The sequence below is a fragment of the Durotheca rogersii genome (assembly GCF_024521655.1).
Source record: "Durotheca rogersii strain YMJ 92031201 chromosome Unknown GGS23scaffold_5, whole genome shotgun sequence".
NCBI classification, from domain to species: Eukaryota; Fungi; Ascomycota; class Sordariomycetes; order Xylariales; family Xylariaceae; genus Durotheca; species Durotheca rogersii.
Genome location: NW_026251236.1, coordinates 633709 through 762140, shown reverse-complemented (window position 1 = coordinate 762140; position 128432 = coordinate 633709). Strand labels below are relative to the sequence as shown.

Below are 128432 nucleotides of genomic sequence, written 5' to 3'. Positions count from 1 at the left end.
TCTACCTTTGAGTCTCGTAGCGCGTTTGGCTGCTTTCTCTCTCTATAACATGCGATGGCTCTACCACGCCTATCTCAATACTCACACAACCCCCCTCTCTTCTCTCCTCCCTTCCGCCCCCCCCAAGATAGGAAGCTTGGTAGAATCTCCCTATAGGTAGGCATTTTATTATTAGCACGGGCTTGTCCGAACAACGGCCGGAATGGCGCTCTGGATTGACTCGTTGACTCGGCCTCCTCCGGCTTCAGCAACGCCGCTTACGTAACTCTACTCTATCCCCGTCGTCGATGATCTGCTACGTAGTGTTCCATATTCCGTCCGTCGAATGGGGTAAATATGGAGAGGCCGCGTCAAGGGACAACTATATCGCACTGTCATACGTTGGGTGCTCTTTCTGCATGTACACGGTGTCAAGGGTGTGCGAGGGTGCCTCTGTCTACACGTATGTAAGGACAGCTGTTGTAGGGGTTACAGCATGCGAGAAGGGCCGGGGTATTCGTTCTCGTCGGTATGACAATGCTTACAACATAAATAGTAACAGCTGCCGTGTATTCTTAAGCCGCTGTTGAGCCTCGCTCAAAAAGAGAAAATAGCAAAAAAAAATTTCTCTCATCACCGGCGAGGCAAGCGAGTTATGGTCAGTCCAGAGCTGCCGTGAGGCGCGAAGCCCGATCGTCGATGTCTCGAGCCTACCAGGGTGCTGTTGACCAGCGGGCTTTGGGAAATTGATCGTGTGCTACCAGAGTTGGATAGGACAGGGCCGCTGTCAGCCAAGAAGATTCGGTGGGTGTGCTATCGTGTTGCCAGCAGTGCAGGGCGGCCATGCCAATAGAGTGTTGGGGAGATATTAATGTTTTGGCGCGGGCATCAACAACAATTCCAATCAGGGCGCCTGGGCTGGAGACCCTCACGATACGATGGGGCGACCAAGGGCGTCCCAATATTGGACATGGGTTATTGGGCGTACCCCAAGGCCAGCTCAGCTCACCTACATCTCCTGTCCACTTTTCGTATCGCCATCATCGTCTTCGCGTCTGTTTCCATTCGCCACGAGTGCAAGCAACCCGGCGGGAGCCCAGCGGGAACCCAGCGGGAGGAAGAGATGCATTATTACCTGCGCTTGGACTCCGGCCTTGTCGGTGCCCGAATCGAGGGGCTGGAGCCATGTACAACCTGCTGCTCACTCGGCCGTTCCCTCGACACCTCCCAGTCCCCTCGCCTTCGCCGCACTATGTAGAGACAGTTCAAAAAGGCTTCCGGTGTCTTTCTGGTTAGGGCACGGGTAAGCTCTCCGCAAGCGTCTGCGGATGTGTGGTTCGTAATTCCCCGGCCTCAACCAGCCCGTATACCACTTGCTTGGTCCTGGGTCGAGTGTCGATATTATATACCTGCACACAGAAACCTCCAAGCTCCTGACCAGCCCAGAATCCCTACATAGCACAATTGACACACGCTATCTCGATCCCAGGCATCCCACAATGGCCAACGCCGAGTCGCCGTTGGCGAAGCCCTTTCGTAGAATATTCAAAAGGCTGCAGTCGAAGCCGAAGCCGCCAACACCCTCCCCTCCTCCACAAGAGACTGGCGATGAAGCGCGTAGGGCTGGAGACGAGGGCGCCCAGTCTACGCTCCAGCTAGCGACAGACTCGACGCCCGCCGAGCACGCGTCCGCACCCCAACAGGAACCCATCTTGGCCGTCTCTCAGCCTGAACCATCACCGCCTGTAATTTCGGAACTCCCGGAGACAACCCCAGCACCAACACCCGCGCCGGCACCAGTGACAGAATCGGCACCGGCACCGACGCCAGCGGCGGAACCAGAACTAGCACCGGCACCCGTATCAGAACCAGCACCAGTACCGATCCCGGTAGCAGAGCCAGAGCCAGAATCAACACTAGAACCAGCACCAGAGCCTCTGTCAGAGCCAGCACCGGCACCAGCACCAGTAGTAGAACCAGCACCGTCACCAGCAGCAGAGCCAGAGCCAGAATCAGCACTAGAACCAGCACCGGCACCCATGTTAGAACCAACACCGATACCAGTAACAGGACCAGAGTCAGAACGAGTGCCGGAACCAGTGCCAGCACCAGCAACAGAAGCAGCACCGGGACCAGCGCCTGAACTGGTGCCGGCGCCGGTAACGAAAGCAGCACCGGAACCAGCGCCTGAACCAGTGCCAGAACAGTCACCGGTACAATCGCCAGAACCGTCGCTAGAGCCGTCGCCGGCTCCAGCCACCGTTGACCCTGTTCCGGATGATAATCTATCTGTGGCGTCTACACCTTCGCAGCCGCCCGTCGAGACGGACCCGGAATCCACTGTCCACAGCGATGCTACCTCCGACTCTGTGCAGGCAGACGAAGCGACGCAGGTCGTTGAGGTCCAGCCTGCCGCAGTTCCCGTCCCATCCCAGATAGAGAGCCACATTCCGCGAGAGAGCGCGCTTGAGACGCCTCAAAGAGCTGAAGAGGCGCCCGTGAGCATCGAAGATGTGAACCAACTTGCAGATGGTATGTTGATAGATGCAGCTATAACAGGTCTGGGAGAAGTGGAAATGCACTAACGATTCTGGCCGGAAAAGAGAGGGAGGAACAGAACGTGCTAAACCTGCTCTCTTCCGTGAACATCGACTCCAAGCATTTGCGGCTGCGAAAACGCATCAACGACAACGTGAAAACGTCCGGCCAGTGGCTACTAGACGAAGCTGTGTATAAGCGGTGGAGAAGCACGCCTGAGAAGTATTTGTGGCTTCAAGGCCGGGGTAAGTTAGCCCGAATTCACGCTTCACACATATTTGCTTATGCTAACGCTCGGAAAGCGGGATGTGGAAAGTCTTATATCTGGTATGGCTCTAGGATAGCTTTGCGGCTGCTGAGTTTTGTTAACACCTGCTAGCTCGACCGTCATCGAATCTCTGAAAGAGGACCTTGTCAAGGATCACTCGAGAGCTCTGGCGTACTGGTATATCCAGTACGATCAAGCGGACACCCAGAACGCCGACAATCTAGTCTCCTCGCTCATACGCCAGCTGGCCGCCGCGATGTGGTTGTTCCCGGAGAAGATTCGAAGCCTCGTGCACGACCACGTCGACCAGAATTCCCGCCCCAGCAGCGAGGAGCTCGTTCAAGTCCTGGATTCCATCATATCCACCATCGACAAGGAGGTATACATCGTTATCGACGGGCTTAACGAATGCCCGTTGGGCGAGGGTGGAAAAGACAGGAAGGATCTGCTGGCCGTCATTGGAACTCTGGTGCAGAGAGACTACGACAATATCCACCTCCTTATCGTGGGGAGAGAGGAGCCTGACATCAAGGACTACCTGAGCCAGCTGGGGAGCGATGGCAAGGATCCCTTCGACGTGTTCAACGTCGAGGAGGGCGTTGCCAGCGATATCAAGGCGTTCGTTTCGAACAGGGTAGCGAGCGACAAGCACCTGACCGGCTTAACGAAGAGGGTGAAGAAATCGATCTCCAACAGGCTTACTAAAAACGAAGACGACAAAGGGAGCAAATCGCCGTAAGTTGAATGACTTTTCCTTCATGAGCCCTATCCATATTCATAGTATATATACATATACTTAACGGCTTGCAGATCGTTCCTCTGGGTAGCGTCCATCCTCCAGGATATGGTGGACTGCCACGGCGACGAGAAGGCGGTGAAGTTGAAGATGAGGAACATCGCGCCCACGATGGAGAAGAGATACGAAGAGACGCTGCACAAAGTAAACTGGGAAGACTCCGAGAAGCTGAAGACCGTCCTGCATCTGCTGTCGGAGTCGATGAGGCCGCTGACGAAGGGCGAGATCGCACTGCTATCGGGTGTTCCGAACGCGAAGGAACTCGACCGCATCTGCCCCGCCACCCTCGCCAGGAGCCGTCGAGATTACCTGCCGGTCAGCGGCGAGACGCATGCGCAGTCTCGCGAGGTCTTCGCCTTCGTCCACTTCTCCGTCAAGGAATATCTTGAGTCGCCGAGGCTGAAGCAGTCGAAGAACACGAAGCTCGCCCGCTTCTCCACGGAAGAGAGAGAGAGGCACGCGTACATAGCGAAGAAGTGCCTCGACTGCCTTCTGACCGAGGTGGAGGACCCGTTCACGAGCTACTACATGGCGGAATCGACGCGCGAATACGCGGCGCGGAACTGGTTCCGACACGTCGGGATCGCGACGGAAGAGGAGTTCCTGAGCCAGTTCCAGGAGTCCCCGATCCGCCGGCTGCTACAGTCAACCTCTCCGATCTTCCACTCGTGGCTCCAGGTCTTCAACCCGGACAGCGACTCGGTCCTCGGGACCAAGGATGCGGGGAGGTGGAATCCTCGGGACCCCAGCAACTTCGGCCCGCCGCTCTACTACGCCATTCATCTCGGGCTGCTCGTCACGGCGGAGCAGATCATCAAGGAAGACTACATAGACATCAACCTCCCGGGCGGCCTGGGAGGCACCCCTCTGCAGCTGGCGGCGTTCCGGGGGTACAAGAAGACTGTGCAGCAGCTGCTGGACCGCGGCGCCGACGTGAACGTGCCGGGCAAGCAGCACGGTTCCGCGCTCTACGCCGCCGCCAGTCAGGGCAACGTCGAGCTCGTCCAGAAATTCCTCGGCCTGAGAGCCGACACGAACATGAGGGAAGACGCGGCGTTCGGAAACGCGCTCCAGGTCGCCGCCTATAACGGCTTCGACGACATAGTCCGCCTGATCATCGCGCACGGAGCCGACGTCAACGCCGCCGGGGGGGTCATGTCCAATGCTCTCCACGCCGCCGCCGTCTCCGGACACCTGCAGACGGTCTCTATCCTCCTCGAATGCGGCGCCCAGGTCAACAAGATCGGCGGCCCCCTGGGCACGGCCCTGCAGGCGGCGCTGACCGGCGGCTTCGACGAGGTCGTGGCCAAGCTCGAGGCCGAGGGCGCCGAGCGCGACCGCCACGGCCTGGCCTGCTGGATCAACGTCTACGAGTCCTTCGGTGCCGATTCTTACACCCTCGCCGAGAATAACCTGGTCCACGGCGAGTTCCCGGAGATCATACTGCACGGGCAGCAGATCCCCAGGGAGCTCGTGCTCGGGGGCCAGAGGCTGGTCGCCGCCGCCCTCGTCCGGTCCCAGCTCCCGCACCTCGATATGCTCCAGGTGTCGATGGACAGGCTCCAGCGGTACTTCCTCCTCAAGACGCCCTTCTACTACCAGCTGCGGGCCATCCAGAGAGTCATCCCGCATTTCGTCGCCGACCTGGCGGACCTGAGCAAGGACGGGTTCAAGTACCGGGCGCTGTTCTGGGCCGGCATCGACGCCGTGCTCGAGGTAAGCCAGTTTTCCTTTTTTTTGCCGAAAATGCACTGCATGTTCTAACCGCTCTCTCTAGGCGCTGCCGTACCTTGTCGGAGACTTCATCGACGAGATCAAGCACAACCCCCCCAACAACTACGACAGCAACAACGACGACCCCGACGCCCCGCAAGCCGACGCCGCCGACTTCCTGAGCTACGCGGACAACCTGGACGCGCGCTCCGAGACCGCGTGGCCGCACGCGCACAAGCCCGAGTACCCGCTGCTCAACCGGGAGCACCACTACTCGTTCACGACGGGGTACGAGCTGAGCGACCTGTCGGTGGTGCAGTTCGCGCAGGAGCGGGCGAAGGCAGAGGCCGCGCCGGAGTCCTCCTCCGCCGCCGCCGCCGCGGAGCTCGTGCCCGGCGGCGTGGCCCTGGGCGGGGTGCTGGAGCTGGTGGCGGAGATCGTGCAGGTGGGCGCGGCGGTGGACTACTACGAGCGGGCGGTGGCGGCGCTCGCGGACAAGGGCCCGGCGGCGCAGCTGGCCGAGGGCATCGGCGAGCTGTGCTACGAGCTGTTCCTGACGCTGGCGCGGCTGGTGCGCCTCGTCGACGTGCGCGACCCCAAGGCGATCCGGCTGGCCGCCATCCGGCCCAAGGTGCGGCTGCTGCGCGCGGTGCGGCTGGCGCGCATCCGCGAGCTCGACGGCTTCTGCCGCCAGCAGCTGGCGCTGCAGGCGCCGCCGCCGCCGCCCGCGAACCTCGCCGACGACGTCTCCGCCGGCGTCGCCGGCCAGCTCCAGGCCCTCGTCGCCCAGCAGGCCGCCGAGATCCGCGACGACGCCGCCCGCCAGCTCCAGGGCCTCCAGGCCGGCCTCCTCGCCGACGTCCAGGCCCGCATCGCCGCCCACATCGAGGCCGAGCTGACCAAGTTCTCCGAGCGCATCATCGCCGAGGTCGCCGACAAGATGCGCCTCGAGCTGTCGAAGCGGTTCCCTGCCGCTGACCCCGCCGCCTGAGACCGTCAAGCTACGACAACTACTACGGCTACTGAGGCTCCAGAAGAATGATAACGGTGGAGTCGCGGAGACTTTGAGCAGGAGAAGAGGAGGCCCCTACTCGGACCACTTTTTCTTCATTCTTTCACGTACATGACCATATTCCTTTCTTTTCTTTATCCCACCTAGTCATTCTCCTCTTGGACGATGGAATTACGGAGGACAAGTAATGGTTACATGCATTCAGAAGGTTCAACCCCGCGGGATGTATTCACTTATATTCGTCACCAGGTAAAAGAAGGGAAGCTCTTTTGGGTCGGGCTGGATCTGCGGCGGGTGTGGATTCTTTTTTTCTTCTTTTTTTTATTATCCAAAAGGGGGTTGGTCGGGGCAGGGGGGTATTGCATCGGGTGTGAGACTTCCAACCAAACAAGTACTTGAGATTTCTCTCATATTTCTCTAAATTATCGACTCCGAGACGAGATAGCCGAGCCCGGGGGAGACTGTAATCTCAACATATCACTAGGTAACGGTTGCGAGATTGTCGCTTCTTACACGATTTGTATGGTAAGGGGGGGGCATGTAATAGGTGGAGGTATCGTCGGGAAGGGGGGCTATGTTAGGGTATGGGGTTGGTTTCTTTGTATGTTTATACAGACTTTTTTCTCGTAACTCGTTGTATACCAGGCCAACAGGGGGGGGGGTAGTAATGGCAGAGAAAGGGGAGCAGGTATGAGTCAGGGGATACCCAAAGAATAGGGGGGGCAGTATTGGGCAGTATTGGGCCAGGCAGATTGCATTGGTCTCTTCGTCAAAGGCTGGACTCGGTTTAGAACAATAAGATTAGTTCGAACGAAAGAAGGACAATGCATTCTCTTTGATCATATTGGGTAGAGCATACAGGTAATATAATATAACAGTAAGTGTTGATACCCGATTTGCAGATTAAGAGCTCACCACTTCGGCCCGACTTCCCACCTATTCCTGGATCTAGAGAGCTGCAGGTTGTCTAGGTTGCGTTCTCGCATCGATCTCGATTCTCTAGCGAAGAGATATCTCGGGAATCGTGCAGTAGACTGCCACCTACTCCGGGATACTTGGCCAGTCCAAGCCCGAGTGCAGATAGCGGAGGAGATATTGCCTCAAGTAGGACCGCGTATCGCGGGTGGTATCGGTATATGGAAGAGCCGGTGGGAAAACCGTTCGTAGCTTCTCCTACGGCGTACCAGGCGTGGGAGGAGAGAAAGCTGGCATTTCCGCGCGAGATCTTATCGATGATACTATCCAGGGCGATGGATTCGCAGCCTAGGTGCGCTCTGAGCATTCTCGCACCCGAGTGGGATATGTGCAATCAGGAAACCCCTGCCGCAACGGAGGGCATGAGGATTCTGACTTACACTCGGGGTGCTGAAGGCGAAGTCGGCACCTTCTCGGCGACGACAGGACACGGGGACGCCGACCATATCTTTGTGCCCATGCGTCATCTCGATAGTAGCATCATGGGCATCGACCAGTTTTCGCGGGACGAATGTACGAGGTTATTCTTTCTAGAGAGCACACAGGTGTTCCAATTCACCGCAGGGGGCCTCCCCGCGGATATCAAGGACCAATCTTTCCTCGAGCGCTGGAGAGACGTCTTTCCGCTCCGTGGGAAGCGCATGCGGGACATCCTGCCGTTCGACGACGAGCCCACGGATGCCCCCAAACTGAAGGTTCCAGGCGGTACGTCCCCCCGGTTTAAGCTGCTACGGCACCTCGTGGTCAACTCACCACTGTCTCTGCTCAAGGTCAACTCGCACACCATGGCCGAGCACGAGACAGGAATCAGCGACGAGACTCTCACAGCGCTCGACATGGCGATCGACCTGGATCGTGCGTCGCATCTGTGGCTGTCGTGGTCTCAGATGCCGATGCTCGAGAGCGTCCTGCTAGACCTGCGCATCTACGGCCAACACCTGAACACGACGCACGGGTGCCTCAGCAGGGACAGCGTCAAGAAGCAGGCGGTCGAGATGGGCAGGTGGCTGCGATTGAAGCTGCTCGTCATCGCCGGCTTACAGAGCTACATCCTCGAGACAGACCTGGCGCCTTGCACGGCGGCGCAGGTGGAAGAAGAGGACGAGTTTCACGGAGATCCCAACTGGGTCAAAATCTTCATGCCTGCGTTGCGGCCAGGAGGTAAGTTAGTTCTCGCGGATCGTTTGGATGACGAGGCGACCCCGATGGGTGACCTAGTCTGCGAGGTAAGTGAGTACTAGGCAGCGGCAGGACACGACGATGCCGCAGGATGTCGCAGAGAGAGACGAATGCCTTGTTCTACCTAGGTAGGTGGGTAATTTTTTCAACGTGCCTATGATGATATCGTTATACGGACTGACCCGCCGCCAAGGTATGTAAACATAGGTGAATTAGGTGTTGAAAAAAAAGTATAAGTTTTAAGATTAAGTTAAGTTAAGTTATATTTTTTTTAAAAATTATTTAAGTTAAGTTAAGGTTTTATTTATTTAAATTAAGTCAATTTTAAGTTAAGTTTCCTTGAAGCTTAACTTGAAAAATTTTTTATAACTCTGCTTATAAGTATAGAGATTAGAGGTACCATATAGGGAGGGGGGGGTCTATGGACAGTATGTTAGCCATAGAGTCGGGGTACCGATACGGTAACAAAATCTAGTAAGGGTTACCTTAGCTAGTTATTCTTTCAGAGGGGCTAAAAGAATTACAGCAAGGGTCGCGGTACCGACGTTATTACCTTCCCTTCTTATAATTTCAGGATGGTTTTTATGACTACGTAGGAACTAATATCCAGACGGATATGATAATATCCAGACGGATATAATGTCTATATATTCCATAGGTACCTACCTACCTACCTACCTACCTACCTACCTACCTACCTACCTACCTACCTACCTACCTAGACCTACCTACCTAGACCTGTTGTCTTCATTTTTTTTTTACAAACACCATGATCTACTACCCATCTTCAAACCTATCTTCGAACCTATCTACGAACCTATCTTCAAACCTATCTGCGAACCTATCTACGAACCTATCTGCGAACCTATCTTTGAACCTATCTACGAACCTATCTACGAACCTATCTGCGAACCTATGGGAGCTAGTTCGGGCGCGTGGAATCTATCTATCTATCTACGAACCTGTGGGAGCTAGTTCAGGCGTATGGAATCTATCTATCTTCAAACCTATGGGAGCTAGTTAGCGCGCGTGGAATCTATAGGAGCTAGTTCGCGTGTATGAAATCTATCTATCTATCTTCGAACCTATCTTTGAACCTATCTTCAAACCTATGGGAGCTAGTTCGCGCACGTAGAATCTATCTATCTGCTACCTATCTTCGAACCTATGGAAGCTAGTTTGCGCGTGGAATCTATTTATCTTCGAACCTATAGGAGCCAGTTGGCGCGCGTGAAATCTATGGGAGCTAGTTCGCGTGTATGGAATCTATCTATCTATCTTCGAACCTATCTTCGAACCTATCTTCGAACCTGTGGGAGCTAGTTCGCGCGTGGAATCTATCTATCTATCTTCAAACCTATCTTGAACCTGTGAGAGCTAGTTCGCGTGTAGAATCTATTTATCTTCGAACCTATCTGCGAACCTATAGGAGCCAGTTCGCGTACGTGGAATCTATCTATCTATCTTCGAACCTATCTTCGAACCTATGGAAGAGGTAGGTAGGTAGGTAGATAGGTAGGAGGTTAGGAGATAGGTAACAGACGTAAAAGATACAAAGGTACAAAGGTACGTACTTAGTAACCTAGACGTAACCGGGTAATCCTATAGAATATACCTTTTTTTAAAATAAAGACATTATGTCTAGATAGTAACTATGTCGGGAAATGGTAATAATATTAGCCTAGAGTTTAACTTACTCTTATTACGAGGCAGACACTATGTCCAGTCATAGAAAGGGTTGCTAACATAGTGTCAATAGACCCCCCCCTCCCTATATGGTAGGTAGGTATATTAGATACCTCAACGTATGTGTGTATGTGTGTGCTCTTCTATGAACAATCTCTGCAACTGAAACTGAACCGTCGCCCTTCTAACGCGCAACTCTGAAACATGTCGTTGCAAGAACACCATCATTCGAAATCATCACATCGCCGTCCAGATATGCGTGAGCACCACAAGGCCCATCGCGAGGAGGAGAGGAAGGTCGAGCTCATCGATCTTGACGAGCACCAGTCGCGCCGACGCAGAGTCAAGCTCAGCGTGACCAAGACATCGCGGCTCGGCGATGTAGCAGCGTCTCTGAAGAAAAAGTTCCCGAGCGGAGAGCAGCAGATCTCGGATGGAGCCGAGATCAAAATTTGCCACGGTGGCGCCTATCTGGATGGACACGACATCCCTGAGGGGGCCTCGCTTCTGCACTACCGAGTACTACCACCAGGTGATGACGGCAGCCTGCGGGCAGTTTGCGGTGCCACCATCAGGCTCCGCAAGACGCAGCTGGAGACGATTTCGCGCGAGGCCAGGGCGGGGAAGACGGTGGGTAGCATACGTAGTACCGTCGCAGCCCTGCTGCAGGCCTCGAGCGCAAAGGACAAGCAGCCCGCGCCCGACGCAAACCAGATTGTCGTCCAGGCGGCTGGCGGCCTGGCACCCAAGTTGCTCTACGGGAGCAATTGGGAGGCGCGCACAGTGCAGACGTCGCTCTGCCGTTACCTGAAGCTCGACGTGCAGCCCAAGTACCTCGTCCTGCGCGGATTTAACGAGACATATCTCTGGCACAGCCCGCAGCTCGACTGGCACGGCCACGTTGACCTCCACGCGCTCAGGACCTGGCTGAGGCGAGAGGTGCTGGCCCTGGCCCGTTCCTCGAGGCCGCACCGGCACAGCGTCGACAGCCACGATATCAGATTGATCTTCCGCGGCAGGGTGGTCAATATGTTCTCCCGCATCCGCCCGGGCCACACCGTCGAGTTTGAGATCCCCCGCGCCGCCGAAGCGCTATTCCTCCGCGCCGAGGCGCCGCTCGTCCCCCTCACGGAGACGTGCAGCGTGTGCGGCGACGGGAAGCGGGTCTCCGAGATGCCAAACCGCCGCCGCATCACCGCGGCCTGCGCCCACGACGCGACCATGTGCAAGGACTGCGTCAGCCAGTGGATCGGGTCAAGCATGGACACCCAGAGCTGGGATCAGCTGAAGTGTCCCGAGTGCCCGCAGCTCCTCCAGTTCGAGAACGTGCGCGCGCTCGCCGCTCAGCCAGTGTTCGAGAGGTACGACGTCCTAGCCGTGAAGGCGGTCCTGGCGAGAACCCCAGACTTTATGTGGTGCCCCCGGGGGGATTGCCGGTCCGGCCAGATCTACCCGAATGGATGCTCGCAGGCGAAATGCTCCGGCTGCGGGCACCTGAACTGCGTCCGGCACCACGTCCCCTGGCACGAGGGCGAGACGTGCGAGGAGTACGACCGCCGCGTCGAGGTGCACAAGAAGAACAACGAGGCCTCGGAGAAGCACGTCAAGGAGATGTCGAAGCCCTGCCCGGGATGTAGCAGGAACGTCCACAAGTACACCGGATGCGACCATATAACTTGTGAGCTGCCGCTATATATTACCCTTCCCCCCCTTCCCCCCCCAGCCACGTTAACAAGAACCCTGAAAGGTGTCTGCCGCCAGGAATGGTGCTGGCTATGCTTCGGGGTGTACCACCAAGCCGTGCGCGGGGTGTGCGACCACAAGCCAGGATGCCAATACGCGGAAAACCGGCCGATCAATGGAGGCCACCACGAGGGCCCCCTGATCTTCACAACCCGGCCGGTGATGGGCTTCCAGCTAGAAAACCGGCCGATCAATGGAGGCCACCCACAGCCAACCGCCCCTCCCGCTGCTCCACAGGTAGTAAGGGGGGGAGGGAGAGCGGGCCAAGTTGGGAATCCCCCGGCTCCGGCTGCGCCTCCTCCTCCAGAGGTGCGACCTGCGCCCGCGGCGCCGCGTCACGAGGGCCCCCTGATCTTCACAACCCGGCCGGTGATGGGCTTCCAGCTAGAAAACCGGCCGATCAATGGAGGCCACCTACAGCCAACCGCCCCTCCCGCTGCTCCACAGGTAGTAAGGGAGGGAGGGAGAGCGGGCCAAGTTGGGAATCCCCCGGCTCCGGCTGCGCCTCCTCCTCCAGAGGTGCGACCTGCGCCCGCGGCGCCAGCGAACGAGAACGTAGCCGAGCGCCTCGAGAGGCACCGGGCGGCGCGGAACCACGGCAACCACGTAACGTCGGCGCCGCGTCACGGGGGCCCCCTGATCTTCACAACCCGGCCGGTGATGGGCTTCCAGCTAGAAAACCGGCCGATCAATGGAGGCCACCACGAGGGCCCCCTGATCTTCACAACCCGGCCGGTGATGGGCTTCCAGCTAGAAAACCGGCCGATCAATGGAGGCCACCACGAGGGCCCCCTGATCTTCACAACCCGGCCGGTGATGGGCTTCCAGCTAGAAAACTCCAGCTAGAAAACCTGGTGCATCGCGTGCGGTCCGCCAGGAGAAGGAGGGGGCCGATTGGGTTATGGGCAGGATAAAGAGGGGGCCGATTGGGTTATGGGCAGGATAAAGAGGGGGATTTAGGCTGGTAGGCGTTTTTTTAAAATAGGTAGACTATGTAGGGTAGGGTGGTAGTAATAACGATGGTGCCAGTCTTCATGTCAGTCTTCATGCCTGCGTCCCGAGACGCGGCGCGAGACTGCGGCCAGCCGTGCACGGCATCCCGCCCTAGCGCGTGCGGACCTACCAACACGGACAGCCAGAGAGAGAGAGAGAGGGAGAGCTTGCTGGCTGGCCGGGTTCCTCGACAGCACCCGCGGCTCCGGGCGCGAATTCGCGCGTCTGCTGTGTCGGGGACGCCTCGGCAGAACGGAGCCGCACGCGCGATGGGCTGCTGCCAGCTGCTCCGGCTACCTACAGCGTATGGGTGGTGAAGGGATCGAGGGATCCACGAATGGGCGTGGATGAAGGTGGGTGGTGGATGCGCGCCGGGGGTTGTTTTTGAGAACCTTTGTAGGTAGGTAATGTGTACGCAGGTTCTGCGTAAGGTGGGTGTGTGGATATACGCATAGGTACCTATATGTTTACGTGTATGGGCGCCTATGTATCTACATAACATCATATATACCTATATATACGAGTCATACCTATAATCTCAACCCACTCGCGCTCCCGTTAGTAACAAACAACCTACCAACTACCAACCAACCCGGCATGGGGGAGGGAAGGGCTCCAGTCCAATCCAGGTATATGCCCATATCGTTTTCCGCCTTTCACCGACGGCCTGCGTCCGATGTCGTTGCCGAACGGGGCGAAGAGCCTTATCGATTATTTATAGGTATGCGCCCTAGATAGGTGCTTATCGGTGTCGGTAGGTACGGGTAAATGGTGACATCCTGTCTCACTGTTGCGAGCTTGTTCGGAGTTTTTATTTACCTATACCTACCTACCTACCTACACCGACTACCTCCCTCCGTGCAAGAAACACCAGGTAACATCTACTTCTCGCTCTCTCTAGCCGGAACGAGAAAACGAACCAAGTAGCAGGTGGTAGTAGGTAGGGCCGGGTCTCGATTTTTTAAAGAAGTCCGCCCCTCTCCCACCTCCCTCCTCTTCACCTGCTCTATCCGCACCGAATAATACCTACCTTCTAATTAATCTTCTTTTTTATTCTCTAATCGGATTCTTCTTCTTCTTCTTCTTCTCTCGAGGCTAGCTAGCTGCCAGCTAGCTCGCTCGCCGCCATGGACGAGACGCAACCGCTGCTGCCGGATCCCGACCTGGCGTGCGACGAGGCGCAGGACGAGGCGGCCGGCAAGGACTTCGTCGACTTCGACCCCGCGGGCGACGCCGAGAACCCCATGGACTGGCCCGAGGCCTACAAGTGGGGCATCGTCGGCCTGCTCGCCCTCATGGCCTTTACCGTGTACGTCCCGCCCCGCGTTGCCAGTCCCCCCCCGGCCGTTCCGGAGGAGGACGGGCTCGGACTCCGTCGCTAACGCGCGCGCCCCGCTGCTCCAGCACCTTCACCTGCATCTCGGTCGTCCCCGTGGCGACGCGGATCGTGGACGACCTCGACGGCGGCCACGCGAGCCGGTCGGCCAGCGTCCTGCTGGTCACCATCTGGGAGCTGGGCGAGGCGGCCGGGCCGCTGCTGATCGCGCCGCTGTCCGAGATGTTCGGCCGGTACCCGGTGATGAACGCGGCGAACCTGCTCTTCATCGCGGCGGTGGTGCTCGCGGCGCTGTCTCGCAGCGCCGCCGCCTTCATCGGCGCCCGCGCCCTGACCGGGCTCGCCGTCGCGTCCAACGTCCTCAACCCGGCCATCGTCGGCGACATGTTCCCGTCCGAGCAGCGCGGCACCGCCATGAGCTGGATCCAGCTCGCGCCGCTCATCGGCGGCGCCGTCGGCCCCGCCATCAGCGGCGCCATCGCCGAGACCCTCGGCTGGCGCAACGTCCTCTGGATGAGCGCCACCCTCGCCATCACCTGCGAGGCCGTCTTCCTCACCTGCTTCCGCGAGACGTACAAGGTCGCCATCCTCCGCCGGCGCGCGGCCCGGCTCCGCCGCGAGACCGGCGACCCCGCGCTGCGCACCGTGTTCGACGTCGAAGGCGTCTCGCGGTCCCAGAAGCTGTGGGAGGCCATCACGCGCCCCTTCTCCGTGCTCGCAGGGTCGGGCGTCCTCCAGTCGCTCTCCGTCTTCGGCGCCGTCTCGTTCGCCTACTTCTACATCATGGCCACGACGCTACCCGACATCCTCGAGACGCTCTACGGCCTGTCGGCGGCGGCAGCGGGGTCGGCGCTCATCAGCTTCAGTGGGTTACTACTTTCTCAACCCCCCTACCTATGGAACGCAGAGGGGGAAATTATGCTAACCTTCTCTTCTCTTTCTCTCCCTGTCTCCTAGGCATCGGCTCCTTGGTCAGTGTCGCCATCTGTAACCGCGCTCTCGACGGGATCTACGTGAGAATGCGCGACGCCAATAAAGGGGTCGGCCAGCCGGAGTACCGGCTGCCTCTGCTGGTGTTCGGGGGGTTTGCGCTCCCTCTCGTCGCGTCGCTGTACGGGTGGACGGCGCGAGCGCACCTGCCCGTGCCGCTGCTCATCTTCACGGTGGGCGTGATGGGGGCGACGATGCTGCTCTCGTTTCTCCCGCTGACGGCGTACGTGGTGGACGCGTTCGGGCTGTACGCGGCGTCGGCCATGACGGTGGTGATCGTCACGCGGTGCCTGGCGGGCACGTTTATCCCGCTCGCGTCCGAGCGGCTCGTCGACAGGTTCGGGTACGGCGTAGGGCTGAGCCTTATCGGCTGCTTCAGCCTCTTGTTCGCGCCCATCCCGGCGCTGGTCCTGCGGTACGGCCCGAAGTGGCGCCAGAGATCCCGGTATACGAGGGAGGCAGAGGCTTCCTAGGCGACCCTAGCAGTCTACCCAAGAAGAAGGAAGAGGAGAAGGAGGGAAAATGGGAAAAGGCAAAAAAGAGTACAGAGAAAAGAAGGGGGAAGGGGGAGGAAAAGAAAGGAAGGGCAGCAGTTTTGCACTTTCTTATTAGTATATAAAGCATTACTGTACATAAATATATAGGTAGGCATGTTGTGAGGGCACTCAATGCCTTTATTCAACATAGAAGGTATAATAGAGGTAATGGTACTTGACATAGGCACCTCCCATCTTGTGATATATGTGCATAGAGAAGTACCTAACCTAACTGAAACAAGGCCTCATGCCTCCTCTCCTGTATTGGTGAAGTAGAGGGCGCTTACGGTATATGCATCCGTACGCATTTGTGCATAAGCACATGCAAGCATACAGCAGGTTGTGCCCTTTCTATCACCCTTAACAATTAGTTGCGAGTAGGGAAGTTTGCAGCGAGCTGGAGGGGTCGAGTAGCAACAAGCTGTGTTGTGTGTTATACGCAGATATATTTTATCATATCGGTAGGTAGGTATTGTATCTATGTGTGAGAGACGTGGAGTGAAGAGAGAGAGGGGAAGAGATGCAGGGGAGTGGGAGTATACGTGTCTACGTATGAGGGAGGATAAAGGCGGGACACACAGTGAGTTACCTACTTGTTACCGAGGTAAGTAAGCTGTGACCCAGGTACGTTACCTACCCTCCTCTTCCCGTTGCAACCAAAAGAGGCACCTCACATGAGCCACAGAACCAGTCCTCAACCGCCCTTCTCTGCTTCGCACAGCATCCAGGAAGCAAGGCTGTCCCCCCTCTCCTTCAAACCCCGTTCGCTTCTTCCTCCTCTTCCTCATTTCCTTCCCCTTCCCCTTCTTATTCTCCTCTCCCTTCTTATTTTTTCGTTTGTTCTCTTCCCCTAAGGCAGGTGTATTTGCGCCCTTCTCCTCCGTTGGCTAGGTAGTCACCTACCGGATTGCCTCTCGCCCCTGGCCTGGCCTGGGCCTCTCGCCATCATCGTGCCTTGCAAACACACAAACACCGACCGCTTACCACTTACTTATAAGCCCGGCAACGCTCTCTTTTGTAAACCCATCCAGCGACGCTCTTACCTACCTAGCTCCTATTCCCCCTCCAGAGCACACAGCCTTGTGGCAAAGCACTCGCTGTCTGTCCATCTACCTAAGCGCGCGATCTTTCCCACCATCACCGCCACCACCAACCAACCAACCAACCGCCATGGGAGGCAACGCCTTCGCCAGAGGCGCCAACCCGCTGCACACGCCGCGCATGCCGCCGGCCGTGTACGAGCACGTCCTGCGCGCCTGCCACGCCGCGCTGCGCAAGCTCTTCGACGTCGTCGGGACGCCGGTCCCGGGGCCCGGCAAGGAGGACCACGGGGACATCGACATCTTCGTGGCGGGCGCGAAGCCGGGCACCTCCGCACCCGCCTCCGTCCGCGCCTCCGCCCCGGCGGCTGCGGCGCCGGACGCCTCCCTCGAAGTAGCCGCGCGACGCCTCGGCGCCGTGCGCACCTTCAAGCAGCAGCCGGGGCTGCTCATCTGCGCGGTGCCGTGGCCGGACGACGTGCGCTCCGGCGGCGCCGCGGAGGGCGCTCGCTCGGAACCCAGCGACGCGGGGGCGGCAGCGGCGGCAGCGGCGGCTCCTCGGTTCGTCCAGGTGGACCTGCACCAGTGCGGCTCGGCGGAGGAGGCGCAGCGGATGCTGTTCCGGCAGGCGCACGGGGACCTGTGGAACATCCTGGGCAGCGTGGTCCGGCCGGTGGGGCTGACCATCGGCCAGGACGGGCTGTCGGTGCGGATCCCCGAGATCGAGCCGCGCGGCAAGCGGCGCGCGCGCGTGCTGCTGACCGACGCGCCCGCCGACATCCTCGCCTTCCTCGGCCTCGACCCCGCCGCCGCCCCCTGGGACGCCCCGTTCGCCTCCGTCGACGCCCTCTTCGCCTACGCCGCCACCTGCCGCTTCTTCTGGGTCTGGCCCGCCCCGGACGCCACCGCCGCCGACCCCCCGGACAAGGAGGACGACGACGACGGCGCCGCCGAGCCCGATCCCGATCCCGCTGCCGCTGCCGCCGACGCCAAGCTCACGAGCAGCGAGCGCCGCCGCGTGCACAACCGCCCCATCTTCCGCCGCTGGTACGAGGACTTCATCCCGGCGTGCCGGGCCGCGGGCCGGTTCACCACGCCGCGGGCGGGGGACCGCGCGTCGGTCTGCGCCGAGGCGCTGGCGCGCTTCCCGGCGGCGCGGGCGCCGTACGAGGCGCGGCTGCTGGAGTGGCGGCGCGAGGAGCAGCGCCTCTCGCTCGCGCGCGACGTGATCAAGTCGGCGATCCCCGCCGCTGCCGACGACGCCGACGCCGATGCCCCCAAGCTCGCGGACCCGATGTGGCGCCGCCGTACCGCCGCCGCCCTGCGCAAGATCGTCGTGCTCGACGACTACGCGCTCGGCGTGCGCCCCGCCGAGACGCTGCGCCGCCCCGCCGACGGCCTGTACGACGAGGACGCCGTCCGCCGCTTCGTCCGGGACAACTGGCGCCGCGTCGGCGCCGCCGCGTGCCGGGCCGATCGCGAGCGCTTCGAGCAGAAGAAGAAGGAAAAGGAAAAGGAAAGAGGAGAGTAAGGATACGACGCACACGGCCCCTCCCGGCGGGCAAGATGCTTCTTGTACTGGGGTAGACGGAGAAGAAGTGTCAGGGAACTGATAAGGGTCCAGGGAGGGCGGTTCCTCCTCTTGATCCCTCCACCCCCCCCCCTCCCCCCCAAGAAATATTTTCGTTAACGTCAGGAGTAGTAGGCTTAGCTCACGGTTCAAGCGGGGTTTGTTGGATGGGGGTTGGCATTATTGATACCCACGATATTCTCTATGCGGTTTCTAGCGGGACAACCCACGCAGGATTGGTAGATAGATAATAATTACGGTAAACACCTAAAGTTCGCGCTGCCTCTCCTCGCAGCCCGGCCGCCCACGCAGGCAGAATATCCCCAGTGAACGCCTGTACGCGTACCGGAACAATCTGTGCCGATACCTTCAGTCTGACGACCACACGGAGGCCACCCGCCACCCCTGATACCCGTAACCGCAACCCCGATGCATACCAAATCTTTGATCACTGGAGATAAGACGCGGCTGGCATTTCTCCTCACAGCTTAAAGTCGGCGTTCGTCTTCTCCCACCCGAGCGGCGTCGGCTCCCGCGCAGCCACGCGCTCCGCCAGCTGCGTCTTGAGGTTCTTGTGGCGGTCGGTGCAGAGCTCGTACGTGGTCGCCAGGTTGAACAGCGTCGTGTGCGACAGCTGGCCCGCGTCGACCAAACTCTCTAGGCACTCCCTCGCCTAGTGACGATTCCGGTTTCATCGTTAGTTCTTCTCCTTTCTCTTATCCCGCCTCCCCGACGTAAGACTACCAAGTGGATGTGTCGCCAGTGAACAGAATGAAAATAACAATAAGCGGCGCTTACCTGACCCATGTTGCCCGTGTAGAGCAGGCAGACAGCCGTATTCACACCGACCATCTCGTCGTGCACGCCGTCCTTCTCCATCGCGTCCTTCAACGCTCTCCACTTGTCCAGCGCGGTGCCGTACTCGCCATCCGCCATGTCTGCTAGCGCGTCGACGATACTCTCGCTCGTTTCTCCTCCTTTCCCCTCCGCCACCGCCTGCCTCGCGGCCTCGACGTCGCCGAGATGCAGCCACAGCAGGGCGCGGCTCATCGCTAGCCTCGCGTCGCTGCCTTCCCCACCGCCGTTGCCCCCTAAGGTAGCGAGATGCTCCACCGCCCCGGCCAGGTCGTCCATCTCGATCAGCGCGCCGGCAACCCGGACACCCAGGTCGGCGAGCCTCCACCTCCAGAGGGCAGCCGTGGCGTGGCGATCCTTCTCCTTACTAGCGGCGGCGCGTGCGATGTGCGCGCGAGCGTCTCGCGCGAGGTCGTAGTAGCTCATGACGGCGCGGCGCGGGTCGCCGAAGCCGATGGCCTGGAGGCGCACGCCGAGGATGCGCAGCTCCCAGGGAACGAGGTGGGCGCCGGTCAAGGGGTCGAGGTAGAAGGCGGAGTTGAGGTCCTCGAGAGCCTTAGACTCGTGGGCAGCGAGAGGCGCGGCGTCGATGAGGCACAGGCAAGCAAGACGCACATACAGCAGCTCGAGTACGGTGGCGTGATCGGTCGGGTCGGCCGTGGGGCTCGTCAAGGCCTGAGCAGCAGCAATGGCGGCCGCCCGGAAGTGGCCGCCGCGCAAGAGCTCGGGAATGGGGGTGTCGGGCGTGGGCTGTGCTAGCCCCGGGAGGCCGCTGCGGAAGGGGGCCGGCACCGTCAGCGGCGACAGCTGGTGGAAGATCTCGGGCCGCATCAGGAACGAGAAGTCTCTAGACGTGAGGGGGGCGCCGCGGGTGGACAGGGCTGGAGACCTCGGCGCGGGGGCGGGCGAGGACAGCCGGCCGAGAGGCGTGCTCGCCCGCGAGCTCGGCTGGGGATGGATGGCGCCGAAGCGGGCCGCCTGCGAAGGGGTAGGCGAGGGTACAGGAGTTCTGCGATGCGCCATGGTGAGCGAGTAGGCCGACGAATAGTTAGGTATATACGCGCTAGCACGTCGGCGTGCCCGATTTAGGCACGCCGAGAGAGAGGAGGGGACAGAGTGGGGGAAGAGGTGGTGACAGGTACAAGTGACAGACATGTATGGGCAAGGTGAAGCTTAGCTTACTCGTCGGCGTCGAGCGGACCCTTGGTGGACGACCTAGGCCTCGAAGCTACAGCTCGCAACCGTAATATGTCAGCGAGCGACATCTTCTCATTTTCGTGTCCTCTTCGCCCTCTTCTTCCTCGTTCGGTCTAGGTATTCCCGCTTTGACAGCCAAGCGAGGACGACGTCGTAGGCGAGAGAGAGGGGGGGGACAGGATGGCTGAAGACAGGCAGGGGAAATGGTGGAGGAGAGAAGGACAGCAGCAACCGAGCAAATACCACCCATACGCCAAACGAGGGAAGGGAAGTCGCCATCACTCGCTCTCTATCGCCCCCTATCGCCCCTTCCGCTTCCATCCCGTCCCGCGATTCGGGGGTTGCAACTGCAGGCCGCGGTGCATTCCGATCGGGGAGGTGCATCTCGATGGTGTAGATACCTTGGGTATGTACCTACCCCAGGCAACCTGACCCTGGCAGATAGATGCCCGCCCAACATCGAGAGAAAAAAAAAAGAACAGGAAATCAAATTACCTAAATCCCGAAAAAAAAAAGAAGATACCTAGTAGGTAATAAAAAAGGGCAAGGAAATCACTCACTCCTCACCCCCGACCCCGTCCTCCCGTGTCCTTTCGATACGCTCCTCTGCACCGACTGGTCCATGGCTGATGGTGTAGGGACTATGCCGTCTCGACGAGATCAGGTCTACGTCAGGATAGGTAGCTGCGATGGAACCATGTGCAATTTGCTGGGCCGGGTAAATGTCGGCAGTTGGTGCGCAGTTGAGGTGAGGTACCTACCTACCTACCTACCTGTTTACTGCATACTATTCCTCCTAACCCATTGTGTGCTATGCACATAACAGGAACTCAGCTGCTCTAGGAAGTCTTACCAGCCAAGCAGTGGGCGAGAAAGGGGATAAGGTAGGTGGTAAGTGGATGAAGGAGTTAGTGAGATCACCATGGACGATTAAAATCGGTCATTAAAGGATTAGGCCACACCTTACACAGGAATACAGCGAATATACCTAACATGTATACTACCTACCTAGGTACCTAGGCTGAAGAGGTGCCTTAGGTAGTTACCAGTAGGTGTCTTGCTCCTAAGTATAGGTAGACACTCAAGGCACCACCTAATTGCGAGCCACAGTAGAAACCCCTAGAGATTACACACATGTTTGTCGTGGCAGACGAGCCAAGATTCGCCTACCAAGATTCGCATATCGGCGGTGGTCTAGGACATTGCTAGAATTATCCGATTCACTACTCGCCTTCTCTTGGACATTCTCCTCCTCGATGGCGGTGGTATTCTGCTTTGGGGGGCAGCCTTCTGCCCTTTGGCTGCAGCCCCTCTCTTAGCAGCACCCCCCTCATGAATAATACGATCCGACATAATACCTTGCCAAACATATCTGGCATACGCTTCGGCGCTGAGCTGCTCGTAGAGGAAGTCGAGTCGGTAGGTGGCCGGAGGCACGTAGATCGGTCCTCCAAAGCACCGACAGTGCTTGCGTACGTCCGTCGGCCGTCCCAGGCAGGCGTTCGAGACCTTGTCTAGGCAAGCCTTTACTATCTCGACATGCTCCGGAGGCAGTATGGGACGCAACGGCTCCAACTCGCTCTCCGGGTTATAGTCGTAGGCGAATTCTTGGTCGGGCCCATTCCACTGCGTTTCGGAATCGTCGAACCAGGCTCTCCCGAATTGATGGAACCTCTCAGACAAGTACTCGGCAGCCCCCTTGTTCTTACTTTGGCAGCCTTCATTCTTCTCTTGGTGCTCACCCCGGGCCAGCTCCTGGCGCGCGCGACTCTCGTGCTCCACGACCTCACGGTCAGCCAGTTCTCTGAACAACCTTACCAGCCCAATCTTTAAATCCATCTTGTCGAATTTGTGGATGGTTTCCCGGGAGATTCGCTCCAAAAAGGCACTTGCAACTGCGAGGTTGGTCTCTACATCCATCTTGATCTGGCTGAGGAGCCTGTCAATCTCTTTGAGTAGGGGGGCCGTGTTGAAGGGCGGGTTAGGACGGTTTATCCCTACAGATGGTAGCATGAGTTTTCGTACGTATTGCTATCTGGGGGGATAATACAGCTTTGCTGGCTTACATCTGCGTTGGCACTTGCGGGAGTGACGCCGATTAATCTCGTACTTCTTCTTGGCCCTCTGCGGACTGCTAGCGTGATTATTCTGTGGGTTGCCGGGTTTGTGCTTCTCTCGGATTTCTCGCTGAGTCTCCTCTAGGTGCGCGGGCTCGTTCTTCTCTTCGGATTCTGGTCCAGTCTTCTCTGGGTTGTCGGGTTTGCGCTTCCCCCGGGTTTCTGGCTGGGTCTCCTCTGGGGTTACGGGCTCATTCTTCTCTTTGGATCTTGGTCCAGCCTTCTCTGGGTTGCTTGGTTCGTTCTTCTCTGGGCCTCTTGGCCGAATCTCCTCCGGTTTGGCGAGGCCGTTTTCCTCCGGGCTGCTCGGCCCGCCCTTCTCCGATTCGCTCGGCTTGACTGCCTCCTCCTTTCCGTTGCCCGGGCCGTTCTTCTTGCCTTTGCGTTTCCGGCCCTTGCTCTTCTTCTTTGCGTTGGATGGCCCAGCCATCCTGGGATCTACGGCGAGCACGCGGACCTAGACCTGTAGTTGGACCGGGAAGAGCCAGCTGGGGACGGACCCGAGGGTGTGTGTCGACTCTGGGGAAGTCCAAAGTAGGGGGTAGGGGATAGCGGGCTAGGAGCTCCGAGTTGCCGATGGACGGAACAGCTTATCGCAATACTACCGGCTTGTGGAGAATCGATATCCCTCGTAGACGACACGGCTCGGACAGCAGCAACTGTCTACCCGCCGTCAACCCACAGGTGCGGTTGCTACGGGAGGATGGCGGCAGCAGTTTGCGAGATGCGTGAAGAGGCCAGTCGGCTGCGGGTAGATGATGGTAGGCGGGCAATCGAGGACAGACCTGTAAACCGGGGGACCTGGGGAGGGAAGAAAGCAGAGGTATTGAAGGGGTTGCCAGGTTACCAGCTCGACGTAGGCATTAAATAGCGAGAGGCAGGTACGTACAGACAGCAGACCGCGTCCTCCTGGCAGTCACCACTTTGCTTACCTGCATTACCTACGTCGCTGCCGCCCGCAAACAGGGCCAACCCTCCTCTCCTTGTACCTGGACTCGGTGTATTCGGTGGACAGCCGGCTGCAGCCAGCACGTTGCTAGATTCCCAGGTAGCTGTACAAGGCCCCCCAGTGCTGCCGACCTCATTTGGCATCCACTGATCAATCAAGAGGAAGCTGCTCTCAGTCCTCGAGCTATCAACCCTCCTGCCCTCCTCAACACGGTGGTCTTTTTTCTGGCCGGCGAGCGCCGTGCCGGCTTAAGTGCAAACTCCATACCTATCTAACAATCATGAAAAGTGCATGCTCCTGATTCTGAGCTGCGTCGATTAGGTCAGGTACCCAAACAATCTCTCCATATCCCACAATGACGTAGGTATCTGCATTTGTCTTGTTACCATTGACCCCTTTGAATGCGCACCCTTACGTCTTCGCTTTCACTCTATTGCCCGGTTCTCGCCATAGTTACGTCTTTACTACCTGAGTATCTCCTCCTGTGCGAAGATAGAGGGGAGTTGATACATAGTGACACAGTAACACCTCAGGCACCTACCTATACCACCCCTATCGTACCTACCTCTATACTGGCGCCTTATCCAACGTAGGTACCTTAGGAGGTGGTCTACCTGGAAACCATCAATACGCATACACACAACGCTGCCTCTCCCGCTCTATTCATAGCCGAATCCTCTCCTCATCTAGACAAGACACTGAGAAATTCTCGTCCCTTGGATACCTATCCAGCCGTTCCCCCATCCTGAAGATTGGTAACTGCGAGAAGCGGAGGCTCGTACCGACGTGGGCGAAGTGACAAGCATTCCCCGCAATTTCATGTTCTCAGTCTGGGAATGATCTATGTACCTAAGTACTTACCCGCATACGGATGTGCCTGCATTACCTAGGTACATCATCATATCGTCTATGCATTCTGTTATCGGTGCCTTGCATTTAGCCTACACGTGAACCTCCCGACGAGGCAGCGTTTCAGGGCCGTTCCATCCCCGGACAGGCCCATAAAGTACATATATGTACATCTCGGGATTTATCAATGTAACTGTATGCACATACTGTATGGTAGGTACCTATACGCGCGATGGATCCTGGGGGTACCCCCACGGAAGCCGAGCCCAGTTTTTTTTTTCTCACCCTCTTTCGCATATCGAGAGCAAGAATCCATTCAAACCCGACCCCTCCTCCGCCGAGCAACACCCGCTAACCAGCGCGAACCTCGATGGCGACAGCCGCACACAACTCGTACTAGCTACGGAAGCTCTAGACCGAGACCGCGAAGCTCTCTACCCTCCCGCGCCCACCGCGACGATTGCTACTTGCCAAGGCCGCCGCGGCAGCGAAATCGAGCCACGGCACACCCGTAGCACAGCTCAGCCTCCCCCATCCCCGGCCGCCGGGGAGCATGCCGACCGGCTCGCTGTAGCTGCTCCTTCTGCCCGCCCCATCACGTACCCGACCGCATCCCCTCGTTCCCCGGCGCCGGCCACCCGCGCGTAGCAGCAGCCCAGCATGTTCGCCGTGCGGGCGGTGCGCAGCCTCGCCGCGCGGCTCGCGCCTCGGGCGCTGCACCCGTCGCCCCGGGGTCCCCTAGCCGCTCAGGCCCCCCCGCGTCTCCCGCTGCCATCCCGGCCGCTGCACACCGCGGCGCCGCGTCTCGCGCGGGCCGGCGGCGGCGGCGGCGGCGGCTCCTCGAAGCGGCGGAAGCGCAAGAAGGGCGAGGGCCCGGACCCGCGGATCGTGAACCTGAAGTCGTCGATGCCGCGGGCGGTGCCGGCGCCGCTGCGGTTCGCGCGCAACCGCGCGCTGCGCCACTGGACCATCCACCGCGCCTGGCAGCTGTTCCAGCGCAACGAGCGCGTGCGCCAGGAGTACGAGCTGCAGCGGTGCGTATCTTTCTTTCTTTCTTGCTGTTCTCCTTTCCCCCCTTCTCTCCCCCGCCTCCCCTTTTCTCCATACCGCGCTGGCGCGCGCTAACGCGCGCGCGGGGGACACAGTCTGCACCAGTCGATGCGCCGGGCGTGCGAGGAGCTGCGGACGACGAGCGGGCCCGGGACCCGCAACGAGGGCCACCTGTTCCAGCTGGCCATGGACAAGGCTGGCGTGTACAGCCTCTCCAGCGTGCCGATCGAGTACGCGCGGCCCCAGACCGAGACCCCCGCCCGCCAGCCGTGGAACCACGAGTGGAAGCGGTAGGCCGGAGGAGAGGAGAGGAAAAGGAGTAGGAAGAGCGCCGAAAGTCTCTGCCCGCCAGGCGAGGGTGTATATAGTATAGGACCGCCTCCCCGCGCCGACGCCGCGAGGGCCCGAAGGGGTTGGCGCCGGGGTCGGACGTGTATTACTATCGCTACTATTATTGCTACGGCCTGAGCGGGTTCCGCATGAATACTACGCGTTTCGTCTCGCGCGCCCTCGGCGTCTACTGTGTTTTATATGTAGCTGTGGCGCCTCGCGGCGTCGGGAAAGGGAGGGTCGGGTGTGCTTGGGTTGCTGGGATATCCCGATCTGCACATGGCGAGGAGGTAGGTAGTAAGTAGCTAGGCAAGCGTAGTAAGCCGATGCTTCAAATTCACCCAAAGAACATGTGCACACATCCATATACGTAGGTTCTCCTCGCATAGGGGCTTGTAGACCGCGCTTGGGCCTAGACCCAGGTCGGAGATGGTCAAACCAGGGGAGGTGGAGAGGATGGTGAAGATCAGGAGTAGGACAGAAGCCGGAGACCTGAGGAAGTGGGGGCGAGGATCGCCGTATAGACAGACCAGGATCGCGGACAACGAAACGCGTCCGACTGTTTGCTGTTTGACGCTTCGGGGCGGGCCATAAAATAAACAGCAGGGCTTCTCTCTTGGGTCTCTCTCCGTCTGTATACGGCGGAATAGGCGAATTAATGGAACGAACCAAACGATGGGTCTGTCTATATATATAACATATGTCAATCAGTAAACTAGTTACGGCAATTTGTCTTGGGCCTGCCTGCTTCGAGCGTTAACCTCCCACATTTCTCTGGGCAACTCATTACCATCCCCCCTGCCCCCCCCCCCCCCCACTCCTGACGGAGGAAAATGGCAAGAAATGAAAAACAAGATCATAGGGCGGTTGACTTGCTGGTGAGGTTATAGATGAAGGAAGGGTCGAAGGGGGGGATGGCTGTCTCGCTCGCGCTAACATAGTAGATTTCGTTCGTTCCGTCTTGCTTCGCTCAGTCTTGTTCCCAACTCGACTCGATCGCACTGAATACAGGGGGGACGATGGATGGACAGGTGGTTAAGTTATTATATAGATGTACAAATAAATGAATAGACGGGCGGATAGGCGTAGCCTCGTTTTCTTCGGGGATTGATCCGGTAGGCAAGCTAGATTGGCGGTTGAGCGAGAGTTGACATGTCAGTCGTCGAGCAGCAAAGTTAGGTCTCGATAACCCCGTGCCCAGTGAGTGAGTGGGCGGATGACGTGTACGCAAGTTGGTGGTAGATGAAAAGGATGGCGATTGCCGGCCGTGGTACGCTGAAATAGTCGGAAAGACAAAGCTGGCCCGTGCTGGCACGATGTCGCCGTCTCGATGGTATTGGTTTTCCCACCCCTAGGTTGTCCCCCTCCCTATTGCTTCTTTCTCGAACGAACGCTGGCCGGTCCAGCGCCCTCCTTTTCCTGTGCTTCTTCCACGACTTCTTCCTCCACTCCGTTTTGGGTCCGGTTCTCAATCTCGTCTCGTCGTCTGCACCCTCATCCCCGTCCTTCATCTCCGTTCACGGGCCATTCTCACCCTCGACAGACGAGGAAACGAAGAAAAGAACACCGGTAGAATCCGGTCAATCCGCTAGAACTCCCCTATGCATACACGTCCGTTTTATTGTTCGTTCCCCGAGGAGGTCGTCTCGCTCCAATTTTTTCGTTTATCGATGTCCGCTCTCTCCGCTTGCTCGTGCGTCCGATCGTCAGCCTGCTCGTCCACTGCTCTTCGTCACTCCGGCCTTGCTTCGGCGGACGACTCGCGCCTGCCATTCATAATATCACACAGCAGCCGCCGCCCTCCCCCTTTTCGAAGGTGAGCAGGGCCGCGCGGGTGGCGGCCTCGAACACGTCGTCAACGCCCTCGCCGCTGAGACTCGAGCATTCGAGGTATTTGCGTGCTCCGACCTCCTGGGCGGCGGCTTCGCCCTGCCGTTCCGTCACGAATTTGAGGCTCTTCTTGCGCATCTCCTCAATCGCTACGGGGTCATCTCGAAGATCCTTCTTCAATCCCACTAGGATGATCGGGACGCCTGGGCATCGCTCCGTCGCTTCTTCTACCCACTGTGCACCCAGCTCACGGTCAGTTCCGGAACTTATCTCTCGATAAAAGTAGGGGGGGCGGTGGGGGTGACAGCCGACCTTGTGCTTTACATTGTCAAGAGAATCGGGCGATTCGATGGAAAACCCTATCAAAAGAACATGCGCTTTTGAGTATGCCAACGGCCGCAGCCGCTCGTAGTCCTCCTGTCCCGCCGTATCCCATAGCGCCAATTGTACCGACTTGCCGTCTACTCTGCAGTCTGTCACATAGTTCTCGAATACGGTGGGGATCTAGAGGGTGGCATCGGCGGTTGCATTGTTAGTTCGGCACGAAGGATTCGCTCGGCGAGCGAAAGGGGGGAAGATGGTGACCGGGTTAGCTTACGTAGTGCTATAAACAACCAGGTTAGTATGCGCGTACGGCGGGTGTAACATGAAACCAGAGAGAGGAAGGGGGGGGAGAGAAAAGGCAGACGTACGGTTGGGAAGTATCCTAGGGTGAAGACGCTCAGTAAAGAGGTCTTTCCACAAGCTCCATCGCCAATGATGACTAGTTTCCTGCCAGGGGAGATTAGCAACGTGCGTGCGGCGATGTGGATGCGAGACGGTGGCGGGCAGGCGACACGGAGGTGGACGGGTTGTGGAGGACAGTGGTGGTAACTGGCGAGATGCGAGGGTGTATGGCGAAAGCGGCGAGATCTCGGGCAGACGAAGAATGGTGGTTGTGGTTGCGAGATGGTGCCGTCGCGGCTGCGGGAGGCGTGAGGCAGAAGTAGTAGGGCTGATAATAGCGATCACGGTCACGAGCTCACCAAAAAGGGGGTGGGCAGGATGACGTCGCGGTGGAGGGCGAGAGAGGGTGTGGGTGGCGATGGTTCGAGACACAGCCGAGGGAGGGATCGACGGTTGAATTGGACGTACCTCCTAATAACATTCTGCGGATTCGAGCTCGCCATTGCTCGGGAGGAAAAGGTGCGAATCCCCAAAAATAAGGTTGTGTCGTCTTCTTGTCGCCGCCTCGTCCTGCTGCTTCTGGAGGGAAATTAGAGTCTTAGGCTGAGCTGCGCGCGCGTCGACCAGGGAATGCTGCGGACTATCTAGAGGTCGATGATGGGTTCCCCCCCTTTTTTCTTCTTTTTCTTCTTTTTCTTTAATTCGACAGCCGGCTCGAGGAGGAGAGGGGGGGATGAGGATCAGCTCGCGGAAGTGGGTTTTCTGGGGGCGGGTGCGCAATCGTCGATGCGGTAGGCCGAAGCAGGTTCGGTGATCGAAAAAAAAAACGTGGATGCGAGGGTGGGGGGAGAGAGATAGAGAGAGAGGGAGGGAGAAGTCGAGGTAGGAGTAGGATAGAGAAGAGGGAGCAGAAGGTGAAGGTAAAGAAGGAGGAGGAGGAGGAGGAGATAAAAGATAGGGATGGTGAGAAGCTACGGGAGACAGAGAGAGGGAGAAAGCCTGGAAATGGGATCGGACTCGGCGCGTCGGGCCAGCACCAAGCCCAGCACCGAGCTACGCCGTCTTCGAGATTTCCCTGTCGACTTGTCCCGCGGCGGTCCTGTTGACTCGTCTCTGCTCCGCCCTCTGGGTCTCCTATATTCTGTTTTATTTTATCTTCAACTTTTTATTTTATTCGGACGGTTTCCCTCCTTTTTGGGTTGTCGCCGCTGATCCGGTCCGATGGGAATGGGATGGGATGAAGGAGGATGGGGTATGTGTAAGGAAAGCACGGTAAGCCAGCAAGGCGAGGTGTTGTAAGTTGCAAGGGCAAGTCGAAAGCAAGTAATTGTAGCAACGGTAGAGCTAGAAAAAAATTGTCGAATACGAGCGGCCAGCGCAAAGAAGAGAGAGAGCCTACCCAGCCGGGTTTCGCGGTAGAATTTAAGGCCTCCGTTAGAAAGGATTCCCTCAGTTTTAGTCCGTGACTCCGTGTTGACACGACCCCTGCAAACTGGCGAGTCCAGCTTCACCAGCGCGGCCATGCGATTGGCCCGGTTGGGTCCAGAGCAGGCCAGAAGAAGTGTCTGGCTCTGGCTCTGGTTGCCCCCCCTAGAGACGATAGAGAGCTGTGACAAGCAATGAGCTCCTTATTTTCATCAGCTGCCGGCGCTGTCAGAGAGACCCGACCTACGCCGGCGCACAGGGAGGGTGGGTTGCTTTCGCTCATCGCTTGTTGCGTGCCAACTGTGGAAAACGGACTCGAGTTGCCTCTGTTTCGCTATCCTGCCTTCACCACATAGGTACATATGTACCTACCGGGCACCCGGGTGGTAGGTGAGTTAGGTTAGGTACCTAATCTCCTAACACACTTTACCTGCCTCAGGTACCTTAGGCACCTTGGGTACCTCTGGTTATAGTTATACCATATACCTTAGGTACACCTATTACGTTAGGTACCTGCCTATCTACCTTAGATACATACCTACCTCATACATACACACATATGCACACAGAACTCCGAATCGTGTCCGCAGGGCCCCTCTATCTGACAAACCAAGAAGAGGGAAAAAGGCACAGGCAAAAAAACTGACAGACCACGACGACAAAAGCAACTAAAATAAAACACCTGCGATGTGAGGACGCAGAGACAGGCCGCAGCCGTGGCCCCAGCCTCAGTTAGTAGATAGGTAGGTCCGCAGGTAGAATCCATCCCTCCCCATAAGCTGCCTGCTACGTTGCAGGTGCCAACTTCATTACGCTAGAGGCGGGCGGGAAGGCTGTGCCCATGGGGTCGGGTTTGCGATTCACGACGGCGCTCGCTCTGGGGATCGCCGACAACCCCTCCGCCCACTCCATTGGTCCAACCGGGGCTTACGATGGGCTGATGATCCAGGTAGGCAATATGTATCGTCTCTGAGAGAGCGAAGCGCGTCCCTAGGTCAGCCGGCAGACGAGTGAGTTGGCGGTCGGATGGCAGGTCGTAGGTGGCTTATATATGTGTGTGTGTGCATGGTCGGTTGGTCTGCGGTGGGAATACATGCTGCTGCTGGCATGCTGCTGGCGCGACCGGTGCAAGACTGGATGTCGTTATGAGGCCAACCAGGTTGAACCATACTGCTTACCCGTCGACGATGAATGTGGACCCCGGCGATAGGTGGTTGAGCCAGGTGATGTCGGAATTTGCCCGCTCCTAAGGGTAGCGGGTTTCCTCGCCCACGTCCTGTCTTAGTGGCTGTCGGATAGCCTATTCGGCCATCTGACGATGCCGTCGAAGAGCTTTCTCCCGAGAAGCCAGGCCACCCATAGCTCGCCAGCGGGTAAGAGCTGACCGCTCTCCCCTCCTGGCCTCCTGGGGCCTTGACACGCTTGGCAAATTAAGATCGCCCAGCAGCGGGTAGGGCTAAGGACGAAAGTTGGCTGGTGCGTGTCTCTGGTTATAAACTGGCTCTAGGCTCCGATGGCAACCGCGGGAGCGAGCAAGCAGCATGGTTCGCGACGGCGTCATACCGCACTACTATTACCTGTTATACAAACTGCCTACCTTTAGTATGGCGGATACGTGGATGCCTGCCATGTATACGTGCATACCTACCTACTTGAGGAGTGAATCGTGGAGAGATACCCAACAGCGGATTCGAAAGTCCCCAACATGATTTGGCCCGGACCGGCCGACGGCACCAGCACTTCTCGATGTCGCAGTTCCAACCAGCGAGATCTGATATGTATCTCCTATTGCGGTACAGGGATCGAGATGCAGCGCCGCCCCCTCGGAGTTGCCCGTGTCGGCGTTGGCTTTCCGGGCGAGGATTACCTACCTAAGGTAGGTGTGTATCGAACGGAGGTGATGTACACCTACCTCACCATCACATCCCTAGGTAAAGCAGGTAGAGGCTGGTATGTTACATATCCGCGTATCCTCGTCGTGGAACTCCATCCTGATGAAATGAATGGCTTCCCTAGGTAGTTAAGCGGATAGGACGTTCCATGTCGCGATCCACTGCCAGACCCAGGAGGAAGAAACCAGACAGGTCTTGCGTGGAGAAATGATGAAACCATTCCCTGTGTCCTGAGGCGCTAGGATGCGACGGCTTCTGCCCTTCGCAGGCTGCTGCTTTCGTCGACAGGCGTGACGACGAACTAACTGGACATACCTACCTACGACCGGGGATGTCAGGAGAAGCAACCTCGCCACATAGCAGCCGCGCAGCCACAGCATCCACGCCCTAGATAGGCATCTCTCTCCTTGTCACTGCAGACGTCTATACATTAGGCAGAGTTGACGCCCGTAGCAAGGCGGCCCGGTCCAGGGGGTGGCATCGCCGAGAAACGCATAGGTACATACAGAGGGTGGGTTTTCGAGGATCTAATCTAATCGATGGTGGGCAAGGAGGGATCGATCGGCTTGAAACGGGCATCATCACGAATATCACGTACATCACGTACGCACCAAGCCCCCTTTCTTCTATGGAAACTGGGCTTGGGAGCTGGCGAGACAACCAAGCCTACGAGATGGCGCGCTTGCTTGTGTATGGGTTTACGGATGTGGTTTTGGGTGTTGCCAGCTGTATTGTGTTGTAAGAGAATCTCGAATGCCAGAACCAAGCGAGTGAGTGAGTGGAATGGGGGTTATATACAATGTGATTTATGAGCAGTACGAGGGCCACAGGTAATATTATACTTGGGTATCTGCCTAGGTACTTGACCTCCATGGTCCTTTTACTCAGTACCTACCTCCTAACCTATGGTCGTCGCGTTAGGCACATAGCTGCATGGATGGCTACTAGCTGCGGCACCTGTAGAGAGGCTGTAGCGCCCACAGCCTACCTGTACGTGTAGTTTGGAATGTATGTGAAGGATGGAATAGGGTGGAGAGGTGCATGTATGGAACTTGAGGTGCTAGGAATGTCGGCTGGTTGGTTTGGGCCATCAAGGTTGCAATCATTATCTACCCCAGGAGGATGCGCCGTACGAACCTGTTCAGCTCCTCCAACCAGATGTTGGTTTGATTGTTACACGCTGCCCAGATATTATATGCTTACAATATTATATGCTTACAATATATTCACCCGTATTCCATAGTAGGTATTAATGTTACGTACCTGGCACTGAGATACCTACCCAGGTATCTGTCTATTGTTGCTCATGAACAGAGAGATGAGCAGTCTAAATAGGTAGTGCTCCATTGAGGCATATTCACACAGGTACTGCATTTCTCAATCCCTACATGCCTCATCGGGGCGTTGATATCTACTCATAACTAACTTCCTTAGGTCGGTAAGTAGTTGTTGATAATCGGTAGACAGATACACAGCCAGTCATGTGACGCTTGCTTTCCTTTCCAGCTCAGAGTTTTTTACTTGCTGTCCGACCGGCAAAACTGGGGCTGATAAAAGGTGAGGCGGCTGTTGCTGCTGTCTGGGCGAGGTCTGACATAATGGGGCCAGGTTACCCTAGGATTCGAGGTACTTTAGTATTTAATATTGCACCTGTAGGTACCTATGAGTAAGGTACCTTCCTCCCTTAGGTACCTACCTACGTACCTGAGGTTAGTTACCCCCGGCTGTTATATTAGGCAGGTAGAGGTGGGTAAGTCCGTACCTCCCATGGAGGTAGATTAGGTACCTAAGGTAGAGATATAAACTCCCATACCAGCTCAGGTACCTGCGGGCGGTTCCTACTTCCCGCCTGTTGTAGCTGAGATGGCCAGCAGGTAGGTACGTCCCCCCCCGGTACTTGAGCAAGAGCACCTGCCGCCGAAATACCTAGCGCCAAGGTAGCCGCGACCCGGGCCCAAGGAGGTACCTGTCCGCAGGTACCCTTCGACATTTGCACCTGCTATCCCTCTTGGAAAAGCCACTCTCAAGCCTCCGGGGGCACCAACACCAAAAACACCTCTACCATAAACACATACCATTATCCTACAGCCAATATCCTCCCGCCCCCCACCCACAAACGAAATCCCTCCACGGCGCCGAGAGCCACCATACTCCGACTGCTTCTCCCGCCCTGCGCCCCAGCATTGCTACGAGAGTGACCGTAGACGAGAATCCGCTGGCCAACGAAACGGCGTCTCCCTCGGGTCCAGATTGCCGCCAGCAGCCCACGTCGAAGAGGGGCCCCACGACGCCTCTCCCTCCCGCCCGCCAAACGGAAACCCGCCTGCCTCACCATTCCGTAATCGCGCTGGGAAAACAAGCCGTGCTTATCGTAGAGCTTACCCCCGGAGAGACGGTGACGTCGAATACGTAGCCGCCTGGGACCTGTGGTCGCTCGCAGCCGCACCTCGCACATGACTCCATTCGCTGTCGCGTCATAGCCTCCCCGCAACAATGCCCGCCAGCAACAGACATCAACAGCCCGCCACTCCGGGACCTGCCCTCCCCGTCCCGAAGGCCACGGCAAAGTACACGAACAAGGATGGGACCAAGTATATATCCGTCCCTAAATCATCCACGTCGACGCCGCCGGCCCAGCCGTCGCCGACTACCACCTCGTCCTCGAGGGGCGGTGCCCCGATGAACCCCCCGGCCGCTGCCAACGGACCCCCGGCGCAACCGGTGAATCGCAAGAAGCAGAAGCGTCGGGCAAAAGCTGCCGCGAAGGCCGCCGCCGAACAGGCCGAGGCCGCCGCCAACGGACTCCCCAGTCCAGCCTCCACCAGCAGCACACCCTTGCCAGCGTCGTCAGAGTCCCCGCCCAAGGACGTGCACCACTCCCGACATAGCATCCCGAGCGAGAGCCACCACGCCTCCCACGACCACGCCCACAATGGCGAAGACTGGGGCGAGGAGACGGAGAGCGACGACGGGCACGCGAACGGATCTGCGCCGAAGTCGAAAAAGCCCAAGAAGAAGAAGAAGCGAGGCGCGGTCGAGGAGCCCGCAGACGCCATCTCATCGGGAATTTCCAAGGAGAAGATATGGAATACGTCCCCCCCGGATGAGCGAGAGCGCATCAAGCAGTTCTGGCTAGGTCTGGGCGAGGACGAGCGAAAATCCCTGGTTAAGGTGGAGAAGGACGCCGTTCTGAAGAAGATGAAGGAACAGCAGAAGCACACCTGCAGTTGCTCCGTGTGCGGACGCAAGCGGACGGCCATCGAGGAGGAGCTGGAAGGCCTGTACGACGCCTACTACCAGGAGCTGGAGTCCTTCGCGAATCAGCCCCACGGCCACCCGAACGCGCCCCCCATGTTCGCTCCGAAGCGGTTCGGCGCCCTGACCGGCCTACACCCTCCCGGAGCTCTGCCGTCTCGATACTCGAATCACCACCCTTCACACGGCCGCATAGTGGAACACGTGGATAATGACGAAGACGAAGAGGAGGACTATAGCGACGTGGACAATCTGGACGAAGACGAGGACGAGGACGAGCCGGAGGAAATCCCTCGCGACTCATACCCCAACGACTTCTTCAACTTCGGTCAGAGTCTCACCGTAAAGGGTACGTTGCAGTTTGCGGACCCGAACCCCATCCGTGTCCAATGTGTTTGAATAACATGTCTTAGGCGGCATTCTTACTGTGGCAGACGACCTCTTAAAGAACGACGGCAAGAAATTCATCGAGATGATGGAGCAGCTAGCCGAACGACGGATGGCACGCGAAGAGGACGCGAAGGATCATTACGCGGGAGGATACGGCCACGGCATGAACGGCGCCCCTATGTCGAACTCTCACAACCACCCACCTGTCGAGGACGACGAGCTCGAGGAGGAGGAGGAAGACGAGGACGACTACGATAGCCAGGACGAAGACTATGACGAGGAAGAGGTACTCAGCCGATTCTCCGTGTCGGTGGGCCCCTTGCTGACTGAAAATTTGCCTAGGACACGATGACGGAGGAGCAGCGGATGGAAGAGGGCCGCAGGATGTTCCAAATATTCGCCGCGCGCATGTTTGAGCAAAGAGTACTGACCGCGTATCGAGAGAAGGTCGCTAGGGAACGGCAAGAGAAACTTCTAGAAGAGCTCGAGCAGGAAGAGACGCAAGAATCGCAGCGCAAGGCCAAGAAGGCCAAGGAGGCCCAAAAACGAAAGGACAAAGCCGCCCAGAAGAAGCAGGCCCAACTCGAGGAGAAGGCGAAGCGCGACGCTGCCAAGGCGGCGGAAGAGGCGGCCCGCCTAGCGGAGGAGGCGAGAAGGCAAGAAGAAGCCAGGCTCAAGGCCGAGGAAAAGCGCAAGAAGAGGGATGCGCAGAAAAAAGCAGAGGAAGAAGAGCGCCAAAGAAAAGAGCAGGAACGGCAACGGCGTGCGCTCGAGCAGAAGGAGAAGCAAGCGGAGCAGGAACGGAAAGCTCGAGAAGTGAGGGAACGCGAGAAGAAGCAGAAAGAGGAGCAGCGGCGCAAAGAGCAAGAGGCTCGCGAGCTCAAGGAGCGCGAGACTCGGGAGAGGAGAGAGAAGCACGAGAAGGACAAGAGAGACAAGGAGCTGAGAGCCGCTCAGGCCAAGGCCGAACGTGACGCCAAGGAGAAGTCGAAACAGGAAGAAAAGGCGGCGGCGAAAGTCGCGCCACCAGCCGCTCCGATCCCGACGCAGCCAGCGAAGAAGCAACACCCCGTCTCGATACCTGTACTCCCTCACCAGCCGCCGACGAGCCATCCGTCACCCCAGATCGCCGTTGCGACCCCTGCCCTCCCCAAGGCCCCCACGCCTATAAAACCTCGGTCCGTCTCTCAGGAGGTAGCAAAGTCGGCTTCCCAAGCCTCTCACACCGCTTCCGGCCCAAGTCAAGATGCCTCGCCGCCCGCCTTCACCCCGCAGCATACAAGCCCCGGACCCATCGGCCCGCCGAGGAAGATGTCGTCTGCCGGCCCGTCGAGCTTGACTCCGTTAATGCATCCGGTATCGCCCCTACACCCGGCCATCAAGGGCCCTCCCGGGTCGCAGCCGGGACTGCCCAATATGGGGGCCTCCCCTGGGGGTATGCAGTTTTCTCCCGGAATGGCGCCTCCGGTGGGGCCAGGTTTCGGTCGAATGCACGATGCCATGTTCCAACCCATCCATATGAGTTTCCGTCCCATAGGCATGCCGTTACCTCCGCCGGGCCTGAATCCCATGGGCGGCAACCGGCCCTTTCCCATACCGCACGCGCCACCCGGATTCCACCAGTCAGGAGACCAACCCGTACCCGGCATCCATCACCAAGGCTTCTCCCCCGACAGTGCGCCAGGACGGCCATCGTCACACTCACGTCAAGCTTCCGCGTCGTTCGACGCGAATACCCTAGACATGAAAGGGCTCAACAGCACGTCTCAGCCGATCAGCAGGCCGACACCCATAGGCAGGCCTGCCAGCGTCGTCCACGGACAGAGGGGTCCCGATCCAGCGGCGGATATCGACGACGTGAGTAATCATCTCGGTAGTAGCGCGCTACTGGACGATTCAGACGAGCCCTTTGGGAACGTCGGGTCTCCCCGGAGAGGCACTGCCGCTCCGGGCACGCGGCCGTCATTCCCAGGCGCACCGTTCATGGACCCGGTCTTCGGCTCGCCCCTGGCCGCCCCATGGGGCGCTCCTAATGTCTTCCCTCCTCCACCCGGCTTCGGTAACGCGCCGTGGCCCCCGAACCCTACCTTTGGTGGCCCTCCTGCCGCGATGCGGGTCTCCCAACCCAGGCCGGTCGCCGTCCGTCAGATGCTCGTCCGGGCCTGCAAGGACTTGGAAAGCCGGGGCGCAAATTTCAACGGATATATAGATCTACCCGCGATCAAGGGCCACGTAGATGCTATGAACCCCCCTGCGGCGGAGCCGGTTAGCGAGAAGGAATTGCTAGACATGTGCGAAACCGAGGGCAACGGCCAGAACGGCGGGGGAAGCTTCGAGGTCCGACGTGACGAACACGGGACACTCTTTATCCGGTTCGAGGCAGGCAGAGGACTGGCTCCGGCCGCATTTCCGCGAAGCGTGGGAGCCCCCGGCGAAATCGGCAGTCCGGTCGTAGGAGCCGGCTCGCCTAATAATTACGGCACCGCATCCTAGGCGGATCAGGATCTCGCCGCTCCAGCCGACGGTGCCGCCGTTCCTGCGGGCGAAGTCATGGGCGCCAATCGTGCAGTGCGCGCGAAGTGGGCGAGCACGAAGGGGTTCCTCCAATATCTCTCGGATCTGGCAGACCGCGGAGTAGAGAAGAAGAAGAAGGGGGAGGATCGTAGAGATTCTCTCTCTTTTTTTACTGAGCCAGAAGTCTGGCTTGCCAACAACATGTTAATGTACCATGCGCGCCGTGCTGGGTGAGCATGCACGGTCAAACCATCCCCTTGTAACCAGTAGGGAGCAATATCAGCTCTTGGGCAGTTGAAATACGGAGTATTACCTCTATATGCAAATTTTTTTTTTTCAATCGCGTGAGAGCAGGCGAAGAAGAAGAAGAAGAAGAAGAAGGAATGGCAACAACGTAGGGACAAGATGCGTCGTCCTCTCTCTCTCTCTCTCTCTCTCTCTCCTATCCCTAACGGTGTCCGCCTGGACCCGGGCCGTAGTAGTAAGCGAGGCCGCCGTTCTTGCCAGTAAGCCATCACTATCGTGAGCGGGAGAGCTTCCGTCCCCGCGACGTGTCCTACCGCAAAGCGCAATACATATGTATCAACGGAGTGCGGATTCGCGCCAAGCGAACTGAAGCCGCAACACTGGACCGACGGACCACGGCGAGCGAGACCGGGTCTGGGCTAACAGCGACTCGGGCGGGCGTCCCCGTGCGCAGTAACACCCCAAGCGCCACCCTCCTCGCCCTCCCTTCCCTCGTCACCTCCTCCCCGCAGCAAAGCCCAGCCCAGCCCAGCCCAGCCCCCTCTGCTGCCTCGGAATAACACGCGGCGCAGAGGGCGTCTTCATTACATGCACACGGACGTCTGATTAGCGAATAACGAATAGCGAACACTTGCAATGCGCGGCCGGAGCGAGCACACCCGCGGCGCACTTGGCAAACACGAAGCCCCGATGCGACTATACGCCGGGGATGGGCACGCGGCGGATCAGCGCCCTGGCTCCCTGAGTCTCGCCTTTGCGCGTGTTCAGACTGCCTCTTCTTGGCTTCCGTCTTGTTGGAAATTCTTTTGTTTTTGGTTTCCCTCCCTGGTTCCTATCAACATCTATTTCCCTTCCCGCAGTCCCCATTACCCCGCCCACTTTCCTGCCCCATCCTGATCCGTTTCGTGGTCTCGTAATCGACGTCGTCGGCCTTGTCCCGCCTCGTCTCCGCAGCCCGCAGTCCCGCAGCGTCGCGGGATTCTTGCCTCCTTCAATGCCTCCTTCCCCCCCCCTCTCCTTCTTTGGTCACTCTCTTGGCGAGTACGTACCGGCGAGGGCGAGGTCTCGTCGCGGGCACTTAGTATCTCGGGCCGTCGGAGAAGGGGTTTTGGCCGGCCGCGCCGGGGCCGGGGCTCGGGAGGCGCGGGGGGTGCTGGGAGACGGACGGGCCGCGGGCCGGGGCGGGGGCGGGCTCGTCGATGGCGGGGGGTATGGCGCTGGCGGCGGTGGCGTCGGCGGCGCTGGCCTTGGCGATGGCGGCGGCCTCCTTGCGGGCGCGGAGCTTGCGCTCGGCGACCTTGTCGCGGCAGCAGAGGAAGACGAGCGTGCCGAGGGTGCCGGCGAAGCAGACGGACAGGAAGACGGTGATGACGACGCCGCTGGTGTCGAGCGCGTCGCGCCGCACCATGCACGTGTCGATGCCGAACCGGTCCTTCATGCAGATGTTCTCCGCCGCACACACCTGCGTCGGCAGCTCCGTCGGGAAGCACGGCAGCGTCTGGCCCGACTCGGACCCCGTGGACTGCACCGGGCACACCGTCGTCGCCACCCGCGACTCCGTGCTGCACTGGATCGACGGCGTGAAGTCCGAGTCGCCCGCCCGGAGCACGAGCGACGCCGGGCCGCTGAGGAATTCTACCGCCGCGATCGGGGCTGGGGTCGGGACTGCGAGCAGGCGGCGGACGCGCGTTAGTGGGGTTACGTCGTAGGGTACTCATCGTCTCCCCCTTCCTTTCCTATATCCCGAATCGCTTATCGGAGAGGCAGACCGTAAAAACCTGGGGGGGGGGGGGGGTGGTGAGAGGGGAGGGGGGGGAAGGTTGAGGTAATTCTCACCTGGTGTCGCCTCGGGGACGCGCCGCCGCAGCTCTGCGGGGGATCTGGCCGCGCCGCAGCCGCGGACGACGAAGTCAGCTTCCAGGAAGGCTTCAGCGGCGGAACACCCGGCGTGGCGGAAGCAGCGCTCGAGGCCGGCGGCGGCGATGCCCGGCTGCGCGTGGCGGAAGCAGTACTCGAGGGAGCCCTTGTGGCCGCAGGCGGCGGCGGCGGCGAGCTCGACGGCTGCAGCCTGGACACAGGCAGACCGGTCCCTTGCTGCGGCCGCAGGAGACGTCGGAGACGCGCCGAGAGAGCCGGGTAGCAGGAGTAGGAAGGGTAGAATGGCCACGGGGGCGCTGGATCTCGACGGCACACGCATTTTTTGTGTGTGTGGGGGAAGGTTATCTAGGGTCTCGGGAGCAGGACACAAACCCTGATGAGGCAGGCAGGTTGGCTTATCGCGCAGAGCGCCCGGGTGACGGTTCGGGAGGGAAGAACACGTTCCCCAGTTGGACTGGCAACGGTGGCGGGGAGGCGGATATATCGCACGTAGTGTCGGGCCTGGCTCGAAACAGCGAGGGATATCTTCGCGAGGCGTGAGGAAGGAAACCTGGTGGGACCGGTACGGCTTTTAATGGCGACCACGAAAATAACAATACCTGAACGCCCAATCCGCACTGCCTGTCTGTCTGTCGGTGTCTAGCTCGGCTTCCTTCCTACTGGACTCCTGCTCGTTGGACTGTACGTATGCCTACTCCATACGACAAAGGCACACAGGTAAGATGCGTAGTGACTTCGCCCGCTTAGCAGCCCAATCAAAGTCCGGCGCCTAAGACACACGATGGCACCTGAGACCCGGGACGGGAGAGGGGATGGAGGAAGAGTGAGAGCAGACAGTGAGGGTGGGGGGGGTGGGGAGTTAGGCGAGAGCTGGAGAGAGGAGAAGAGAGAGAGAGAGAGGGAGAAGAGAGGTTAGGTCCCTCGCGAAGCTTATGGGCTGAATATGTAGGAAAACGCATCCTCCAGAGGGCTATCCCGATGCAGCTAGGCTAGTTGGACAAACCCCCCCCGTCACGATGCTATTGCGGGCAGCCTTTTCGACAGGCCCCACGGCCGGGGCAGATGTTGGGGGGGGACGGACTCTGGACCTAGCCCTAGTGTCCCTATCTCTCTCTTCCTTATCCTTCAGCCCCTGGAATTAACCGGGCACATTCAGATGTGATATGTGTACGCAGGGCGCACAGCTCACTAACTAATCATCTAAGGAGAAAGGGAGGAAAGGAGATTAAAATAAAATAAGGGGTTTGTAGAGAATATGAGATAGCGAAGCTGCGGGCTTATTTTTGGTGCTGACGGACGTGTCGAGGCGCGAATCACACGCCAGACCGGGACCCCTACTCGGAAGCTGGACATCCCATAAGATACATACGTTACAGGCTTGAGGGGGGTAGCCAACGAGCAGCATGGGAATCTCTCGGCAACTCCCAAGCCACGTTTAGGAGCTGGACAATCTGCTCAGCATCGCCGCCACTGGGCGAAGCGGTCCCGGTTCGAGCTCGGAGTCAGGTTAGAGGGCCAGACTGCAGAGCTGCCTACATACAGGTAGGCAGATACCAAGTAGCATAATGCGTATATACCCAGGTATAGTTATACATGTGTTTTCGTCCTTGGGGAGATGGCTCGAGGGTTAACTCCGGGTCTGGAGCTGGCTGTCGGTCCCGCCTGTCCGCCCTGTGTTGATATCCATTTTTCTCTTCTTTCTTTCTGTAGGTGGCATGTAGGTATGTATGTGCAGGCAGACATACCTACTCTACACCTACAGAACACAGCCGACGCCGACGGGGGTGGTGCCATTGCCAGCCACCACTCACTTGTTGCTGCATAGAGGCGTAGTCGACGAACTGATCCCCCTGCGTGTCCGCGATTTGGAAACGTATCCGTCCATGTACATACCTACATACTTATAGGCGGGTTATGTATGAATACGCCTACATACGACGTAGTAGTAGTACGCCCTGCTCAGGACCCGCCCAGGATCTCGTCGTGGGCGGCGTTGACATGGGTGGTGGATCAGACGTTGAAGAGTTGTTATTTCCGCCAACCATGTAGGTAGGTATGCGTGCAGATCTCCTGCGTGCTTATATAGGGGTGATGGAGCTACCTACTCATACATCCACTCGATGGACGCCGGAGAGGGAAGATAAGGCCAAAGGAGTCGTCGCGACAATAGCAGATGAAGAATAGAAAATATTAGAAGAGAGGAAAGAGGATGGCAAAGCGAACCCGACGGCTCGCTCGGCTGTTACCCAGGCAGACGGGGAGGAACCCGAGAGAATACTACGTATATATAGGTACCTACCTACCTGTCTAGGTGGCTGTTCGCCCCTGTCACACTGCCTTATATTAGGCACCTGTAGGTACCTACATGCGTACAGTGCATCAGCCGGGAAACATCCGTCCCGTAAACGAACTCGCCAATAGGGAGGCCTAAAGTATATCACCTGGGTACCTGAGTACCTACCAGGTATGGGATGGGGGCGGTGGAAAATATATACATATAGGGGTACCTACCTACCTCCTCCAAGGTACTGCGTGATAGGTGGTAGGTAGGTATCTATGTACTTATAGATAAGGGCTTGGCCTATTATTATATGCCCAGCAAGTAGGGCTGGACTCGCCTTAGGTACGCCTCCCGAGAGAAGAGGAGGTACCCACCCAGACCGCAACCTCCGCCTTTTACGGCTTGGTACCAGGAATTGCGCTGCGAAAGTACTGCAAATCACATCTCAGGTACCTCACCTTAGCTACACCTACCAGGTAAGTGGCAGCATGATTAACGCCTTAGATACGGCAATGTATGGGGCTGGTTAGGAGGCACCCTAAGCTTAGAAAATATGCATCATCTAGTATGCATTTTCAGCGTATTAATGGATGGGTTTGCGGCTCGCTTAAGAGGTATCTAGGTACTTAAGCGGTACTCTAGGTACCTAGGTAGGACGTATAGTAGGCAGGTACCTCAGGTGGGGTGTGGCACGGATGGTACGTCATCATCTCTTAAGTCAAGATGCTTTCGACCGCCAGCCTACATTCCGTACTCTCTACTCCCCTACGTACTCTCTCTTAAGAGAAGCTCTGCCGACTGCATACAACCAATTCACGAATCCTCCCTCCCCTCCATCCCCTCTAAGCTTCCCTTAAGCACCCCAATCCATTCCATCCCTTTAACCACTTATACCTGTCCCGAGACACCCCCGGCTCCAACCGCGCGAGGACGTCGCAGCCGACGACGACAAGCTTATCTGTGCTCTCGCCTATCAACATCGCCAGCATCATATCCACCATGCCTCTCGTCGTCCCGGGAATCACCCAGAGCGCCTCGGACCCGACCACCGAGTGGGCCACCAAGCTGGTGGGCAAGACGGTGTCGGAAGATGGCCACAGCGAGACGGTACGTGTCGTCCTGCCACCCTACCACCCTTTCTCTCCGCTGGCCTGTCTACGCCAGAACGCTTGCGCTGGCTAACCGGGACCGCGCGCGCAGAACTTCTGCAAGAAGGACTTGCCCCAGAAGTGCCGTGTCATTAAGCCGGGCATGATGGTGACGAAGGATTTCGTCGAGGACCGTCTGAACGTCCACGTCAAGGCCGACGGCACCGTCAGTCACGTCCAGCACGGTTAAGTCGATAGTCGGGCTCTCCATCGTGCGGCTTGGGTTACGGCGTATCGGCGGGCCTATAGAGGTGGACCAATGCTGGGTGGGAGACGGGGGAGGGGGGAACGGCAGGATCCGACGTGGAACGCAATCCGACAGGATGAAGACCCAGATCCCATCACTTAGCAACTATCCAAATTTACCCACCCCCTCTCTAGCTATCACGGCGAGACGATAGTAGCTGCAATATACATGCCTACGTCTTTGATACCGATGTTCCAGTCGTCCAGAATGCCCTAATATCCGTGCGTAGGCTGGCATGGTGCACTGCCATACAACTACAGGTAAGGATGTGCCTACGTACCTAGTAACTGCGTACGTGGCTTAGAGACTTGCTACTAAGTGTCTAATGTACCTTTAATGTAGGTAGGTACCTTATAGAGCCGAGGCTAGGAAACAGGCCGATGGCGTAGGGTCGGCCCAGCCATATGCCCACCCAAGGTCCTGACAGCTGGTCCGCACCGTAGGTATTCATGCCGTCAGATGGGTTAGCCGAGAACGGGCGCAACATCCAGACTTGTTGATTCGAAAATAGTCCCGTCATCCAGCAGATGCTAGCGTCCAGCACACTATCAGACAAGGGCCGGTCTTACAGCACCGCAGAATGCCTAGCCACCAAGTGCCTCCTAACCAGTAGGGAGGCAATCTCCTGGCAGTGTGAGTATAGTGGCCCCAGCCACAAATGTTTTTTTCTTGAAGGCGGGTAGCATCGTAACGTCGTAACGTAGTGGACACGTTCCTGGATCTGGCATATCGATAAGCACGGTAATCGCCCCGCCGTTTCGACCCGGTCTTGCTGCCCCTCCAACTCGGTTGCTGCGGGGCATTTTCAGGACAGAAGACGGTTCGACTTATTTACTATCGCACCACCGAACCATCACAACCGCAACCAGCCGCTAGGGCTCTCGACTCGCAACAAGTTCGACAGCATGTTTAAGAAAGAGTAAGCTCTACCTCGCCCTCCCGCGTCCCCCCCTACCCAAGTCACCCCTTTCTTCCTCCCCCCCTACACACACACACAGAGAGAGAGAGAGAGAGAAAGAGAGAGAGAAAAGAACGCCAAGCTAACTCGCCCTCCCCCCCCCCTCCTCCCCCGCAGCATCTCCGCGGCGCCCAAGTCGAAGCTCAAGTCGTCGGTGCAGCGGTCGCTGCGGCAGTCGCTGCTGGCGACGTACCCGCTGCTGGGGCGGCACATCGACGAGATCCTGCCGAGGAAGAGCTCGCTGGAGGCGATGAAGCTGCCGGACCGGTGCACGCTGTACGTGCTGGAGGGGCAGCCGCTGTTCTTCCAGCACGACACGGCGACGCTGCTGCCGCACCTGCGGCTCGTGCACCGCTTCCCGGGCGCCTTCCCCAGCGTGCGCATCGACCGCGGCGCCATCCGCTTCGTCCTCTCCGGCGCCACGCTCATGGCGCCCGGCCTGACCAGCCCCGGCGGCCGCCTGCCGCACCCGGCGGCGGCTGGAGACGATGAAGATACAGAAGAAGAAGGGGAAGGGGAAGGGGAAGGGGAAGGGGAAGGGGAAGGGGAAGGGGAAGGGGAAGGGGAAGGGGAAGGGGAAGGGGAAGGGGAAGGGGAAGGGGAAGGGGAAGGGGAAGGAGGAGAAGAAGAAGAAGGCGCCAAGACCAGGACGGCGCGCCAGGAGGAGCCCCACCTCGACGCCGACGAGCGCTGGTCCCGCGAGCTGCCCCAGGGCGCGCCGGTCGTGGTCCGCGCCGAGGGCAAGACGGAGGCCTGCGCGGTCGGCTTCCTGCTGATGGGCACGCGCGAGGTCCGCGAGAAGGGCAAGGGCCCTGTCATCGAGGACGCGCACTACCTCGGCGACGGGCTGTGGCGGCTGAACGTCGACTAGGGCCGTGGGTTGAGGCGAGGAGGAGGGGAGGTGAACACGAGAGAGAGAGAGAGAGAGAGAGAGGGACAGAGGGTACCTTGCGCCGCAGGCTCTCTCCACTTATCTGTCTATCGTCCTTTGTACTTGCTAGCACCCCGTGTCCTATGTCCTACCGCGACTTGATGATGATGACGACGACGACGACGAGACGCATATGCCCAGCCACTCTATAAGCCGTAGTCGGCGATGACCCGGGGGGGGAGGAGCTGGAGGGCGGTGGAGAGGGGGTGATGCAGCTGATCGGTCAGTCGGTCGGCCCGGACCAGTTCCCTAGCAACCCCCAGGGTAGCCCACACCCGCACAGCACGATGGGCGCCGGCCGCCTCAGGGGGGCGGGGGGGCATACCAAGCAAGCACTCCCACCTGCGTCTCCGGGCTGTACGCGTAGCGGGGACGGCTCCGATCGAATAGCTACTAGGTTAGAACCCAGTAGAACGGCGGCGAGAATGGACCGCAACTAGACTTTGAATTTCCCGCTAGAAGCGAGGAGAGGAGAGGAGTGAACTGGTATCTCGCCTCGTCTTGTCTCGTCTCTATGTATGGAAGTGCGCCCAACGCCGCCGATAATGAATGCCCCTGCCCAACTTGCTAGCACGAGACGTCGCGGATGTGCAAGGGGCGGGTATGCAAGTGAGAATACTGTGCCATAAGTCTCCGGGGGGGTCTCTCGTTCGCAAGACCCCGGGGCAGCGATGGGAGTTCCACCACGTCCGTCAGCGTAATAATGTAGGGGGGCTATAGGGGGCGAAGGGGGTGTGGAAGAAGAAAAGAGCCGGCAGCCAGACGAGCGAGCACCGCATCTAGCTTATAGTCCTAGCTAAGCAAGCTCGGGGGCGGACGTCGTAGATTTCCCTGCCGTCTTGCGAATATTCTCTCTCTATATACCTACATACCTATGTAGACGTGCAGAGCAGTCCAGGGAAGCCACACAAACGTATCCACAGCGAAGACCAACCCACCCGCCCATCCACCATTATCGCCGTCCCACCCCTCCATACGCTTCAGGGGTCTATAGGAAAGGAGGAGAAGGGGGGGAGGGGTCGAAACCCCCCAAAAGCGATAACACGGTGGAAAACGCCAGGGAGGGAAAAGGAGCGCTAAGAGGTCTCGGTCGACGGGCCGGTCCGCGAGCGTGGAGGCCCTCAGAGGGTGTGATGTTGTTTCTCTGGATATCCGCATATACCTACCTACCTACCTTAGGTACCTACCCTCTACCCCAGGTTGCCTACCTATACCTACACCTACCTACCAAGCGAAGGCCACACATCTCTACACGCCCGCGCTAATACCGCGTTTTCCACACGCATACGGAGGAGCTCGATCGGAGGTGAGAGGAAACAAGAGCGAAAGCACGACACGTACGAGGGGAGCAAATAATGCCCGCGTGAAGCCCGGTTTCTGGCGACTTTCCATCGCTGATGAAACAACTTCATACCTGGCTAAGTACTTTTGGGGAGGTATCGCTGATAACACAAGTACCTCGGCATAATAACCATCTTGCCCGCTCCGAATTCGCATCCGTAATGGCCTCAGGGCCCAGCATTTTCAGGGCCCTCACTCACTTAGGAGAGGGGCCTGAGGGATGGAATGGGATTCAAACTGGACTCTTGAAAGACGATGTTTTTGGTTTTTTTCCGCTTCGAGGTGTAAGAGATTGAAAGGGCGTCCGAGAATATGCCCCCTCCCAAAAAAAAAAAAAGCATGTCATCCCGTACGTACCCATTCGTCCCCCGCCAATATCTCGTTCCTGAATTCACGCCTTCCCCCTATTACTCCTCTCCCTTACTCCTCCTCGTATTCACAGTCGTCCTCTGATGTCAAAGTTCTCTAAACAGGTTTTCGCGCAGGTCCATCTGTGGGCCATAAGTGCCGCAAGCCCTGAGGATCGCACGGCTGAAGCCCTGGTTTAGTTCGTTTAAGCTGGGGACGATGGTGTCCAAGCCAACCGCGAGGTATGCCCAGATCGCGAACGCCTCGCCGGAGAACGGCCTGTGCGAGGTGCCTAGGGTCCGCCAGAGGATGAACGTGGACTCAATCTCCCGGAGGGTGCGCGAGAACACGAGCGTAGCATAATAGGTCGGCCGGTTGGCGATGACGGGCCGGTTGGCGATGACGGGCCGGTTGGCGATGACGGGCCCGTTGGCGATGACGGGCCCGTTGGCGATGACGGGCCGGTTGGCGATGACGGGCCGGTTGGCGATGACGGGCCCGTTGGCGATGACGGGCCCGACGACGTGGTTCTGCGCCGAGTCCCCGAGGTACTCGTCCGCATCGTGGCACTCGTTGATGCAGCGCTGCGCGTACGCCTCGAGGTGCCTAGACAGCTCGCGGGCGAGCACCAAGTTCCCGCCCCAAGCCTCGAGCACCTAGAACGCTTGGATATAGTCGGGACCGGTGAAGCATCTGAGATTACCCGACGTAGCCCAGATATCCGCCCCCGAGCCGTCGTACAGGGCGAACAACGTCAACGCCCATACTTTCCACGTTCCGCCGACGGGCGCCTCGTTGCGCACCCACCCCCCCCCCGGGTCATGGAACTTGCCGTTCAGCCGCCGAAGACCCGGGAGCACCGCCTTGTGGACGTGGATTAGCACGAATTCTTCCGTAGCTATTTGGACTAGGCTCCTGGGTATCGTTGAATTCGTTAGCAGTTTTGCTGCCAGCTTCGGAGACTCTTTAAGCGAGAGGGGAGGGGGATGCGTACGGGTCGCCGGGGGGCGGCTGTGGAATGGGCGCATGTCTTAACAAATCGTCCCTCCAGGTTTGAACCTCGCTGCGGAGTAGCCCGTTAGCATCTCGGCCCAAGGGGATAAATACGCGATGAGAAGCGAGTATCAGAAACAAGAAGAGAATGGGAGGGACACGTACGCTACCGACACCCTGGCCGGGTCGTCTGTGGATTGGAATAATTGGGGATTGACGCGTACAAAATCCGTGGGATTCATTTTTGCGACTTTATGTATGATTCGGAACTGGAAATAAGTAAAGCCTTGACCGATATAGAGGCTACGATATTCTCGACCACACTATGAGAACCATCCTCGTCAGCATTCAGTGCCGCTCTCTTCTCCGGCGGCCAACCGGGTATTGACTGCGGCCACCGCAACACCCCCCCCCTGGGCTCGTCCTCGTTCACGGACTTACCTGCGAATAGTGCTGTTGGTTTCAGGGGTTGTCTTCGAAGACTGAAGCGAGAGAGAGGAAAGCAAAGGATGGGGCAGGGTGAGCGCTCGCGAAGATAAATATGAGACGATCGACGGCAGATAATGCGGCTTCCTCTACTAGACTTGGATGCAGAAATGGAAGGAGAAAATAGAGGTCTATTTTGAGTTTGGATCCTGTGTCTGTCGTCGTGGCTCTTGGAGGTTGAGGGAGGAGGAGGGGAGCCCTGAGTTCGAATAGTTGTAGCAAAGGGCTATTAGAATCTGATGACTTGGCAAGTCTGACAGGATATGTGCAAAAAACTTTCAATGCTTTCCTCTCTCGACGTATCGGTTGCCTGTCAGGACACAGGTTGGTATCAGGCATGTGTAGAAACATCCCATCAGAGGCAAGCATGTATATGTGTCGTCCTGTCGGTCGATCTTTCTTTGAAGGCTGCCCAAGAAGGGGCAAGCTCGAGAGCAGGGATGCTTCCCGCCTACATAATCGAACTGATCGAGTTGGACGTAGTCTCAAGCAGAAGAGCTACCTAGGTAGGTAGGTAGACAAGGGGGATGCAGAGCGGCAGTGACAACCTAATAGAAGAGGATACTCCAACTCCCTATCCTGGGGAGCTGGCCGGGAGGGTTGCGACCAGAGTTGCCAGTTGTCAAGATGGAGCTGCCCTGATACTGAAGGAGGAGCCTACCAAAATACAAATTCACGCGAGAGTAAGCAAGGGGAGCAGTATGTGGAAAGCGAAGCATCAATGCTAACTTCTGAGAGAAGGATCCGATCGGGTTTCTCTCCTCTATAATTGTCCGCCAATCCCTAAAGGCAGGCACCTGTTGGCTCTACCCAAGTTCTAGAGGCTTCTGTGGTAGTTATATATGCACTCCAGTGAACCCACCTGCAAAACCATCACCAGAGGAAAAGAATATCGATAATAACAATATCTTATAAGCGGCTCTGCTCCGTATAATTATGGCCCTCCATGACGTAGGGCTCCAGCAGTGACTCGAGATATGCATGTATAAACATATACCTAGGCGTTGTGCCAAGTAGATCTACCCCGTGAACTTTCGGTACCTACACGGGGCCTCTTAGACATGGGCCCTCGCTAACGAATTGCTAGCAGCAATGAAGACCTGGAAAGTACCCTAGATAAGTGGCAGGAATCCGTATCATCTGTGAGCAATATCCGTCGTATTCAGCACCTGACCGTCGCCTCTGCCCTGGGCCTCAGTACCATTGAGAATATCGGTTTCATGTACGCCGCAGTACAGGCAAACCAAGAGCTCGCCTTGACCTTGTTTGAGCGCCTCGACATCCGCTCTCCCGCGCACGACACGGGCGGATTGCTGATCGGCGTCAACGCTGCCCGTCGGGATCTCCGCCAGGAGACTGTCAGCCCATCTTCTTCCGTGGGACCCTTCGACTTCATGTTGTTTGCCATCAGCGCCCTAAACGGAAATGTGCGGCGTTGCGTAAAACGCAGACAGGCATATTCTCTGACTTGCAGATGTAGGTTTGTAGGGACTGATCCCGTACCTACCTGACACGGGATGAGTCCACCCGCGCCGAAAGTCGTTCTCGGTCGTTCCGGGCCTGACCGCGGCTATTCAAGGGGCCCTTGCCATCGTCACCCAGAGGAAGTTTGTGAATTGGCGGACTCATGAAGTATGCTATGCTCACAAAAACCTTCCAGAAGCATCCGCCGGTTTGCGGCAATAATAGAGGATAGTCAACGTACATGGGTGTGCATCGAGATACCGCATCATCGATTTTCACTCCAACTACAGGCAGTAATACCACATCATGCCCTATGAAGCGAGAGCCTAGCTTATAAAAAGGTAATAGCATACATTCCCAGTTGTTAGTTTCCTCTCCTCCCAGGCCTCGATCTACTCTAAATAGCAAATCCATGTGGTATCATATATCTGGCATAGTTTCGGGTGCTAATATGTGATCCCCTTTGAGCAAAGCTCATGCAGGCCTGTTACGCCAGCTGAGGAGTTCCCGAAGCACTCCTCGCCCAGGGACGTGCCATATGCGCCGCCGGGTTACCTAGTATGCTCGCGTCATTCGTTAAAAAAAAAAAACTTCGGTTTCCTCCTTGAAAAACGTCGAACCAGGATGCCTAGAGTCGGCGCCTCAATCGCTCGACTGGTCCTTCGACTCATCGACAAAAATAGAACGCCGGCGCATGTTCTCCGTGGCCTCTTCGACATCGCGGTCCTGGGCGTCAGCGAACTTCGCAGGCCGTCGCAGAGAAGTCGAGTCACGGTCGCGGAAGAGGAGCAGGGGCGGGTCGTCGCGATAATACGCATCCAGATCCTCGAGGGTGCGGTTCGCCGTCTCGGGGTAGAAGAGCCAGATAAGGGGTAGGAACAGCGCGTTGGTCACCACCCAGATGATGTAGAACCTCCAGCTTAAGTTCTGAATACCAATGGGCGTTACTTCAACGACGATGAAGTTGGTGATCCAGTTCGTCATCGTGGCAAGTGCGGCACCCTTAGTGCGCATAGGAAGGCTGGTCAAACGCAACGAGTCAGGAACATCCATGCATAAATCCCCTATGATGAGACAAGACTTACGAGTTTATTTCGGTGGGATAGAGCCACGGAATCTGCGGAGGAATGCTGTTAGTCGCTACTTGGCAATCGAGCAACCAGTGAAATGGCGAGGGACTTACACCCAACATTCCTAAGCCAAAGCCGATGTAGTAAACAAAGAACCACACGATGGAAGCTTCTGCCACTTCGACCTGGTGGGCGTAGCCAGGTTTCTCCGAAAGAGAAAGCAGAATCGTGATGAGCAGGAAGCAGAACAATTGGATTCCTGTAGAAACCATCATCATCATTCGACGGCCCAGCCTCTCTACCAGAGGCGCCGCGGCGAGCGCAGCGGCAAGGTACACGACGGATGCACAGGCCGCGATCAGACGAGCCATGCTTTCCTCGAGGTTGACGGACTCGATCAGCACTGTGGGGAGGTAGTAAGACATGATCTAATAAGCGTTAGCGGTCACCATCACCAGGCGGGGAACGGGGGGGGAAGGATGCGAAATGTGTGTTGATATGATGGTCCTGGTTACACCATCAAAGTTGACAAAGGCATAACGACTTACTGTCATTTCGTTAGCACATGCGCGATGTTTTTAGTTTCAGTGCGTGTTGCTTATGCTCACCATTGATACCGCCAAACTGTTGAATCGCCTGCGTCCCCGACCCAAGGATTAACCGACGGATGGTCTTGGTTCCCGCACCGGTGCGGCCACGAAGGAGATCTCCCCAGTTACTCGCGTTCTTACGCTCGTACTCGATACTAAACAAGATCTCGTTCTTCTTTGCGGCAATATGCGGATCGTCTACTGGCAAGTCATCAAGGTCGGCCAGGATCGAGGTAGCTTCGGTTTCCCGGCCGTGAGCAAGCAGCCACCTGGGACTAAGGTTAATATCCTCGGTAGCTTTTTGTGAGAAGTCTGAATTGCTCACCTGGGAGACTCGGGCAGCCATGGGACCGTACAGAAGAGAATAATGCAGAAGACGAGCTGGAGTGCCACGGGAAACCGCCAGACAACGGAACCTTGGGTGTAGGACATGCCGTAGTTGACCCAGTTACTCAAGGAGAGCCCGAATATGTTCAAACCCATCTCGAGGAGAACCAGCTTGCCCCGGCTGTGGACCTTGGAAGTTTCCGTCTGCCATACCGGTGCGGTGGCCGTATTGATCCCATTGCCGATTCTACCTCTGGTGTCAGCTTTCCGCTCTCTTGACATACCTATCACCCGAGCAGAACTCACCCCGAGACGATACGAGCGACTATCATATGCGGTTTGCTGTAGGACGTAGTCTGGAGAATCGCACCGACAGTCATGATAGCGGTGCCGATCAATATGGTCTTCGTCCGACCGTACCTCTCGCCGACCAAGAGAGCAGCAACGGCACCCAAGAAACACCCGATGGTGTAGATGGACGTGATGATGGACAGCATGTTGGTGTTTTCGGGGCCCCGTAGCTCATGGACATCCAGATAGTCTTGGGAGATGACCACGCCACCTGAACTACAAGTGTCAGTCGCCGATACTGCCGTAGCCATTCATTCTTACGCTAGAATCGTTACGTACTGAATACACCTTGATCATATCCGAACAATGTCATATCCGTAGCGCAAGCAAGCTACCAACTCTCACGTTAGCGGCCCGCTCGCTAGCCATTCCCACGTTCTTTCACATAAGGGGCATACCGTGATCCAGAAAATCAGCTTGTTGCCTTTGAACCCGAAGTAGGGCTGCTTCGCTTGCGATATCGCCATGTTGCCGACTCTTAGCTACAGACGGTGCCAAGGCTACGGGCTTGCTGTTTCGTGCTAGGAGGAGGGGTGGAATCGGGATGTCTCGCGGGCCAAGTCTCCATGTAGAGCTGCGAGCAACAGAGGCGTCCGGCTCGACTTATATAGACGCCGGGGCCTGACTGCGTGACAATGTCAGATAGCGAAATGGGGTAGCACCACGGGGTGTCATGGGAGCTGACGCCGTACTCGCTCTGCCAACGGTATAGTCGAAAAAGGCGTTCACAAGAATAGCACAGTTTAATGCGAATCACATCCCGAGATGTCGTAGGTCGAGGAGTACGAGGGTAAGGTTGAAGGAGTGCGACGGTGGCAGCAACGCTACCTCTGTTAACTATCGCTCAAAACCGTCCGTTTCCACGATTAGGTAACCAATCGGTTGCCGCCGCCGTGTTAAGTCGTATATCCCAGTTGCAGTTGCAGTTGCAGTTGCAGTTGCAGTTGGAGTGCGTGGACTTGGACTTTCCCAAGCTGCATTCGCCCCCTACTGCAGGGAAGGAGGGAGGTACTTATGTTATCTCTAAGGTGGTTGCCTAATCTGGCAAACCACCGTCCTCCACTTTTTCCCTCGTCTCTTCTTTCTTGTTTCGTTGTTTTTTTAAAAGATAAAAAAAATGAAAAAACAAAAAGAATCGGGGGAGGGAGGAAGAGGGGAAGTCGATCAACGACACCCGCCGGCCGCCTTCGCCTTCCCAGGAGGCGACGATGCCGCAGACGGCGGGACCTATTACACATCACGTGCCCCCACTGCCTCCCCGGCCGCCGCGCACATTGTTACCTGTAAGCGCGAGGAGTGACGCACTCGATGGCTGCACACCAGCCGGAAACAGTCGGCGAAGACGTCAAGACGCACCCAAAGGCCAGCCAGGAACCCTGCAGGCGGTGGGAGTGATGGCAGCTGTGCACGGATTCCCCAGGCTCAGGACGCGGCATGCGATCGGACGGGCACGTCATTATGCATGGCCGTAGCCACGCCACAAAGAACTCCAAGGTCGATCTCTCGGTGATCGCTAAAGTCACGGAAGATCGGGCAAGGCTTAGTAACCATGACGCAGACCGTCGGTCGGCCGCGGATCCGTAGAGACACGCATGAGACATGTTTTCATCCCTATGCGCTCTGACCCACACTGGCGGGTGGCCCCAGAGTGGAACGGCGATAAGGTGGTTGACGGCAGACGGTATCCCGGGGTAGATACCCGCGGGCATACGGGGAACCTAGTGGGCTCTCTGCCGAAGGTTTGCGTAGCCGACGTAGGTATCTACGGTCCAGCAAACACCTAAGGTGGAAGATTCACCCTCTCTGCGTCGGGGTCACGAGCCGATGTCGACAGAGGCTGGTAAGGGCCATGTAATACCTACCCATTCAAGTTGCTCAGGCGACGGCCAGTACCTACCTTATCTCAGGTACTCAGGTAGGTAGGTGCATTAGTGAGGAGAGCCAATGCCTGACGGGCAACAAAACAAACGAATACCGAAGTCAGGGCAGACTCAAACATTCCAAACAAGTGGGTGATTCCGTTCCAAGCACGACTCCGGGCCGAGGACGTGCCACCAGCGCCGAGACACGTTAGTCACCCTTTCCTCTCGGGCCCGTGGTATACAAGCAGTCCGAAATTGCTGCCAGAGCGGCCTATGTCCCCAATGCCAGCCACTAACACGACAGACCGTTCCCAGACAGACAGTTTCCGTGGGCATGGCACAGAGGCATGGATGGAGGAATGATAAGAAGCTGGACCCCCACGGTTTTAGATACTTGTCTCTAGAGACTTGCCATACAGTCGGTCCCGCCAGGTACTTTCAGCCGACACGCATCAGACGTACCCCGTGCCACTGCCTAAGACAAAGTTCGAGACCGCAGGGGCATAGGAAACCTCGAACGCCCCATAATGCCTCAGCGCCCCCCCCCCCTTCGATGCCGTTCTGGCCGCATGAGCTGGTCGGTACCACTGCATAGCCGTAGCGCCTGTTTCGTCGCTGCCGGCCCAGCCTCAGGGTCCTACGAAAATGTAGAACCGCGAGGGGGGCCTATGAAATCGAGATATGGCTAGTAAGTAATCTCAGGGCTACCGTTGGCGGCGTGGGCTCGTATTTAGGCTCGGGCCCGGGCCGAGAAGGGTGTCGCGCCGTGCCACCCGAACTCGAGAGGCTATGATCACTCCTACCGGTTCCGGGTCTGGCCCTATCCGTGTCCACGACTGCGCAGGCAGCACAATTCGCGCGGGAATCTATTCGATGAGACCCCGACGGCATAAAGACGCGCTAGTCACCGCCATAGAACCTCGCAAAAGCCTGCTCGCGCCGGTTGCTTACATCCCATATGCCGCGCCTCTTTGCCACACAAGTCGTCTAGACCCACCTTTTTTCTAAGGAGAGGGATATCTGCGTATCGGTCTCGATGTATTTAATGATGGAAATTGTGGGAAATGTACATTGCTTTATTTTGGGTTTTCGGGCGGGCGGGAAAAGGGGGAGGGGGGCGAACCTAGAATCGTCATGTAAATTATAGCTAAGATATTTTGAGCGCCAGTATATATCAAGAACCGATTAGTGCTTAGTTATTTGTAAAGAGGGAATACAGCGCTACAACCTCACACCATTATAACACACTAACATTAACACAAGCCCAAGAACCAGCTGTGTGCCATTCCACGAGCCTAGGAACTGTTAGTATAAGAAATTCGTTTCAACTACGAGGGAAAAGGGGGAAAGTTTCAGTTATTGCAACCGCTTTTCTAGGCAGGATATACACCGTTAGCCGCGACATGCCACTATCTAGCAGCTTCCTCAGTCTGTCACTTGGCCTGAGAATGGCCTAGGCTAATATACATTAGTAATTCTTGTCGAACAATCAGCTAAGCCGGGTCGACAGGCGAGAATCAAGAAAAACAACGGGGGCTAACAAGTCCCCTCTCATCCCTCCGATGAACAAGATGGCCGCGGTCACTTTGGTCAGAGCCGATCACAGGCTTCGGGTTTGTGCATAGGCGGGGACCAATGAAAGGATCAGGCGCCCGACATCCTCCAAAGGGCCCAATATACCTCCGGTTCTAGAAGCAGGATAGGAATCCAGCCTACAGCGCCCGTCACATTGCGTATACATAGGTAGTGCGTGGGCTATCTCGGCGATTCTACAAACTCGATCACGGATCCGCATCAAGACAATAGCCGCTAGGATTCCAGGATAAGGTCATCATCTATCAGGCCGTCACTTTCCACATGGGAAATAGCAACGCGCGAGACCGCCCGCTACCACGTAAAAGCCTGCAGGGCCAAATTCCGGTGTGACTAGGGACATCGAGTTCCGCCATCGATCTAGTGGCAAAGCTCGTTGGGCATCCATACATCAGGTCTCGGGTAGCAAGTTCAAGCTCACTTCGCGCTGGCTCGTCCTGTCGGTATCGCTGCCGGCTAACGCATGTTGGATGTCGATGCTGCCAAGATATATCCAACACGACGCCGAAACCCCGCCGTACAACTTTCAAATGTCGGAGTTGCCCTAGAGCCGTGTCGCGTGCTTTTATACAGCTCCAAGACAGGCTGGCAGCAGTTGAAATATGACGCGGCTTCGGGCAATATCGGGGTCTCGACTGCGAAAAAAAAGGAGAGAGAATGCCGAACTATCAATAAGCGGCAGGCTGCCAGTGCAGAGACAGGTTAGGCTAGGCCTTACCAACAGTGCTGAAATGAGGTCCAGTAAAAGAGCAGACACCGTAAGGAAGCTGACGGCAATATAATTATGGCGTAGTTACGGCTTTCCTTATCTAATATACTTATATCGACACTAGATCAGCAGGCCGACTTGCAATCCCACGTGCCAATCTCTCAACAAGGAGCATAACTAGCTCCCTTGGCAAAAATATCTTGATGGGCGTAGTTTGAAAAGGCCACGAATCTCAGATAGATAACATAACCTGCTCGGGATATAGACGTTGGCTATAGATAGCCAAGCCTAACTTAATACGTTCGGTGTTATCTAGTGGACCAAGTTCAACTTTTCGCCCAGGACGGGACCCGACGGCGTCTTTCACGAACCAATCCAAGGGCGCAAACGGGGATCCACATTCCTATTCAGGCAGCCGTCCTTCAACTCTCGACCTCGCCGGATAATAGGGTAAAGTGACGGAGCATGGGGCTGGTGTCGATGCATCCGTTAGAGCCGCTGCCGCGCTAATACGTGCTCGAGATCGTGGCCGGCCATCAGGCATTCAGATGGTAGGTATACCTGCCTACCTGCCATAGGTAAAACGTAAGCACCGAACGGGCACTGGGAAGAACCAGGATCCGCCCGCTCCTAGCCCGCTCCTGCTGTACTCGAGTATACGGAGGCAAATCGACGAGATAAGAATCGAAACGCAAGGCTACTCTCCTATATCGGTAGCCAGATAGGTGACTGAAAGGATGCCTTATACGACACATCCGGTGCCCCCCCTCTCCCTCCCTTAAAAAAAGAAAATCGAAATTACTGGCCCGACAGCAGCCGTACTGCTACCCCGTTATACGACATATTACACGATACGATGGGTGACTCCGCCACGCGCGGGCCCGTAGTACCCAGCCTGCTTCTTTGTACACCTCCTGTAACCCCCCTTTACTTATGGTGGTCTCGGTCTGCCCGACTACGTAAGCCGGGGACGCGCGGCGGTAAAGGGGGGCGGAGAGGCGATACCGGCCGGGTCGCCCTACGAAGGCGAGGTAGGTATCCGTCGGGGGAGCGAGAGAAGAAAGGGGAGAGCGGGCGCGGGGAGGCGACTAGGTAGCTCGGCTTACCTATCTACCTATATACCTGACTTAGGTACCTACCTACGTCGGGAGTGAGTAAGCACGGGCGTAGGGCGTGCCGCAGGGGCCGTCGATCGAGGAGAGCGGCAGGGAGCAAAAGGAAGACGACGGTGTTGGGTAGGTAGGCGATCGTGATCGCGGTCGATCCTGTGGCTCCCGTTCCAGACAGGTCCGTCGCGTAGCGAGTTAGACGAGGGCGAAAAACAGATTCGAGGCCCATCCCTGGCGGATTCGCTACGAGGATGAACCGACAGGCCAACCGAGTCGAGCGTTGCATCGACGATGCAAGACAGATCGGCCTATCACGATCGACGCAGTCTCGTCAGACTGCGTCATCGCGGCGCTTCCAAGGTAGAGAGAGCTTCGCCTGGGGCCCCTAGATAAAATATATACCTATATTAACCATCGTCTCCTTGCCAACGGATACGCATCGTAGCCAAACCCCTTTTTATACGACCCAGCCCTATATAAATAGTGCACGCCTATGTGGAGACGCCTGTTTCGGCAACCTAGCAGACGGCATCCCCTTTCGTGCATCGCTCTTGTCTATTAAGCGATAATGATGCTCTCTTGGTACGGAGACTAAGTCGTCGCCCACGTGTTGCAAAGGCAACGATTACGGCGACGCCATCTAATCCCAAACTGGACCCTCCGGCGATGACGACGACGCACCTACATACCATTTCGCTGGGTTTTGTCCTCCGGGCCCCCTAGAGAGAACCGTATAACACCGGCACACGTACACAAGCCCGGGCCAAGTATCCACCGATGCAAATGTGCGCCCATGCACAGGTACAGTGCCCTCTTCGACCCTAATCGACGCAAGGAAACAAGAAAAAGCGTCATCCCTAACGCACATAAAAAATCGCGACGGGCGCCGCCATGTGAATAGCCAATGTAGAAACGAGGGGGTAAGTTGTGAGATCACCCTATCCCCTCATGAGCTAAGCAGGTCCCTGACACTCATTCCCCTTCCCGGACCGCCATGAGCCATTCCCCTACGGTCTACATTCAGCATCAGGAGCGCCGCCGAGGCCTCCTGATCGATCTCCTGCTGGGGCCGAAGAACCGGGCTCGTAAGAGCGGAATGCGACGTGGACGCTGGCGCCACGGGCTGTGGGTAGGCCTGAGGCCCAAACGCCGGCGACGCGGTGGACGGCCCGCTGTAGCTATAATGGCGGTACTCGGTCGAGGCGGACGAGTAAGATTGCCGCCTCCCACGGGCATCCTGCGCTACGAGCGCCGGCGATATCGACGACTGGTGGGAGCGCGCAGGTGTCTGCGCAGAGGCGGCCTCCGAGCCTGTCATCTCGACGTCTTCTGGGCCTCCTTCCTCTTCGTCCTCCTCCTTATCTTCCATATCGTACGTGGCATTGTCATTTGTCGGAGGGAGCCTAAATTGGGTTGGGTTTTCCGTGGCTGCCCGGTCGTCATGTTGCGACTTTAATTTTGAGATGCAGTCCTCGAGATACCGGACGTACTCAATAGATGCCTGCGAAAGGGGGCGGGTCAACACAAAGGTCATCGATGTGCGGCAAACGAGACATACTTGGAGGATAGCGAGCTTGTGCATCTCGCCGGTGCAGGCGGGTATCAAGCCCTTGAGTACCGCAAACTCTTCGTTCATCTTGGATCTCCGACGTCGCTCGATCAAACTATGGGCGGTCTTCCTCGCGATCTTCCTCCCTGCGGCACTGGTAGCCGACGGCTGCTTCTTCTTGGACCCGGCGCCGCCGGTAGTGTTCTTGCCCGAGCTTGCCGATGATGCTTTGTCCGGCGCGCCCTGTTCGGCGAGCTCCTCCTGGGGACGGGGCTTCATTTGGATGATTCGGCGGGACCTAGTGGGCGGAGGAGGCAGCGCGAAAGTCTCCTTTTGCGCAGCAGAAGAGCGCCTCCTCGACTTGACCGTCTCGCTGGGTTGAACGGGATAGGTGGTAGCCTTGGCGGAGGGCGACCCGGGCGACCCGGGCGACGTCTTGGCTGCAGGGCCCTGCGACTGGGAATTGAGATGGGGGGTTATGGCGGACGGGGGTAACTCAAAGGACATCTGAAGCGTGGACAGTTGGCGCGAATGGTCCTGGCCCTTCATCTCAGTGGAAGAGGCCGGAGTTGGAGGCATCTTTAACCGGGTCATATTTGGGCAGCGATCTATATCTACCTATACCATTCGTGCCAGTCACACGACAACAGGGCAGGGAGGGTGGTGGTAGCCGAAGCGGTGTTTACCCCGGAGACCAGTTCTCAAGGTCCTTAGGGTCGGCTCGACACCAAAAGACGGCTTGCGGGTGCGGGCACCGGAAGGTCGCATGAAAAGGCCGGTCACCAGATTCGGAGGTCAAGCACGGTCACGGGCTCTAGCGTCAAGGAGGAGTAGAAGTAATGTAACGAAGGATGTGTTCTGCGACACGGAGACTTTCCCTTCCAAAGCTTATGGGACGACGTCGACGGAGGCGAAGGACGGACAGGAGGCGGCGGCCAGGCCTCAGTATCTCGCGAGAAGGACGGGCATGAGGGAAGATGTTTTCGACCAGGGAAAAGGCATCGGTAGGAGGGGTCGGAGTGCAGATGTATGCCGGACATAGTGGAAAGGGAAAAAAAAGGGTCGTCGACAAGAGGAAGCATTGAAAGGTGTCGAGTCGAGGCACGCGATCAATTCAAGCTCTAACATTGGTTGATGTTGGTGACGGGCCAATCAGCGGCCTCAAAGCGACAACGTGCCGAGTCGGACAGGTCAGTGCCTGCCCGTGGTGAGGACGCATCCCCATGCCCTTCTTAGGTAACTGCGATACAAGACTTGTTCTCGGCTTTTCAGCATTGGCGGCCCCTTCCCACCTGCCATTCTTCCCTGGGCTTACTTAACCTTTGCGCCTACATAGTACATGCATAGCCTTCACGCTTGTCATCCCTACGGCACACACAGTTGACTTTGGGTAGGTGCTCCCCCACCTACCTAGGAGGTTACCTAACGTGCTAATGTGGGCATGTAGGTACCTAAGGTATCTACATAAGTATACGTGTACACACACACGTCCTATGTTAGGTACGACCTCTTAGCGGAGCAGGTATAACTCACCCTAGTAATACGCGGGATTACTACCAGGTGGTACATATATGTAGTCGTTGTGTGTACCACACGTATACATACTTACCCCAGGTAGGTGCCTGAGGCAAGAGGTACTTGCCTGCCTAACGTACTCGTATCGATACCTCTCCTACGTAGGTACCCCATCATTCAACTTTCTGTAGGCATACCTGGATGGATGTGTTGCGCGATGGATCGATGGGGCACCACACGCAACGCGTAATATCTGTGGGCTGGCTTCTTATCTTTTCGAATTCGCCAGGCCAGTTTTCTCTCCTCTCCGTCTTTTTATACTCCGTGTTCCCCCCCCTCCCCCCTCCTCTCAAATTGGGCCTGACGCCGCGCTGCGACGAAGCTGACGAGTCTATCTATCGGTTTGCCCAGACGTCGAACCAGTTCCGTCAGCGGTCTGGCCGGTGCCGCGCAACCACCAACCATGCTCGCCGAGGCCATTGGCTCTGCTCTATCGTCCCGACCTAAAGAAGCGGTGGTAGCCCGATAACGACTATGTATGCGCATGTGTCTTCTCCCAGCTGGGACACCCTTGTTTCCATCGCCAACGTAGGCACGTGAACGGCACGACTGCGCTCAGGTGTAGAGACGTCCAATAGCATCGCGTGCTTCGGCGGTTGCATGCTGTAGGTCGGAGTAGCAAGCAGGCGAGAATATTTAATCCGAACCAGGTCTGATCAGGTATATTACTGGGTCACCATTCGGCCTGCCGGGAACGAGCGGCCCGGAAGGTTGAAACGGTTGGATTTAAATCCCGTCGATTCCTCGGAAAGTAAAGGGGGAAAGGCGGGAATTTGCGACACCCGAGAAATCAAAATCAAAAGAATCCGTATGTCGTATACCTACATTTCCGGAGAGACGGTCAGCCTATGCGATCCCCTCTACACCGCATGTCGTATACCTACATTTCCGGAGAGACGGTCAGCCTATGCGATCCCCTCTACACCGCATGTCGTATACCTACATTTCCGGAGAGACGGTCAGCCTATGCGATCCCCTCTACACCGCATGTAGAAATGCACACACGACCGAACTTACTGGAGGTTTCGTCCATGCGACTTACCTACCGATCAATTGCGTTATCCGGTATAGCTATTCAACGTACCCCCTTGTATGAAAGTATCGGAGCTAATGGTTTATGAGAGTTCCCAGGTACCCATGGTCCGTCCGAGAACAGCCAGGAAATCTGCGACTTTACGGTGAGGTCTTCCTCACAGTACCGATCGCAGTAGTCCAGGAAAGCCGAAAATTAATAACTAAACCAAAAAAAATAGATGGCCAGGAGACACAAGCTGACGTACTCAGCCCGTTCTTGTAGAGATCGTTGGTGCAAACCAGCAGCTTCGGCCAAGAGTCCCTTTGAGGGGCCGAAATCTCGATATGGTCCCACTGACGACAGGGCCAGAGGACCGATGCTGGTAACTTCTTGGCCTGCCTACCTAGCTTTTCCGCCCTGGTCGCCGCATCGAGAACGACATCAGTCCCGACCCCAGGGTTCCGTCGCCTGCGTATGCGGCTGTGCGGAGATTACGTGCTTTGCTGCAAGCCCGGGACGTGCACGGCATGGCCTCGCCTCTCGTCGACTGTCACCCGCTGATGAGCGCACGAAAGCGCACACATACACAACAAACCGATTGCATACGTACACAGACGATATAAGTCGCATTTCCGAGAAGGCGGCGGCGGCGAGCCGAACGCGGACACTAGGTAGCCTACGCCGCACGCGTCGCTCGTTTTCGGTCACTCCAGCCCGTAATCGATCTGACCACTATCGATGATTATCGACAGCCCTGAATCCTTTTTGTGGAACACGAAGGGCAATGTGGCTTAAGCCCGGTCTTGAATTGGCTAGGAGCAGCTTATGGTAATCGGTGGCTACACCACAGCGGTCGGCTACGAAGTCACGAGCCTCCGGGGGATCATCCTGTTACGAATGGATATCCGCTGCTGAGGTGGGATTCCCCTATCAGACCTTACATATAATGAGGGGGTTGATCCCTTGTGTGAGCCTTTGGCTCAACTACAGACAGCGAGGAAAGCATTCGACCTTCACGATCGGCGAGGAAGCATGCGACCACTTTCCCTGTTCGGCACATTGGCCCTGTGCGGCGGCGGCGCCGTTGGGGCCGCGATCTCAGACGGTCCGCTAGCCGTGGACTTGAGCGGCGTTACATACCGCGGCTTGCGTCGTAACGGGATCGAAGTATTCCTGGGCATCCCGTACGGGCAGGACACGAGCGGTCCTAACCGCTTCAAGCCTCCGCGGCCTTTTGTACCCGTGCCGGGGAGCACCTTCGATGCCCGGTCCTATGGTCCACCCTGCATCCAGTCCCTGGGAGAGGGCATCCCGCCGCTCACATTGTCCAATACGACCGAAGTCTCGGAGGACTGTCTCAATTTGAACGTGGCGCGACCAAGAGGTCTCCCCTCTGGGAAGAACCGCCCGCTGCTGCCCGTAATGGTGTTTATTTACGGAGGTAGCTTCGTGGCCGGCCAAACTCAGGAACTATCGACCGCACCGGACGGCTTGATTCTCGAGTCCGTGGAGAATGGGCTCCCCATCATCCACGTAGGCATGAATTATCGCGTAGGGGGTAAAGAGCCTACCCATCCCTCTGTTCTAGAATTCAAGTCGGAGAAAGTCGAAGGCACTGTCACGGATTCTAAAAATGTCACTAGTCTTCGGGTTCGCGCAATCCGACGCCCTCGAGGCAGAAGGTTCGGAAAACGCTGGCCTAAGGGACCAACGCCTCGCTCTCGAGTGGGTGCGCGACAATATCAAGCAATTCGGGGGCGACCCCGAACGGGTCACGATCTTCGGCCAGTCTTCGGGAGGTAAGCTCGGCGTCCCTCCCTCTTGGGTTGTAAAGTACGCGAGGTAGGAATTAACACAGGGCCCGATTTTAGGTCTGGCCGTCACCATGCAGATCCTCGCCTATGGCGGGGCACGGCCTGCGCCCTTCCGGCAGGTCATCGTCGAGAGCACGGCGCTCGAACCCGGGATTACGGGCACCTTCAGCGCGGACGCCTTCCGCGCTATTGTCGAGGACGTTGGTTGTGGCGGCACCTCGAACTCTACCGGCGCCAGCCCCGAGACGGCTGACGTGAATTCGCCCGAGACCGTGGCTTGCCTTCGCGCGCTCGACGTCTCCGCCCTACAGGCTGCCGCCGAGAATACGGCCGTCGGTGATATCGCGCATAACAACGGCGATATCTGGCTACCCGCTGTTGACGGGGACTTCCTGCCGGCGGCACCGTCGCAGCTCCTCACGGAGGGCCGGTTCTCGCGCGGCGTCACCTCCGCTATGCTCGGCTGGTGCGAGGACGACCTGGCGCTCGGCGCGCCCGAGGACGCCACTACCCCCGAGGACGTCCGCGCCTTCGTCCGCGCCTACCTCCCGGGCCTGTCGGCGTCAGCGCTCGACGCCCTACTCGCGCTGTATCCGTCGGACTCGTTCCCGCAGCCCCCGGCCGACGCCGCGAACGGCATCGCCAGCGAGTTCCGTCGCGCGGCACGCATCTACCGCGACGTGCTCATGACGTGCGGCGCCGTGCGACTCGGCGCGGCTCTCGCCGGAGACGGTGCCGCCGCGTACCTGTACTCGTGGAACCAGACGATCCTCGACTCCATGCTCGCCGAGCTGTACGGGCTCCGGGGCCTCGGCGTGGTGCACACGTCCGAGTTCGCGTACATCTTCGGCAACCTGTCGCGCTACGACATACCCGGATGGGGCTTCGCCGCCTCGCCCTCGGACTACGCGCTCGCGTCCCGCGCGTCCCGCTCCTGGTCCACGTTCGCGAGCGTCGGGGCCCCCGGGCTGCCGGGCCGCGACACGTTCGCCGGGTTCGCGCCCGCGTTCCCGATCGCCGCCGCCGCCGAGGGAGAGGCAAAGGAGGCCGGCGGGGAGCAGAAGTGGCTGGGAGACTACTTCCTGTTCGTCGCAGGCGGGCCGTTCGAAGGCCTGTCTGCCGTCGAGGGCCCCGCCGCGGAGCCCGCGGTCGCGGCGCAGAAGCTGCGCGAGCGCTGCGCGTTCCTCAACTCCTATGAGATCGTCCAGCAGCTGAGATATTAATGCGTGGGTGGTTGTCTGGGTGCTAGCTATTTCGAATCACCATGACGTGAGTCGTCTAGTGCCTACAGGAAGAATACAAAATAGGGTTTATCTATTACCAAGTCTGACTTGTCGCTCTCCGTCTCAATCAAGGCCTTACGCTACTGATAAGCTCTCCCTCGGGCCCCTTTCGTAAGGTTTTAAACCTATATCTATAAATGCTATATGCCATGCCTAGTAATGCTACAATGTCCAAAAACGCCTTTGATGCATGCTTTCGTATTAGCTTCGTCATTCATTATCGCCCGTGAGCAATCCACAAATATCCTGACCCAGATCCCCGACCGATCGGATGTGGTGATGTCTAGATCTCGCGGGCCCTTTTGCAGACTCTTCAGCCAAGTTCATCTAGGTCGTCATCCCAGCCCAGCCGCTCAAAAATAGACAGTTTGCCACGCTGATCTCCCCTGTCTTTAGCCATGGCGGTTGGACTTTCAGCAAATGCCCTACTCTGATTCGATACTCTTCTGATAGGTGTAACTGCTATGAGTCTTTCTGACGATACGGGGGGAGGGCGAGGCTTGATGGGGGTTTCGGTGATCTCATCGATGGGAGAAGTCGGCATCTCGATCCCGCTGTCCCGAAAACCCTTGAGCGATGGCTTCCGGGACATAGGAATCGGCGATGACGCGAGAATCGGCGTCTCGTCGACTCTCGGGACGGACAAGAAGCTCTGTTTTAAATTCGACGGCCTGGAGGGCGTCGCTTGGACGAGGTCTGCCCGCGCCTGCGAGCTCGGCGGCGCTGGGGACTTGTCAAACGCAAAGGATACTTCGTGGTTCCGTCTCCTAGGCACCGACGCAGGAATCAACGAAGATGAGGGGATTTGGTCCGCCTCAACAGACTTTGCATCCTGGGGCCGAGCTCGCTGATTGTTCCCTAGTACATCTATGGAGCGCTTCCCGATCGGAGTTGCTTTCACAACACTTTGAGAATGTGGATGTTGGGTTGGTTTCCGCGACTCTATGGACTCGTCAGTATCGCGACCAAGGCGTGAGGTTATGCTATAGGGATAATATCGACTTACTCTTCAGTTGAGAAAGGCTGATTGTAGCTCGCCTCTCAGCTGCCTCAGCCATAGCTTTCCCAACAACTTCCCTATTAGGCCGCCTAAGAACGGTGATGGCATCTTGCAGCTCTGCGTTAACCAGAGCCTCCTTCTTCGCTTTCTCGGCCTCCGACTTTCGTCTAATAGACGTAGACATGAACGGAGGCGCCGCCTTCTCTTGGGATACGGTCGAGTCTGCTTTGGGAATGCCTGTCATAGATAACGGCTCGCTAATCTCCCGTTTTAACATAGGAGTCGAAACAGATCTCATCAAGGCGATCACTCCGCCAGGACCTCGCGATATGCTCCGGCGCTGCCTCTCGGTCTCTCTGGAAAGGACTCTTTCAAGTGCCACGGACGGCCTAGAAGACGCGGGGCGTTTTGTCACTAACTTAGACTTTGGTACGCTAGGTTTTTGTTTCGGTTTTATGGGAGTTTCCGACTTCTTAGATTTGAGATGTGTTGGTAACGGCGGCGGCATCATAACTGGCCCACCCAGCTTACGGTTGAGTGAGTCGCACTGTTCTGGTAACCGGGCAGAGAAGCTGTGGTAACTTGTCAGTAGTCTGTTTCGGAGCTTAGTTATTGGCAATCTTACAATGGCACGATGATATCGACGCAGAAGTCTCTCAGGGGATCTGACACGGCCCCTAATGGTTTCTGCGCCTCGGAGCCGCTGCTCGCGTGAGGATCGGCCGATAATTTAACTCCTTCTAGCGCAGTAGACTGCCAGATACACAACCGGTCCGCGTGAATATCGAGGAGAGATGGAAAGTTGTGCCGACTACGTTTCTTGGCGAGTACGTCCTTGTTTACCTCTGTAAGTCCCCCTTCAGGAGCAGACAGGCCTGGCAACTCCGAATCTTTGCTATTCTCCGGTCTTGTCAATGGCTCCAACGCGAGGATCTCGAGGATCATTATCATCTGCAGTTGCGTCTCCCTGGACCGTAAGCACGCTATCTGAAGCTTTATCTCGTGAAGCTCGTCTGTCGTCATCGTCTCATCACCCTTGGTCTGTGGTTTCTGAGTAGTCCACCACTTCCGAATATGATCAGCTTCCATCGGATACAAGCCATCTTTACCTATCCTCATCTTCTTCGCTTTCCGTTTCCGGGACTTGATAGTGCCTTGCTCGACATCCGAATCTTGAAATATGGGCTTCATCTTGGATATGATGGCCGGAATTGTCTCACGGTATTTCTTGTCAATCTGAGCGGTTGTCATAACAAGGCTCTTCAGGAAGTCTACCAGGTCGTTCATTTCAAGATTTGAGTCACAATCTAGATGGAAAGTAGCGCGCGCTCGCGACAGAGGGCCCTTGGCGAAATACCCTAAAGAACCCTTGTAGATGTTAGACAGCTACTGGCGCCAAGTTTTAGACAGGAGCCTACCATTGAATGATAAAGCGATTCCAAATATTGAGTTCGAATATTGTCAAAGATACCACTCGCAGTCGGGGGAGTAAGGGCATCGTCCAATTCAGAAGGCGCCGCTGCTTGGGTTCCGGGCACCGTAGAAAGGGATGGGCGCTGGATAGCGTCATTGCTCTCGGGGTGGGATTCTGCATCGGCCTGGTGCAGCGCAGAAGACTCGGCAGGGGGGAAATTTTGCGTGGGCGTCGAAACAGAACGGGATCTCGCCGGCCTTTTTACGAGTGCCTGTATGGCTTCTATGGCCAGTTTCCTTTTCTTGGTGTCGTGATGTAACTGGGGGGTTGTCAACGGGTGTGACGTGCTCATGTCCCTCGAAGTCTTTGGCCGGCATTCGATCAACCCAGGGCAAGACACGGTGGCCAACCGCTCCAGCTCTTGGAGGTCGACCCAAGACCCAAGTTGACATAGAGTATAGAGGCAATCCTTCTGACGCTCTAGTACATAAAGCGTCTTGTCGGTTTCCAGCCGAGCAATGAGCACAACGGAGGCCATGCGACCTTCGAGGTCTAGAATCTTGATGTTAGATTCGAAGCATCGGGAGGGTTCGAAACTGCCGTGGGGGGAGGAGAGATCTAGGAAGGAAAGCTGAAGATATTCTCGAGGGAGAAGCATCAGAGGCTGGAGACTCCGAGGCTTGAGGGTGAGCTTTGGGGGATATGGCTATAATTCGTTCAGCGGCGAGGCGACCAGCGTAGATAGGCCAAAAACAGCATAAGGAGTGGCCAATTGGCTTCCTACCTTGACTACAATCGAAGGCTTGAGGAACTCCTCCATGGCCTCAGAGTCCCGTTTGCGCTTCCGGCCCGGGGGTGCCGTGGCAGCGCCGCCACGGCTTTGGGGCTTGAGGAAGGCTTCGGGCGACGACATCAGGATCCCGCCGGGCGGCTGACGCGACGCGTCTGGACCGGGAGCTCCCAACGGCATATAAGGAGGCAGAAACAGGTTCCATCTATTAGCACGCTTTACGAGAGGCAGGAGGAGGGGGGAAAAGAAATAGGCCAAGAATATCAATCTAGCAGCGAAGGACGTCCGCCTTGAGCAGAGAGAGGGTAACGGAGTCTATGAACCCCGGCTTGGATTATAATGGGGTGGTGGTTTTGATGGTGCCGAGAAGAATTATCATGTACTGGTAGAGAGGAGTGAGGTACAACAACACGGGGAGTAACCGCACGTAGGTACCCGTGTAGAAGATTCCGTGCAGGTATGTACTTAGAACAGATGCCTTCAGGTACCGCGGTACGTCGTGTGTTTTCGACGTTACAGGCCGCAAATGCTCGAGGAATTGGGAGGTGCACAGACCACACCGCTTCCCAAGAGATACCTCTTTTTATTTTTTTTAGTGATGGGATGTGGTTTCACGCGTCACGTCTTCGATAACACGTAAAACACACACTACACGCGATGAGGGGTACATAGGCACGTTACAGACAAGTGTTGTTGCACCCCGCCAGTCCCTCGGACACAGCGGAGTGAGAAGTACCATGTACATACCTGTATTGGTTTAGGTAGTTAGGCACCTCCTCTACCTATGTGTAGAGGTACAGACCTATAGATCATCGCAACTGCTGGAACCCCGCAGGAAAGAAGACGTGGTATTGGCAATATGCCTGCTTAAGGTGCCTACATATGTAAAGCGTCCTAGGAGTGTTGGTTCTGTGTGCTAGGTAGGTTAGGCACGTGGTGTCCTCTAGATTCTCCTCAAATTTCCAGGACTTTGCCATACCTGTATGCTGCCCCGTCTTCTCGCCGGCCGGAGAACTTATTCCGAAGGTGTGACATTGTGGGGTTAAGTGCCTGAGACGGTCCGCTTGGTACCTGCCATAACTCATGTTCCATGTTCCGACAGCAGGAACGACAGTAAAGGGAAGCTCCGAATCGACTATCAGCAAGGTTGTACTATAGGTACCTAGGTACCTACGTATCGAACCAAATGTGGGTACGTACAATTATGTTAGGTATGTACATCTCTACACTCATAATCTTACCCTCCTCAGGGTGTACCTACCTACCTGCCGGTCAAGTCAGGAGGTAGACTTACATCCAATCAACGCCACTAGATTTATCCCACGCCTACAGCCTGTCTACCAACTTCCCCCCTTATCCTCAGCGCTTCCCTCGTCCGATTAACCATGAGCAGGGAAGTTGCATATGCAAGTTTCTTGCCCGACTAATGAGGACGGCAGAGAAATAGAGGTAGGTACCTTATCGTGCGCGTCACTGGCTCCAGCCTACCCATGCACCTACCGGTAAGCAGGACGGATACCTCTTCTCTTAGGTAACTACAGGGATCCCTTCTGAGGAGGTACCAAAGGTCAGGCAGGTTACGCGCCTATCCGTGCCAAGAAGGCCCTCCTAACCTGATCTGTATAGGTGACATGTACATATACATGTGCACACATTGCGCTTTGCTAGCACCGGAGGTGCCTCTGCCTCAATGAACCTTAGCTATTACATGTACCTAAGGTAGGAGGTAGGTACCTACCTACCTACCTTAGGTACCTACCTTCGGTAACCTCCTCCGGACAGACGCAATGGTGTAGAGTAGCATCCTCACACTTATCAGCCCTGCCCTCCCGACCTCCTCCCACCTCTATCCTTTCCTGATGCGACGGGATCTACGTTGCTATCAACCTCTTATCCATCCGCCCATCCGTCTTCATCGTATATCCTCCTCATAGTACCCACTTACATTGACGCGCGCGCGCCCACATACATACACATATACAGATCTGCATCGCGCTGGGCATCGTCACTATACTCTACCATCCCACCACCTCCCACCCTATTCCACGTCCATCACCGCCAACAGTCTGCCTGCCCTCTTACTACACCATCCTATCCCAGCGATCCCGCCCTGTAACACGGTTCATTTGCTCTCTCCCCTTCTCCTCATATATATAGAGTCGACCAACCTCGCGTAGGCACATATCACCTCAACCGGAGCGAGTCATCTGCTCGTCGCCAGAACCACTCAATCTCTTAGTTGATCCATCCGGCAATCCAGCTAGCTGCCTTTATAGAAACCCGCCGACTGAATTAATTGGAAGGGCCTGATGGTGTGCAATCTTTGCCGCGGTGCCCGAGTCAATCCCACGTCGTCTTAAGTAAAGTGGACGGCGAAAGGCTTTTTTTTTTTCCCTCATGGATGACCCCGGCTTGGTCCATCGTGGATAGCTACAAAGCTGACTACGGTCCTTGGCGGCTTGTTTCGATAGCAAGCTAATAACCCCAATCCGACCCTATCGTCTGTCCCTATTGACAACCCTGCAACCATCACGTCGGACAAAGCTCGTTCTCGCCATTCGGCTTGACAAGATTAGCAAGTGTGCTGCCTCCCGGATGACCGGCCTGATCACTCTCCAATTCCGGATCCCGACTCTAGCGAGTTCCGTCCCTCATCTCCTCGACGATGTCGGCCGAATCACCACGTGCCGTTCGATTCTCCCAGAGCGACGCCGAGCTGGCTCAAGACAAGGCCAAACCCCCGAGACCTATCGCTGTTTCCACCGATTCTGATGGCTCTGGCTCCTCTGAAGATTATACCGCCGATCCCCACGAACTCGAGCGACAGGATGAGCTTAGCTCTCTTCCCCCGTATGGAGACGGAAGCGTTTCAACCTCCATGGCATCGCTTGCCCCGAACTCCGTTGCCAACAATGCCGGCCGACAACGAAGCAACGCCGCCGACACCGGCTCCAACGCTGTCACAAATGGCATCAGCGGCCGCCAGCAACAGAGACCCCACGTAACTCGAACCCCGTCCAGCACCTACGCTCCGCAGAGAGGCCCTCCTCCTTCCCAAGCTTCTTTCGCGACAGCTCGCTCTACCTCCCGCCGACGAGATCCTGCCGACAAGTTTCGCGACCAAGAACCGGCCTACCTGCGCATGATGCGCCAGGATCGGCCTTCTAACGGATACTTCGACCCGTACACGCCTAGCCTGGATTACTCCGACGAGGAGTCGGAGGGCGAGACCCCTTCGTCCGAAGGCGTTTTCGACGACCGGTTCCCAAACGACGAGACCATCATGTTCCAGAATTTAATCGACGATACCCAACCTACCGAGGAAGACATCAAAGATCCGGTCAACCGTGAGCGGCTAGAGTGGCACGGTATGTTGGCAGCGGTCCTCACCGGCGACGTCGTGAAGCAGGAAAAGAAGCGGCTCATCGGGACATCGGAGCAACAAGGCGGAAAGAATACTTATAAAGCTGAACTATGGCTCGGCATCCGGTCCAAGATGACCGGTCGGCCTCTCGCCGTACAGCGGAGGGTGGTGGAGGAAGCACGGGGAAATCTAGACCGGACTATCGATGAGATTACTCGATTCGAGGTCCAAGGCGAAACCGCAGCTGGTAAGCCTGCCGTCGAACAAGTCCGGGACGTCGTTAAGAAGATCGAAAAATGCGAGAGTGTATATCCGTCGTGGCAAACACTGGGCCTCGCTCACCAGCAAGTCACGTCGCAATCGTTCCAAGAAGCCTATGACGCTGTCGTGTCTTGGTATAATACTAACGAGATGATCAACACGGAATTGTCGATCCTCAAAAAGTGGGTTGGAAACGACGACCTGGACTTCCAGAGGACGAGGTCGAGGTCGCCGAGCACCAACGGTCTGAGCGATGAGACGTCGTTTCTCGATCGGCTTCTGAAGGAGGATGGTCTTAGGTCGCTACATGAGGATGACGAAACTACGACGCAGGAGAATGCGCTCAAGACCAAGTCGCTCATTCGGAGAAGCATGCTGACGCCGATATCGACCACGATCGCGAAGGCCAAGGAAACGCTGATTATGAATTCCGCAGCCTTCCACAAGCGGCATCTACCGCCGTACATCGAAGAGCTACTTACACTCATCAGCTTCCCTTCGCGATTGATCGAGGAAATCATCAGGGTCAGGGTCGCCTACGCGAGGAAGATGAAAGAGACAACTCAGCAAACGCCCATCCTTCAAGACCAGATGATCTCGCAATTTGAGATCCTGCTAAAGCTCGCGATCCGAATTAAGCAGGAGAATCTCATGGTTTCTCAACCCCAACCTGGATGGAATCTGCCTCCCTGCATCGACGAATCGTTTGATCAGGTCGTACTCGATGCCCTGAAATACTACTTCAAGATGTTGAACTGGAAATTGAGCAGGAATAAGAACACTTTCAAGGAAGCTGAGGTTCTGTTTCAGGAGTGGGATTTTGCTAACGAGATTGGCCGACACCTCGTCGGGGGCGATATCGAAGTCGCTGAGCAATTCAGCAACCTCACATACAAAGCTCTGAATCGCCTAAGCCAGACCTTCGAGCGCGAGCTCCAGAGGAAGCCAAAAGAGAGCTCAGACGATATGAGCAAGAGATACACGCAAATGCTGGACTCTGTCCGAGTCAGGCAGAGGATGTTGCAACGATTTTCGAGGATGCTGAGCGAGCACTACGAGAACGCGTCCGACATGAGTATCGCTTTGGGTGCCGAGGGCCTCAAGACCTTGTACGAACGACTATCAGTCACTGGTCACTTCCTAGTCGATGAAATCGACGGTATCCAAATCATCGCATCGCCAACCCTTACCAACCGCGATGACGAGGTCCAATCCATACTCCGTACTTGCTTCCACGAGCAGATTTCCGAGGACCCTACGGATCCGTATGTGCTGATACTCCGTCCAGAAGCCCCATTGCATTGGTTTGGCCACCGACGCACTCAATCCCTCAATTTCGAATCGACCGATCTCAAGCTGGGTCAGATGCGTCTCATTGCAGACGGCTCCCAAGGCCGATTGGCCAATGCCAGGAAGCTCTTCTTGGACACCATCGATATGCATCTCGATCTCATCGTAGAAGCGCGCTCGAATCTGCACAAGGTAAACACCAGGCTATTCGAGATCCGAAAGGTCAGCTTCAAGCTGTCCAACACCTTCATGGACAGCGTCGAGATCATCCGAAAGCAAACCAAGGGCCTAGACTGCCAGGAGCTCATCCAGACTTGTTTCGTCTTCGCGACCGAGTTCGGCCAGCGGTCGCTCCTCTACATGGATAGCAACCGGCGACAAATCAATAATATGAAGCTCACGAAGCTCAGCTTGGATTGGGTCAGCTTCATATGCGACGACTGCAAAGTCACCGACCGCAAGTCTTTTCGTTGGGCGGTGCCCGCGTTGGAGTTTGCGATGGGGATGACGAGAGGTCGGCACATCCTCGGGCTCGGCGACGACGAGTACGCGAAGCTACGGGCCAAAGTATCGGGCTGCATGTCGCTTCTCATCTCTCACTTCGACATCTTAGGCGCCAAGTCGAACCAGGCGGCACAGTTGGAGCGGGACCGCATCGAGAATCTCGTCGGGAAATTCAAACGATTTGACAAGAACCGAACGCAAGAAGACGACGAAGCTATCAAGGATCTACAGGAGCAGCGCTTAGCCCGGCTCGCCGACATCGACGAGATACAGAGACGGACGGTCGAGGAGCGTCAGGGACTCGGACGAGTGCTGGAGGTGTCTAACGAAGTCGATCGATCGCTGGCGTACTTGTCTTCATCTGCCACTAATGTGACGATGAGGTGGCAGCAGGGACACTTTGTCGGCGGTGGCACGTTCGGCAACGTCTACGCCGCCATGAACTTGGACACGGGCCATCTGATGGCTGTTAAAGAAATCCGGCTGCAAGATCCCAAACTGATACCGCAAATCGCGACACAGATCAAGGAGGAGATGGGCGTTCTCGAAGTTCTCGATCACCCCAATGTCGTCTCTTACTACGGCATCGAAGTGCACCGAGACAGGGTCTACATCTTCATGGAGTTCTGCTCGGGCGGATCGCTAGCCGGCTTATTAGAACATGGTCGCATCGAGGACGAGCAGGTCGTTATGGTTTACGCGCTACAACTTCTAGAGGGGCTAGCCTACCTCCACGAAAGCGGCATCGCGCATCGCGACATTAAACCAGAAAGTGCGTTTCCCCCTCCCCCTCCCTCTCTCTCTCTCCTAGTTCGTCCGTCCCAACCTCATCTAACGTGTTTACGCAGATATCCTCCTCGATCATAACGGTGTCATCAAATACGTCGACTTTGGTGCTGCCAAGGTTATCGCTCGTCAAGGACGCACTCTGGTCCACGGCCTCGCCGCCACGAAGCCCAACAAGTCGATGACCGGCACGCCCATGTACATGTCGCCCGAAGTCATCAAGGGTGAAAACCCGGGCCGTGCTGGGGCGGTAGACGTGTGGTCGCTGGGCTGCGTGATTCTTGAGATGGTTACCGGCCGCCGGCCTTGGTCTAATCTCGACAACGAATGGGCAATCATGTACAACATCGCTCAAGGCAACCCCCCGCAGCTCCCGAATACGGACCAGCTCAGTGCTCAGGGGATCGACTTCCTGGAAAAATGCTTTACCCGGGATCCCAAGCGGAGGGCGAGCGCGGTTGAGCTGCTTCAGCACGAGTGGATCATGTGCATCCGCAGCCAAGTCGTCGAGCCGCCAACGCCAAGCGATACAAGCAGTAGCTCGGCTCAGAGTACGCCACATCCCCTTTCGGCAGGCAGCAGGGGAAGCACAGGTGGGGACGGCTTTTATTAGGGATACTGGCCGCCCGAAGAATTGCCTCCCGTCGCTGAGACGAAAGGGGATGTGGAATCATCGTCCAGCCAGGATGGACCGCCAGCCCCAGGCGAGGCCTCTAGCGTGATGCCTTCTCCGAATGCATACCAACCAATCGACGCGACTTCTTGGCCGAGCCTATGTGGTAGCGTACAGGCCGCCCAGGAGTCGGCGAGGAGAGCGGAAATTCGAGAGTCCATCTATCGAGCGCGCTCGGAATCGGAATCTGCCGTGCCCAGCGCCTCGCAGTGCGACGGTTTGGAGGCAGACTTCGGGTTGGCTTCCTCGAGGAGCAGCCCCGACATGCTGTGACGACCGAGGACAGGTTTTTCTTTTCGGGATAGAACGCAAAGACACGAGTTTACTAGTGCTGTATACGGGTGCACATCCACGACGGGATCGGGTCCAGCGGGGTTATAGTATTGTACGCCTTGGGATTACATGTCACGTCCGGTTGCATGAGCGACGGCGCTGGGTGCTTTCTCTGCATATGTATTTGGACGGCGTTGCAAAATTCGGGGGGACGGGACACGCCGGTATGTTAATACGTTTCTTCTAATAGCGTCACCGTCTAACCTATACCTCTCGTTTATCGGAAGAATCGGAGGTCTTTTTGGCCCGGGGGGGGGGACTGATGATGATGAGGTTGAACAAGGATGTATCCGATGAGAGTGGCACATCTATGAATGAATGTCCCGTAACAATACCCCTTGGTGAGATTATCACATTGGGATATATCGGCTTTGGCGGGAGCCAGCCCGCTCTCGCATCCATCCGCGGAGGATGAATAATAATTAACTGCTTGTTTCGAACGTCTTGGGCCGACAGCCCCGTGATCATCGCGTGGACACGGAACATTGCTTAGGCACGCATAGGCGCGCCCGAACACAGCGAGATTTCTTACTCTAGATGATACGACGGCAGGTAGCCCGCACTGACCTACCTCTTACCTACTATACGTGCCCACCAGTCAGGCCTCCTACGCCTGCATGCCTAGCTACCGCTGCGACGGTGCCGGCGAGGACCCGCGCCGCCCCCTTCGCCCCAATCGGCAGCGCGCGCGCGCGGCGCGGCGCGACGTGGCGCAGAACAGTCCCCAGGCTCCCCCCTCGCGAGGCCCGGTCCACGAGGTCGAGGCTGGGCGTGATTAAGGGGGGCGTGGCGCGAAGGGGAGAGGAGGGGAGGGGAGGGGAGGAGGGAGTGTCTAGGTAGGTAGGTAGGTAAGGTAGCTAGGTAGGTTAGGTCCGGACAGGATACAAGATGCACATACGTCGGGTACCTTGGACAGCGTAGCTAAGGCTGGTAGGAAGCCGTAGATGAGTATAGGGGTTAGGCACGTGTGCGCACGTGTGTTTATGGAGGGTAAGTAGGTAGGTAGGTAGGTAGATATATAGGTAGGTACACAAGACGACGACGAAGACGATCCATCTGCAGCTGCTCAGGTACCCAGGGTGGTAGTACGTATGTGACGGGGGATGCGCGGTACGCGTAATGGACGGACGAGCTGACCGACCGACCGAGGTTATCCGGGTAGGCCAGAGGCGACGGCGATGCAGCAGCGTGCCGGTGTCCCTCCCCCACCCCCAATAGTCAGCACCTTTGCTCCCCTCCTCCCTCTCTCCTTTCCAGAGCGTGTGTCTCCAGGCTTCCTCTTGCGGAACTAGCCTCGGAGCGTGCGCACGCGCCGGCGCCGAGGCAGTAGAGAACCAAAATAATCCCTACTACTCAGCTCCGTCACTAACACCCACCCGAGGGAGGAGAGTCGTTCCCGTGTTGCATGTGAACGGGGCTTGTCGTGGGCTTGAGCTGCCAGGCAGGTGGGTGCGTGAGCGGGTAACGCGGTTTGACCGTCTGCTGTGTACGTAGGTATGTATAAAGCGCCATGTTCGGGTGACGGCAACAGGGTTACACGCATATGCGCGGGCCCGCACGGGGCGTGTCGATGCCGCATCAGTCACTATCACCGTCGTCGAGGGCGTCGTCGTGGTCGTCGCGTGGCTCGCGATTCTCCAGGCGGTCGTGCTGCTCGTCCTCGTCTTCATCGTCTTCCTCGCCTTCCTCCTCCTCCCCCTCCTCCTCCTCCTCCTCTTCTTCTTCTTCTTCCTCGTCGTCCTCCTCGCCTTGCTCCTCTTCTTCCTCTTCCTCCTCTTCTTCCTCCTCGGCCTCGCTGCCGCCGTCTATCTCCATGGCCGAGCCGTCGTGCGTGTTGGGCTTGTGCTTCTTGGACCGCGGCGCCGCGGCGCCTACGCCTCGCGACTCGGTAGCGTTGCTCGCGGTCGACAGCACCGAGGTGTTGGGGTCCGCAGAGGTACCGCTCGCGCCGCCGACCTTCTCGGCCTTCTTTGCAGCCGCGACCTTGCGGCGGTAGGTGGTCCGCTTGTTGGTTTGGATCTCGTTGAATTCTAGATTTGGGAGTCTCCGGCGTTAACCAATATATCATAACCACACACACACACACACACACACACACACACACACACACACGCACACACACACACACACACACACGCGCATACATATATATGTGCGTGTCTGTAAATAATATAGACGTAGGGCGGGGCCAGACAGAGAGGAACGCGGCAGGCAAGACGTACTCTTAAATTCGGCCTCCAACCTCTCGCGAAGGAAGGGGAACTCGATGTCTTCGAGCGCGGCGAACACGTCGGCGGGCATGATAGTCTTCTTGTTAGAGTTCTGCGTGTGCTCGTTCGCCCTAGATTCGCCCACGCCACGCCACCGGTTAGCTACCACCATGATCCCCCCCTCCCCGGAGGCCAGCAAACGTACGCGTTAGCCAGATGGCTGATGAAGACGGTAGCGCCCTTGCTCATGGCCAGGGTGGCGTTGGCCTGGATCTGGGTATTGGGCGGTAGCACGCCCTTGGCGAGGCGCGTGATGATGGACTTGGGCAGATTGAGGTCCTGCGAGAGAGAGAGAGGAGACGATTAGATGCTATCCCATCACGCGGAGGCGGGCGTGGTAGATTTCGCGTACTTCTATGGTAACAGGATCTTTGATGCTGCTCTCCCTGGCCGCATCCTTCTTGTCCTTCTCCTTGTCCTTCTCTTTCTCGGCGGACGTCGGCGCCGCTTCGGCAGGACGGTGGGCATCCATCTCTAGTGAAGGAGCCGGCTTCGGGGCTCCGGCAGGCGTGGCGGCGGGTCGGAGGGGGGTGGAAGAGGTGTCAGCATCGGTATCCGGGCCGTCATAGACGAATTGAGCCATGGAAACGTTGCTGCGCCTCGCCGCGGTGGCATCGCTTTTTCTTCTCGAGACCATAGTGGAGGGCAGAGAGCCGGGACTACCGACTCGCAAATTGGCTAGGGGTCGTCAGGCTGGGATAGCTTTTTTTTTCGGTGGTTCTACCCAGCCGATTCGCGATAAGCAAAACACCAGCTACCGCTCTAGTCGATTATAATAGATAGTGGATAGATTCAGCGACTATGGTTGGCTCAGTGGTCGGCTTATTCCTCGCAGAATCCGTAGTATAAACACAGGCTGATATTCTTAATGGAGTTGTGGAATCATAGAATTGAGGTCGTGGGTAAGAAGAGCTACAGGGCGAGAAGACGAGGGTTGAGGGGGGGCACCAAATTGGCCGTCGTCCCCAAGTACCCACCACCGTAATAGTACATGCTTCCAGATAGTGAAATATGTGTCTATCACATTCAGAATGCTAACAATATATGCCGCACATGCATGTATATGGTACGTTCCAAGACGTAGTACCCATCCACTGCCCTAATCCACGTTGAGGAGACGACGCGCTCCAGACGCGTAAAGAGCCCGGCTGCTTCACATACACGTATAGGTCAGCCCTTTCCCTCTCTTTTTTTCTTCCCCAGTTTTCATCTCCCTTGATAATCTCCCTCGATAACCACAACAAGCACAACGCAGCATCTCCTACCTCTACCTAAAACCAGGTAGTAGGATATCTGTATTCTAGTATCTCTAGCAGGCATCATCCAGTCATCATGTCGGACCAACGCCTCCCCCCACTTCTCGCAGACCCCCAACAAATCTCCTCTCGCCAAATAACGGACCCAGGCCAGAAGCTCCGGATCTCCCCCGTCCCGCCCCATCTCCCATAGTAGCACTCTCCATCGCCGCGCCGTCGCGAAGAGATTCGTCACGATATGCCAATTACGCCAGCCTATCAACTCCCGCTGTACCTCCACAGGCACCGCGCGTGCCGGCGGCCGACAGGGCGAACCAGCTCCCGCCGACCCATGCAAGAGCCGGCGAGATTGGGAGGGATTCCCGGGATGGCGGGAGCAGGCACGGCATATGTAAACATCCCCTGATTACGGCATTGCTGCCCTTCGCCATGATCAAGGTGTGCGTATCCCTACACACAACCTACCTACCTACTTAGGTTATGTACAGAGTAAGTCACCCCCCATGTCCCATGTCTTCCCGGCCTTCCACTCATCCGCTCGCTCTGGACTCGCGTTACGAGCAGAGGCCTTCCCTTCCCGATGCCTGGTCCCCCCGTTTGATCGGCGCCGGGGTCGGAGGCGCGCCCGCGAATAGACTAACTACCTCTTCACTATTCGTCAGCATACGTGACCACGGTGTGTTTCATATGGATGTAGGCCGTGTATGTACATGCATACCTAGGACGTAGACTATGCTCATGGACATACTATGCATCTACACACCTACCTACCCGCGCCCAACAAACGGCCTGGCAGCGTGGCAGCAACGTGGCCCAGCGCCCATGTGTGCACAACCTAATATCACGAAAGTGTGATCTGATCGTGATCCGCGAGATCCGGTCACCCCCTCCTCTTTCTTCTCTCTCTATGTCGGGTCGACCTCCCCTTTTCTCCCCTCATTTTGCCCTCCCCTGCAATGTTCCGGGGCCTAGACCGCGTTTCAAAATGATAGGAGAAAAAAAAGAAAAGCTTGAAGTCATAAACGAGGACCCTTCTTCTTCATTAGCAGCAGTGGCTCCTAAGACGAGAAGCGATATGCACGATTGAGTCGACCGGCCGAAGGGAACTACGCCCACTCTCCCCTCCTTGGGTGCTAGGGTTGAGGTAGGTCGGTCCGTCGATAAACGTCCCCATGTGCCCAAGCCAACGATTCGTCACAACAAGCGTCGCATCAGAAAAGTAGAAACTAATTTGCTAGTTTCGACTGAGAATTGTTGATTTTGATTTGACAGTCAGCTTCGAGCCAACCGCAAGGGTAGGTGGTAATTCTCGACTACATGCCGCCCTACGCTTATCTCGGCAGGCAGTAAGAGTCAAGGGGACAATTGAATAGTGCTTCCCTTCGTCTTCCGATGGGCCTCTGCACAATCCCCTGGATGTAGGTATGTATGTTGTCTCCCTGCCAGGCAAATCTGCCTCGAACAAGGATAACACCGTAACGACCCCCCCACACAATATAGTCCCTTTCATCTGCCTGTTCATGCCATACAATATCACGGCTCCGGCGAAACACGGAAGCATCGCGGGGAGAGGGTAGAAAAGAAAAAGGGATCCCGCCGTGCTCCTAATCAAAACGAAAAGGGGGGATGGGGAATCGTGAAGCCGTAAATGCTACACCAGAACTTGCGAACATAGAAAAAAATTGCCTAGGGGTATATCCTCCGTATCTCGCCTCCTAACATCCGGGAACTCCTCAGAATATGAATAAAACTTAAAAAGAAAGAAGAAGGAAACTCTGCTGTCGGTATCTGCGCCGCGGCGCGAAGGGGAAATCGATTAAAATAGATATTGTCGTGAAAAGGCGATGGGGAAGGCTGGTGGACGGTAGTTGGTTGAGATGAGAATACAGCCATGCCATTATTGATTGGCCGTCACAAATTTGTGAGGTTGAGAGGTGTCGTTGGTTGGTGCTCGCCCCTGATGACCTTACGTAACGCAATGCCACGCAACTCCGGGAGTGGTCAGCTGTTGCGCAAGGATAGTCGAGCCGACCCTTCTCGGTCCTCACCCAGAGTCTCGAGAAACTGAAACAGGAGTGCTCGGGCCTGCATCCCGGCGGTTTCCAAAATTCGGGGAAAACATGGAAACGGCGGGGGGGGTGGGAGCTCGGTTGCTCGGTTGCCTGAAACCGGACAGTCGATCGATCTCCATCGACATCAACCGACGGCGAGTCCGATTATGGTGTCGTTCCGTCGCGACGGAGGCGGGGACAGACCCGTCCACTGATCGTTTTCGCTGAACGACATCCTCGGCGGCGGTGGTATGGACGAGGATGAATAGACACGGCTGTGGCTGCGTGGGCGGTCCCCCGAGCCCCTAGCGGGCGAGATATCGGCTACCCCATCTCGCCATCCGCCTTCAGGGGAGCTCTTCAAACTACTACTCCGCGAACCCTTCGCTCGAGTGTGCATGCTTGGTGTGCTCGGCGGTAGTTTGTGCAGCCTCGACGGATGTCGCTTGGGAGACGGCAAGAAGGGGTCGTCTCCGGGAACCATCTCGTCCGTAAGACCTGATCTCGCATTTGGCGCCCGTGCCAACACGGCCCCCGGGACCTGCGGGAGGTCGAAACTCTGCTTGCCGCCGATGAACGACCTCGGTGATGTCACCTCGAGAGACGGCCGGCCGCCGTTCTGATACTGTATCAAGCTGGGCGCTCTCCTGGTCGAGGTCGAGATAGACGCATTCTGCGAGTGGCTCGGCCGCCTCGTGTATCGGTCAGTCTCCTTCTCGGCTGGCTTATTCAGTTTCCAAGTCGCTATCTCGTCGTCGCCAATCGGGGTAATGCCTCGATTCAGCATCGGTATCCTCCTCCGCCGGTTCCCGGTGCACAAATATGCTGCCAACGCGACCATAACTACGCCGGTGACGCTCAAAACCGTACTGAGCACGATAGTCAAGGTAGAACCGTTACCTCCGTTTTCGTCTGAGTTAGTACCAGTCGACGTCGGGACAGTGCCAGACATCGTGGTTGTGCTAGCAGGCAACGAAGCAGAATCAGACTCGGAGGCGACGGTGGTAGTTCCCAGCTCCTCTCTCGCTGTTGAGATGCCGACACTAGGTGTAGCTTTCGCGGTAAGAAGGGTTGTCGGTGGTGATGCACCCACCGAAGAGAAGGTTGCCGTAATGATTGTCGTAGGGTTGGCCGAGGCTGTCTCGGCCGTAGTTGCTAAAAACGGCGAAGACGATGAAAAAAAGGACGTCGTCGTATCAGAGCCGACCCCTATCGATGTCGTTCCGAGATCAGCAGGTCTCTCTTGTAGAGATGACAATCCCACTGAAGTCACACTTCCTAGAGTCGGCTCCGGTGAAAATTCAGGGGGGCCTGGGGGAGGCGTATCAACACCCTCAGGTTCTTGGGGATCACGTCCCTGCCTTGGGACAGACGGCGGGATAATAACCTGTGCCGGAGGCGTTGTGGTGATGACGGCTATCAGTGAAGTCGCCGCGGGCTCTACATAGACAAAGGTTAGTCTACCAGTTCTCAATTGACAAATTCGAGAAATGTGACGCTGCTCATTAAGACGAACCCTTCTGGCTGCTCAGAGTTTTCGAAGATAAAGGGAGAGAAAAATTCCCGCTTGGGGTATCCTGTCTAGCATTTAATTGTAAGGCTCGAGCTACACCAGGTAAGCCGAGTATTAAAACCACAGACAACGGAAACCTCATGGTGGGCGGTCAGTTCTCGGCTGGGGACCACACCATAAAAGCTCATTGTCATCCCTCGAAAGAAGAAAAAGCAATGGTCAAAGAATCATCACTCAGCCCTCGGCCAGCAGCGGCTATCATAAATCACTCCCATTCAGACGAACGAATTCAAGGCAAAACAGAGTAAAGAGGAGAGAAACAGAAAAAAAATAACAAGGGAAGCAAGCAATGAGAGCGGCGTTGAGAAGGGATGACCGGCGGGTGAAAATTAACTGACGTTTTTAGTGCAATTCTCTCTCGTTCTCTCGCTCAATAACCCGTTGGCATCGAGCGAGGGTCGCGGAGCAAGGAAGACCAGACTTGCGATCAATCTAGGTACGGTAAATAAAGCCGGGTCCCTCGCGCGAGGGGGGCAGAAAGCTCCCACGGAGGCAGAAGACTTGAAACGAGAGACTGGCGAAACACGAAATTAGGGGTAGTTCACCGATATGTATGTATAGGAGCGGGCGTCTTATACCTAGAAGGTTTCCCGACAAAAAAATGGAGCCGTGCGTCGAAGAACCCGACACTCGAAGGAAATGACGGGAGGTAGACAGGACGGGCGACAGATCTTGATATTCCCTCTTCGCGGAGGAGGCGAGGCATGCAACCTGGGCCGGGTCTACGAGGGCTTAATAACACGTCCTGCTGATGATGGTGTGAACGAGGAGCGCCTAGAAGCGTGGTGTGGTGATAAGAATGTAGGTACGCAGAAGGTAGTGGACCTTGCTGCGTGTACGTACGTACATAATACCTACATACATACGTACATGCGCAATGTATGTAGGAGGCATGTAGGTACCTCTGATGTAGGTAAAGAGGGATGTAGGTAGAACCTCACCTGTGTAGCAGAGAAGCGGGTGTGCTAATAAGTCAAGTGTATAAGCCCAGGTGTGCCCGCACCGGCACCGGGGAGGGGGGGGGGGGAGGAAAGGGAGGGGAGAGGCTCGAGAATACGTGGTATGCAGGCGTATCTTAAGGCCTAATAGGGGAATCCATCACAGGGATCGATAAACGAATGAGAGAAAACGAGATACCGGTCCTCGCAAAAGCGTCGTCTTTGGCGAGAGCTTCTGTTCGGTTTCTGACCCGGATGCCGGATGCCGTATTGGTTTGGGTAATGATGGCAGACGTGTCGGCCGACCTGAGATTTTGACCTGTGTAGGAGGTAGCATCGCTGACTCGAATCGGTACAGTCCCTCGTATATATCGCACCGGACAACCTGTTGCACCTCATGATGCTGGCGCCTCTGATAAACTGATCTCCCTCTGCTAGCTCCGCACAGGGACCGTCTTAGTCTCAAGTTGGCGCCTCTCGGATAATAGAGAACCTAGTCAGGGAACCCGGCAAGGGTCGCATTCTTGGTCAGACCCACGACCGTTAACGTGGGCTCGTTCGAAATTCGTACCGTACTTTCTAACCGTCTGCACGGACAACCAGGCCAGGGACTCCTCCTTCTTAGGACATAGGAAATTTGCAGGTTGACGACTTTATGGTCTCTTCTTACAAGCACAGGCTCTACAGAATCACTAATAAGCGTTAGAGGTTTGGGGTTCTTCGGACCTATGTATGGTCTTAGGTTCCAAGAGTACTATTTCTCTCTTTTCCTTTTTTTTTCCCTTGCCTTCTTTTCCTTTTTTTTTTTTTCCCCTGTCGAGCCTCGATCCTGGCTCGGCCGTAGGTATGTGTGTGTGCTTCTGTCTCCCTTCGTCTTGGGGACCTTGATCGAGCACATAACATGTCTGCTACGTAGCACCTTTTCCTCACCTGGCATCGAGCTAAGATTCAGGTACGCGAGGCACAAATGACGGCGACCAGCGAATCAGGCACCTTGCACCCCCAAAGGTCACCCTCGTGGGCGGCGGGGTGGTTTGGCTTGCTAACCTCACTTGAGTTAGCGATAAAAGCTACCAAGAAAAAAAGGCCTATAAGCAGAAGGAGGACGGAGGAGGGGTTCTCTCCAGATTCGGCGAATGGCAGCGCCCAAAGCGCCATGTCGAGCAACCTCCTATCTTTCCCTCCACTACCGAAGACAGGGTCTCCCATCCTCTGGTCAGGACTTGGTCGTGGTTGGGTTGCACGACGCCCCCCCCCAATCGAATGCGCAAAGTTATCCGAGGCGGGGGGTGGGGGGTGGACGGCCTGTCGGGCGAATTCTCCCTCACCCAAGGCGCCAACGTGCAAGAAACGTGCTCCCTATCGCGAAGGCCGGATTCGTCAATCGTCGCGCGCGTCGTGTCTCGGAGCCGTTCGCTGACTCTGTCCTCATATGCTTTCGGGCACAGCCTTGAGCTAACTATACGAGGCCATCGTTGGTACCCGTTGTGAATGTACATGCGTGCGATGTGTGTATGCTGGTGTATGGCATGCTAGTGCTGGGCCTCGGCGTGAGCAATTGCAGCGGCGAGTCACCCAAGCTAAGATCTCCCGCGGGCGTAATGACTCTGGCATCATGCAGCCTCTTTAACAGAGAGCGAGAATCTCGCCCGACCCCGGGCAGGCTAGATGCGACCGCGTCCCGCGCGACGTCTCCGGGCGATCTTTGGTTATGCTTGTCGATCATGCACTGCGTAACGGACGCCTGACTGGCGGCAGCGACTGCGCAGAGCCACCCCTCTCAAAGCCGGTGTAACGCTTGATAATAGCGACCAGCGGGACGACAACCACGACTCGGTGTAGAAGCCGACGCTGGTCTGCCCAGGCTTCTACTGCTGGGTATTCCTTCGAATGCGGGCGCAGAGATAGCTGTGCGTCATCAATAGTAGGACGAGGGAGGCCAACCGCAACGCTGGGCCTGCTCTGGTGCCGTGCCGAAGAGACGAGGCGCGGTTTCGGTCCAATAGTGACCCGATTTCGACGGGGGTCAAGAAAGGACCTAGGCAGGACAGCACGCCTACGATTGGGCAATGCCCTCCTCTTCTCTCTCCAGACAGACCACGTACGTTATGGATGCCATCCATGTATTAGGTTAGGCAGTCCGGAATGTTCGATCCCATACGGGTATACACACGCGTACCTATTCACGTACGTGCATACCCAGATACATCACCTATGAGTACACGCTCGACTGCCAACGCCTGACACGGCTACGATAACCTTGCTCGGCCAGGGGTATTTGTGATTTCAAGATCTGTTACCTGTCGAATCGCGGCAGATCGCGGCCGACGGGAGCATCATGGCTGTTGCCAGCCCGCAGGACGTGAAACTGCATAGAGCTGTCGTGTGCGAGCTCTATTGGTCTGTCCGGCCGAGAGCCTCATCCAGCGCGGACTAGGAGGCTAGTTAGGGCATTCGAAGCGTCAAGAGACGCACCGTCCGACTTGCCGGGATACGAGAGAGAGAGAGAGAGAGAGAGAGAGGAAGAGGCAAGGCGTCGTCCAACTAGGTACCTCTCGCACCTCCATCCCTCGCATGCGCGCGCACACACGCGCAGATGCCCAGGTGAGGGTGATTTGGGAGCGACTCAATTCAGAAAGGCGGTCAAGGCCTAGGGAAGCCGAGTCTGCTGAGGCCGTAGATGTAAGCTGGGTGGATGGCACAACGCAATTTCGAGGAGAGAGTAAGCGTGAACAAGCGGCGGATAGGTGATTTGCGCCAACCTCGTTAGTAGTCGAGTTCCGTCTGCTGGGATTTTAGCCCAAGGGCCGGGGGGAGGGGGCGGCCTCGATTGGATGTCCATAGTTACCCCATAATTAACCGCAATTGATCCCGTCACATCCGTCGAGTCGCAACGGCCGGTCCTGACGGGAGCCTGGCACCAGCAGAGCAGGTTACCTCTACAGGTACGCCCATGCCCGCGCCGAGCACTGCGACCTGTTATAGAATGGCAGTAGTACTCCCAAGTATCTATATACATAAGTTGGATGCTGATCGACGTACTCTACACACGTTCTGAGGGCAGGTACCTAACCTATGGAAGGTAGTGACGGCGCTGCTGCGCGCGTATCGAGGTAGCAACATCATGTGCCTTCCGCAGCTCTCTTGCGCATATTAAGGTTACATAGTGAGTACAGATAGGAGGGGGTACGTGCCCTAGCTTATGTGCCTAAGAGGTAGAGGCACCTGAGGTACTAGGTAGGTACTACGCACCTACCTGCCGAGGTAAGTTAGGAGGGATTTATTTACCTTAGGTAGCTTGGGAAAGAGGCACCTCCTGCTCCGTTAGGTACCTAGGTAGGTACCTAGGTAGGGTATGAGGTTGGTACCTACCTCCTGCCATTAGTGCCATAGAACCTATCCGCATACCGAGGTACCTACCTAGGTATGTATACCGACCTAGAGGAGGTACCTGATCTTGTGCCTACCTAGGTAGGTAAGGTATGTGTATGTGCACATACCTCAGATACCCTAGGCAGGTACACCCCAGGCTTGTTTCCATACAGGTACCCACATCATACGTAGGCAACATGGCTGGCCACGGGGCTAGGTAGTATGTAGGTACGTAGGTACATGCCTAGTGGTATCCTCAAAGCTCCCCTCACCAGGTCCGAGCTGCCTCAATGAACCAAGGTCCCGATTTGGCAGCAATTAATATCGAGTGTACTACAAAAGCAGAAGAGGCGAGGAAGAAACAGGCAACAAGAGGGACTATCCCGAGCAGGAAAAGCAACAGGACATCGCAGAGTAAGACATCGTCATCTCCAAGACGTCCAGACTTGTCATTGCGGTGGCACCATCACCCCGGTTAGAGACTGCCCCTCCTTTTTCTCGGGATGTTTATTCTCTACGTCGAGCGTCTCTGAAGGGGGACCCGACAAACTGCTCCTACGGTGATGAGATACGAATACCCTACCAGGCCCGGGGTAGAGCCACCGACAGGCGCCTCCGGTACCAGAGAACAACGAATGTCTACCTCCCAGGCACGTACCTATCGTGTGGTAGGTAGTATTCATATGTGCTGACAAGGGCAGATGTATGCTGGGGGACTATATATGTATGCGACGTCGAACGGCAGGACTAAGCCTAAGATCGGCATCGCCAACGTCGATCGCGCGGTTTCGCGGGAGTCGAGAATCCTCGAAGGAGGAAAAAGAAAAGGAGGCTTGGGGACCACACCTCCTCATTTGCGCATACGCACGCATGCCCATACCTACCTACGTATGTAGGCATATGTAGGGCAGCGTATCGAACTCCTACGTGGTATGAGGTTTGACAACGTATGCGTCTCAGCGCGTATGTAGGTACATGTGTATGGGCACTTCGGAAACGGCGCGATGGAAGTGGCTTGCTGATCAGTTGAGGCGATTGGCACATCTGGGCTGAGACGAGAGTTCATCTAACTGACAACAGATCCCGACATACCATCCATCGCCCACCATCCATCCCGCTCGGGAAGGAAGAAAAAAAAAAAGAGCTCGAAGTAACTCTTCGAAGACGTGCTCAACTCGTCTGGCTAGGGCGCTTCGGGCCTTGCCGGGCCGGTGGAGGTAGAAACCTCGCAGCCTACATACCTACCTAGGTACTGCTTCATCGACGTGAGCCGCAGGCGCAGAAACAACGGTACGGACAGTAGCATTAAATCTCCGAAATCATCGCGGTACTAATTTGCGGTGCCCGTCGTCGGTAGGGCTGCAGACAAGAAGAAAGAAAAAAAATACCCAAGTTGGGCAACGAAGCAAAAGGCTGTAGTACCACCACCCGGCCTTGCTGGCTTACCCTTCGGGACGGGCAAATTTCGCAGACCAAAAATAGCCAGCCACATGACTCGAACAAAATGGTCTAGCGGATGCAGCTCTGCGGCGTAGCAGAGGGAGAAGAAGGACGAGAAAACAAAAGGCGTGGGATAGCGGGAAGCATTCTCGGGACCTACCCAAGAGATGCAGCATGTAATAGGTATGGATACTCATACACACAGACACACACTTGCTTACCTACCTTACTCTCACTTACACACGCCTCTCCACAACTCCACAGGCATGGATCTATCCCGATCCACCGGCGCCCGACTGCTCGAGTCTCACGTCTAGTTGCATGCCTTAGCTAGTCTTTCAGCTCAGCCTGCCTTGGAGCTGGGGGCATCGAAAGTAAACACCTAACATGTTCACCGGCGTGCACACGCAGATGTAGACAGATCGAGTCTAGTATGTGCCGCCATTATTCCTCCTCCTCCTCCTCCTCCTCCTCCTCCTCCTTCTCCTCCCCTTCTTCCCCCACCCGCTTCCCCTCGAAAGGGGGGAGGGAGGGGAGGGTGAGGGGAGCATATCGCATCCATGCGTGGGTTGCCGTGCTAGGTATGTGTGTCATGTAGCATACCTACCTACCTAGGTATATCCGTCGCAGCGCGGCCCGCGCGGGGTTCCTCGGCATGACTGGACGTGCGCTTGCGACGGCTTCTCACGCTTCGCGCCCTGGCATGATGACGATAGATTTTAGCCGGCGTCGATGTCGGTGGGACCCAAACGTGGGCGTCGAGACGTGCTGGGCTAAGGGCAAGCTCGCGCACGCATGCATAGCGTCCCATACCTTGGGGGGATGCTAGACGTGAGGCCCATCCCATCCTGCTAGCAGAAATGTCTCAGGCGTCTTACCTCCCGCGCAGCAGCAGCTAGACGAGTCGAGGCGAGGAACTGCTGCGTGCGGAGAAGCTCGAAGGATCGCCGGGGCCATCTGTCTGTAGGTAAGGCATGTGGTCACCACCTCCTGCGAACGTGATATGACTGCCTCGCTATCGCGAACTCCACTCGACAGGCTCGGCGGCGGCTTACTACATCGTCGGCGGCGAGCATGCGCGTCGTGCGTCAGTATCGCGACCGCAGTCGGCCCAGCTCGGCCTGGAAGTAGTTAGGCCGGGCCTCTCTAGCTCGTTGGATACGTTCCTTCGGTCTCACCTACATAGTATAAACGGGTCAGCCCAGAACTTCGGGTCCGGAGGGTAGGTAGATAGGTGGGTAGGTAGACAGGCGAGCAGGTAGGTGGGTGTAGGAAGGGAGGCAGGCTGCCTCTGGCTAATACCTACTATACACCTATTCCACCTATGCCTACCTACCGAGGTAGCGCAGGCCTAGGAACTGAGGAGGTAAGGAGGAGTAGTTCTCGGGCGGACTTGGACTTATTACTCATAAACGACGCGGCGGTGGAAATGTGGTTATCTGTGAGTCGTGATTGGGCCGTTGGGTCTCAGACGGCGATGTTACTAGGCCGGCAGTATACCAACCCCCAAGGCGATTCACAACCCTCTAGAGGCGTTCAACGACCGATCAGGTTAACACCTCTATACCCTCCTGTTGGTGCGGACAGAGCTCCGCAGGGCATTTGTTCAAGAATGAGATGGCCTCCAGCCACTCATGCGCCACTACGTGTATAGCTGAGGTCCCACACGTCGTCTCGTTCTCTCCATTGGTTTGCTCTCGTCTTGACAATACCAACGGGCCCTGGTAGCGTTGGCGAGTTTGAGGTTTGGCTAAACACCCCCTCGCCCCGGTCGACTTGGGCTAACTCGGCTAGTTTCAATCAAAGTCTTTCTCTCTTCACAACTTCGTGAGCGCCGGCCGTTTTACCGCCAGTCTTACCTACATCCATCCCTATGTCCGTCCACCCCGGCTGTTCCTCCATCGACAGTCAATGCTGCCCGCACCAACGAGCCTCCCAAAGGGCTCCCCGCAGAGGGGAACTTCATCGCCAGTCTTTATGCATGCATGTAATCACGCCCTAGAAACTCATGCGAAGGCCTTTTGGGTGTCTGAGTTAACACCTCTGGCTTAGCCCGAGATCCTGCCGCCGATATATTGACAACGTAGCTAATATATCGACGTCAAGGCGGGCGTGAGGACATTCCTTCCTTGCGAAGATGAGGCACGGGCGAGGAGCACGCCCGAGATTGCCGACGCCGTTCACGAAGTAGGGCTGGGCGTCGCATATCGATCTCCCTGTACGGACCCTCGGCGTCCTCTCTCTCCACTTAGTCCATCCGCCTCCGAGCCTCCTAGCCGGATCGAGGGGAGTGGGCCGTCGATTTCAGCTACCCTACTCATATGCCACCTAGCGAGCCCATACCAACCGTGGCAGCTAGAGAATCTGCAAACCAGCTGAGCCGGGCAGTCCGGGCCCGGTACAAGGGAGGAGGCGTGCGCAAACCCCCAAGTCCGCTCGTCGGAGCTGCCTGCCTGGGCAGAGACACCACCACCCCATCCATGTCGGCGACGGCCCAGACTTCAGCCGCCTCACCATACGCGCCCCGTACACGGCTAGCCGTCGCACAGCTGGGCATAATGGCGGAGGACCGACCAGCATCGTCCTAACGAGTGCGACCAACGCGATGTCGTCGCCTCCCGTTAGGAATTTTGCTCATGACACTCGCAGATTCACCGCTCGCCTGGGTGAAAAAGAAGGGGGCGGGGGAGGGAGAGAGGGGGCAACATCGAGGCGCCTATTCTCAACACCATCAACTCTCTAACACCTGCGGTGCGACCCCCCCTTCTCTCGCGATGAGCAGTACTAGCAAGGTATGGGGGACAAGGCATAATCTGGGCTGCGTCTGCCCATCTACGTAGGTATGAGTATAGCACATGGTCGTCTTAGCTAAAAATCCGAAATGCGGGTTCTTATTTCGGCCAATAAGCATGCCGTCGAAGGTGTAAAGATGAGGATGCGCTCCTAATATCCCCTACGTGTCGAGGAGCGCTTCCTCGACTTCCTCTGTGCGCGTAAGGGGAGAGCCCTACCCGTCGCTTGTGGCCAGACCACAGCCGATTAAGGTGGCAACTCGCTCCTTTCCTGCACGCGCCCAGCTGCCATGCTCCCGGCTGACCGAATTAAATCATTACGAAAGCCATCAGCCGTTCGTCGTGCGGTCGGAACCTGGTGGGATACTCCCTCGCCGGACTTTCAGGCCCAATATTCGTCAAGGGCCTACAATACACTTAGGAGGAACCTTGGCCTGTCCGTTACGCAGACGCGTAAAAGTCGCCTCGCTGTAGATCAGTGTAGGTATATTATGGCACACGATGAGGGATCGGGATCGGTAGCTAGGTGCCGCAACCGACGAGCCACGGGGACTATCCCAGCGGCATATCCATACATACACACTCCCACACCTTCACGACTCTCTACTCGACCCGTGAAGTGCCGTTATTTGGTTCCCTCAGGGGCTGCGCAGGAATTATTACATCACGAGATGCCAGAAACGTTCCAGGTTAACCTGGCACTTTTCTCCCTCGCTCCCTCGCTCCCTCTCTCTTAGCATGCGACTTGACAAGCTAGCCATAATAACGACTACCAAACCGTGTTTACTAACGGCTCGCGAACGATAACAGGCTCCTTGACACGTTGGGCGATCGTTGTTACATTGACTAACATCGGCAAAAGAAATGCCACATTTTAATCACGTATAATGGAGGGCTGGGTATGAAGTCACACGCCTCGACGTCTTGCTCCCCCACCAACTCGTTTTCTGGTAGCGGGATATTGCTTGCTATATCCGCCTGATATATACCTCCTTAGGTGTATGCCATATCCGCGTTGGCGGGAACCCCCCCCCCCCCCCCCATATGCCTACGGCTACGATCCCTCGGTCTTAAGGTATCACCGTACGACCCAACCACTACGGAGTTGTCGACCAGAACGGGTGTTGAGCATATTCGGGTGCAACTTCATTACCCAGCGAAGCTGCAGGCACGCACCACACTAGGCTCGCTGGACGCAGTTATTTCCATGCCCGCACGCTGGGCTGGGCCAATTCAGGCTCGAGTTCTCACCCTCCCGTGTTTAGTTCGGCCTAGCACGGCAGGGTAAGAGTCGACCCGGCATCAACTCGCGATACTACTGACCATCGCGACATGTATAGGTATATGTGTATATGTATATACACATATACCTACACGTACATCATGATAGTAGTATCATGACGCCAAAACACGCCACTACGACGAGCAGCGAAGTCCCGTCATGAATAAACCGGGGTCACTCATTCGGACGCGAGGCACCGGGGGCTTCTCGTAGCTGGAAGCGAGGGGGCCCTGGGTCGTCTATTTTCGGGGATTTATTTTATTTTATTAACTTACCTATGTTCCATCTCCCCATCTCCACTTCATTGTCAGCTCAATGTAGGTATGAGTAGGTACGTAAGAAAGATTTCCCATGCTGTCGACCCAGGTATAATACGCCGCCGATCAGCACCGGGCCGTGCGTGCGCCCCTGGGCCACCTGCGATCCAGCCATCTGTGCCGATGACTACCGCTGACGCTTCCACCCGGCCTTGGCAGCAATATTATAGGTAATTGCTACCTTGGCACCCGTAACAGCACCAGGGTCCCGTCGAAAGCGGCTGGGGAGATGGACTGTGCGTCGGTGTCCAGATACCTAGGCATAGCTCCGTAGCTTCGGGGACGGGAGGGCGAGAGAGTGAGCGCAGAAGAAAAAGAAAAAAAGGGACCGGACTGTATTCATCCTGGACCCGGTCGTCTGGATGCCCCAGGATAAGCGCCTGTTCCGCACGGCTTCGCGGCGTAGGAAATGACCCAAGCACCACGGGTGACTGTGTACTTACATAGTCCGCCTAGCGGTCCGAGCCTCTTATCACCGCGCTGCTAACCCGCCCAGCGGTCCGGGATGCCGCGAGCACATGGCGCGCGAGGGTCCCACGCGCGCTCAAAGCGGCCAGAGGTCTTCCTTGGGCAATTCCGTGTTGCGTCATCGCGGGCAGTTTTCACCTACAAGTAATAACAGCGAGGTCGAAACAGAGAAAGAAAGAAAGGAAGGAATAACAAAAAAAAAAGAGAGGGAGAGAATATGAAGAGCTGGATGATGTCGGGACGGAGAGCGAGAGGGAGAGAGAGAGCGAGCAATAGACATGGGATGTCCTCCGGACTACCCCATCCCGGACATCAGGACAAGGCGCACGCGTTCATTTCAGGCGAGCCGATCCTGCCGCAAGGGGACTGATTCGGCTGCTCGGTTGGCCCGAAACGGACGCGGCGTGGAAGAGAACTGGAAGGCTGGGTTTCTGGTTTGGGGGGGGGGGGGGGCTTCCGATCGTGTAAGTCATCTCTCTCGCGCTCTCGCGCTCTCTTCCTCCCCTCGGGCCTCGCTCACTTCATCATCAATACCACCTACGTGAGCGAAGCACGCACATACCTACCTACTCATACTACGTACTATGTACTCAAAGCCACCTTACCTTTCCCTCCCGCACCCCGGCACGGCGAGGTCTTAGCCGGCCGTTCTATAGCGGCAGGGTTGTCGGACGAACACACCAGCGAAGCTCTCCCTCCCTTCCTCCCCCGAGGTACCAGTGGCACCCGTCGTTCTGAAGTCTTCTTTTTCGGTTCTCCTTCACGAAGCTTCGACGGATCCGCGATATCGTTCTCTGCCCCCCCCCCCCCCTGGGGCCACTGTCGTAAGACGACCCGAGAGGGCGACAGTCCGCGATAGTTACCTACCTAGAGTTGTGAACATTGTAGGTACCTACTTATACACCGACGCACACACGCGTTTCAGGGGTCAACCATGTGCGCTCTACGGGTGTACGTACGTATCACACACACACGGCGCGCGCATAGCGAAGCTTAGTTCAAGGGCCCCTCTCATTTCTCGCAGCCAGCAAAGCCGGGCGGCGGCCGGCAAATGAGGCAGGGCGCGCCGTCGCGGACCGCGCGTACGCCCCGCCTGCGCTATAGCGCCATCTTGCAATAGATCTTCCCGCGAGATAGCAGAGGAGAGGGGAGAGAGAGAGAGAGAGAGAGAGAGAGAGAGAGAGAGAGAGAGAGAGAGAGGGAGAAGGGGAAAAAGGGAAAAAAAAAAACAAAATTTCTGCGGTGCGCCCGCTGCATAATGCAGCATGCAGCCCCCGGGTCTCATCTCAATCTCGAGCCTCGAGCGGTACTTGCGCGCCACCGAGGGCCGTTTCATCTTACTCCCAGACGCTCTCATTGGCGGGTCGTGCGTGTTTCTGTGCCTCGGCCTGCGCCTGCGCACGCGTGTATGTATGTGCGTATGATGTACAGACGTCGAGAACGGCCTCTATGTGTGTACGAGTACCTAGTATACCACGTAGGCACGTATGTAGGTATTCCTCTCCTCTTCTCACGAAGGAACACACCCACCCCCTTGCCCCCGCCAGGGCAGAACATGTGGCTGGCTGGCTGGCTGGCTGGTGGTGGCAGGTCGTATGTAGGTATCGCACGTACGTCGGTGACGAGCCCGGGTCGGTCTCGCGACGAGACGGCGCCCAGCGGTTGCTGTACCTACATGCTCGGATCCTCGACGCGTTACTGGTTCGTCCTGTCTCGTTGTCTGGCAGTCGGGGAGGGAAGGCCTTTCGTCCCCCCCGACGCCGTCGCGAATCACGAATCGCGATCTCGCGCGCGCCCGCCCGGGAGGGACGTGAGATCCTGTTGGTTGGCGCTGTCCGACCGGCCGACGAGAGAACGCACCGATCAGGGGGGGGGGGGGGGGTCGTTTCTTGTTTGTTGCCCGGGGCTCGATGCGTAGACAAGGAGGCAGGTGATAGCTCGCTCGTCACGGCTCGCGTCGGCAGCGGCGCTTGCGGAGAGAATAGGGGGGGCTAAGGGGGTGGAGGAGAAGGAGGAGGAGGGGGATGGATAGGGGCGGGAGGGAGACGGTCAGGATAGGATAGGATAGGACAGGATACGGAGTCGATGTCCTTGTCAGAGATATATAGCATGTATACATGCCGCTCGCCAGCGACGAATCGCTGTCCGCGGTCCTGTAGACGTTTCCCCCGAATACTACCCCGGACGGGGCTGGCCGGGTTGTCGCCCGCAGGCATGACATGACCAGCAGCGCGCGTCCTCAGTCACATACCTACCTCTACCTGCTCGTCGACTGGCTCCGTCAGGTGAGCACTTTCCGAGCCTCCCCTCGGAGATTCTAGAAACCCATCGTCCAAACCTGCTACGATACTACCCTTTTTTCCCCAACCGCTGCCGGGTTTTTCCTCCCCTCGGTAAGAGTGGCGGGTTCGCGCGAATAGGGGGGGAGGGGGGGCGCACGACAACTCGATTGCCGATCCAGAGCGCAGGCAGACTCGGAGTTGTGCAATACGACGTGACCATCTCTCGTGCACGCTCGGCGGCGACGACTTGCTCCTGCTCCTGCTGCCGCACCCCCTCCGCGCGCGCCGTCTCTCGTAGGGGGGCGTGCGCTCGTTCCGGGCGGGAGACACGCGTAAACAGGTTTGCGGGCGCGCTGTGCGTAACGATAGTATGCCCCGAGCTGAAGCGGCGAGAGATGACGATGCACAGAGAGCTCAGGCGAGCGCAGAGGGGGAAAGGGGGGAGTGGGGGGGAGTGCTGGAGGGTTAGGGGGCGCGCGGGATGTGTCGGTCGGTCGAGCAGCTCAGCCCGCAGATCACGAAAACGCAGAAGCGCGGTGCCCGAACTTGGCTTCCTGGGGGAGAAAACTACGTGTCACACGCCGCGAGATACGACGGCCAGGGGTGTGTGCGTAAGTAGGTATTTACACACGTATTTAGGGAATACCTGTACAGGACGACCGTAGGTAAGCAGGTGAAATGCAGGGCAGGACTGAGTTAGGTAGGAAGCAATACCTACCTAGGTAATCAATTGCCATCGCGTGCCGGGCAGACTATTCTCTTCCGTACCATGGTTGTCCCCGCGAGATCTTTCCCAGATGAGGGAGCTTAGTAGCCGGTGCTAATCTTGGCCACAGAGACGTGCCTGGGTTCTGTCTAGCTATACCGGTGCTGACGTTGTTTGTCGGTTGCTGTTAGAGGAGAGAGAGTGAGCTGGTAGGTAGGGTGGAAGGGGGCGCCTCTCCTTCGCCAGAGGCGCATCTCGGTTTGAGGATTCGTTATATGAACAGGTCGCTTGTACAGCGCTGCTAACATTATAGAGTCACTTACTAACTTGAATATAACGTAGCGTTCATTTACCTCATACTCTACATCCTTTATCCGGCTACCACTTCCTGCCACATCTTCTCCCCTTTCTGGTCTTTGCATTTTAGCTGTGTCTTCGAGCCGTGTCAGTATTGCGTAGATCCCGTATTTAGTACTTAGTCGCATACGCCACTCCCTTTTCACACACACCTCTATAGGTTAAACAGGTTAACCCCTTTACACCCAGCCTCAACCTTGATCCCTCTGGAACCCTGAGCAGCCTCCATGCGACCCTATGACTCATGTTGACAAGCACAAGGTCAGGCCAACATAACGGACCACCATCTACCTTTCCAACGCCCTCCCCTACTTGACCGAGGGGGAGATTCGCCGAAAGAGGACCGAGCCTTTTGGTTCGTAGAGGGGGGAGGCGATCAGGCTCCCTCTCTACTAGCGTTCCCAGAGACTACGACCGATCAGCAACTAGGTAGAAGACAAGAAATGGGAGACTGTTATTCTATGGGTAGTCAGAACCTCCGCCGTGGCAGTCGAAGCACCTCAAGATATTTGCCCGTAGAGAAGTCTACCGGTAGTAACTAGTTACTAGGCGGATACTGGCCGCTCGGGGTCATTCTTGATGTTGAGCTTAGTATGTCAACTATATACCTGCGCACATACATGCTTAGGTAGCCTAGCGTAACCTGTTTATCTCATCATGGCCTTCCTGTCCCGTCGCTTTCTCCTGGTAGAATCTATATGCCTGTGCGAAAGCTGGTTTCGGTTTAGCCTATACAATAGTATCTACGGCGTAGCGCCCACTTAGCTCTAGAGGTACGTGTTGTGCCGTACTTATGTCGCCCCGATGGCATACAGTAGTTACGGGTCCTTCGTAAGAGTGCGCGCGCAATAATCACCCGGGGGGGGGCGCGTCTATCGCTCCTCAGCAGGTGCGCACCAGCTCCATCTTAGCGCCCCTCTTGCCCGTCGCCTCGTCCTTCGCGTCGCGGATGCGCACGACGACCTTGGCGAATAGCTCGACGGAGAGCTCGCGGCTGCCGCTCGTCTGCAGCGTGTACGTTTCCGCGCTGAACACGCTATCCGGCTCCGGGTCGGCGAGATCTCGCAGCCGGATCAGCCCTTCGATGCCGAACCGCGGCACGAACACGGCGAAGCCGTTGCTGAACACCTTCATCACGAACCCTTCCTCCTCCGCCACCCGTCCCTTGAGTGACTGCCCTACGTAGTACGACACGCTCGCCCGCCCTGCCAGCTGCGCGTTGCGGTGCCGGACGTTGATGTTCTTGCACACGGCCTCGAGCTTGCTCCGCGAGCGTACCGCCGGGTGCATCGGCTCATAATCTATCGCCGCCGCGAGCTGCCGGTGGGCCACAAGGTCGGCGTATCGCCTGATGGGACTCGTGAAATGCGTGTAGATCTCTGAGGCGAGGCCGTAGTGGCGGAATTCCGGGTACGCCTGGGTCCCGGAGCAGAAGTACTCGGCGCTCATCATGCAGCGAGTTGCCATGATGCGCACGAGCGTATTGAAGAAAGGGGCCTCGGGGTCGACACACTGGTCGAGCGAGTTGGCGAGGGCTCTCGACGAATCGAATCGGAGTTCTAACCCTCGTTTCACCTTGAGTTGGTTGGCAAGCTCGTCGAAGTTGGTCTTTGGTGGAGCAGAATGTCGACGAAGAATAGCGGTTTGGGGGAAGGCTTCGTATATCCTGCCTGCTACGCTGATGTTCGCAAGCAACATGAACTCCTCCACGAGCGAGTTGGTGTCCAACAACTCCTTGGTCTTGACGTCGATCGGGTCCGAAGTCTCCGATTCTACTTGGACCTTGACTTCGGGCGACGAGAGGCTTAGAGCACCGGCGTCCGTCCGTTTCTGCTTCAATTTCTTGGATAGCATCATGAGTATCCTCATACCCTGGGTAAGATCGTCCTGCTGCGAAGCATCGTCGATCCGCAACTGTGCCTGTTCGTAGCTGAATGCTTCGCGGGACTTGATTACTGATTTAGTGAACCTCGCGCTGACGATGCTGGCGGATTCGTCGAGCTCCCAGATGACGGAGAAGGCGTAGCGCTCCACGTAAGGCTTTAAGGAGCAGAGGTCGGTGCCGAGTAGCATCGGCAGCATGTCGATGCGCTTGTCTACTAGATACACCGTGGTTCCTCGGATGCTCGCCTCCGTGTCCATGGCGTTCCCAGGCTTAACAAAGTGCGAGACATCTGCGATATGAACCCCGACTTCAAAGTGTCCGTTTGGTAACCGCCTCGCGTGCAAGGCATCATCGATGTCCTGGCAGCCGGGCGGATCGATACTGCAGATTAGAAGGTCTCGGAAGTCCTGCCTGTCCCTCCAGCCGGGGTCGTCCGTACTGCCCGGCACTTTCCAGTCGTGGCCTTCCCTCGGCAGGCAATCCAGCACCGTCTTAGGGAAAGGTCGATACTGGACATCGTACTCTAGTAGCAGCGCTTCGGTCTCGGCAGCTTTGCTCTCCAGTTCACCTAGGGATCGGACAAAGTGGCCGATGGGATGTCGAGAGTCGCGGTCCCAGGAATCGATCGTGACCAGTATTCGCTTGCCCACCAATTCGCCGGCCTGTCTAGTGCGTATGCGGATCTTCGGCACCTTCTTGTCCATGGGAATGAGAAAGACGCTCTCCTGCTTCCTGCCTTGCCTGCCCGACTGGCTTACAGAAGATGGGTCGATGTGGCCGACGTATTGGCGCCAGTTGCGCTTGATAACCCCGACCACCTTTGCCGTGGGTTGTGGCCGTCCTTCGGTGCTGAGGCCCTGGGTCTTCTTAACCTGGTCTTGTAGAGCTCGCCTCTCTCTTTCGGTAACGACGATATCGTCACCGTCTTCGTTGTCGGCATCTTCGTTCTTCGTGACGGCCTCTTCCTCGAGAATCTTAGTAGAAGGTTCCTTCCACTGGTCCCGAGGGAGAACCTCTACGACCACGACATCGCCATCTACGGCGCGGTTGATGTTCTCGCGTCCTAGCACGATAAGTGCTTTTGGGAACTCGGGAACCTTGATGGAGGCTTCAAGGTAGTTATAGGGTGACACGTTGAAGATGCCCTGGTGGAGCACACCCCCCTTGATTCCGGTCATCATCTTGGATAGGGTATAGTGCTCGGGATACAGGAACTCGACGGCGTTCTTGTCCCGGGAGATGCCTCGCTCTTGCGACTCAGCAATCATGTCGAGCAGGCGATCCGCATCCTCGAGTCCCGCAACATAGTCGCGCAAGGTTATAGCGGGGATGTTCTCCTTCTTCGCTTGCTCGATATTCGCTCTGTCGTCGGTGAGCATGACCACAGCCGGAAGCTGTTTGGTCTTGATGGCGCCGAGGTGTCCGTTGTACCACCTGACGGCTTGACGGACAGCCCTGTCGTTCCTGTCGTTGATGGACTCGTTCTCTGCCCGGGGCACGTACGTCTCAAGCCTGAACTCGTTGAAGAAGACGTAGAAGCGTTTTTCCTCGCTCCTGGTAAGGCTGAGCAGGCGGTTGTATAACGGTAGCGACCTGTTGCGCAGCTCCTCCAGGACTGTCTGGAGGATGACTACGTCATAGAAGGCAGAGCTCTGCTCGAACAGGTCCATAGCACCCAGCAAGGCATTGGTGTCTGGGACGAGGTAATGCCCTTGCGGGTAGTGCCTGGTACCCGCGGGCTTATCCGAGAGGACAGGCGGGATTCCTAGAATCGATGTTAACCCCTAGCTACACCCAGTTCACATAGAGAATAGTGAGATTGTCCAGATGAGGACGGGCACTTACGCTCTCCGCTTGAGCTCGCCGGTGTGATGTGGAGGCACACAGAGCATAGCTTAGAGGAGCAGGGGATGTCTCGTCGGAGGTAGACCTCGCGCACAATCTTCTGGACCTTGCCCTTCTTCGTGGACCGTACATAGGTCTTGCTGAAGAGGTTTGAAGACGAGGGGTCGGAGCGAGGCCGCTTGACGCTCGTCATTTTGAGGCCGTTGCTTTGGTTTCGGGGCGGGTGTTTTTCTTTCCTCGTCTTTTCTTTCTCCTGGTTGTCTTGGCACCTAACGCTGAGACGGCATCAAGATACGCTGATTTGATCCCCGGATGGTGACGGAGAAATTGATGCGTAGGTGATGTCGTCGGACGCGACGAGAGGCTCAGCTATGGCGGAACGATTCGACGGAAATCCGTTCGTCGATTACCTTGTCTGTATCTGCCTATCGCGACCGCTCAGGGAGATGACGAGGCCTTATCGATAGGGATGCTCTGTAGGTAGGTAGGTACCGAGCTACTGCCCGAGATGACTGATAAGCGGATAAGAGGTAGGTAGATAACAAATAAGTGTGTAGGCAGATATCTAATCGATACGCGGATAAGGTCCACTAAGGGTATCTGGGTACCTCTAAGGAGGTACCTCTATAAGGCGGGTGAGGTACTTGGGTACCGACCAGGAGTAGCGGCTGCTTAGATAACCGGTTCCTTATCTCGTCCTTATCTCGTGCCCAGCCCCGAACCGACTCCACCTGGGCCATGGCGAGGCAGAGGTCGGGTCGGGCCCCGCCACCTGGTGGCATCCACCCCACCCAAGTGTCATCCACCGTCATTTCTGCAACCGGGCCGTCCCACCAGTTCTCATCCGGGTGGAGAAGAAACACCATCTTTTGCTCACCGCCCAAACTCCCTACACCTCATCTACTCACCCATAATCTACAACGCTGGGAACCAGGACTAGGTCTTTACCAAGGTGGTCATGTGTGCACAAACCAAGATTTAATCTTCCTATCTCCATGCCCTCCTCTCTCCGCCTGTGTCTCTCAATGTCTCGGTCTCGCTCCGTTGCTCGTGTCCTTGCTGGCTTGCTTCAACTCCCTCCCACTCCCTCCCCCCTCCGCCGCCTCCGCTCGACCAGGGCTCCCCCTAAACGGTGTCGGCCACCACCACCACCAGCATCCGGCGGGAGCAGTAGTGCGACGGCGGCACTTCTCTGCCTTGTCTTGCATACAGGATTTAATTAGACTCATTTCTAACAAATTAAGCGTCTACACTTTAATCAACTTCTCTACGTCACGTTCGCCGTCCTCCGGGCGGTATGATATGATGCCTAGTAGGTAACAGGTAGCAAGGCCTGGTTACGCATGCATGCGTATGTATGTACGTATGTAGGTTGATATGAAGGAGAGGTAGGGAGGGTGAAGAAGAAACCCATCTGCGTATTGTAATTGTATTATCCACCTACAACATCTATCTGCCTGCTTCTCGACAAATGCATGTCTGCTACATCCACACACACACTCACACACACTGTCTCTCTCTCTCTCTCTCTCTCTTACACACACCCTCTCCTTCTCTCACACACACTCTTACACACACGCAGACATACACACAAATCCACACATCCCACATGCATACACACATATATGTGGGCATCTACGGACCTACATACATACATACATACATACATACATACATACATACATACATACATACATTACATATGCCAGAGCCCTTGACCGTCATTTGAAGCCGGTGACCCGGGTTTCGACTCCTCGTGGACAACCCTACCGAGCAACACGCCAAATACTTACACGAATCGCCTTCTCGCTTCGCTTCCCTTTCCCTTCGCTCCCCTCGCTTCCCTCGTATCCACGCCGGCACACCCTCCGTCTGCCGTCGAATACGACCAGGTCTTGCCGCAGGTCTGCGTCGCGTAGACGGATAGACATGTGAGGCCGATAGATAGATTAGATAGGTAGATGAATGGATGGCTTCTGCCAGGGGGAGGAGAGCGCGACGTAGTTGCGGGATCTATATTAAATCTGACTCATATGATCGTGGAAAATTCTACCGGCAGATTCTACCGCGTCGCGCTGCGTGCTCTCATTGGCATACGTCGGGCGACATGTGAGTGCGCATTCCGAACCGCGATTCTCTCGGGGGGGCTAAAAATAGCAGCATATATTCAAATCTACCCCAGGAGTCGGGGCCTCCCGGGGAGGAAGGGGAAAAACGAGACTTTCCAATCCCGAGAGAGGTCAGACGAAGGGGACAAGGGGGGGGGGGGGGGGGGGGGCAAAGAAAGAAGAACACGAAAAGGAAAAAGAAATTTCCATACGGAGAATCAGAGAGGGAGATGGAGATAGAGATGGAGATGCCCAAAAAAAACAAGAAATCGCCCCAGTGCCGGAAGGTCGACTGACTATGGAGACGCTACTAAAGGAGCAGGGATCGGCAACGATCCCGAGCGGAAAGGAACCCAAAGAAACCTCGGCGGGCGCGCGCGGGCGCGATGGCCTGATTCTACGTAGGAGGCAGGTAGGCAGGTAGGCAGGTAAAGTGGTTTTTTTCTTCTTTGGTCTTCCTGCTCGTCTTCTTCCATGTCTCGGGGGACGGGGCGGCGTGGCTATCGCGTGAAAGCGAAAAAAAAAGAATTTGGAAAAAAAAGGGGGGGGGGGGGAGGAACCGTCGGCTAGGATTCGCCCCTCGTTCCTAGACGCGCGAGGGACCCATAAAGCAGGTAAGGTAGGTAGGCATGGGATGCGCACATGTATGAAGTAGGTAGGTAGGTAAGGCATGCTGTACGCGGGCCCATGTCCCCCGTGCGCGTGCGTGCGAGCGAGTGAGGCCCTTCGCTCGGTCTCGCGCGCGCGCGCGCGTGGGCGTGGGCGCGCGGGTTTTGCGGCCGTGGGCTAGCAAACGCACAGTGGTGGCGGCGGCGGTGGCGGCGGCGGCGGCGGAAAGGCCAGAGGAGAGAGAGGAGAGAGAGAGAGAGACAGAGACAGAGGGCGCGCATCGCCTAACGTCGACGGCGGCCAATGAAGCCCGCCGGGACGCCTGGGGACTGGCGAGCCGGGCGTATCGCAAGGAGCGCTGCCGTTGCAATATTTCCGCGCAGGGTACCCGGTCGACCCGCAGAGACGCAGGCGCGCGCAGGCGCGCGCAGCGCAGCGCAGGATAGGACAAGACAGGCACGCCATGTAGGCACGAAGGAGGCACGAGACGCAGGCAGAGGTAGGGGAGAGGCGTAGAGAGAGGGTATGTTAACCTGGTAAGGGAGGTCCCGCCTGCGTCGGCCGGCATGCCGGCAGCACTTTGGTGTGCGTCATTGCCCTGCCCTGACCCATGCGCGTTGTATTTCCTCAGGCGAAACATATCGTCGCCGGCGGTCGCCCATCGCTGTCGAGAAGCGTCGATGATGCTTTAGCGATACCGGAAGATGGTGGCGGATGGGTGGGAGGGAGGAGGGGACGCATCGCATGGTGGAGAGGGTGAGCGAGTGGGTGGGCTCTTAGGACGACATATTATGAACAACACCCGGCGGGTCGGTCGGCAGGGCCAAGCTTAAACCAAACCACCCGAGTTCACAACAACTCCAACGGGATGACGACGTCACTTCCGGATGTCTCTCGATGGTTACCTCAGAGTCAGGGTTGGCGATCATCCGGCAAACGTGGTAGGCCCTTGATTTTAAACATGAAACATTGCCATCAGCCACCATTCTAAACCGGAGAGCGAGTGGGCGGGGGAATGTGTGAGAGAGAAAGAGAGAGAGAAGAGGACGGATAGACAGATAGACAGACGGAGACGCGGAGAGAGAGAGAGAGAGACAGACTTGCCTCCAAGAGACTCGTAGCGAGCGAGCGAGCCAGCGAGCCAGCAACCAAGCGAGACCGTTGCCGCGTGCGTCTTCAGCCTCTAGGAACCCGTCCGAATGCCGTGACACCCCCCGCCGCGTCGCCATATCGGATGACGCAGGTTTCACCGGTGGATGACAGGCCCCCGGCCGCCCTCGTGATTCGGCCGCGGAAAGTTTTTATTTTATTTTAATGAGATTGGGTTTAAGATCTCCAGATCAGGTTCTTCGTCAGAGGAACGACTACTATGTAACAGGTCACCTCTACGCCCCGGCTCGCGTGCGCAGCGCTGGCAGATCGTGTCGAAGCTTGGCCGTGCAAGAGACCCCGGCTTGCAGGAAGCAGCAGCAGCAGCAGCATCAAGCAAGCCTCCTAACTCGAAATTGAGGCCCGCGGAGAGGTACGGCAGAGCGAGACACAGCAGAGGGATCTCGGTAGCGGGGCCGTATATGCATAGGTAATTTCTTTTTTATTTCTTTATTTATATGCCTACCTATACCTGTACGGAATATCGTCACGAGCAAAAGGGCTCCGCACGGGGGCCACACCGCCCTGACGCGGTCGTGGTCTAGATTTCGTATCGCGACGCGACGGAAACGAGGCCATTGTCTCCCGTCCTCTCCACCGCCCCGCCTTCTTTCCCCCCTCTCCGTTTGTCTTTCTGCCTGTCTGCCTGTCTCTCAAAATACGGCCGAGTTGGCGGTGGAGGTGCGGGATGGGTGCGGAAGCCCACCCAAGTCTAGCCGGCTAGCTGGGAAGAGTAGGGCGTCATGGTTACTTCGCTATCGCGCCTGTACGGAGTACCTATGACGGCGTAAGAATGGTCGCTTATGGATGCCCTAGCTCTGCAAAAGCGGGTAAGTAAACGGGACGAGGGAGGGAAGGGGGGGGGGATCTGGAGATCTCCCGCTCCTGTTGTGACATGCAGGGCCGACGGGCGGGAGGTCGTGGGAAAGTCTGAGCGGTGCCCTGTGGGTCGATATACCTACCTGATAAACAAGATCGTGGAGTGCACTCCCTTGGGAGAATCAATGCCGAAGGAGGGCAAGCCATGGGTGGTGACATTGCCGCGAACCGTGCCATGCTGGGAAGGGGGAGGGGGGGAGGGGATGGATTCGATCATGGCTGTGCCAAACGCCAGAAAGGGGGCTTGCGTGTGTGGATAGACATACATACATCCACACATACGACGTACATACATCATCTCTCCCATTTGTTCGAGGAGCTCTCACTACTCGGTCGGTTCGGACGATTCAAGGGGGGGGGGATCTGCACACATACTACGAGGGGGAGGGGTAGGGTGTAGGGGTAGGGGGTTGAGGGCGAGGGCCTTGAGTGTGGGGTCTGCACAAGCCACATCATAACATCGGAACATAAGAGTAGGGGTCATGTATGTATGTATGAGTATGTATGTATGCGTGTGGTGTGTGTGGGTGTAAGTGTGGGTGTGGGTTGGTTAGGAGGGTCGGTAGACCTGGTACTACGTAGTATATGGGTGGGTATGTAGGTAAGAGGGCATGAATGAATGTGGGTAGACAGGCAGGTAGATGTGCAGGTAGGGAGAGAGAGGGAGGGAGGGGTGGATATGTATGAAGATATGAAGATGGGCACGCTGAGGGGAGGGATGCGACGCGCGACGAGACGCGACGAGTAGCGGACGAGAGCAGGTCGAGGAAAAATCCTGTTATCTCCAGCTCCAGACTGGCCGCCGGTAGGGACGCTAGTCGAAGGAGAGAAGCTGTGGCGGACCGGTAGGATAGGCTGGGATGGGACGGAATGAGATCGGATAGGATCAGGCGGGATAGGACGGCGCACGCATAGACAGTTACTCACCTACTTACACCACCTTAGCTATCTAACCTACCTCATCCTGCTTTGCGCCTCATATGCCTACGTCTACGTGCAGATATCTTGATATAGGTACACTACGTAGTGCGGTGTAGGCTCGGGGTAGGTAGATACAGGGTACAGGGCGCGAAGCACTGCTACATAACGATATATATATCTATATACCCATACTTATACCTATATCTATACCTATATCTATATCTATGCCTATACCTATACCTATATACCGTCTATGCTATGTAGGTAGCACCTATCCCTAACTGCCCAACCCACAGACAGACAGACAGACATACGGTACATCCGGTAGCACAGGTGCAGACATCTAAACATGCCTACCTTAGGTACCTACATACATACGTACATACGTACATACATATGTACTCAGGATATAGGAACTGCAGCTAGATCATGGCTGTCATCATGGTCGTGGTAGCATCGAGGGTGGATGAGGTGCGCCAGTGTGGGCCACCGGCGGCTTGGGCGGTTGCATTTAAGGTAGAGTGGAGAGAGACTACGCCAAGATGGCTCATGATTTGCAGATCGTTTTACGGTCTCCGGCTCCGGGCCTAGACAGCGAGTGTCAGCTGGTTGGTTGACAAGACCTCGCCCTATAGCTTCGACCAATCCTAGCCAAGATGCCCGTCGTTCCAAGAGTTCCCAAGGGCCTGTACTATCTAGTAACTCGCTCGCTCGCTCACTCTTCTCCCTCTCTGTCTCTCCCTCTCTTCCTCTCTCCCTCTCTCACCCTTCTCACCCTCTCTCAGAATGGGTCCCTCTCTCTCTCTCTCCACCCCTACCCATAACCCCTACCCCTACCCCCACCCCTACCCTAGTCTAAATGCTTCTCCTTGTGTTCCCCTGCTCTCTATGTATGGATACCTACCCTCCACAGGTTGAGGCCTGGCTTCACACCATGCCCCCCCCCGTCTGTCGTTAATTAGCGTCTCCAGACATTCTGTGCCTCTATAACCGTATGGCCTGCCCCTATATCAAATGGCCCCACCGGTCACATGAAGGCTTCTAGAATTTGGCAGTTCCTTAATTTTTCTTTTTCCTCTCTTTTTTGAACCCTTTGTCTACTCAAGGCCTTGCTAAGCCCGCCTAGCAGACCCAGGAAGCCCCGTCTGCCTGAAGTGCGATTTTTCTTCAACGCTGGAGGGAGGCTAGTAAGGTCGTAAGCGGAACCCAGCCTCGACGTGAGGGGTAAGTAAGTCCGGGTCGACTCTCAACGGAACTTATGTTCCCGGTCTGCTCCTAAGTCGAATAACCGGGATTAGGGGTCACAAGTCGAGTTCTTGTTACGCTGAGTGTATTGTACGGTGTCTAGTCAGGACAGAGCCTCTCCATAGAATCCGAACGAAGACATGTTCCTATTCCTCTTTTTCTTGTTCCCGTTAACGATCGCATATCCGGCAAATCCACGTCTACCGATACAGGTTTTGATCCTCACGAAGCCAAAAAAAAAAAAGAAAAAGAGAGAGAGAGCAAAGGAATGAAAAGAAAATTACAAATTCATGTTCTCATATCGTTAGGATCCCTCTCTATCCTCTTTTCAGGTTAGGCATCCTGTCTGGAGTCTGAGTGAGACCTCGCGTCCAAGCCCCCTCTTGTATAGCTCCAAGCCGATCCCCGATTGTGGCCTAGCCCTTCAGCTGTGGCGCATTTCTTCGCAGATACTGTAGACGAGATGCAAGGATCGTGTCTGGAGGACCAATGATATCGTGCTTCGACTTTGTATCGGCCCTCGACGAAGCCGGTCAGCGTCTCGAGGCCGGCTCGCCTGATCATTGGCCGGGATGCTCGATGACGCTCTCCAGTACCATCCCATGCCCTCGATAGGTCTCCCGGCATATTGTGAAACACTGACAAGTTGATTTGTTTCTTCAACAAGAACTCTCTGTCTGTTGGCCGCTGTGTTTGGTGCCATGTGAGCTTGTGTGTTATTTGTGAGCTCATCACCGCCCGGGTCGGCGCAGCTCCCCACATGCCAGGGATGGTCGCGGTACGTCGGCAATCGCATACGCATCTATCACTCTCCATGGCTAGATCCGGGATCACTGCCCACTTTTCACCCCGGTCTAAAATAACAGATGATCGCCTACTCCGTAGTGGGATCTGATAGAGCGACCCGTGACAAGCTTCCCAGGGAAGGGGGGGGGGGGAGGAAAGGCCCAGGGAGGTAGGCAGGAGAGGCGAGACGAGCAGACGAGAGAGAGAGAGAAAGAGAGAGAAAGAGAGCAACAAGATGAAGAAGAGGCTGGCACCCGGAGCGAAGTGGAGTTGCTGCAGGTCGACAAATGGGTGAAGCTGTCCTATACCTGGATTTCTGATGCAGCATCGTGCAGGAAACAAATAGACGACGGCGTAGGGCCCTGTCCTACCTAACCGTTTTAGTCGGTATGACACATGGGTCGTGGATAGGTAGCACTTCACAGAACTTTGTGTTCACAGAATTGTCCGTATGTACGGTGGTTCCTCTTTACACGAGATTCAGGTGTTATGTGAAATACCTATGGTTTCTTTTTTAATAAAAAAAAGAACCATGGAGGGACAAGCCTGTTTTGTGAGACCAGCTCGCTCGCTAGACCGGATGGCAACGAAGCGAGTCCCTTGCCGATACGGGATAACTCTGCTCTCGGAGGAGGGTGGTCTTACCAACTTACCTTCTCGTATCCTCTTGTGTTCGATCACCCTGAAGATGAGAATGACCATCGAGTATCGACTATGATTGGGCAGATCCTGTACGACAGGGTTTATGCACGTAGTATGTAGGCTTGAGGGTGCGAAACCCACGATAAGCCGGCCTCGCGCTGTCTTATAGAAACTGGGCAACAACACCCGCGGCCTATGCGCGTGCGCGCGCATGTACCTCCGTCGACAACCACGGATGATGATAGACACCGGGGAGCGAAGTAGAGAGAAGGCGAGGGGAGCAGGAAGAGGGGAAGGGTTTAGAAGAAGAACTGATCACTCGACCGGAAACCCGGGAGACCAGTCTCAAATAAGCCTAGAGGGACGTCAGATCGACTGACAGGTCGACGGACCGAGGAGCCCAAGATGGGAACCGTTGGGTAGCATGTCACTCCACGCCCCATCGAGGAGATGCCCGGGCCACGGCAGCAGCAGGAGCAGCAGCAGCAGCAGCAGATGCGGTGCAGGTGGTGGCGGAATTTGGAATAGGCCCTGTAGGAGTTTAGTGAGTGCGGCATGGGACATGGCTTCGGTAGCTTGTATGCGGACAGGTACCTGGAGCGGATTTCAGACCTAGAGGATAACCGTCGCGGGCCGTCTTTTCACGAGACGGGTTCGTCAACCCGCCAGTGGGAGTAGTGCCTTTTTTCACAAGCAACCCGCATCCGTCGAGCTGGAAAAAAAAAAAGATCGTACGATATCGACGCGCTCGCGATCCTGTCCCGTCTGCATGGCGAATGCCAAACACACATTGCCGAACAGCACGGTCCCATCGAACATCGAGCTGGTAGAGGCGGCTACGCCGTTTGTGTTCCGTCCGTCTTGGCGTGGCCGGTAATGATACTCGAGCGTTAGGTTCGCCCAAGCGAGCTTCGTTGAGTGGTCACCGAGGTGTGGCGTCCGCCGAACCAATGAAGGGGACACTGTCGTGGCTCCGGCGAGGACGATTGGCCTGGCAGAACTGCGACGGATTCGTGCTCAGTAGCTACGCTGCCGCCGAGCTGCCCGTCGCGCCGCCGTATTACCACCATTCGGTGGACCTGGAATGGGTAATTCGCATCGTCTAAAGCCCTCGAAATAGACCGCGACATCTATCGCCAAAACTATACCTACTGGGACGTGCGTAATGTATAGACACAACCACCGTCGATGTACATCGGTATCCGCGATAGCCCCCTCCCCTCTCTTCTTTTGTCTCTGTCTCTGCCTTTCTTGGTTTACGGCAAAAGCCATGAACTGAGACCCGGTAAGTAAGTGCAGGTAGGTCATGTGAAGAAGCCAGAGGGACGCCTCGAGCCGTGACCCATCCCGAAGCGGGGCAAGCGACGTGCTTTCGCGATCCTCGGATGGGGTGGGATTTGTTTGATATGAGTCAACCGTCCACCCCTCACCCTCTCTCTCCCCCCCCTCCCTGCTGGACGGGTACGTACGTTTGGCATGTGCTCGGCGCAGTAGGATGCTGCGGCGTCGAAAGGGGTTTAACGAACAAGTGCTGACGAAATATTACCTGGGTTCGCCGGACTACGGATGAGAAGCTAACCCACGACAATAGCCACCGGCTGCGGTGGGCTACGATGGTGGCCTTGCGGCGTTCTGCGTAGGCTCGGAAGGGATGCGCTCTGGTCTGGGACAGGAGGACGAGCCCGTTGCCCCCTTTAGGTAGCAGTGATTCAGACGGGTTCTGGGCTCTCGTGCTCCCTTCTGCTTCTCTGGCCGACACGTCCGCTCTCGCGTGTACGTCCCCTATCTATCGGCGACAGCCTTGCAGCTTTGCAACTGAGAGATTTTGCCCGGATATTGCTGATATGTGTCCTGTTCGATCAAACAGCATAAACTAATGCGAGGCATTGATCTCCGAGCCCGCATGGCCCGTCCAATAGGATCGGAAACACGCCAGCTGACTTCCCTGATCCCCTCACCGGTGATAGAGGGATGAGTGAGGCCTCAATGGTACTCTCCGGGGTGGAGAGCAGAGAGACACCGCGTAGAGGCCGTCGACAGCGCTACCGTGCTGCTGCTGCCGCCGTCGCCGCCCGCTACTGTTGCTGTCGCGGCCGGTGCTGGCGCTATTGCTATTGCTGCCGTTGCTGACGTTCTCGCGACGGCTTAGCCTCGAGCTGCCGTAAGCTGCCGAGCTTACCCTACGTAGGGTAATGGAAGCCTGTCTATCTTGTCGACCTAACCTGGGTTGTTCGGACGTTGGTAGTTCGAATCCCTCTATGCATTGAGATATGCAGGTAAGAAAAAGGAAGATGGAACGAGGGGAAACTCGGGAATAGTAGTCAGAGCTAAGCGAAAGAGGGATGCATGCCGGCGCGCCATGGCTACCGAAGGGGAGGGGGCACATCTGTGCCTGCCCACGTACCTCCCTAGCCTCCAGATACCTTCTAGGTACCTCTCTAAATACCCACCGATACCTCCAGGGTAAGAGGTGCCCATACTTGCGGTTACGCTAGGTACCTTAGGTACCTCCTACTGTCCGTACTAGGTACTATGGTACCCACATATTTAGTATACGCACATGTAGTATGGAGGTACCTGACAATGCGGTCTGTACTCGGGTACGTGGGTACGTGGCGTAGTAACACTTGCCTCCTACTTAGGCGCCCCCCCCCCACTTACAAGATGATAACATTGACAACAATCATGATGATGACGAGGGAGGACGACGAGGAGGAGCAGGAAGAGGAGAAGAAGAAGATAAATCGAAAAGGAAAGGATGCCCCCCCCCCCCGCAGAAAATGCAGTACGGTGGCGGGCGGGAGTGTCGATAGGAATAACGATATGCATAGTTGAGGAATAGAGGAAGAGGAAAGGGGAGGAGAAGTAGAAGCAGAAGTCGAATAATTTCGCGCCAGGAGTAGGCAGCTTTGCGCGCTCTGATTGCCATCTATTTCTTTATTTTTGGTCTGGTGTCAATTGTATGTCGCCCGTGGACTCTTCTCAACATTGTCCTACGTAGGCAGCCTACGGTGAAGAGGGGCAGAATCACATAACCTCCTTTTTAGCCACGGCTGCCTTCAGATGCCTACAACCTACCCAGGCGACTTGGGTGTGTATCCATTATATGTGGATTAACACGCACGCTGATTGTACAGTACCGAACCAGGGATTCCGAATTCTACGATACACGTCTCCCTCTAGCTTCGGGTTTGCAGCAATATCTCGCCCTCTCTATCCTACCTACCTAACGTAGTTTAACCTGTGGCTAATATAAAGAAAGCACTCTATTTTGTCTCTTATCGTGTACCTGTTCGTCGGCTTGCTTATTAGTGCGTCGATTTGATAAACCACCTTACCTAGGCAGATAGACTATTGTATCATTATTTATTTTCTGTCGTTTCCGATCCCCTCGTTCTCCTCATCCTCCTCCTCCTCCCTCCCCTCCTTCCTTTCTATCCTTTACCTTCTTTATATTAGGGGGGGGGGGGGGGGGGGGGTTTCTTTGAAAAATATAAATTTTTTTTACCCCCCTCCCCGTCGGCTCTTCCTAAACGGTCAATATATATAACCTTCGCTGAGTCGTACGTACATAGTCGCCGGCAGCTTGGTCTGAGACTGGTGAAACTCTGCATTGTCCTCGTGTGCACTCAAAACCGATCCCAAGGTCGATCAGGATCGTGCCCGCGTTTGTCCGGTGGCCTGCTCCACAATTGAGCGAAAAGGTCCGCGAGAGGCTTTCGTGCCGGTATTCAACCAGACAATATTATGTACTTGTATACTTAGGCGTCCGTTAGACGAGAACCACCGAGGATTGGAGCTCGGGAACTGCGGCTGGCGATTTTCACCCATGCGAGACCGATACATATTCCAGTACTTATCATAATCCATCCTTGCGTGCATGTAGCGAACGGGAGCCCGAGCAAATAACTTCCCTGATGCAGGTAATACCGTCAACACCTAATCGTCATCGTCTTTATTGTCATTGCAATTTAGTACCTATGGTAAGAACCAATCACCCGCAAATTGCACCCGTGTATCCGTGCCGGCAACCAACTCATTCTCCGCACAACGACCTTATTCCCTTCCCTAACGGCCGGGAGTCCGGAGAGAGACACACAGAAAGAGAGAGAGAGAGAGAGAGAGAGAGAGAGAGAGCACAAGAGAGGGAGAGGGAGAGAGACAGAGGCTCTCTCCGGGCTTGAAACATTCGGCCGGCCCAAATCTTTCCGCAACTCCACCGACGCAACCGATGGCTGAAATTTGCCTTATACCTACCTACATCCGTCAATCCGTACATGTACTACATGCACCAGGTATGTAACGTACCCAAAGGACTTTAGGACTTCCAGGAAATGGAAAATGTTCCAACTTCCCAGTTCTATCCTTAAACGAATGTCAGGTCCGATGCACGCTCTAATAATAGGTAACAATCACACATACATACATATGTACATACGTACATACATATATATCTGCCTACATGACAATATTGCGCGATCCATATTATGCCGGATGCCTTTCCCATGGAACTAGAACGGTATACCTACATCCTTACCTGTACAGGCAGATACGTATACGACCTAGAGCAGCGATGCGTTTGATGTAGATGTATTTGTATTTTTATATATAGATATATATAATAGCCACCCATATTTACGCAGCGAGGTATTTACCTATTTCTTGCCAATAGTTGCAGGTGGCGCAGTTGGTAAAGTATTAGCCAAGACCACGCAGGTATGCTATGTATTACATTCGGTGCTACCTGTAAATGTCACCGGCTTACGCTCCCTGTGTTCTGTGTTATTGTTAAGATTAGACAGAGGAATTAATGCGAAATTGTATTTTTCCCTAGGTATATGTCACAGGATGAAAACCCCCGCGCTAGCCGTTGATTTCTTCCCTCTCAGAGCCAAGTTACCTTACTTAGATACCTAACCTGTATGACACCCGACGGATTGGTCAAACTGGAGTCGATGATGTATTACGCGGATAGGAGGTAGATGGCGGTCCCGGCATCCACTGCCTAGGCACGGGAAGTCCCCTCTGGATGTACACCCTCTGGCTACACCTGGGCAATAGGAGGTAGCGCCCTCGACGTGTTCTTCGGCGAAGTACACGCACACGCACATTGGATACCTGCCTGTATATCTACGTTCCGCCATATGTGCATGCCTACGTGCGCGCCTACGCACCTTCGCCTAAGTGACGGCGAGTTGCGCGGGGATCCGGCTGATTAAGCTTTCCCAGTTAACGTTGGGCGTTGTTTTGGGGAATTAGATAGTCTGCTGCACCGCTACCGACTCGAGCTGACGACATCGAACCCAAAGTCGCCGTAGCTCCGGGGAAATACACCTGTCCTCGCGTGGCCTCTCAGGGAGAGGGGATATCGGTGATTACCCTGGGCATCGAACCTATAGCAAAGGCGTGGAGGGCCGGGCATACGATATTGTACCTGTCTTGTACCTGTAGTTTACCTCGAAGACAGCCCCGTTGTGGCCAATAGGTATACTGAAAACAAGCATGCGCTAACGCGGCGACTTGTCCCCTTCGGGCAGCTTGGACCACGCCGTGCCGACGAGGACCCTCCCTACGAGTACGTGCTGAGCGAGCTGCCCGCGCGCTGCCCGCGTGCTGTATATGGCGCGTACACGGTACGCTAGGCAGTAGGCCGACAGCAGCGGTTGGTGCCGTACCCGTCTCTCTGGCTGTACGATCGGGCTACTTCGCTCGCTGCCTCCTCGTCCGGAACGGCTTTGCCCCGCGCACCGCGCACGTTTGGCCGAGGGGCTTTGTGCCTATTTTATTTTGAATTTTTTGCGCCCAGTCGGATCGGCGGTTCCCCTCGACTTCAAATCCAAAGTCCGAAGCATATCGACGGCCGCGTGGTTCAGTGTTTATCGTCTCAGCCCATATTCTACAGTGCCGATTGCCTTTGGGTCTGTCTAGTTTCGAGATCATCGTGCAAGGCTGAGCTGGACACTGGCTGGCTGGCCGGCCGGCTGCTTGTCTCCCAACACGAGCGAAGGTGCCGAAGAGGGCCTCCCTCCTCTGAGGGTTTCTTCCGATGGACGAGGGAGAGGGATGGCCGTCGAGCCTCCTCGCCATCGGATTTGGAAAGTGCCCTTCCCTCGCCACAGACTGGCCGCCACGGTCTAGAGTCACCTCACCTATCATACCTGATTTATCATACCTGCTTTGCACCTAATTATACCCACGGTAGGTATCTCTTCCCGTCCACCCCGTTTCTAATTTCTAATCTGCGTCTCCTCTCCCTGACTTATCCCCCTTCGCGTAGAATACCTACATGCCTCCCTAACAACCTACCTGCCTACCTGCCTACCTACCCACCTCATCCCTATGTGCATGTGTTCACACGCGGACCCATACACTCGTTCACTTCACTCACTCAACTCATTCACCCGTCCATCCACTCGTCCACCCGTCCACCCGTCCTATCCTGCAGACGTACTTCTTGGTCCACCCTTGAATCCGTGAATATGTAATGTATAGTATGTACCTACCTGACGCCACGCCTATTACCACACCCCAGGCTTCACCAACGAACCCACCTCCTCCCCCTCCTCCCCCCTCCTCTCCCCCTGTATCCCTAGCTGCCTGGTAGCCTGGCTTTGCTGGTAGCATGGGAGGCCCCCACCGACCCTTGCAACGCCCACCGTCTACGTGCCCTGGCCCCTGTCCGCGTCTGGGCTTGCACAAACCCCCGGCCTCTTCCCCCCCTGTTCCACTTGCAAGGACCCTTGGCCTGTTCGGCCACTCTCCTCGGCGCTGCTGATTACTGTTATTCATCATTATTCGCCATCCGCCTCGTCCCCGTCGATTTATGGTCGCATATTGTTACTCTGCCGCTGGTTGCTTGGTTGCTGCGCGCTTTCCGACTATCTTATCCCGTCTTTTCCATCCTCGCCTGGGTCGCGGGGCTCTTCGAGATATACCCGTAATCTGTCTGGCCTGGCCCTGTCCTGTCCTTGCCCTGCCCTGCTCGCGGTCCTGTCCAGCACTTGCATACCCGCTCTTGCGTTTGACTTCAATCCGCATCGCATTGTACGCATCCATGCTGCTATGCCTCTTCGCAACTTGGCTCTCTTGCCTATCCACCCACCCACCCACACACACGCACGCGCAACCACTCACACACTCTCTCACATACTCACATACTCATACTCACACTCTCACTCTCACTCTCTCGCTCTCGCTCTCTATTCCACCCCTTGCCTGGTCGTTGCAGCACGCAAATGCAGCATGCTGGAGACGACTCTGTTCTAGGTATCATACCATATATCCATAGCATATCCTGTTTTCCCGTCTTATTATTGGCTTCTTAGCCTTCCCAGGAGAAACGAACCCGAAACTTCAACGCCGGGAAGCCCAGGAAGGCCAAGCAACGAAGATTATCAGGGTTACGTTCAGCTTCAAACGCAATCAAAAGAAGAAAAAAAGACGAAAAACAAATAATCCAGTAAATAAATACATATATATGGGCGTCGGCCCTAGACAGCGAACTATTTAGTCCTGGACCAAAAGAGGTAGCCCGGCAGAAGCAGAACACCATCTAGGCTTGGCTACCCGTCGATCCACCCATCCATCTCTCTTTACATAGGTGCCGTCCATCCAGTCGTTATCAACCTCTTATTAGTACATGCTGCTGCCATCCGCTGCCACACCACACCCCAGATTCTAACTCGCAGCTTGCCCTGTCTACGCCTATCACTTGCGGTTTGCGATAGTCGTAGGGAAATTCGACGACATTTGGTCTTCGGAAGGCGAATAGCAAGCAGCATACTTGCCTACCTACCTATACGCAAAATCAACAACAGCTCTCAACATCATCAGCATCTCGCCTCTTTTTTACTTTGATAATCTATCGCAGTGACTGCCATCACTTACCGCCGCCACCGTACTCCAACCACTGTCCTCTGACACGTACGCCGCTGAGAACCGAGCGCGAAGAGCCTTGCGCACGTATTCCAACGCGCCCGGCGAAGCAAAAGCCCCTCTGACTAACAACAACACCCAATCCTATTGCTGCTGCCCCTCCCTCCCACTCCCACTCCCACCATAATAAATCCGGTACGTGCCAGGAGAGCCTCGCGGGGTTTGCGAAGGCGGCAGCACCATCTTTCCCAGGAGGAATCCGGGCCAGCTCCCTGAATTAAGAATACTTCGGGACGGGAACCCGAAACCAGAGCGGACTAGTAAGCAGCCGGGAGAGGAGAGAGAAGTGATACCTAGAACGCAAGACTAGGAAGTAAGAGAGGGGGGAAACCAACCCGAAGACGAGCCTAGGAGAGAAAAGAGGGACAAGACGTGACGTGAGCTGGAAAGAAGAAGAGCATTATCGAAGCACGAGCCGGCATCGCATTCACCCATCGCCTTTCCTAGTGCACATAGGCACGTCTCAGTCGAAGCGTCGAATCAGCTCTGTATCTCGGCCCCAAACTCGGTTGATGCCATTCAGCCAACTACACCCCACCTGCCTTTTTGTCAACCACCGGCCGCTATTCGCACGTCTCTCCGACGTCCTCTACTAATATCGCGGCCTGTCCCCGCATCCCATTCGCACGACTTGCTCATCTTGCCACTCCCTGTCGTTACCTTCGGCCTGCCTGCTTACGCAAGTCGCGTCACGGCGAGCAGACACCTGAACGGTTGGGTGATCATCTGGGCGGATAGGGTGCTTGGAAAATTTTTTTTTTAATTTTTGATTTAATTTTTGATTTAACTTTTAGGAAGGAGGCGACCTATCTTGTCGATATCTCTCTCCCCTACCTCGGCACTAACACCCCTCGCCCGCTCCTCCGCCTTCCCGCTATTACTACGGGCATTACCTACTGATACGCCTAACCTCATTCAACCGTCTGGGTGGAAAAGCGCATACGGGGGTTATTATATCGGCCAAGTACAAGTACATCACAGCTGGGTTACACAGCTCCGTACCGCGCCGCATACACACCTCAGATCCTTTCCTCCCGGGGACACCACATGCGGTAGAGCGGCCATCCCTAGTGCGGTGTGTGTACATAGGCGCATGTACCTGTACCTGTTCGTGTACACCGGCAGCTCTCGCTACGCAGGCACAGATTGGGTCGCGCAGGTGATGTACCTGGCTGGGTGGTGCCCACTTGTCTGCAGTACATACCTAGGGTAGCTACCTACCTACCTAGGTACTTACCTAGAGGTACTTACCTACCGTCCGCGGCCCCTCCCCCAGCGGCATACCTGCTGTGTACCTGCTCATACCTTGAGGTAGATATTTTTACTCGGATACGCCACATCCCGCTTAGGTGCACTACGATCCGGTCGCATTCGATACGACGCGGTCGAGAGAGTACCCAGGCCAGGTCCGTCGAAGGGTGGGACGCTACCTACATCATACCCCGAGTGTGAACCTTAGCTGGTACCCCAACTAAACTTAGCTGGCTACTTACGACACGAAGAAAAGACTTGGAACCTCGCAGGGTTTGCGCCAATCTGCCAACCACATGCGCCGGGCAGCAGCTCGAGTAATACCCTGCCGTCCCCCCCTCCCCTTCTTCGAAACCAGCGACCTACATACATACCACTCGACCACCTCCACCTCCATCTACATCCCCATTACATCCACCCAACGCACATAACGCAGGCCGTACATGACATTACAGGCATACACTACTACTACGACTACACGCACGACTACACACACACACACAACATATACACACATTATACACACATACGCAGCACACGGTGCTCGGAGCACATACACTTCTTCACTCAACCTTACCAACCGAACCTAGCCTGCTACACACGTCCGTACACATCCACCACATAACACACCCACGCCCGCACCACACACACCCATTATACACGCATACACGCACGCACACGCACGCGCGCACACACACACCCACGCACACATACCTCCGCCCTGGGACGCCGCGCGCAACGCTTGTCGTTCCTTTCCAGATCGCACACGGAGCGGACAGTGAAAGCTAGCTACGACACCCTCTTTTTGCTCACCTTGCCGCGCGCGCCATTCCACCCCCTTCCTCCGCCCGCTCTCCCTCAGCCCAACTATATCAAGACACGTCGCTCTGCAGGCACACACGCACCTCTTCTCCACGTCTCCCATCCGCCGCGCCTGACGTGCAACATCGCATCGTCGCCCGCCCGAATGTATTCCACCCAGCCCAACGGCGCTGAGGGTGCGACCATCAATCCCGCGACTATCAATCCTGCCGCGCTCAATCCAGGTGAGATCCCTTTTCTCCTTCTATCTTCTCCTCCTCTTCTCCCTCTCCCTCCTCCTCCTTTGGATCCTCGCTGGGGTTTTTTCTCATTTGTGGTTGTTTTTATATCGTACCTTTTTTTTATTACTTTATGCCCCCGTTTCCCCCTCCTTCTCGTCGTTTGCTCCCCATGTGCGCATTTAATCGTCGGCTCAACCTCCCCCCCCCCCAACTTGCTGCCTCCTACCCAGCCTTTTTGCGCCGCGCCCTTGCGCATACCAACATCGCCTCTGCTCATGCTCGAGAGTCTATCCGCCACCTCCGACCTGCACACCCATCAATCCCCTCCCCTTTCCCCTTTATCCTTTTTCGCCCCCCTCTCCCTGCCCCTCTCTCCTCTTCCGCCAACCCTTGACCCCGTCGTCGATGCTTGTCGTCGCCTTCGTTGACTGCATCCTTTCCCCTGCCTCTCCCGCCCACCCCTAGGCCGGCACGGCGCGACTTTGGCTGAACCGACATCGTCGCGATGGCCAATGCCCGGCGCAGCATCCTCCTCTCGTGCCCTGTTTAATTTCGCGTCGACCCGCCGAGTCTTGCATGCTTTGGTCGCTGCTGGTTGCTAACCTCGTGTTCCCCTCGGTTGCGCAGAACTATTAAATCCGACGTCTAGAGGTCTCAAGCGCAGTCATTCTCCGGACTCGTATCCCGACGCGTCGCAGTCCGAAACCCCCGGAGATGATGGTAAGTCACAGCCCTGCCTCGCGTACCGACTAGCCTACCGTATCGCCCCCCCCCCTTGTGGCGCATTGTAGCTATGTTACGCGCGTTTCGTCGTGTGCGACGGGGCCATCCGCGGCGATCTGCTAGCTAACACGGTCGGTCGTGCTGCAGGTGATCCGAAGCAGCCCAGAAAACGTGGTCGACCGATGAAATCGCGAGCGCCCGGTGACATCCCCGAGCCGACGAACCCAACATCAATCCCCCCTCCTCCTCCCGCGCAAATGTCGCAATCTATCCCCTCGCAGAATCCCCAAGCGCCGAGCGCGTCGCTATCCGGGCAGCCCGGCAGCGGCTACGCTCCGCCCCAGGCCTCGCCTCCACCGCCAAAGACGACGCCTACTAAGACGACGCTCAAGGCCCTGCCAACCGTGCGTGACCATACTACCGACCAACTCGGGCCCGGTGGCGACGAATACTTGCCGCGCGAGATCGACGATTTCGGCGAGAGGAAGGTGATGCCCAATGGCCAATTGCTAGGAGGGCGCGAGTACCGATGTCGGACTTTCCTGGTCCCCCATCGCGGTGACAAGTTATTCATGCTCGCCACCGAGTGTGCGAGGGTTCTCGGCTATCGAGACTCGTACCTGCTCTTCAACAAGAACAGGTCTCTATACAAGATCATCGCCAATCAGGTGGAGAAGGACGACTTGGTTTCCCAGGAGATCCTCCCGTTCTCGTACCGGTCTCGACAGATCGCCATCGTGACAGCCCGGTCCATGTTCCGACAGTTCGGCAGTAGGGTCATCGTCAACGGTCGGAGAGTGCGAGATGATTATTGGGAGCAGAAGGCGCGGAAGCAGGGCTTCACGGAGGCAGACCTTGCAGGGGAGAAGCGGCCGGGAGGATCCAAGGTCCGGGAGGCCGCCGCTGAGGCGAATAGCAGCGTGCCGCCGCTGCCGGGTGTGCCCCACGGCGAGATTGTCTACGCAAATCCTCCGCCCTTTGGTGGTGCGCAGCAGCCGCTCGTTCAACCAGGTATGATGGGACCGCCGGGGAGCTCGACCAGAATGCCCATGATAACAGTAGGACCAGATCTGAACGATACGAGGACTCGAGACTACAACAACTTCATCAAGGGTGGCCCGAGACAGGAGATTACCGGCCCCGCCTACCAGGACAGGACCCAGTCGAGCCCCATGGCGGAGATCCACCAGCAGGCGCATCACGCCGCCGACTACAACCGGAACGTGAACCACCAGCGCGAGATCCGGTCCGATTACATCAATAACTTGTGGAGGAGACCTCACGACCAGCCGCCCACTACGCAGCCCGTCACGACTGAGCCCTCCCTCCCCACGACCCGTCCCGGCCAGTCACCCCACTCCACCCCGGCGAGCATGCAGACGCCTAGCATGGTGCCCAACCAGAGCCCGCAGATGATAATAACCGCGCCGCCGTACTCGCAGTCCATCCACTCTCAGCAGCCCATGAGCCAGACGCCGATGCGGGGGATCCCGCAGCCCTCGTCGCAGAAGCAGCCTCGGCCGTCTAACATTCAGCCAAGCGCCTCGAGCAACCCAGCGTACAACTACGGCTCCTCGAATCAGATGTGGGGCCCTCAGACGCCGCAGACGCCTCAGCATTACTCCGGTTACACGACTCAGTCGCAGCCTTCGCCCCACCCCCAGCAGTCGTCGGCTCCTCAACTGCGTCACTCGAGCGGCGCCCCCCAGATGCAGCCGGGCACCATGCAATACCACGGGATGCAAGGTCTCGGCCAGGGCTACCCCAACCCCGGGCAAGGGATGTACCCTCCTGAGCAGACGCCTAGGCAGTTTATGCCTCAGAACACTGGCCAGGGACCGGCTGTCACGTCAGCCTGGACTAACCCGCAAACCCCGGCTGGGGGCAGTTGGTGGGCGAACCAACCTCAATGATAGATTGCCCGCAGCGCGCCGAGGCTGTACGCACGGGGGTGAGAAAGGGCGCGGCCATCCACAGAGAACAAAGGGGGGCGCGAGTAGGCCGGATCTTGCCAGGCCCGTCCCCCGTCATCGCAGCTACACGTCTCGCTATTGTTGTCCTGCTTTTCCCTTGTTCATTTCCTCGTTTTCGTCGGCGCAGACGTCCTACCGGCCCACCTTCACCGAGCTTTCACGTAATGGGGACGGATTTCTGCTTCGATGTGACTATATCGCTGCTTAGGCTAGTTGGCTTGGTCCGGTAATAGAGGAGTCGGAGGAACGGTCTGGTCTCGCATGGTGGGGATTCCGTTGGATTCCACGTTCATTTGGGCAACAGAGGGGTTGGTAGGCTGTATTGTTCTGCATCTTCCGCTGCGCTATGGGACCACGGCCGGTCGGTCACATTGCCGGCCCTCGATTCTTTCGGACAGCATTTGCATAGACCTTTTTGATACCACTACAACGGCGGCCTTCGTCGTTTCCGCAGTGTCCTCTTACACCTCGCCCTTCGCTTAACCTGCTTTTGGGGTTTTTATTATCATCATTTCGGGTTTAATCTTCGGCTGCCGGCGACTTTGGCACTTGATCATTTTATCAACGTTCATATCGGTACCCCCTCATACCACCGATGCTCGCAATTCGCCTTGGCGATCGAGTTCTGCGCACCACGGGATCTTACGGCCTCCTCCTCTCACGAGACGATGCTCCCTCCGGCCCGATCTATATGCTAGTGACGGCCGCGAGCGAGGGCGTCGGTTCGTTACATTCGGTCTCGCACGCCACATCGCTATGCTGCGTACACGGCTCTGGTACCTATCATCCAGCTGACTACGACGAGAACACCCCTCTCCCCTCTTCTAGGGAGTAAACGGCGAAGCAATCAGCTTGGGAGGACGGTATCTCGAGACTACCCAACGTGTTCACGTCACTGTTGTCTTGATATGCGCAAAATCGCCTGCGATCGTCGCATTGCGTCAAGTTCGTTGCGTTGATGACAGGAGGGGGTTTTTATTTATTTTAATAATCATCTTTTTCGTTACAGGCTGGAGAGCCTTTCTGCGTATTCCTTTGTATTCTCCTAACCTCGATTTTTGTTTGCCCCCCTCCGCAGCAAGATAGGCTTACCCAGTTTATCAGGCGAGATTGGACGCGATACGGTGACTAGCATTGGGGGAGTTTCACACAGTCTCTCACTTCTTACGTATTCTTCTCAACTGGTCCTCGAGTAATTTTCGGTCATAGCAAAGGAGGGGGCCTTGGTACAACCGTGGATCGGAGGGATTCCGATCGGGGAGTGGCGGCTTAGACTCTGCTCATTGATTGAGCCCGGGTAGGCTGTCTGTCTTGTTGAGCAACATCATTGTTTCGCCTGGGGGATTCGGAGGGTTCAATTTGCATCGTTCAGGGATTACTGGGTTTTGTCCATCTTTCTTTTTTCGTTGTTTCCGCCTTATTATTATCTATTTACTATCACTACTATTATCGTCGTCGCGGAAACGTCGGTTGTAAGTGGACAGGGGAAGGAGTGTCCTTGTTTTTTTTTTGCAACCTCTCAAAAGAGCCCCTTTTCTATTGTTACACCGACGCCTGCTGGAGTCGGCGCAAGGTGTAGAGTCGCGCAGGAAGGCGATGGATACACAGAATCGCGACGAGACAATACAATGAAATATACTTATATCTGGAAATTGGACCCTGACCCTGTGATATACCCCCCCCCCCCCCCCCCCCCCCCCCCGGGGGTCCACGGCTTCGAGAGGACTTTGTGGCCGTTGTCCCCCTGGGCCGGGGGAAAAGGAAAGGGGAGCATTCCGGCATCGCCGGGCGAAAGGGGGGTTTTCTTATTAGGGGCGGTGAGAGGGGAGGCCGGGAGCGGACGACGGACGATGGACGACGGACGACGGCGTCGCAAAGGTCGCGCAGCCGCAAGCCGGCACGCACTGCGCAAGACACCGGGAAAACAGAAGCACGAACTGTCTTCTAACACGCCCGGTTCGACGCGAGAGAGAGAGAGAGCATAGCATGCCAGTCTCCCCCTATCGCCTCTATCCCAAACCGTATCGCCACGACGCCTCGAGCCGGCACCAACGTCTCCCGCTCTCGCCCCGCCCCTTTTCCCTCGCCCACTCGGCTTCCAGCCTGGTCTCCCCCCCCCCCCCCCCCCCCTCCCCGTACCAGCTCCATAGGTTATGCCTGCATGCCAGGAGACCCGTCGGATACCTACGCACGGTCTGCCCTTGCCCGGCGCGCTTGACGACGCTGTGGACGGAGAGGTATAGGAGGGTAGGCAGGTAGGTAGGGAATATGGTATCTGGAATCTACATGCCTAATAGGGACCCCGTCGGGGCGCCAGGTCGGCGGGGGGAAGCACACGACCTCGCCGATCGCTCTCGCTCGTACGGGGAGGAGAGAGAGCCCTCGTCTGCCGGGGATCTCGCTTGTTCCCCGGGCGCCGTGTACTATTGCCTCTAGTCTCTCTGCTTCCTGTCTCTCGCATTGCTTTCCCCCTCTTCTTCTTCTTTCTTTTTTTTTTCTTTTCTCCTTTCTGTATCGACGTCTGGGATCCTCCCCATCTCCTCCTCCACACCCCCCCCCCCCCTCTGAGCCCGCTTCCTTCCGGCCCAGATACGCGAGATACTGCGAGGCGGTTCCAGAACCGGCTATTCTGCGCGCCGTCCCACGGCTACGCTATCCGACTGCGTAGTCTGTCTCTCTCTCAGCTCCGCGGCCTGCGCTGCTTGCCCTAGGTAGGCAGGTAGGTAGGCAGACAGGCAGGCAGGCCAGGGAAGGTTAGGTTAGGTATGCAAGGTATAGGTATGACGGAATCCAAGGGACGTTCCCCCCAACCGAGAGCCCCGACCCCAGGTGAGCACTACTGGCCGGCTTGCGTACTGGGCTAAATTATGTAGGTATGTGTGTCTGTGGGTATGTATGTAGTAGGGATGTTAAGTGTGGGAGTCTCTCTGCGTGTGTGTGTGTGTCCCTCGCCGTGTGTGTGTGGGTGGGCGTAGGTATAACGCACATAACGTACAGACGTACATACATACCTACATATGCATGTGTGTGCCTGTATACACATGGAGGAGGTATCGGAGATGGGTAGGAGCCGGGAGTATGATTATATCGTACATACATACATACGTACATACACAACACACATACGTAGGCGCATCCACACGTTCCAGAGACTCGGACCCGGCGGGTGACAGGTCGTAGAGTTGCGAGGAGGAGGGACGGACGTGCGTGTGTGTGTGTGTGCCTTGAGCAGCGTATCTGAGGAACGGATGGGATGGGCGGAATGGGTCGAACGGGGTGGATGGACGGGTGTACGTGCATGCCATGTCTGTCGGCCGCGGCGTTGGGGAGGGGGGGGGGGGTGAGGAGGGGCATGGATGGAGGGATGGAGGGATGGCTGGATGGATGGATGGATGGATGGGAGAGGCCATGTATGTCAGTCGGGTCGTGCATGACGGCCAAGCGAGTAGGCCTTACATACATACATACATACATACCTACACACCTACCTACCTACCATCCCTCCATCATCATCCCTCCATCCATCTACCTACCTACCTACCTATCCACACGCACATACACGACCATGTTACTTACTTACTGACTTACATGAAGGAACAGGCTAGGGGAGCAAGTCAGTCTGGCCCCGGGTATTAGGTAGCTAGGTAGCTAGGAGGTAGGCAGGCAGGTCGATGGCTGGACGAACGAGGGCGCCCTCGCAAAACCGCGTCTGACTCAGCCCCGCCCTGTGCCAATAGAAGGGGACCCCGTGGTGCCGCGACGCGCGCCGCTGAGACATAATCCTGCCCCATCCGTGCTCGTGTGCGTATGTAGGTATGTATGTAGGCATGGCATCTCCAGGCGTCTGTCTGTCTGCCTGTCTGTCTGCACATGTCACGTAGGTACCTACCTACGAACCCCTCTCCTTCGCGATTCGACGTGCGGCGGGAGGCTGGCTGACCGGCTTAGCAGCTCTGCCTCCTCCTTCGTCCTGGCTCCGAATCCGCGCCGACGGATCGCCACCCCTGCCCGCGGCGCGCGCTATTGGCGCGCCTACCTGTGTATAGTAGGTACGGCGCCGTGCTCGTACTTCCCTACCTACCTACCTACCTACCTACCTTCGTAGACGTGCACGTCCGCGTGCTCTAGTAGGTAGAGGTACCTACGCAGCGTGCGCCGCCTCTGCGCGTCGCGATGCTGGGGCGCAGGCACGCCGCGAATCCCTCGTCGTAACGCGGCACGCGAGCCTGTAGCTGCGGTCGAGCCGGGCCGTGCCCGAGAGGGGAGCCGAGCCTCGGGGGGGGGCAGCCGGCGTCGCTGGTTCTGCGCCAGCAGGGGTATAGGACTCTTCTTGTACCCTCCCTGGGGAGGCATAGTCGAGTCTGTCCAGGTGCTGATGGAGTGAGTATCTGGTCGTAGATGTTAGGGAGGTAGGTTAGGTAGGCGTGTGTTGTGCAGCATGTAGATGGGTAGGCAGGTAGGTGTGCACGGCGCCCCGGCCAACCCCTCCCTCCTCCTCCCCCCATCTCGATTCCCGGCCAGGCGCTGCTGCGGTTCGAACAGATCAACTGGCCAGCCGATACGCGCAGGCAGGCATGTCATCGGCGGTGGGGCGCTCGCCAACGTGCGAGATTCGATCGCGTCCCGTCCGCCCGGTTGGGTACCAAGATTCGGCCTCGACATGCCCTGCGATGATGCCCCCGGCGTGTGTCCCCTCCGTTTCACCGCCTCTTCACTGCTCTCCTCTCTTCGCTTTCTCGCCTCACCCCCCTCCCCCTTCCCCTCCCCCTCCCCCTTTTCGGACGGGAGAGAGCGCCCCGCGGGGAGGGGAGGGGGGGGGAAGAGGGGGGAGGAGGGGGGAGCGGTTGCTGAGAATTGGAGATACTTGCGTGACGAGATCGTAGGTAAGTTAGCTGGTCGGCTATTTACCCACCCAGCCGCGACGGCCTGTGTACGTATGTATGCGGCGAGGTATCCTCTCACGGCTGCTGGTAAGGGAGGGAGGGGTAGGGTAAGCTTCGAAGCGGCAAAACGCGAATTTCGGAGCGCGGAAGCTCCTGGGCAAGCTAATCAACTATGGGTACTACGAGCCGCGGTCCTCTGTAGGAGAGAGAGAGAGAGAGACGACGGATTTACGCCGGGTTTACCCCCCCAACCTGCGTAGGTAAGTTAGGTGCTTGTCTACCTGCCGCCGAGATTACCTAGATGAGACTCCAATACGCATGCATACACGGTTTACTGGTACGCATCCCAGCACACACACACACACACAGAGAGCTACCCAGTTCCATGCCGCCCTCGTCTGCTTACCCTTAGCGCCTTGGGGGCCGGAGCTGTTGATAGGACGGGTTCGAATCGGAACATGGGAAACACGCCGTTGCGGGCTATCACTGGACCACTCGGCTTTCGACGTTCCCTGCTCTCAACTACTACTGGGGTCTGGCGAGCCCTGGTCGTCTTCCCTCCCCTCCAAATCGTGAACTTCTCTTGGGAGGATGACCGGATTACCCTCTCTGGGTTCTGTGAAACGGCGGAGTCCAAAGTGTTAATACGTAAGCCGTGTGTTGTTTTACAACCAGATCGAGAAGTTTTGTCCCTCGCCGGAATCCCGCCAGCCGCAAATCATATGATCCCCCCCCCCCGAAGCTCGATGGAGAAGGGCGTCGTCGGTTGACGCGAGATCAGCACGGGGATTGTGTCCCGTGAACCGAGTCTTCAATATAAAAAAAAGGATATATGTGGTAAAGTAGGTCAAGCTTACCGTAACATGGGCTATTGGGCGGTAGTGGGTAAGACCTAGCGTATTTGCAGTTTGCAAGAGACTTACCCGCGAACTCTTCGGAAGGGGTTTACTCAATAATTCGTATCACGCACTCTATTGCCCTACTCAGAAATCACGGCGGGAATAGGCGTCAATGGTTTGCAACCGAAAGTGTCTGCTCACCTACTCAATCTCACCAATTGCAACCTAATCCTACAATGGACATCGGTGTCCCCTGATCCTCTTTAACCGGTGGCAATGTCAGCGAGAGGTGCTAATTTTGTGAGTTACGGTTCGTCGTCGCCTTAGAGGTCCGCTCTCGGTTTAGGCAGGTTACTTCACCACCAACCTTCGGCCCCTATAGCCCCCCGGACCCCCCGGCATCTCGGATTCGGGGGGCGACCTAGCGCCTCCGTTTGCGAGACTGAGCCGACCCTGTGAGTACTCCAAGCTACAGGCCATCAGAACGATCACTGTGAATATACGTAAATAGTAAGTTATTTGTAAGGCCTCGGCTTAGTAAGATATCGAGATGACGGACCCCCCGGTATGGGGTTGGTACCTGCGTCAACGTCGAGAGATATAGGGATCTGCCAGCTGACCTAAGTCTAGGGTCAATACCCGTTAGGAATCTCACCTGTAATGCACCGTGGGTTGCACGTTGTCATCTTGCTCGTGCCGGTTGCAGTTTGCAGAGTTGCAGTCTCAACTGCTTCGTCGTAGCGAGATTCGGGATGCTACGTAGGTAGCTGACGGCAACGAACTCGGCCCAAGAACAGCTTTAGAGACCTGTTGCCACCAGACGCGTCCGAATCGGGGAGCGGAAATTCGGCCGGTGAGATCCCAATATAGGGGCTTGTTTAAGCGTTTCAGAGATAGATAGTCTAAGCAATACCTTACTTGACGGTGAGGCAAGTCACCGTCACAGTCACAGTCGGGAGAAGAGGGACTCGCCATCCTCGCAGATTCTTGCACGTTCTGATGGCTTTGTAACTAACACTTAACTTACGAGAGGAGAAAGTGACACAAACTGGACTTTTTCCAACTCGAGATGACCGCGTTAACGCGTTGCTGGATACCGATCTCCGTGGAGATGGTATGCAATGCAACTCAACCAAGGTCTCCCTGCAGAGTCCCTGCCGAGGGGTGGTGTTCCGAGGATATTACGTAGAGCCGTGTAAGAGCTAAGTAGTCACGAGTTGTCTCTTCTCGAGTTCCGTCTTTTGTGAGACACTACCGTTACCTGTGTTACATACAGCACTTTTGTCGGACATCGTCGTAGTAAAATCGATCCTCCAGATTTCTCAGCCATGAACTGGTATCGTACGTTCCGGTCAA

At 56.6% G+C, this 128432-nt stretch overlaps 28 protein-coding genes across 28 annotated transcripts; 14 read left to right on the top strand and 14 right to left on the bottom strand.

Annotated features, from left to right (window-relative positions):
* The first annotated feature begins 1377 nt into the window (after positions 1-1377).
* Positions 1378-6378, top strand: GGS23DRAFT_411032 (uncharacterized protein). The gene is made up of 6 exons (XM_051513671.1): positions 1378-2511; positions 2583-2762; positions 2820-2844; positions 2897-3520; positions 3596-5297; positions 5359-6378. The coding sequence occupies exons 1-6, from the start codon at positions 1479-1481 to the stop codon at positions 6283-6285; spliced, it is 4491 nt and encodes a 1496-aa protein (XP_051373846.1). The 5' UTR covers positions 1378-1478; the 3' UTR covers positions 6286-6378.
* Positions 6379-7074: 696 nt separating this feature from the next.
* GGS23DRAFT_411029 (uncharacterized protein) lies at positions 7075-8628 on the top strand. Its single transcript, XM_051513670.1, has one exon. The coding sequence runs from the start codon at positions 7443-7445 to the stop codon at positions 8520-8522; it is 1080 nt and encodes a 359-aa protein (XP_051373845.1). The 5' UTR covers positions 7075-7442; the 3' UTR covers positions 8523-8628.
* Positions 8629-10116: 1488 nt separating this feature from the next.
* On the top strand, positions 10117-13342 carry GGS23DRAFT_557844 (uncharacterized protein). Its single transcript, XM_051515730.1, has 3 exons — positions 10117-11824; positions 11894-12270; positions 12715-13342. The coding sequence occupies exons 1-3, from the start codon at positions 10351-10353 to the stop codon at positions 12733-12735; spliced, it is 1872 nt and encodes a 623-aa protein (XP_051373844.1). The 5' UTR covers positions 10117-10350; the 3' UTR covers positions 12736-13342.
* A 50-nt stretch (positions 13343-13392) lies between these two features.
* GGS23DRAFT_557842 (MFS general substrate transporter) lies at positions 13393-15933 on the top strand. Its single transcript, XM_051515729.1, has 3 exons — positions 13393-14191; positions 14287-15083; positions 15176-15933. The coding sequence occupies exons 1-3, from the start codon at positions 14010-14012 to the stop codon at positions 15679-15681; spliced, it is 1485 nt and encodes a 494-aa protein (XP_051373843.1). The 5' UTR covers positions 13393-14009; the 3' UTR covers positions 15682-15933.
* A 981-nt stretch (positions 15934-16914) lies between these two features.
* GGS23DRAFT_603784 (uncharacterized protein) lies at positions 16915-18315 on the top strand (the record flags this gene model as incomplete). The annotated part of the gene is made up of 1 exon (XM_051519515.1): positions 16915-18315. One exon carries the CDS (start codon positions 16915-16917, stop codon positions 18313-18315), a length of 1401 nt encoding a protein of 466 aa, XP_051373842.1.
* A 288-nt stretch (positions 18316-18603) lies between these two features.
* GGS23DRAFT_410900 (uncharacterized protein) lies at positions 18604-21062 on the bottom strand. Its single transcript, XM_051513669.1, has 4 exons — positions 20967-21062; positions 20392-20437; positions 19153-20218; positions 18604-19027 (listed from the first exon to the last, which is right to left on the bottom strand). The coding sequence occupies exons 1-4, from the start codon at positions 21028-21030 to the stop codon at positions 18836-18838; spliced, it is 1368 nt and encodes a 455-aa protein (XP_051373841.1). The 5' UTR covers positions 21031-21062; the 3' UTR covers positions 18604-18835.
* A 268-nt stretch (positions 21063-21330) lies between these two features.
* GGS23DRAFT_557827 (uncharacterized protein) lies at positions 21331-23516 on the bottom strand. Its single transcript, XM_051515728.1, has 3 exons — positions 22473-23516; positions 21520-22403; positions 21331-21454 (listed from the first exon to the last, which is right to left on the bottom strand). The coding sequence occupies exons 1-2, from the start codon at positions 22951-22953 to the stop codon at positions 21601-21603; spliced, it is 1284 nt and encodes a 427-aa protein (XP_051373840.1). The 5' UTR covers positions 22954-23516; the 3' UTR covers positions 21331-21454; positions 21520-21600.
* A 1565-nt stretch (positions 23517-25081) lies between these two features.
* Positions 25082-26050, top strand: GGS23DRAFT_557821 (uncharacterized protein). Its single transcript, XM_051515727.1, has 2 exons — positions 25082-25355; positions 25467-26050. The coding sequence occupies exons 1-2, from the start codon at positions 25228-25230 to the stop codon at positions 25663-25665; spliced, it is 327 nt and encodes a 108-aa protein (XP_051373839.1). The 5' UTR covers positions 25082-25227; the 3' UTR covers positions 25666-26050.
* Positions 26051-27343: 1293 nt separating this feature from the next.
* GGS23DRAFT_410822 (Rho2 GTPase) lies at positions 27344-29027 on the bottom strand. The gene is made up of 5 exons (XM_051513668.1): positions 28666-29027; positions 28224-28302; positions 28130-28135; positions 27844-28035; positions 27344-27765 (listed from the first exon to the last, which is right to left on the bottom strand). Exons 1-5 carry the CDS (start codon positions 28698-28700, stop codon positions 27475-27477), a joined length of 603 nt encoding a protein of 200 aa, XP_051373838.1. The 5' UTR covers positions 28701-29027; the 3' UTR covers positions 27344-27474.
* A 4566-nt stretch (positions 29028-33593) lies between these two features.
* On the top strand, positions 33594-38113 carry GGS23DRAFT_557812 (uncharacterized protein). The gene is made up of 3 exons (XM_051515726.1): positions 33594-35118; positions 35183-35445; positions 35502-38113. Exons 1-3 carry the CDS (start codon positions 34008-34010, stop codon positions 37650-37652), a joined length of 3525 nt encoding a protein of 1174 aa, XP_051373837.1. The 5' UTR covers positions 33594-34007; the 3' UTR covers positions 37653-38113.
* Positions 38114-38997: 884 nt separating this feature from the next.
* GGS23DRAFT_594676 (uncharacterized protein) lies at positions 38998-40116 on the bottom strand (the record flags this gene model as incomplete). The annotated part of the gene is made up of 2 exons (XM_051518200.1): positions 38998-39584; positions 39756-40116. The coding sequence occupies 2 exons, from the start codon at positions 40114-40116 to the stop codon at positions 38998-39000; spliced, it is 948 nt and encodes a 315-aa protein (XP_051373836.1).
* Positions 40117-43077: 2961 nt separating this feature from the next.
* Positions 43078-45302, top strand: GGS23DRAFT_603779 (translation machinery-associated protein 20; the record flags this gene model as incomplete). The annotated part of the gene is made up of 4 exons (XM_051519514.1): positions 43078-43185; positions 43279-43392; positions 44568-44903; positions 45093-45302. 4 exons carry the CDS (start codon positions 43078-43080, stop codon positions 45300-45302), a joined length of 768 nt encoding a protein of 255 aa, XP_051373835.1.
* Positions 45303-46556: 1254 nt separating this feature from the next.
* On the bottom strand, positions 46557-48286 carry GGS23DRAFT_618111 (uncharacterized protein; the record flags this gene model as incomplete). Its single annotated transcript, XM_051520912.1, has 4 exons — positions 46557-47657; positions 47715-47966; positions 48046-48114; positions 48210-48286. 4 exons carry the CDS (start codon positions 48284-48286, stop codon positions 47159-47161), a joined length of 897 nt encoding a protein of 298 aa, XP_051373834.1. The 3' UTR covers positions 46557-47158.
* Positions 48287-49476: 1190 nt separating this feature from the next.
* On the top strand, positions 49477-50513 carry GGS23DRAFT_618109 (uncharacterized protein; the record flags this gene model as incomplete). Its single annotated transcript, XM_051520911.1, has 3 exons — positions 49477-49481; positions 49618-49957; positions 50070-50513. 3 exons carry the CDS (start codon positions 49477-49479, stop codon positions 50214-50216), a joined length of 492 nt encoding a protein of 163 aa, XP_051373833.1. The 3' UTR covers positions 50217-50513.
* GGS23DRAFT_557797 (general substrate transporter) lies at positions 50196-53402 on the bottom strand. Its single transcript, XM_051515725.1, has 8 exons — positions 52731-53402; positions 52612-52663; positions 52288-52543; positions 51980-52228; positions 51674-51923; positions 51178-51492; positions 51080-51111; positions 50196-51015 (listed from the first exon to the last, which is right to left on the bottom strand). The coding sequence occupies exons 1-8, from the start codon at positions 52797-52799 to the stop codon at positions 50637-50639; spliced, it is 1602 nt and encodes a 533-aa protein (XP_051373832.1). The 5' UTR covers positions 52800-53402; the 3' UTR covers positions 50196-50636.
* A 5149-nt stretch (positions 53403-58551) lies between these two features.
* GGS23DRAFT_594671 (uncharacterized protein) lies at positions 58552-59733 on the bottom strand (the record flags this gene model as incomplete). Its single annotated transcript, XM_051518199.1, has 2 exons — positions 58552-59106; positions 59164-59733. The coding sequence occupies 2 exons, from the start codon at positions 59731-59733 to the stop codon at positions 58552-58554; spliced, it is 1125 nt and encodes a 374-aa protein (XP_051373831.1).
* Positions 59734-61396: 1663 nt separating this feature from the next.
* Positions 61397-62594, top strand: GGS23DRAFT_410602 (uncharacterized protein). The gene is made up of 3 exons (XM_051513667.1): positions 61397-61794; positions 61861-61907; positions 61983-62594. Exons 1-3 carry the CDS (start codon positions 61578-61580, stop codon positions 62484-62486), a joined length of 768 nt encoding a protein of 255 aa, XP_051373830.1. The 5' UTR covers positions 61397-61577; the 3' UTR covers positions 62487-62594.
* A 37-nt stretch (positions 62595-62631) lies between these two features.
* GGS23DRAFT_410462 (carboxylesterase family protein) lies at positions 62632-65043 on the top strand. The gene is made up of 3 exons (XM_051513665.1): positions 62632-63302; positions 63388-63543; positions 63616-65043. The coding sequence occupies exons 1-3, from the start codon at positions 62777-62779 to the stop codon at positions 64779-64781; spliced, it is 1848 nt and encodes a 615-aa protein (XP_051373829.1). The 5' UTR covers positions 62632-62776; the 3' UTR covers positions 64782-65043.
* On the bottom strand, positions 64968-68919 carry GGS23DRAFT_410503 (DNA replication regulator SLD3-domain-containing protein). The gene is made up of 5 exons (XM_051513666.1): positions 68040-68919; positions 67260-67961; positions 66467-67209; positions 65848-66413; positions 64968-65783 (listed from the first exon to the last, which is right to left on the bottom strand). The coding sequence occupies exons 1-5, from the start codon at positions 68223-68225 to the stop codon at positions 65155-65157; spliced, it is 2826 nt and encodes a 941-aa protein (XP_051373828.1). The 5' UTR covers positions 68226-68919; the 3' UTR covers positions 64968-65154.
* Positions 68920-70308: 1389 nt separating this feature from the next.
* On the top strand, positions 70309-75096 carry GGS23DRAFT_410428 (MAP kinase). Its single transcript, XM_051513664.1, has 2 exons — positions 70309-74236; positions 74313-75096. The coding sequence occupies exons 1-2, from the start codon at positions 70711-70713 to the stop codon at positions 74861-74863; spliced, it is 4077 nt and encodes a 1358-aa protein (XP_051373827.1). The 5' UTR covers positions 70309-70710; the 3' UTR covers positions 74864-75096.
* A 1089-nt stretch (positions 75097-76185) lies between these two features.
* On the bottom strand, positions 76186-78488 carry GGS23DRAFT_557777 (histone-fold-containing protein). Its single transcript, XM_051515724.1, has 4 exons — positions 77879-78488; positions 77672-77805; positions 77479-77597; positions 76186-77286 (listed from the first exon to the last, which is right to left on the bottom strand). Exons 1-4 carry the CDS (start codon positions 78161-78163, stop codon positions 76835-76837), a joined length of 990 nt encoding a protein of 329 aa, XP_051373826.1. The 5' UTR covers positions 78164-78488; the 3' UTR covers positions 76186-76834.
* Positions 78489-80660: 2172 nt separating this feature from the next.
* On the bottom strand, positions 80661-82591 carry GGS23DRAFT_410371 (uncharacterized protein). The gene is made up of 2 exons (XM_051513663.1): positions 82350-82591; positions 80661-82273 (listed from the first exon to the last, which is right to left on the bottom strand). The coding sequence occupies exons 1-2, from the start codon at positions 82486-82488 to the stop codon at positions 80979-80981; spliced, it is 1434 nt and encodes a 477-aa protein (XP_051373825.1). The 5' UTR covers positions 82489-82591; the 3' UTR covers positions 80661-80978.
* Positions 82592-96768: 14177 nt separating this feature from the next.
* Positions 96769-100481, bottom strand: GGS23DRAFT_410007 (RNB-domain-containing protein). Its single transcript, XM_051513662.1, has 2 exons — positions 100091-100481; positions 96769-100010 (listed from the first exon to the last, which is right to left on the bottom strand). Exons 1-2 carry the CDS (start codon positions 100281-100283, stop codon positions 97243-97245), a joined length of 2961 nt encoding a protein of 986 aa, XP_051373824.1. The 5' UTR covers positions 100284-100481; the 3' UTR covers positions 96769-97242.
* Positions 100482-102951: 2470 nt separating this feature from the next.
* GGS23DRAFT_557743 (uncharacterized protein) lies at positions 102952-104126 on the bottom strand. Its single transcript, XM_051515723.1, has one exon. It carries the CDS (start codon positions 104034-104036, stop codon positions 103584-103586), a length of 453 nt encoding a protein of 150 aa, XP_051373823.1. The 5' UTR covers positions 104037-104126; the 3' UTR covers positions 102952-103583.
* A 2714-nt stretch (positions 104127-106840) lies between these two features.
* On the bottom strand, positions 106841-108827 carry GGS23DRAFT_409978 (uncharacterized protein). The gene is made up of 2 exons (XM_051513661.1): positions 108441-108827; positions 106841-108158 (listed from the first exon to the last, which is right to left on the bottom strand). The coding sequence occupies exons 1-2, from the start codon at positions 108640-108642 to the stop codon at positions 107335-107337; spliced, it is 1026 nt and encodes a 341-aa protein (XP_051373822.1). The 5' UTR covers positions 108643-108827; the 3' UTR covers positions 106841-107334.
* A 6191-nt stretch (positions 108828-115018) lies between these two features.
* GGS23DRAFT_409813 (uncharacterized protein) lies at positions 115019-116096 on the top strand. Its single transcript, XM_051513660.1, has 2 exons — positions 115019-115695; positions 115755-116096. The coding sequence occupies exons 1-2, from the start codon at positions 115253-115255 to the stop codon at positions 115882-115884; spliced, it is 573 nt and encodes a 190-aa protein (XP_051373821.1). The 5' UTR covers positions 115019-115252; the 3' UTR covers positions 115885-116096.
* Positions 116097-119250: 3154 nt separating this feature from the next.
* On the top strand, positions 119251-121622 carry GGS23DRAFT_409657 (uncharacterized protein). Its single transcript, XM_051513659.1, has 3 exons — positions 119251-119378; positions 119529-120392; positions 120444-121622. The coding sequence occupies exons 2-3, from the start codon at positions 119564-119566 to the stop codon at positions 121292-121294; spliced, it is 1680 nt and encodes a 559-aa protein (XP_051373820.1). The 5' UTR covers positions 119251-119378; positions 119529-119563; the 3' UTR covers positions 121295-121622.
* A 2325-nt stretch (positions 121623-123947) lies between these two features.
* On the bottom strand, positions 123948-124680 carry GGS23DRAFT_557716 (uncharacterized protein). The gene is made up of 2 exons (XM_051515722.1): positions 124228-124680; positions 123948-124183 (listed from the first exon to the last, which is right to left on the bottom strand). The coding sequence occupies exons 1-2, from the start codon at positions 124652-124654 to the stop codon at positions 124062-124064; spliced, it is 549 nt and encodes a 182-aa protein (XP_051373819.1). The 5' UTR covers positions 124655-124680; the 3' UTR covers positions 123948-124061.
* Between the last annotated feature and the right edge of the window lie 3752 nt (positions 124681-128432).

Bases quoted from the DNA above. Each gene is read 5' to 3' on its own strand.
- GGS23DRAFT_409978 (XM_051513661.1), bottom strand. From the start codon at position 108,642: ATGCGCGCGCACGCGCATAGGCCGCGGGTGTTGTTGCCCAGTTTCTAT. The intron at 108,159-108,440 runs GTAAGTTGGTAA...TAAAACGGTTAG, and splicing joins ACACAAGAGGATACGAGAAG to GTAGGACAGGGCCCTACGCC.
- GGS23DRAFT_557716 (XM_051515722.1), bottom strand. From the start codon at position 124,654: ATGCACGTACACCCGTCCATCCACCCCGTTCGACCCATTCCGCCCATC. The intron at 124,184-124,227 runs CTACATAATTTA...AGTAGTGCTCAC, and splicing joins ATACCCACAGACACACATAC to CTGGGGTCGGGGCTCTCGGT.
- GGS23DRAFT_557797 (XM_051515725.1), bottom strand. From the start codon at position 52,799: ATGGCGATATCGCAAGCGAAGCAGCCCTACTTCGGGTTCAAAGGCAAC. The intron at 52,544-52,611 runs GTACGTAACGAT...CTTGTAGTTCAG, and splicing joins ATATGATCAAGGTGTATTCA to GTGGCGTGGTCATCTCCCAA. The intron at 51,016-51,079 runs GTAAGTCTTGTC...GCGTTTGACCAG, and splicing joins TATCCCACCGAAATAAACTC to CCTTCCTATGCGCACTAAGG.
- GGS23DRAFT_557844 (XM_051515730.1), top strand. From the start codon at position 10,351: ATGTCGTTGCAAGAACACCATCATTCGAAATCATCACATCGCCGTCCA. The intron at 11,825-11,893 runs GTGAGCTGCCGC...GAACCCTGAAAG, and splicing joins CGGATGCGACCATATAACTT to GTGTCTGCCGCCAGGAATGG. The intron at 12,271-12,714 runs CAGCTAGAAAAC...GTGATGGGCTTC, and splicing joins CCCGGCCGGTGATGGGCTTC to CAGCTAGAAAACTCCAGCTA.
- GGS23DRAFT_410602 (XM_051513667.1), top strand. From the start codon at position 61,578: ATGCGATCCCCTCTACACCGCATGTCGTATACCTACATTTCCGGAGAG. The intron at 61,795-61,860 runs GTATAGCTATTC...GAGAGTTCCCAG, and splicing joins CCGATCAATTGCGTTATCCG to GTACCCATGGTCCGTCCGAG. The intron at 61,908-61,982 runs GTGAGGTCTTCC...CAAAAAAAATAG, and splicing joins AGGAAATCTGCGACTTTACG to ATGGCCAGGAGACACAAGCT.
- GGS23DRAFT_410900 (XM_051513669.1), bottom strand. From the start codon at position 21,030: ATGGACCAGTCGGTGCAGAGGAGCGTATCGAAAGGACACGGGAGGACG. The intron at 20,438-20,966 runs GTGAGTGATTTC...TGCGAGCTGTAG, and splicing joins GACGGGGTCGGGGGTGAGGA to CTTCGAGGCCTAGGTCGTCC. The intron at 20,219-20,391 runs GTAAGCTAAGCT...GGCGCATCGCAG, and splicing joins GGTCCGCTCGACGCCGACGA to AACTCCTGTACCCTCGCCTA.
- GGS23DRAFT_557812 (XM_051515726.1), top strand. From the start codon at position 34,008: ATGCCCGCCAGCAACAGACATCAACAGCCCGCCACTCCGGGACCTGCC. The intron at 35,119-35,182 runs GTACGTTGCAGT...AACATGTCTTAG, and splicing joins TCAGAGTCTCACCGTAAAGG to GCGGCATTCTTACTGTGGCA. The intron at 35,446-35,501 runs GTACTCAGCCGA...AAATTTGCCTAG, and splicing joins AAGACTATGACGAGGAAGAG to GACACGATGACGGAGGAGCA.
- GGS23DRAFT_409657 (XM_051513659.1), top strand. From the start codon at position 119,564: ATGAAATCGCGAGCGCCCGGTGACATCCCCGAGCCGACGAACCCAACA. The intron at 120,393-120,443 runs GTATGATGGGAC...TGATAACAGTAG, and splicing joins GCAGCCGCTCGTTCAACCAG to GACCAGATCTGAACGATACG.
- GGS23DRAFT_409813 (XM_051513660.1), top strand. From the start codon at position 115,253: ATGGTCGCATATTGTTACTCTGCCGCTGGTTGCTTGGTTGCTGCGCGC. The intron at 115,696-115,754 runs GTATCATACCAT...TTGGCTTCTTAG, and splicing joins TGGAGACGACTCTGTTCTAG to CCTTCCCAGGAGAAACGAAC.
- GGS23DRAFT_557743 (XM_051515723.1), bottom strand. From the start codon at position 104,036: ATGGCGACGCGGCGGGGGGTGTCACGGCATTCGGACGGGTTCCTAGAG.
- GGS23DRAFT_410822 (XM_051513668.1), bottom strand. From the start codon at position 28,700: ATGGCGAGCTCGAATCCGCAGAATGTTATTAGGAG. The intron at 28,303-28,665 runs GTACGTCCAATT...CTCCCCTGGCAG, and splicing joins CCGCAGAATGTTATTAGGAG to GAAACTAGTCATCATTGGCG. The intron at 27,766-27,843 runs GTCGGCTGTCAC...CTGGGTGCACAG, and splicing joins TTGACAATGTAAAGCACAAG to TGGGTAGAAGAAGCGACGGA.
- GGS23DRAFT_557821 (XM_051515727.1), top strand. From the start codon at position 25,228: ATGCCGCGGGCGGTGCCGGCGCCGCTGCGGTTCGCGCGCAACCGCGCG. The intron at 25,356-25,466 runs GTGCGTATCTTT...CGGGGGACACAG, and splicing joins CAGGAGTACGAGCTGCAGCG to TCTGCACCAGTCGATGCGCC.
- GGS23DRAFT_557827 (XM_051515728.1), bottom strand. From the start codon at position 22,953: ATGGCTGGGCCATCCAACGCAAAGAAGAAGAGCAAGGGCCGGAAACGC. The intron at 22,404-22,472 runs GTAAGCCAGCAA...TACCATCTGTAG, and splicing joins CCGCAAGTGCCAACGCAGAT to GGATAAACCGTCCTAACCCG.
- GGS23DRAFT_557842 (XM_051515729.1), top strand. From the start codon at position 14,010: ATGGACGAGACGCAACCGCTGCTGCCGGATCCCGACCTGGCGTGCGAC. The intron at 14,192-14,286 runs GTACGTCCCGCC...CCGCTGCTCCAG, and splicing joins GCCCTCATGGCCTTTACCGT to CACCTTCACCTGCATCTCGG. The intron at 15,084-15,175 runs GTGGGTTACTAC...CCTGTCTCCTAG, and splicing joins GTCGGCGCTCATCAGCTTCA to GCATCGGCTCCTTGGTCAGT.
- GGS23DRAFT_410503 (XM_051513666.1), bottom strand. From the start codon at position 68,225: ATGCCGTTGGGAGCTCCCGGTCCAGACGCGTCGCGTCAGCCGCCCGGC. The intron at 67,962-68,039 runs GTAGGAAGCCAA...AACGAATTATAG, and splicing joins AGCCTTCGATTGTAGTCAAG to CCATATCCCCCAAAGCTCAC. The intron at 65,784-65,847 runs GTAAGTCGATAT...ACGAGTCCATAG, and splicing joins CAGCCTTTCTCAACTGAAGA to AGTCGCGGAAACCAACCCAA.
- GGS23DRAFT_411029 (XM_051513670.1), top strand. From the start codon at position 7,443: ATGGAAGAGCCGGTGGGAAAACCGTTCGTAGCTTCTCCTACGGCGTAC.
- GGS23DRAFT_410007 (XM_051513662.1), bottom strand. From the start codon at position 100,283: ATGACGAGCGTCAAGCGGCCTCGCTCCGACCCCTCGTCTTCAAACCTC. The intron at 100,011-100,090 runs GTAAGTGCCCGT...CATCGATTCTAG, and splicing joins GGCGAGCTCAAGCGGAGAGC to GAATCCCGCCTGTCCTCTCG.
- GGS23DRAFT_557777 (XM_051515724.1), bottom strand. From the start codon at position 78,163: ATGGTCTCGAGAAGAAAAAGCGATGCCACCGCGGCGAGGCGCAGCAAC. The intron at 77,806-77,878 runs GTACGCGAAATC...TCTCTCTCGCAG, and splicing joins AAGATCCTGTTACCATAGAA to GACCTCAATCTGCCCAAGTC. The intron at 77,598-77,671 runs GTACGTTTGCTG...GGGCGAATCTAG, and splicing joins ATCAGCCATCTGGCTAACGC to GGCGAACGAGCACACGCAGA.
- GGS23DRAFT_410371 (XM_051513663.1), bottom strand. From the start codon at position 82,488: ATGAGGTTTCCGTTGTCTGTGGTTTTAATACTCGGCTTACCTGGTGTA. The intron at 82,274-82,349 runs GTTCGTCTTAAT...TTGTCTATGTAG, and splicing joins AACTCTGAGCAGCCAGAAGG to AGCCCGCGGCGACTTCACTG.
- GGS23DRAFT_410462 (XM_051513665.1), top strand. From the start codon at position 62,777: ATGCGACCACTTTCCCTGTTCGGCACATTGGCCCTGTGCGGCGGCGGC. The intron at 63,303-63,387 runs GTAAAGAGCCTA...AAATGTCACTAG, and splicing joins CATGAATTATCGCGTAGGGG to TCTTCGGGTTCGCGCAATCC. The intron at 63,544-63,615 runs GTAAGCTCGGCG...GCCCGATTTTAG, and splicing joins CTTCGGCCAGTCTTCGGGAG to GTCTGGCCGTCACCATGCAG.
- GGS23DRAFT_410428 (XM_051513664.1), top strand. From the start codon at position 70,711: ATGTCGGCCGAATCACCACGTGCCGTTCGATTCTCCCAGAGCGACGCC. The intron at 74,237-74,312 runs GTGCGTTTCCCC...GTGTTTACGCAG, and splicing joins TCGCGACATTAAACCAGAAA to ATATCCTCCTCGATCATAAC.
- GGS23DRAFT_411032 (XM_051513671.1), top strand. From the start codon at position 1,479: ATGGCCAACGCCGAGTCGCCGTTGGCGAAGCCCTTTCGTAGAATATTC. The intron at 2,512-2,582 runs GTATGTTGATAG...TGGCCGGAAAAG, and splicing joins TGTGAACCAACTTGCAGATG to AGAGGGAGGAACAGAACGTG. The intron at 3,521-3,595 runs GTAAGTTGAATG...AACGGCTTGCAG, and splicing joins GACAAAGGGAGCAAATCGCC to ATCGTTCCTCTGGGTAGCGT.